General features: G+C 41.5%; 1 protein-coding gene across 1 annotated transcript; it reads left to right on the top strand.

Moving 5' to 3' along the window:
- Positions 1-41,154: 41,154 nt before the first annotated feature.
- On the top strand, positions 41,155-130,947 carry FAM171A1 (family with sequence similarity 171 member A1; the record flags this gene model as incomplete). Its single annotated transcript, XM_082330383.1, has 8 exons — positions 41,155-41,248; positions 95,984-96,211; positions 101,635-101,727; positions 106,794-106,952; positions 111,998-112,174; positions 125,882-125,998; positions 128,480-128,594; positions 129,246-130,947. 8 exons carry the CDS (start codon positions 41,155-41,157, stop codon positions 130,945-130,947), a joined length of 2,685 nt encoding a protein of 894 aa, XP_082186509.1.
- Positions 130,948-144,179: the final 13,232 nt, after the last annotated feature.

Below are 144,179 nucleotides of genomic sequence, written 5' to 3'. Positions count from 1 at the left end.
AAATTGCAAGGCTTAGGTTCAAAAACTATATTGGCTTTAGGCTGGAGGCAATGCTGCTGCACATGGGGATTTGAGTTAAATCTCTCTAAAAGGCAGCTATTTTTTCCATTCCCCTGTAAATACTAGAGCAACGCTCACAACAATGCCTTCATGTTTTTCAAGAAGCAGCAGCCACTTTGTTTCATGTTTTGATGAACAGAGAACATTCTTGCAGCAATTTTTAGTGGGAAAACTTTATCCCATAAGCGCACTATGAAAGAACGCTCCAGAGGATGTGGGGTGGTTATTGGTATAGTCAGGAGGGCAAAATCCTGTTCTGTTGGGCTTCATTTGTGTTCCTTAGATGGGAGCGTGGGGAACTGGAATTCCAGTTCAGATTGTTTCTGTGTAAATTAATATGTGGTTGTGCATTGCACAAGATGGCATAATCCGTATGCTGCATTGCCCAAGCACCCAGCATGAAAGAAACAAATGGCTTCATATCATCATAGCACTCTTGCTCAGCTCCTAAGTAGCCTCTTCAAATCAACTTAAGTACCAGTTCCCCAGACTCTACCGGAGAAGGGAAATTGCACGTGAACTCTAGCATATCAGCAGTAAGACAGTTGATTTTAGAAGCTTAGCTTCAGCTAGTAAACTCTGAAGAAGATTTGTTGTTTTAAAGATGAATCAGGAACACACGGAAACTGGTACCATTTGCACAAATGTGAACCAGGACGCATAGGGCAACCTGTATGTTCTGTGTGATAATGCATTTTCTTACCTTCCAGGGAAGTGGAGAGACCTGGGGCAGATGGGTGCAGGCAGACACGTGCTCGTTCTGCCGGCACTCTGAGCTGGCAGGAGGGCCAGCTCCCATCTGGAAGCCGTACCCATCGCATTAGCGTGGCGCTGCGCCAAACCCAAGGCACACCGCCTCTCAGCGCTTGGTCCTTGTTACAGGCCTGTTATTCGACATACCCTTCACTACAAGGCCCCACGACTCCACTCAAACGTGGGAAATGGATACAGCTTCTTTGAGAGGCCATCAAATAAATGAGCATCACACATCACGGGGTTAATTGTATGCCAATATTAGGTTAGAAAAAGAAAAAAGTTCTTAATATTTTTTAATAAAAATTTCTTCTCTTCTAGGCTATTCTTTTGCTTACCTTCTGTAGACTTGCCTCTCAAGGCTTAATCCTACTTGCTCTGCAGTAACCTGTACAGTCTTCCCATAAAAAGAGAGAAAATATGACTTAGTGCTCTGATGTAAAACACAAGTAGAAAAGAAAACTTTCTGTTGCTGTAGGACATTTCAGATTTCTTTCAAGGGACAGCTCTCATGATTCCCTATTTTATACTATGACTGTTGTGGAAGAATGAAAAAAATCAGAATTGAACCACTGAACTTGGTATTTCTAAACATTTTCTCTGATTTAGTGTGTCCTTAACTTGACCGTGTAATTCGAGGCAGATAGATAATATGAATAAAGATATTTTATTTCACACAAAAGTAACCTCAGTTACTGAAAGTTTACAGATCTCCCCTCTGGGTGACATTGTCTTCTGCTAAGGTTAGCACAGCCTCAGGTAGGATGTGCCAGTCAGTGCTTCCTTGCCACAGCTGAAAGTAAAGACTCAGCAGAACTGCCTAAAGATTAGAAATACCAAGCACCACATAGGCTAATTTCTGCTTATGATATTTCAAGAAGTCTCAGGAAAAAAAAAAAAAGCACCTCATTAAATGTTTTTATATATAATTTAAATGTTACATTTAAAATAGAAAGCTACGTAACAGCTTTGGCCAAAAGTCAGGCTGACAGCTGTGGCCAGCTGCCCAGGACTGGTGGGTCTCTCAACTCACTCTCAAAGGTGAATATAGTATCCAGAAAATCAGAATTCCCTCATTCTGGACTACATATAGTTTGGCCGGGAAGAATGAGATGTGCTCGTGCAAATGATCCCAACCTCCATTTTATACGATGGTTGCTTTAATCAGCTGTGGAGACGGAGCTGGAAGACGAACAGGGCCTCAGCTGGGGGCTGTAAACAGCACTTCTGAGCCGCTTCACTGGCTGAAGGATGTTTCGGGTAGTGCTGTGTAATTGCGGTCAAGCAGCAGAGTTGAGAAGAGCTGTCATAATATTCAAGTATTTGTTTTCACTATGAATGAGACAGAGATGAAATATGCTGAAGTAAAAAAAAAAAAAAGTCAATAAAAATATTTAGAACAATATCTAGAGGGTGCTTATGCTTACACACAAACCAGAAGAAACCACTTTTTCTGTTTGCTTTGAGATTAGGAATAAAAATGTAAAAAGATTGGAGTAAGATAAAAATGCAGAGGGGAAAAAACCCCAGCACTGAAGTTAAAATTATTTTTAAATGGATTAGGTGAGACCAAAGAATGTGCTTTTTTCCTGAAACTGGAGCTAACAAAAGGGATGCCTGCCCCGAGGCCCAGAGGTGTCCTTCTGCCCTCCAGGGCCCCCGCCCTTGCCTGCTTTTGCCATCAGACTCGGGCCGTGCCCAGCCAGGGGGCGGCCGGGCCAAGGGCATGGCGGGCCCTGGGCCAGCGGGGCAGCCTGAGGCGCCCCGGCCCCTCCGCGGCTGGCGGCCCCTCGGCGCTCGGCGGCCCCTCGGCGAGGTGGCCGAGGCCACAGGCAGCTGGCACCCTCTGGGTCCCGGCGTGGGCCCCGGGGGCGCCTCCGGCCCGCGGCTCCAAGGGGCAAGGCCGGGTACGCACAGGGGTGGGACAGCCACAGCGAGGTCCGCGCCCATCGCAGGGAGCTGGGCTAGGCGACCCCCCAAGGTCCCTTCCAACCCAAAGCACTCCGGGATGCTGGAACCGCCCAGTGACCGCCAGCGGCTGCGGGGCTGCCCCGGGCCCCCACGGAGGCCCTCAGCACGCAGCGCCGAGGCTCGGGGAGGGGATGAGGCGAGAGCCGGGCCCGCACACGGCGTAGCTCCGCGGGAACAGGGCTGCCTCCTCCCAGCGAACGCAGAGCGCAGGGAGCCGCGCTGCTCCGGGCGCTTTCCCCAGCCCGGCCCAGCCCAACAACCGCCTCCCGCCGCCCCGGGGCGGGGCCGCGGCCGGGCCTGGCGCCCTCCCCGCCCTCAGGCCCTCGGGCGGCGGCGGCGGCGCCGTAGCCTGGGTGGCAGCGCCCTCCGGCGGCCGCGGCGCTGTGGGGGCCTGGCGGCGGCCGCGGCCCCTCCGCCGCCCCGGGTCTCGCCCCCTGCGGCGCGGCGGCCCCTCGGCGGAGCTGCTGAGGGCGCTGGGGGCTCACCCACCCCCCGCGCCGCTGCACGTCTGTCTGGCGGCCTCCGGGGGCGGTGAGTACCTCAGCCACCTTAAACCGTGAAAATAACGGTGCGCCGACCCCGCGGTGCAGCCAGCGGCGTCCAGTTGCTCCAGAGAAGTAACTTCAAACGTCCTTACTTAAATACTTGCTGTAAAACACAGTTCATATTTGTCATTACAGATAAACTGAGGGTTTCTGAGAGGTTGAAAACGTGACGTTTGTCAGGGAAAAACAGCCATCCTGAAGCGAAGTCACTGGTGTGCGTTTCTGGTGGAAAATACGTTTATCTGATAGGCTATGACCAGGTTCGTCTCTCTTTTACTGTGGAAAGAGCCATGGCTTGAATATAAAATTTGATGAGCTGCAGAAAATCAAGTAACGAGAACCTTGGGGGACAAATTCTTTTAAAATCTGTTGACTTTACTATGTTTTAATCTCTATAAAATAAACTTTCCCTTAACCTGTGAAACAGGTCCCTTAGCAGATGGTAACACTTCCATAGTTATTGTGCAAACCCAGTACAGGGGCAGCTCAAAGGAGAACCATGCAGAAAAAAATTGGAAAAATGAAGAGGTATGCTGACATCCCACCTTACACCTACGGAGCATTTAAAGGCTAAATTCTCCTTGTAAACGTCAGTCATTTCAGGAGAATAGCATCACCCCTGTGACTGACTTAGTGTCTGCTGCTTAGCTGAACACAAGCTGCATCACTTGGTCCATTTCATACTGGCTTTCATCTCTACTTTGTTACTGCACAAATTAACATCCATTGCTGAAGGTGTAGTAATAAATACCTATCCATTACATTTATTTAAATCGAAGATGATGGCTTTTGGTGCTTATTCCTACCTGAAAATAATGAATTGTAGTTCTACTACAGGGGATGTTTTGGGGCTGGTTATTACAGAGAAGGATGCCACAACGAGCTGAAATAATTTTGCTTGTCAGTCATGATTTTTAAATTAGTTCATATAGTGTCTACTAAATATATCTACTATATCTCAAGATACCTTTGAAAAACTAGACAAAATTTTCGGGAGCTTTCAGCATATGTGAATTGTTAAGCAACATAAGGAATACCTTAAGTGGCAGTAGGCTTACCGATCACTTTTTGCATTCTCCATCCTCATTGTACATCACAGGTTATTACAGTTACGGAGCAGGCAAAATGTTGAGAATAAACAAGAAAAGGTGCTAGTAAATATAAGATACACTGTATTTTGTGTAGAAACCCAGGGTGTAGAATTCCAGGAAGCTGTTGAGGAAGGTAAAATATGTCAGGCCTTTTCAAAAGCAAAAGAACAATAACCCCATTGCCACTGGCATCATTGGAGTCATTGATTGAGCACTTAAGGCACTATCAGCTCTTCCAAAGTGCTCCAGAAATTATATGGAGAACCACAACACGAAGTGACAGAGGCGTCATCAATGGAAGCTTCTCAAACACACCATGTACTCCTGAGTATGGTCATCCAAGAATAAGCATTAGTTTCTTTGTTTTTCCTAAAGGAATTGAAAATAGGTGTTCCTGTTTACTTCATCAAAAGATCCTTTTGCCCACTTTGCATGACTTGATTATTGCACTACTTAGGAGCTGAGGCCAAGGCTGACTCTCATACCGCAAACAGCGGTCACTCTCCAGTGTCCAGTAGAAGGCTGTTGGTCACAGTAACCACTCCTGCCGCTGTGCTAGGAGGCAGCTCTGAGATCACATCTGCAAATCATTCAGATAAGTGACTTTGGTTCCACATAAAATAATCTCTTACAACTGTCCAGTTCTAGAATTTATATGTGGTTAGTGTGATAAATGTTAAATGATCATATATATACACAACAGACAAAGGATAATCATGGGGTCAATGAAAAATGATAGTGAGGAATAGATATTGGGTGATAGGAAACAGCACATTTGTTACACAGCTCATTTGTAGCTGTCTGCAGAAAGGAAAGGGAGGGTGAGAGTCAGCCCACATGTTAGAGATAACAGCAGCATCAGCTATAAAAATTCTAGATGCACTAAAAGCAGATAGAGCCTAAAGTCCAGATAGTGTATATCCATAAGTTTTTAGGAGAGGCACATCTGCAATCCTTTCACTGACATTTTCTAGAAGTTCACAAGGGTCAGGAGGAGATTCCTGAAGATTAAGAAGTAGCAGATTTGAATCGCACATTTTAAAGAGGGCAAAGAACAGGAAACTATAAACTAGCAAATGGAACATTGTTTGTAGAGAAACCTGGACACTGCTTAAGTGATTTGGCTAAAGAACACCTGGAAAGGTTCACTCTGATTAAGGAAAGGTAGAATGGTTTATAATTCATTATATTTTTTGAGGGCTTTAGAGATATTACTGCCATTGGAGTTCTTTATAGGTATGATGACTGCTGTGAATCAGACACATTCATTTGTATCGTAATAATGGGAGTATGGTTAGTGTGAAGCAACAGCACATACTATAGCTTTTTGATGCTCCAGCTGAAGTTTTTGTGGAGGTGCCAGAAAGGTTAAATGCTAGACAGAGGCCGCTGTTTTCAGAGGTAGGAAAGATGTTAAAAACCAAAGGCTATTAGAATACCTTTTTTCTATGATTTTTTTTTTCATTCTCCTTTTTAAATTCTGTTTTCATGAACATTTGGGAACATTAGATGAAATAATTTTTCATTTTTTCCGCTGACATGGCAACACATCCTCTTCCAACCAGAACCGAGAATTTGGGGCAGGCAGGTGAATACATAGTGAACACACCTGTGCCCCATGCAGACCTTCTGCAAAGCCAGTTCTGCATTTGTTGTTGCTCTCAAGAGTGTGGGGTAAAATAAAGCTGCACCGGGAAAAGGCGTTTCTCCACCTGTCCTGCTTGCTGAGGTGAGGTTTTTCTGCCAGGCTTTGCCATCTCAGGCAGAGGTGACGTTTCAGTGGGACTCTCTTCTTACAGACTTTTCCCCTTCTCTCCTGAGAGTTGTTCTCCAGCCATATCTCATTCAAGTAATGCTGCATTAGGCAGCTATCGCTTTCCACTCTTCTGTCAGGACATCGGTTTTGCTTCCTCCACCAACCGCAGCCTTTTGTAAACAGCGGAGGGAGAGGCAGGATGCTGCTGTGCAAAGCAGACCTGTCAGGGGAGGCTGCTCTTCTGGTGCATCACAGGTGCACACACAGTCAGGTTTTCTAGCCCTAAAAGGTACTGTGTTCGAGGAGCAAAGAGCAACTAGGATTTCTGGACACTTCCCACCTTCTAGCAGTCTGATTAAACAGGGCTGGCTGCCAATAAAGAAGGAAAACAATTTCCTCATTGAAATTTATTACCACTGTGTATTGGAACCTACTGGAAAATTACTTACTGCTCAGCATTGTCATTAACTCAGCAATAGATTTTCATAAGGTTTCCATTTGCACAGGCTAAGGGCCAAATTCATCCCAGATGTAACTTCATTAGTGCCAATACAGCTACACTGAGAATAAATTTGGCCCCATGATTTTAGGATCTCAGTGTGCGAGGACTCTTCTATAGTCCATGTCACTATTTGTGTCAAAACATTAAAAGGACAATCTCTTGGAGTCAGCTAACTGTTCTTCAGCAGAGATTTTATTTAAAACTAAACAGCTCAAGGTCAGGTACCTCTCCAGTGACCAGGAGCTCCACAGCCGAGAGCGCTTTTCCTGGTACAGTGTGAGCCAGGGACAGGTGCGGCTGGGACGTAGCTGCGGGGAGGCTGTACAGCCCCATAGCTGTGTCCCCCCACCCCTCCCTCAGGACTAACGCATGGCTAAAGCCAACTCAGATTGTGTGATAACTCACTATTTCTCAACTTCCTATGTGGTAACCGTACTTATTGAGAAGGGGTAGAGAGATCAAATAGGCGATTCTAAGAGGGATTAAGATGTAGAAATGATTTTGCAGCAGAACTATCATGAGTACAGTCAAGAATATGGAGCAGCAAATGTTCCCAGAATTCTCCTTATTGATAGTTTACTGTGTTAAATTTAAATAGCAAATCTTTCAGGCATTGTATAAATGGAAGAAAACCTGGTTTGTGTGTCCAGACTAGTGAGGCTTTTCAAAAGTACAGTGATGCCTCTGACACTGCACACTATTCTGAGTATCCTCAGGCTACCCAAGGTTTCATTCAGGTACTTGCCAATGAAAAGAGTGCCGTTAACTTTTTATGAAGAGTTACATTTCTGAAGCCAGAAGCTCTGCACTCGGTACAGGCCTCTGTATACTCAGTACCCAGCATTCCTTCTAATGAGAGCTCAAACGGCTTCTATAAAAATACCAGTGATCAGGCTTTTCTATCCGTAGCTCAGACATGTCTTTCAACACTCTATTGTGCTTTGGTATTACCAGTGATGAGGATAACTTTATACCCGCCTTTAGTCAATGCTCACATTGACAAGCAAAGCCAGAAAGCACTTGCTCCATTTCTGTTCTGAGGCAGTTAAATGATCTCCACACAGTCTTTTAATTTCAATGTTACACTCACATTAACGACGTTAGAGTTTTATGTGTATATCTGAACACAGAATCAAGCTCAGATTTTTATTTAATTTAATTTCACAATATTGGTCTTTCTTTTCTTTCCTTTCCTTTTAAAAATTTGTTCTTTGCCAGAGTTTGTACCAGAAGAATACATTGGTTTTACCTGTTTCACAAAGGGTTACATTTCACTCTGCACACTCATTTTTGTGTTACTGCTCTGGGCCCCGGCTGAGTTTAAGTGCTTAAAGTTAAGCAAGTGCTTGAATGTTTTGTGAGGTGGGAGCCTCAGGCCTCACAGAACTACTGAAGAGACATATAAGGGTTGTTTCTCTTTTAAAGAAAGGTGAATGAGTGATGCTGAGGGTGTTTAGTGTCATGAAAGAGCTTAGGGCTTATTCCTGGGCAGGAACTTCTTGTGGTTAATTTTGAAGACTTAAAGTTATGGAGATAAAAACAGAAATTATTTAAGAGGAGAAAATACATGTTTGGTTTGGTTTTTTTTTTTTCCTCTTCTTGTTTTAAGTCCGACATCTGAAGCTGGAAATTTCAGGCAGTTTCTGGAGTAGTTCAGAGGTAGCTCCTGTGCACCACCGTGGCTGGTGGTAGACCCATGATGCTGGGAGCTCTCTGTCGTAGGAGATTTTCCACATGCAGTTTACAAGCACATCGGTAGCTCACCCTTGTCTTAGGAGCCTCAGCAGCCTTAGGAGCTGTGGAGACTTCCTACCTGCTGAGGGTTCTATGATCTGTTGCCACCCGGTCCCAGTGCCTTGTAGCCTTAAATTCTTATCAGACATTTTCTGGATCAGACTATCCCTCTTCCAGCTTTGCAGCTTACAGGTTAAGGCAGGGAAAGGTACAAAGAGTGGGATGGGGCTAGAGGACACGACAGTCCCTTTCAGGTGGTGACACCTTTCTTGAGATATCTCTTTTCTCTGGAGATAGGGCATAGATGGGACTGGTTCGTCCTGTGAAGATTGCTTCTCTGTGTGCTATGGCAGCGACATGTCCCTGGAGAGCAGGCTAGTGGGCTGGGGGCGGAGCGGGTGCCAGGGCTTACTTTGCAAGGGAGAAAACCTTCAGCTTTTCTCATTTCTTTCCTTTCAGAATGACAGAGGTATCACACCCCAAGGAGGTGTTCGTGGTGTTTCTTTGTCATGAGTTTTAGCACTGGATGGCATCTGCATTGGCCCCAGTAACCACTTTCCCCCTCTCCTACACACTATCGCAAAACAGCATCTTAGAGGGCGTTTCTGGCTGTCCCTGCATTCTGCATCAGAGCTGTTTTAGTTATGTCACATATGATCCATGATTTATCTTTTTGTTGCCTCTATCCTCTGTCTTCTCCCTTTTTCTGATGGTTTATTTTATTTTAACTTTTGTGTTTTTCTCAAATGGCCCTGCTTTAAATGTTAAGAGGCTGTTTTCATATTAGTTTGTTTGTATTTTCAACATATGTTTATTTTGCTGCAGAACACTCCAAATGACCTGGCAAAAGAAGTGGCAGCTTTTATAAATAAAGCCATTACTGTAACTATTCTGATTTTTAACTTAGAGTGTATTTTTATGTGACTTGAGAGATGCAAACAGAAAAAATTCCAGGCCACACTTAATCAAATAAGTATTACTTTGTTTAACTGTATTATCAGCAAGAAAGTCTGGCCTTGGCTCACTGCCAGCTGACTTTTATATTTAACACCAGAGGCTTTCAAAATTTCAGCCTGCTTTTTTCAGATAACTACACTCAGATATCCTGGCTTGCATTAAGAATGAAGTAAGACATTCTTTTTTCCTTTTGAACTTAGGTTATTTTAATTACAGGAGGTTTTACTGAGAAGATAGCTCCTTTATGATTTGGATCCAGATTGCTGATGGTAACTTCCATGAATTCTATAAAATACTTCCCTCTCCCTACATCTTTTACCTAGCGCGGCTCTCGCCTCCCACCTCAAGCTGTTCTGGTGCGGCAAACACTCTCTGCAGTGACGTTGCCAGTGCATTTCCCCCTCTGTCCAAAGAACACTGGATCCAGCCCTGTTTTTGCAACAGAGTTCAATGAGTGAAGAAATAATTGAGCTTCTAAGTTTCTGAGTTTATAATAGAACAAAATTCCTTTCGGACTCTTATTCCAGCATTCTCTTGCTAGTCCTGGAAAAATGTGCAATGATACAGCAGCGGGTATTATGCACACTGCAATTCATTTTGTAGAATCATAGAATCGTTAAGGTTGGAAAAGACCCTTAAGATCATTGTGTCCAACCATTAACCTATCACTGCCAAGTCCACCGCTAAACCATGTCGTCAAGTACCACGTCTACCCATCTTTTAAATACCTCCAGGGATGGAGACTCAACCACTTCCCTGGGCAGCCTGTTCCAATGCCTGACTACCCTTTCAGTGAAGAAGTTTTTCCTAATATCCATCCTAAACCTCCCCTGGCACAGCTTGAGGCCATTTCCTCTCATCCTATCGCTTGTTACTAGGGAGAAGAGACCGATCCCCACCTGGCTACAACCTCCTTTCAGGTAGTTATAGAGAGCAATAAGGTCTCCCCTCAGCCTCCTCTTTTCCAGACTAAACAACCCCAGTTCCATCAGCCTCTACTCATAAGACTTGTGCTCTAGACCCTTCACCAGCTTCGTTGCCCTTCTTTGGACAAACTCCAGCACCTTGATGTCCTTCTTGTAGTGAGGGGCCCAAAACTGAACCCAGTACTCGAGGTGCAGCCTCACCTGTGCCGAGTACAGGGGCACTATCACCTCCCTGGTCCTGCTGGCCACGCTATTCCTGATACAAGCCAGGATGCCATTGGCCCTCTTGGCCACCTGAGCACACTGCTGGCTCATAGTCAGGTGGCTGTCAACCAACACCCCCCAGGTCCTTTTCCACCAGGCAGCTCCCCAGCCACTCCTCCCCCAGCCTGTAGCGTTGTGTGGGGTTGTTGTGACCCAAGTGCAGGACCCGGCACTGAGCTTTGTTGAATCTCATACATACAAGAAAAATGTGGCCCCCACTGAAAGCTATACAATTACATGCCACCTGTAGGAGAAAAGATGGAAATTGTGGTAGTTTCACACATGATCTCGCAAAATTGCAGGTTTTGGGGTAGAAGAGTATTGGGTTTTATGTTAAATTTTGTGCATAGCCTATTTTTATTTGTTTTGTTTTGGCTTATTTGTCTAAGCAGGATTTTTGTTGCCTAGACCTTTTGTAGTAATTTGTGTGAGACATTTCAGGAGGGAAAAAATGAGGTGGTGGCAGTTACACTTTTTCTTTTGGGACTCTTCTATAAAAAGCCACAATGCTTAAAGTGAGCTTAATTATGGCTATTCTGAGACAGCTGAGCACAGTTTTCTGCTTAGTGAGGGACAGCTGGCCACATCTGAGACTTTCTTAAGAGCAGGGTCCAAATAAAGTCACTTATTGAACTGGAAATAGAGCTGGGATTGTTCTGCAAACAGCCAAGGAAACTATAGATGCTGGTAAGCCAGTGGGAACATTATCAGGGATAGTATGCCAGGCTAGCTCCAATGCCATAAATTATTTTACAGTGGCAGAAGGTCTGTGGGAGTGTTTATATTTGCTGTCTGACATCCCTCTATTTCATTTTTATGATGTGTGATAGATGGCATGTTTTTATTAAGCAGAGACCTTTCAGGACAGCTTCCTTCTAGATAAGGAATCGGTAAGCCAGAGAGCAGTGCCCGTCCCTTGTGAGCTGCAGCCAGGAGGGCTTGGGCTGAAAGACTCCAGCATGTATTTTCAAGGACTGATTGAAATTTGTTGATACAGGGGAAAATGAGGATTTTCGAAGAAACAGCAGGGCTCTGTAGTCCTTAGGCAACATCTGAGCAATCAGACTTGAAAACGTTCCTGCATCCAGAGTGGTAAGTTTCTTACCAGTGTGAGCCGTGGATGTATGTCCTACCAGGCCTCTTTTTCCTGCCACACACCATGTTTTTTGCAAGAAGGAAAACCGAAGCCCATGTTGGAGCACACCAGCCAATTCCACAGTCAGGGATCAATATCCCCCACACATCCATCTCTCCTGGTCTAGCCTTGGATCATACAATAGCTACCAAAACCAAGCTCTTCTCATACTGCCAGTAGGTTTCCTATGTCAGAGCCGTTCTCAGACTTGGCAGTGCTTTGGCCCAGCTGGGAGCAAGGTCTGTCCGAGCAGCCCCATGGTCCCAGTAGCCCATGGTCTTGAGCCCAACTGGGTCTTCTTGTTCCCCAGCCTCCCACAGGGTCCCCAAAGCATAATGCTGTCACGAAAGGCTACAGGTCTTTATGTTTATCATATTTTAAATAATAAAAAGAATCACTGATTTCTTGAAGAAAAAAATGAAATCCAAATTTTTTATCTGCTAAAACATGAATATGTTCAATTATGTGCCCAATCTATGCAGTTGTATGTTGTAGGGAAAAAAAAATAGAATGGAAAGCTCTGAATTGCTTTACAAGAGAAACATCCAATAAAGAGCTCAGTTATTGAAACAACACATTCTTTTGGAAATGTAATAATTAGATGACCGAACTATATTAGATAAGCAATAAGGTTTCAAGAAAAAAATGTAACTACATAGGAAATTACAGTTTCTCTTTTATAGTCACTCTATTAGCTGAGGATTCATGGCTTATTCTGTAAGACATGAATCAATAAATGACAGGCTTTAAGATAGGTTTTTAATTAATGTTTTGTACTTAAACACAAAATAACATGAACATTGAATTTTTTAGGTTTACAAGGATGCTATTATGACTGGCAGATGTGAAATTTAACACAGACAAACCACCTCCTGCAAAGATTGCATTTCATTTTATGGCATTCACCTGATAGTTTGCAATCCTCGGTTTAGGTTTCTTTCAGCAGTGTTAAAAACCCAGCTCCTGAGCCTGAGTGCCCAAAAAACCCACACGTGTAAAATCACACCCGTGATCTCTCAGAGCTCATTTCCCACTCCCTGACTGTAAACCCTGAGGGTTTGAAAATGAAACAACTCTCAAGCCTTAAAAGTGAAATTCACTTCACCTGCATGAAATCATAGTAATCAAGTTTTTTACGGGTGAAGTATGGCAAGGGAGACGGAGGAAAACCTTACACTACAGAAGTGTGGGGTCAAGTCAGGGGGTCCTACACAGTCCTCCCTTCCTCCCTCTCTTGCAGCTGCTCCCTTTTCTGGCCCATTGACAGTATCGGCAGCTGCAGTTCTTCAGCAAGCACGAAAAGCCGGGGCTCCGGGGCTGCAGCTAGCCTACAACCAGGAGCTCTTTCTCCAGCCCACTGTGGCCTCTCCTGTAGTCTTTCCTGCGCAGCTGTCCCCCTGGGGTCCCATCTATTCGTCCTTACCTTGAGACTTGCTTGGTATTACCTGCCTGATGAATTGAACCATTTAGGTCCTAATACAGAGCTCCCGAAGGTAGTAAGAGCTCTGCCAATGAATTTGAGGTTTAAACTGAAGGTGGGTCCCTTAAAACAAGCAGGATGATAGGAAGTGGCAAAATGACAGTGACTGTGGAAAATCTAGGACTGGTGCTTGACAAAATTGTTGGGATTTAGCAGCAAACCCAGATTGTCTAAAGCAGCCTCCAATAAACCGCATTAACACAGACCTCCTACAGTGGCAGGGTAAAAACTAGACATTAACAGTACGTATGCGAGAGGTGCTATCAGAAGTAACTCAAATAAGTAGAGGTTGGTCTATGGGTATAAAAATTCCATGTCTTTCTAGGAAAGTATCATTATATGAAGCTGACAGTTGCCATTGCCACAAGCGGCATTGCAAACACTGTAATTAAAATCCAGAGATACTTTTTATCTATCTGCAAATGCATGGCTTTCAAATAAGGTATGAACTTCTGAGAGCTGCCAGAAGTACAAATGCACTCTCTGCTATGGGACAGAAATTGCAGCAAAGCCAAGCAAGAAACCTAGATTATGTGTGCATGAATCTGATTTTAGAACACTGCCTAGATGAGACAGTGTTAGATAACATTTACAAAGGCTACAACTGATGGTGAAACCCTGCAGAAAGAAATTCAGACTATTAGGATGGGAAGGACTGTACTGGATTGTCAGTCTAGTTTAGCAGGATGGTGGCTCCTGAATTGTTGTAGAAAACTGTGCTATGAACAATATGTGAACGTAATCAGGGGATAAAACAAGCTAGAAATGATGTTTTATAATAGCCTCAGATGAACAGTGACATTAGGGAAGCAGTGTTAAACATATGGCAAAATTCAGGCCAAATTAAGCAACAATGTTCATGATGTGGTACAGGAAAATTGGCTCCTGGGAACAAAGTAACTGTAGATTTGTGTATGTTGGCTGGAAAAAGGTCTCTTAAACGTTTCCTAGACTATTAGTCTTGCTTTTCTGAGGTGGCCTTGCCTGAAGAAACTACAGGTGATTGTGCATACCCAGTTTGGTTTTGCTACACATGTTTTACTTGACCTGGAAGTATTTGAAAGCAGCTATAGGGCACAGGACATGATTTTCAGTGCTTCGTAAAGAAACAGGCTTTTAGATACATCTTCTCATTTCCATGGCCACCATATGACAGGTTCTTGGGGGAATTATGTCTGAATTATAAAATGTCCATGAAAATAGTTGTAGAGTCAGACACCGATCTTTGTTTAGCCCTTTGAAGATACAGAAAAGCGTGAAAGCCGGTTCCACGGACGCCACCATGGGAGAGCTGTTTCCCTCTAATCACCAGCATTGTTTTTTAGAAGTTTTGGTCTGGACAATGCACTTCCCAGGCCAGGAACTGGTATTGCTGGTGGTCCTTCTGGTTGTGCAAGGGAGTCATGGCTGAAAGATCAGGAGGACAGTGTCATCTCTAAAGCCACAACTATTTAACGTGCTCACCCTGGCACTGCCCAGGGTTAACAGCTGAGACTCTGACATAGCAGTATTTCAAGATGTGTGCTTTGCTGGTGCACACTCATACTGACTTTTAACTGATATCCTAGGAAAACTACCAAATGAAACAATGATTTTAAGTTCTCAGGGGACTAATATCAAGTGTTGGATTGAGATTTTAGTTTTCTGAATTTACATCTTTTTTCCATGTCTTGTTTCCTTCTGTCTTTTTTAACAAACACTTATACCCTGTAACAAAAACCCCAGTGCCCAAGTTTCAGTTCCACACAGGGTTAGCAGCTAACCTGGACGCTTATATGACTTGCAGTAATTTGGAGAACTGTTGGTGTATTTCCAGTAACTAAAGAGTACGTTGCAGAATTCCGCAACTGATGGTGCTTATCATCAATTTACATTACAGATTTAAGTAAGAAGTTAAGAGTATCGGAGAGGAATTAACTGAAACATTTTGCACCTAAATTATATACTTTAACAAGCCAAACAGAAATATAGCTATCTGTGAAAGCAAAGGAGATGTTCCAGATAATTTGTGAAAATAGCTTGCATGCTAAAAAATCAATAAAGTCAATAGCTTTTTTCTATTTTATGTTATGAATAAGATTTGAACTAAAGTTTTCCCACCTGCAGGTTATGAAAGAAATTACTTATGAAACCAGAGTACTGCTGCCTACTCCAGACATTACAAGTATCCTCAGTACCAATTACTCAGTCTTAGACCAAAGGCTCAGCAGTTACACATTTCTCAGTTCTTCCCTGACAATAATGTTGCAGAGAGAGTTCAGGGGACCTGCCTCATGACTGCGCTGTTCTCGTCACCTGTACCTTATTAGAGGAAAAAGGCTCCAGCACTAAATGCCAATATTTTAAGGAATGTAACAGACCTTTGCATCCATGGGAGTATTTCCTGCTCTGCTCTCTCTGATACAGCCTGTGGTTCAGAGAGAGTCCTGGGTAAAGACTGCATTTGTAATATTTTCTAGCTGTATTCCCAATGTAGAAACTTCGACATCTAGCCTCCAGCCTAGCTGGAGCAGTTGATGGTCAGTCCATATATCAATTCCTAGATCTTTTCACAGATGAAGTTTCGGGTGGTTGGGTTTTTAGTTATGGTAGGCTAGGCTTTTTTATGATTTTTATTTATTACATTTCCATCTCAAAGCCATTGCTGTTTTCCCAGTAACTTGTTTTCTGCTTAGTCTTGCTGCATACTTGGGAAATTAAGAGAAAGATATTATAACACTGTTGGCCCCAAATACGGTGGTCTCATTTTCAAGTATCTTCACAAGAACACACCCACTCTGGTGGCTGCTGGTATCTCCAGAGGACAGCAACACGCCAATAATCACACACGATAGTGTTTTTCACTGCAGAGCTGTATTGAAGGTTTTAAACCCTGGACAAGGTGCCTGCGTGGCCCTGCACCCCTTTCCTTGCCCCACCTGGCACCCTTCACCCCAGGCAGCCCCTTGTATGCACTGCGTGCTGGTCGTGGTGCAGAGCACGGGTGCCGATGCATCCTTCTCTCGACGCACAGCCAAAGGGGCGAGGCGGGCGCCCTGGGCACCACTGCTGTGCATCTGTCCATGGGCGCACTTAGGGCTGCAGCCTGTCCCAGCAGGTCTGCCTAGCTGTCCTGACTGCTCAGGGCTCTCTTGAACACAGACTCTGTATAGGAGTGTCTGAATGCCTTCAAATAGCTTGTCTGCTTTTCAGGAACAACTTTTTTTTTCCAAGTAGTGCTTTTGCAAGATTAAATAAGCATGAAACAGGCATTTATATGATCCCTGTCTATAAAAGATGTTATCTGCCTGCTGAGCTTCCCTCCCCTGTTTGCTAATGGGAGTCAAGTCCTTCAATTCATGGTGCTAAATTTACTGTAATTAATTATATCTCTGTTCCAGTGCTGTCTTCATAATGGGTAGTAATTGTATGCTCTGTATAGACAGATGTTCTTACAGTACTGTCACAGGCGTGCCTGGGCTGGGGCATGAATAAGCTCACAGAGGTGACTGAAGACTGAAGTTTCAGCTTTATATTGCAGCAAGGAATCAGACCGCTACTATTTATTTCTTTTTTTAGGAACTTCATTTCTTTGACTGTAGATTAGGGGCCTCAAACCTGACTTATTGACAACTGCTGGTAAAAAGTACTACACAGAAATAGGTGTTCATCTAATTAACATGGCGTATGACATCTGACTTCTTGAAATCTACTGGTGAAAAGTATTACACAAAACTAGGCGCTCATATAATTAACATTGCTTATTCAATTTGTACAAATAAAAATAACTATTTGTATTCTATGGCTTACAATGGTTGCCACCCTGGTAGAACTTTAGTGTTATAAAAAAAACCCACTGCAAATATATTTAAAGGGTTTTTTTCCCTTAACCTGAACCATACTTGATGAAATGGAAGGATTTCTGGGCTGAATCTTGTATACCACAGAGAAGTCTGGAAAACAGTTGTTAACATTTTACAACTGAGTTATGAGCTCTTGAAAATATGAGCTTTCCCTCAAGTTTGGCAGGAGAGCATACCTTCTTAGTAATCTGGCTTGCAGGTGATGCTGGGTTTATTAAGCTGAAACACTGTATGTTTTTAAACTTTTGAGTGGTGCAATGCCTGTGTCTGTTGCCCTGTAGCTATACTTCTCAAGAGTTATTTATTCACAGAGATTTCTTTTTCAGTTTTGAATGTAACTTACATTTTTAAACTTGCTAAAAGTAGAATTTCAACATGGTCTTTAGGGGAGAAAATAACATCTTAAAGGAGCTCTGTGTGAGACTTACAAGTTTAAATTTGTTTAGCCTCTCAAGGGATGCTGCAGCAGGCTTGTATATTTGCCAAATATATTTCTACATGAAAGGCTACTGTTGCATCTTTTCTCTCCTCGTGTTCTGGGGAGACTGGGTGTGAGCCTGCTGCAGTATGGAAACTGAACATTTTGGATATGGTATTGTCCAACATCTAATGAAATTTTCAACCTGTCCCTATGGACACAACTTAAGTTGTTCAGATATACATTTTCTTGTTGGCCAAGAGTCGTTAGCAAGAAGTAAATAACAAAACTCCTCCTTTGGGAAGCATGTAATCTGTGGAGGGCTTCAGAGAGATCAAAAATGGGATTTTTCCAAGTCTCATATCAAAACATTTGGGAGATACTTGGATTAAAAATGTGCTTAAGTGATGTAGGCACCAAGGAACCAGGCCAGCATGAAGATGAAGTCTCTAAGTCTCCAAAAGTGATTCATGCAGCATTCAAGCTGTACGTCAGAGCCCTGCGGCCCCTCTAACAGACTTATGAGTGAAAGCTAGAGAAAATGGTGAAACAAACAGTGAAGAGACAGCAGTGAAATGTAACATATTAATGAAATTAATGAAAAGTAACATAATATTATATATTTCTTTTTGAAAAAGTATGGAGGTTGGCTAATTTTTCTTGGTATTCATATGGCATTGCTTAACTCAAAGGATGATGTGCGAGTGGGACACACTCTCAAGAATACACTACGAAATTTTTGTTTCTATCATCTACCCTGTCAGGACCTTTTCTCCTCACATTACTGTTCTATATTGCTGCAGTTTTTGTTTTATTTCGGAATTTTGGCTCATTTCAATAAGCTGTTTGAGCTCTATGGCAACTGGAGAGGTAGTCAAATGATGAATTCACAAGAAAATCAGGTAATCAAGAGAGAGCAATTTTAAGTCAAGCTGCTTAGCAATCTCTGCAGAGCATGTTTTAACCTTACTTAACATTTAACAAGAGCTTCATTTACGTAAAAATGATTCAATTAAGGTGCCAGAGCTCCTAATAAAAACCCCTGAGGCTTCCTGCAAGTCTTGCAGCAAAATCAAAGAATATTAATTTCAACTTTCTCAATCTTTCTAAGGGAAACATTTTGGACTCTTTAGAAAAAATTGAAAACTTATTTAGAAGAAAATACCTCACTTCATTAAAAACAGTTGCTGTGAAATTTTTATGTTTCCTTTGAAAATATAGACGTTTCCATTAAAAATGTGTAAAGTAAAAGCGCAATTTATCCAGTTTTCTGCAAGTCCATCTAGAAAAAAATCCGACTTACTCAATAAAGCCACTGTATTTCTTTAATCTTTTCATAAATGGAATTAAACATCCAAGATTAAACACACGTACCCAGAAATCGTGAGTATTTATATAGAGGCACGTAAATGAAGGAGAGGTGAGAGGGCACAGAGGACTCCGTGGTGGCGGTGGTTCAAACGCAGAGTGAGCTGCTCTGGTGAGGACGCCAGTGCCCGCCCACGCCATGCATCAGGTGTGCTCAGCATCCTGGGGGATGATTGGCATTACCAGTTCTACTCCATGAGGACAGACTGCCATTTAGATAGGCCTGCACAACAGACTCCGACAGAGAAATGAAAAAGTAAAACAGATTTTGGACAGTAGAATATAAAGTATAAAAGTTCTAAGTAGATAGAGCATTGTGCATATTTTCTCTGCGTCAAACTGGAATAAGGCATATTTACGAACACTTGCATCTTTTTCTTTTGATGCAACCTTCCACAAGCTCCTTAGGGCACAGAATGTCTTTCATTTCCCCTCATAAAACTTCAATGATAGTGTTAAACAGCAAATAACCTTAAATAACTATACATATATTGGCAGATAATTAAGTACGGATCTGCTTTTTAAAATAGTACGTAATTTCTCTATGATCTGTTCTATTTTAGAAACCATTATGGATAGGGCTATTTTTCTAACAATGAGCTTACTGCAAGATACAATTATACTAACAAAACGTACGTGCCAAAAGTACATGTACAGATTACTTATGTTGAAAAAGCCCAATAACAGCATACTGATCACGTAGTTCTCAATCTCAAAATAGCCTTGTAGCCCTTTTTTCATACCCCCTCTAAATATTTCAGGGAAACAAAGCTATGAAGGCAGATAAACTTGGAGGGTGGGGCGAAAGGGTAAAGATGCCTGACTCTCTGAAACATACTGTACTAACCTCAAAAACATAATGTAAGTAATTTGTGCAGTGATGTGGGGGTTTTTATTAGTTTTAAGCTGGATTGCTGCATTTCCCCATCTTTCTACAGCTTATTTTGTACTAACAAAATAGTTTTGTGATCCCGTTATGCAGGTCCATCACTATCACAGTGAAACATACTCCAAAACTAAAAGTAGTAGGAAAGGAAATTAGTTTGAAGTGATTTTCTGGGAAAAGCTAATGTTCAACAAAGGAAGATGATTTACATTTTTTTCCCAACATCCCTAGCAGGACAGTATTTCGTAAAAATGGAGCTGTTAATTTCAGGCAAATGTCAAGGTGCATCTAAGGACCAAAATAAATATTCTCTGTCTTGGTAAAAACCCCTGAGGGCAGCTGACTCCCTTCTGTACAGTTCAGGCAGTGGTAGCCGTAAGGCTACCCCTGGGCACTGAGTCAATGGCCACTGGATGCATTATCCTGCAATGCAATTACGATGATTAAACTTTTTTCCCTGTCAATTAGAGGCAGAGAAAAGCAGGCTCTAAGCAGCTGGAAATTTCCTTTAATCCCATTAAGTGAAGCTCCCTCCTTTAGTCAAAAACAATCACATCCCAAGTGGGATTTTCTGATGCAAAGCATCTCAAAGTTTGTTTGTGGATTTTTTTCCCCAATCCCTTGCCACAAAACAAAGCCGAAGATCCGTGCAGAGAGGCAGGCAAGGCAGTGGCTGCCCAGCCAGCTGGACAGGAGGCACCGCAGGAAGTCCAGTAAATGCTTCTAAAGTGAGTTAAGGTACGTTCCTGAAACACTAATCTCCCTCTTTCATTCAGAAATCCTCACAGGATAAACTTTGCTGACTTGAGGGGGGAAAAAAGGAAAACCTTTTCTTCCTGTAAATACTTAAGCAGAAGGGAAATTTCACAGGGGAAAATGATCGTCATAAAGGTCATAAATCTTAAAGAAGCTTAGTAATACAAAGCGTCTGGAGTTAAAGAATCTTTTAATGTCACCTTAGAGAAACCAGAGGTCCCAATCCTCAGCCTTCCTGCTCTTCAAGCTACCTTCCCTCTGACACTGAGAGAAAAATGTGAGAATTATTACCTGCTTGTATCATTGCAAAGAAAAACTACCCCATGACGTTCACATGTCTGGCCACACAAGCACAAAACAGTCCTGTAAGTGGTCCCTGAGTGCGTATAAATCCTGCGAGCCCATGTTCTATCAGCACAGGCTATACATTTCATATCTTTCCAGCCACCTCTGTTCTCACTATTGGCTGGTGGATGGTATAAACCACCCTCTCCATTTTCAACAGGAGTTTTTTTTTTAATGGTCTGGCAAATAATGGTGATTGGTTTAAAAGTTAGAAATTAAGTTGGAAATAGCATAAGTGAGTGAAATGAACTTTAAAACTTAGTTTGGGTTGCTTTTCTTCCCTCCCTTCCACCCACTTCAGTCATCAGAAGCTTTGCATTGGGACTGAATTACCTAGAAGTATATTCCTGGTCCTGCCGAGACGTCCAGACTGGATAAGGATGACCAGTGTCTTTTTCACCTTGTGGAATGGCAGAATTTGCCACTGCCTGCAAGGTCTCCTTGACAAGAACAGACAGGACAGGCGCACCAGCTGTAAAGCCTCCTTTTACACTGAAGTGTCGTCAGTCTGAGTACTGGGGAAAAAAATCAAGTGAGTTAGGCTCAAATCTTTCCCAAATGCCAAGTCCCATTCCTCCGATAGGCCCCAGACTGGAAAGATTCATACATATTAATAGAAAATTATTAAAAGATTCCTCTAAAGCTGTTCATAAAGTGAGAGATCCCAGGCCTTTAGATGATGTTGAAGGAAATACTTCTCACGCAGTTGGGGTCTGCCAGTAAGAGCAAAAAACAGTTTAAATTTTCAGAAGTGATGGACACTGCTGCAGTTGAATGTCATAGATCTTAAAGGATGCAAAAGGCAATTATAAGGTCTCTCTTGTATTATCAAGGTGCCTAGGGACCCCCAGACAAAGCATTCCTATTTGTTGTAGTAGATATTTTGCAGACAACAGTCTTAGTCCTAGGGCTTTCTCAGCTCTGAGAGGAGAAAGTTCTTCCTTTGTGTTGATCTGATGTGCTCCAGCTAGATTTGCACTCATGTCTATGAAACAGTGCTTCTGCTGCAGCAGAGAGGGCTGAGGACACTCAGGCTGCCTCTCCAGTCTTTCCTTCCAGAGACAAGAGCTGATACTGGCTTCTACAAGCAACGCGGTAATTCCGTACATCTGGAAGTGGAAGAAGCAAACTCATACCTTTGTGTCACATCCTATCTGCGGAAATGGTGTCTGTGGAGGAGAGTCTGTTCTGCTCCCGACTTGCTCCAAATAACAGAGCAGATGATTCTCTGTTGAAATTAAAGATACATCAGATACAGTTCAAAGGTCTGTCCAAGGTCTGGTTCTAGTATTTTTTTTTTAATAATTTGTATGCTTGAAAGGAAAGTAGGCTTATTAAATTCACAGATGACAGCAGGTATATGAGAGTTGCTGCGTTCTGAATTTTAAAACACCGATACACCTTCCTGGTGCTTCAGGGTGTGCACTGCCCCTCAGACCTCCCCAGCTCCTTTAGGGATGCTCTGGCTTTCACTTCTGTCACAGCCAAGTCGTGGCTCTATGCTGCCAAAGGTGACACTGAAGAATGGGGCAGGAAAGCAGCTGCAGGTTTTTCAATGTTTCAACCTCAAAACCCATGTTCCCTATTAAAATAAAGAGGAAATACAAGAGCAGGCAATATATCACGTTTTTAATAAGGCATATGAGATTTGAGGCTTAAACATGGGAAATCCCACATTATAAAGGATGTCTGGCAACGCCAGTTACTTTGAGAAAAATGTGGATGATCTGGAAGGGGTCCAAAGGAGGGCAGTAAGAATGATTAGCTGTCTCAAAAGACTGACAGCTGAAAGAAGAGATGACTGAGGAGGTAGACAGCAATAAGCTTCAAACATGTAAAAAGTTGCTGCTGCAAAGAGGCAGGAGGTAATCTGTTTGCCATGTTCATGTTGGATAGGACAAAAAATAAGAGGCTTATATGTCACTGAGGAAGATTTAGGTTAGATGTTAGAAAGTGTTTCTGAACAGGCAGGGCAGTGAAGCATTGAAATCCGATTGCCTGGGGAGTGAATTGGGACATACGGTCCCGATCACCGGGGGTGGCTGAGAATGGGCTGTAGGGACCGAGTGTAGCCTAAGGCAGAAGAATGGCGAGAGCAAGCTCACAGAGTCCTTCCCAGTACTGGAAGTCTTCCCAGTACTGTTTATAAGTCTATCAACAGCAGCAGAAAGAGGTAATCAGCTGAGTGGCCATTTTGAAGTATTGTCTTGAAAAATTCATTAGCTCTTCAGGCAACAGGAAAGTTCCCATAGCGTGTCTTGGAAAGTAGGAAGCTTACCTTTCATACTCAGTGTTGCTTTCTTTGAAACATTCTCAGGGAATAGTCTGCACAAAATAAATTACTACATTCAAGTCAAAGTTAAAGACCAAATTTTGTCTTTTATTGTGTGCCTTTCTTTACAGATAGGCATCATCTACAGGAACAGGGAGCGCAGCACTGTGCCTTATAACATGGTAAGGAACAGAGGCAGCTTGGTATTTTTTATTGCAATGTTGACAATGATATTTTTCTTTAGGTAGTGCCTTATCCCTGAATCCTTTGTCATGCATCTGCCCCCAAAAAATAGATTTTATGTTAAATGGATAGGTGTGATAACTAACGTTCAGACTACGTAAAATATATATATATATATACATCAATTATATATTTATTCTGCTTCTGCAATATTCATGACTTTCATATTCTATTTGCTCCATCCAGTTACTGGCGATATTTAAATTTAGACAGGTAAATTTTCTTCAGTCTTTGTAGGGTTAGAACTTCCATTTGCATGGAAAACCTTGGGACTCCATACGGAGGTTCTAGGCCCAATTTACCAAGACTGCATGACTCTAAGATTGAAAACCACCAGACTATAAGAATAATATACATTACTCAAGGAAGAACTGTCATGACTGTGGTTAACTTATCATTTTAATTATACTGCATGATGAAACAGCTGTATTAAATAACTTCACTAATGACTAAACCTTACAGGACAAGCTGTGGTATGATTTTCTTAAAGATACTAGTTTTATCTGAAGACTTGATTTTTTTTCTGACATGGATAATGTTTCTGCACTGACATCTTCATAGTGCAAAATTAATTACATCTGGGCAATCAGAGACGAGTTTCTGAATTCCTTTGTAATTTATTGTATACCCTTTTTAATATTTGAAGGTACCATGAAAAATGATTTAAATTTCTCACTCTTTCACTGCTTTGTTTCCTTTTGAAGCAATACACATTTTTCCAGGACCTAATAAAGGAGAAACTGTTCATAAAAGATTATTTTTAAGGTTTTCCATTTTCTGTATTCAGTCATATAAAGGTGATATCATTACCCTGTGGGGATTGTGTTTTCTGTTTGCAGTGGCACCCCAGAGACAGTATAAGGATGCATTTACATAGCCATTGCCCTCAGAAATGTCATATTATCAAGTTTAACTTACTGAGCAATAAATTCTTACCAGCTCTCAAATCCAAAAGGGGCAGCATGGGAATTACTCTTTATATTACATCTTTAAACAAGCATTTCGTATATTTTCTAGGTGATAGAAAAATTACAGTGAAGTAGGGAGGGAGGAAAGGGGAAAAAACAATAATCTGAGTGATGGTGGGAAAATTTGAAAAGGTCATTTCTTGTTTCTGGCCTGCGAGCCTTGGGGCACATTTTTCTCTGTTTCACTGCCCAACTTTTATTAGTGCTTTTGAGAGGAAGCAAAGACTCATCCACCTTCACGATGCAGTTCTGCTTCTGAGTGAAGATAGGACCGAAAACAAAACAGAATAGGAACAAATACTGTGGCAAGACACTTTCAGCCCAGTCCTCTGGACTTCCCCCTTCAGTTCTCTTTTCTGACACCAGATTCTTCTTCTGACACCAGATGCTTGAGGAAAAGGAACAGTTTGGATCAGCTTCCTCACCCTGTTCTCAACTACTAGTTCAACTTTGACTTATGCCTGGTTTTACCTCCATAATAGGTTTTATGCATAGCCCAAATGAAATTGCTCTTTTAGCTTTGATTTTTCATGCACATAATCTGTCATTTAGGCAGCGTGTCCCCCTCTTCTTAGTCAGTGTGACCTAGGAACTTAAAAAGGTATTGCTTTTGATGGCATATGTGAACCCCAAATTAAAGGTATTAATATGGTCCTGTCACTGCCCAGTTCTGGGGTCATTACATTTAAAATTGTAAACAAAAGCCTAGAAATATTCAAATATACTCTACTCTGAAACTACGCTTTCTACATCCTAATCATCCGTCATATGTAAATACTTGTAACTACAAGCTGCAGATTCCCGTTGCAGCAACAGGCAAATCTGCAGCCTGGCCAGTGGGTGGCAAACATGTTTAACTGGAAATCTGATCTGCCCCTGCTATGTGGCCCCTGCTCTACAATATTTTAGGTATCGCTTTCAGCATGTCACTCCCATCAGAGGCCCTGCTATGAAGCTCCAGCGGCTTTACTGCTCAGAAAGGCAGCTCTAATCCACGCGTTTGTGGTCCTGGTCCAAGACCTCACTCCTTCCACTCTCACTAGAGGCCCCAAGATCAGTGCAGTCCATCATCATGACAAACACACTGGCTCCAGATGCATAATGCCGTATATATCCCTAGGAGGAAGCTCTAAAATACCTGCAGCAGCGAAAACAGATCAAGCCTCTGAGATACCGGCACACCAGAATCCTGTACATGAACCAGCTGATAGTGGTGAAGGATGTCCTCAGTGCTCCTCCTCTCCATCCTACCTGCCTGGGAGGAGGAGACTGAAACCAGCTCCTTCACCCCCTTCTTCACCTCCAGATAGATGCCCCTGTGACAAAGTCAGTGTGGGAGGGGAAGTGGCAAATAACCACGTTAACAGGATTTCTGCAGTTTGACAATTGCATTGGGTATCTATCTTCCCACTCTTTATAACATTTCTCCTTGCTTCTTTCATTTGATTAGTATATGAAAACAGCAAAAGCTAAAGGACTCTCTTCCCACAGAATAAAAATACAGGATGCTGGAAAAGGAAGTTTAAAAGTTTCCTGAAACTCTGGGGAAAAAAAAAATAAAAAGAAAATACAACTTTTCCATCATTCAAAAGAGGTAGATACTTAGCATTTCTTATTTCTTAATGTTCTGATATATTAAAAAGCCAGTCATCTCCAGTCTAAAATAAAAATGGTTTAAGAGCTAGGTACTGTCCTTGGCCAACTGCATCAGGTGACAGTGCACCACCACCATCTACTGATCAACTGGCTGTACTACCAACAGAGGCCCCCACTCAGACCGATTTGGATTTGCAGAGATTTTAATTCACACATTAAACTTCTTGTACTGAGCCAGAGTTTGTCACACGTTGTATATGCCTGAAAAGGCAAGCAAGGACAGCTAAATGCAAGAGTCTAGAAGAATCTTGAAACCGAAAAATTTTGGGGAGCAACTATTTAGGTTTTTTGGATAATGTTGAGCTAGTGCTGGAAAAACTACAGATACAGGTTATTCGAACAGCATTTTGCTTTGACTTACAAATCATGAAAAACTGATGACAGTAGGGTAGGCAACACTGATTAATGTTGCACTGAAAGGATTAAAAACTGCTTTCCCTTCTTGCACTTTTACTCGTGCTCATGAAAATCATCAGAAATATTGTGTAAATGATCTTTGACGGCTCTTCCAAGATATTCAGCTATCTACATCCATTTAAAGAGCTCAGTGATGTACTGCATTATGCTGCATAGGACACACACTTGGTTCTTCATGCTAAGCTCAGAGCATGTTTGTTAGGAGGAGCTAAGCTGTCACTTCTCAGTATGTCTTCTTGAATTTGGCTATATAAATTAACAATTATTTCATGGCAAGGCATTTTCGTAGTTATGAAAGGGCTGAATTAATGTCAAATTTCTTATCTTAAAAAGGATTATTTTGGGTCATATTCTTTATAATATCAGTTGTTCTTTTTATAACCTTTCACGGTCTCTATGTACTTAGACCAGCTGTTCCCCTTTTTAAGAGGCTGCATAGAATCTTTGTCTGCCTCTGTAGCAAATGGAAAATTTTTACTGGAAAGGTTACTGATATTGAAAGTGTGATCTCTCAGTGTTTCTTATGCTATTGAATCCTTTTGGTCTGATACTGCTCTAAACCAAGACGATGTGAATGAAGATTAGCCTGGTGGAGTCAAAGTTGTGTAGAAGTGGGAGACTATTAGCAAGAATCCTGCTGGGTCGTTTGTGCAGTATCTACACCTCTGCAAAGGGATCTATCAAAAATACCCAGTCAGAGCACAGAACTTCGCATCTATTCCGTGTTAGCGTAAATGTCTGTGCATTGTGTATGAAGACAGGGACTGGTGCTCAGAGCCATCCCTTCCACTTCAGGTCCACTGCTTTTTGTTAAAGTGCTCCATATGGCTACCTCTTCAATCCACTTATCTTCTTTTGTCTGTGTTGATGGAGCTGTGCCAGCTTACAGCAATAGATAATAAGGCGTTATGATGTTCTGTACAAGTGTTACCTCTGTGTTTCACTTGGCTGTGTCTGTGCACTAACTTAGATGAAGGTGTTTGAGGCCAGCCACCTTTGATTTACTGTTGAAAGTGCCGTGCACACCTCTGTCACTGTAGACACAATAAATAGTGTGATAGTAACAACTTACTCCCATTGAACAAGAAAGCAGACACATTACCTAGTGGGCTGTCTTGTCTTTGAGTGCAACCAAGGGAATTTACAGGTGTTCAGCTGGCCACAGGAGGGCTCTCGTATTGTTCCCTAGATTCAGTAAGGAATACAATGTGAACAAAGACCGCATAATTCAGATCAGACAAATTCTCTCTCTTCCTAGATTACACTCATAGCTTATGAAAAATGAAGTTTTTTATAGTTCTTAAACAAAGCCTTTCCATCAGGGTTAAGGCCAGCTGGGACCATTAAATCATGTTACAGAATATGAATCCGTTGTTCCCAACATTTTTGTAGCCAGAACTCCCTGCAGCCACCTTCTCCACTTTCCCAGTCCCTAGACTTCATCTTTGTCTGTCTCGTCCTTTCCACTTCTGCTTTCCTCCTTGTGCTCTCCCTCGTTTTAATGTCCTTTAACAGCAATAGCAGGGAGGTCATGCTAATTATCCCAACAGGGTTTATTAGCCTGGACTCCAGTCACTGCCATGCTTTGCCTCTAATATCATGACTCTGTTCTGAAGCACACCTTAGTGACTGGAAAGTAAGAACATGAGCTGTGAGGTTTTACCAATGTGCTTTTGTTTTGTCAAGATGTTTTTGCTGAATGCGTAATGTTTGTGTGCCTTTACACAGTACAGTAATTTTTAAAGAATTATACTAACTCCATGGACTTTAAAGTGAGCAAGAAATGAAAGCTTTTTACTCAGTTAATACTTTTCTTTTATATATATATATATATATATATATAGGCCTACCAGTGGCATGCACAGATACAGTTGTATGCATACATATATGTATTTATGTGTCTTGATACATATCTATGTATATATTAACAATATATACATAAAGATTGAAAAAGGTCAGTATTCCACAGTGACATTGCAAACACATAAACAAATGCTTTTCATGGAGGGGAAATACAAGAAAAGCATGCTTGAACTCTACAACTTCCATGTTAGTACTACTAGATTTCCATTTTCAATAGTTTGGGTGTATCCACATGCATATGCATGCATACCTGGTTAAGCCTAGCATTTGAAGAGTTCCAGTTTCCTACAGTCAACATTTCAGTAATGTTTATGTAGGTTGTGACCACCCTGAGTCCTTAATTTTAGTAGGAATTGTGTGTCTAAACATTCCTGAGGACACTGTGCCTGACAGTCAGAGGTACTGAAATCCTTCAACCCAAAGCCAGCCCATCTCAAAAGCAGGCTGGCATGCGCTAAGCCAGTCTGAAACAGAGGCAGACAAATTCAGTGCACATTTGGACAGCATAGCTTTTGGGACGCGTCTGAGTCACTCTCACGCTGAAATAATGTCCCCGCAACCAAGCCAAATACAGGGCTTCCAGAGCACCTCTCACTCTCTGCAAGTATGTGATCCAGTTTGGGGCCCGTCTACTTTTCGTGGGCCAAACCCACTCATTTTTATCTTCATTTTCTCAAGCTAGATAAAATCACAGCGTCATAAGATACATGTAATAAGTTCACATCTCATTTTCATTGTGCTCTGGAAAACACGCTGCAGTGGATGTCTTTTAGTTGGCATAACGTTTTCAGTTAAAAGCAGAAACAGCCTGCCTCTCAGTTTTTGTGGCACACTGGTTCTGTACTCTGTCTGATGGCCGTACCATCTCTGTCAATGAGTGAGCTCAATATATTTTCCCAGCTCCTGTCTCCCATATTGTTCTTTTGCAGTGTAGAGGGGTTGTAAGAGAAGCTGAGTAGTCCTTGTATCCTTGAGCCCTGCACTACAGGGATAGCCTGACTCTTATCTATGGACATTGTTCCACAATCCCACGCTCAGCAGTCCCTTAAGTTTCTTCCCTCCTGGGGAAAAAAAAAGAGATTTTTAGATTTCTTATTAGTCTCTACCCTGTCTTCCCAACACATGGCCACAAACTGTCTTGCCTTCAGTAGTTTTCTCTGTGTTGGATGCAGGGGCTGATAATAACGCTTTTTTTTTTTTCCTTTACAGAAGGCATACCTTCAGCTAGAGGACTGTTTCTGGAGCAGCATGGGGTGTAGGAGCACTCAGTGAAGGGCTATGAATATTCCTCAGGAAGCAGCACAGGGTTTGGTGTAAGATTAAACTGGGTAATCCATAACCAGAGCAGGCATATGGCGTGTCAGCATGGTGGGAAACACCAACAGCTCAGGCAGAGGCTGTGAGCAGAGCTCAAGGGAAGGGCCTGGGAAAGCCAGAAGTTTGCTGCCTTTCTTAGAAGCAGCTGATCCCCACTTCAGTGACAGCAGCGTTTTGTTGCTCCCAGGAGTCTGCTCCGATAGGCAGCTACCCACTTTGCCTTTCTCAGAGCCAGTCCTGCCCACATCAGTCTTCGAAGGGTTCAGAATGCCAGACACAAAAGCAATTTCACAACGCTTCAGCCCCCATCTCCTGAGGCTTGTGCCTCTTGAGAAGCCTCAATGTTTTCCTAAGTAATCACGAAACGAGTCCCTTCCAGCCAGTTACATTTATGATGAATTACGATGCCTGGTCTTATTCACTCATGAGACAAATAATACAGTCCTGCCCATAATTTCAGTATTTCACATTTCACTGTGTTTATCTTGCACACTACTTAAGCTCTGTCTTTTCCAGATGATGAGTAATTCAGGCAAAACCACCTGCAGATGCTCCTTCTCTCATTCACACTGCCCGCCCTTGGAAATCCGTGGCGGCATCTGTTTCAGACAGACAGTCCTCCAAAAGAATGGGAAGAGCTGATTGTCAGATAGCAACTGAGACAATAACCGCTCTCCTATTTTTTTAATGTCATTTAATAAAAATTTCAGCAAATGTTCAATTCTGGTACATTTGTAATCAACAGCACAGATGTCAGGTTTAATTAGCAGTCAGTGACGGGTTCTGTATTTGTGCTTCAGTCAATATGATCTCCTGTATATCAAGTATAATGCAAACTTACAGTGAAAAGTATCACAGTTCAAATGAACAGACTATTCAGCCATATCTACATGCTCTGGACAAATATAGGGATAAAATGAAAAGGAGAGAACAGTGCAGACAGAGTTCTGTGCATTTCTAATAAGTATACAGGGAAATACAAGGGAAGATATGCAAAACCTGACCTGGAAAAGTCCTGGCACAAGTGTATAAATATTTGCCAGCATGGTAATTAACTTCTTGGCTGAATCTAGATTACATAAAATGTTCAGTCTCAGTGCACTCAGAAAATAAAAGCCGTGGACCACAAAAAAAGGAAGAGTATTTAAATATAATAATGAATTGCCTTTTAATTTTTTAGTCTTCAGGTGAACCCCCTTCATTTTCAATTCTATCATTTGTATTTTAAATGAATAATATTTAAATGAAAGTGAAGAGCTGCTATCTCCTTTTCACTAAAGCGGGGACTAAGTTAATTCTCTCCTAAACTCTGGCAGAGAGAACACTGTCATCTCTTCTTCCCCTAGCTGACAAAAACACTTACATTGTTTATCAGTCCTTCGGTCACCTTCCTCCAACAGGTTTCTGACATCGCCTTCCTTCCCTGCCAGATGCACCTTTGGCGCTTTGCTTCACGTGTACTCTCTCATTTCCATCGCTTCCCCCCTCTGTGCTATGCACAGAGAACGGGTGCACTCGGGGTCTTCGGGGGCAACCTGAAAACAGCGCGACTGTGACTATCTTTACCTCCATGCGTAAAGGTTGCAGGGAATGGCAAAATCTTAAGGGTGATGGGTTTGGCTTTTGGTTGCTTCCAAAATAATGGGAGATGGCGGGACAAGGAAAAGGCACAAGTACACCAAGATGCTTCCTGAGACAATGAGCTCTGGAAATCATAAGGCTCAGAATAATAGCAAGTAAACCATCAGAACCATTTATAAGCATAAATACATGTGAAAAAACAAGCAGTTTCCACATATTAATAATTGTAGAATTTAATACTTATGTGTCACATGAAACAACTTGGTAGCAAACTCTATGTGAGCTTGAAGACATTAATAATGAGCTCGAGTTTAGTGACAGAAGGCAAAAAAAATAACGTTGCAATGTGCATCACGATAATTGTGGTGGGAGGGCCACTGTTTAGCACTAGCTAATTCAAAGCTGAGCCCTTGGGAGCGAAGAAACAAGTTGCATTTGCTGGCACAGCTGTAGCTGTCGAAGAGATTACTAAGCTGGGATGGGATGTGTGTGGCAATCAGGTGCAGCAGACCATTCATTTGAGAAAAATTATATCAATAATTTCCTTGATATTTTGTTTTTAACTAGGTAGATAAAATTAAAATATTCCAAAAATTATTTCCATTAAGGACTGGTGGGATAATATTGTGAAATGAATACCTGAAATATTTTGAAAGTCAAGCTTAGATAGACCCTGGAAAATTACAGGGTCTGTAATATAATTTACAATTACATTATATAATTACAATATAATTCTCTGTCTTTGTAAATTACCAATAACTGTGCATTATTTTTAAGCTGCCGCATAACTGCATTTGAAAAAAACCTGAGCTTTAACTTTAAAAACGGTAAGTATCCAGTTCTTATGAAGAAACAATGAATCAAACCGACGCGGCGTTGTCTGTTTGAATCAGCAGGTGTATTGACACCAAACAAAGATACAGGGCGAATTCTGATCAGTCAAAACCAACCATTCCTCCGTTTAGATTAAAGAAGAAAAGAGGTTGGAGTAGGAAGGTAGGAGTGGACCTGCAGTAGTCGAGACAGATAGGTAAAACTGCTTGAACAAGACTGGCAGTAGGCATGTTTAGGATAAAGTAAAGTTTAGAAAGATAAACTGGGATAAATGTATGAGATAAAACAACTGGGAGGAAAGAGAAAGAAAAAAAATGGAAGGGCTGTTTAGAAGTATGGGTGAGACATAACAGTAAGCAGGTTTTAAATAATAAAAGAAGAGAAAGGACAAGGTTTTTGAGGAGAATGTTGTAATTTCCAATTGTAAAGCTGGTGTGCTTGAAACTAAAAGGTTGAAGTAACAAGGTGGAGAAGAAAGATAAAGGAGATTTTGGTAATGTAGGCAGTAGCTGAAACCATGAGAATAAGTGAAGTGTCCTGGGTGAGAGGAAGTCTGAGAGCAGAGGTAACGGGCAGATGGGAGGAAGGGGAGCCACAGAAAGAAGATTATTGACACAGCTGACTGGAGAACTTTAGTGAAATTCAGTTTTTAAAATCTTGCTAAGATTATGGCTTCTGAGAACAATGTTTGCCAGTTTTGTATTGATTTATAAAGTGGTTTCTTTTTTTCTTTTTTCAAGAAGACTAAAATCTGTACGGAACTTCTTAATGACAGCTCAAGGCTATTAAGCAAGACTCTCTTGCATTTTATTTTTGCTGACTCAAAGGGAGAGAACAGAAGGAACTGTCATCAGGAGGCACAGCGAAGCAGAGGCACTCACAAACTCCCCGAACAGAGCTGTGCCTGGACGGGTGTTTGTATCTCCATCAGCTTCCAGAAGAGCTGCACTGCTGTGGTGCACGGGGGAAGACAACTGAGAGCAACGGTGTGACTCAGTGGTGAGGAACTCGGATCTAAACTGCTTTGATTGTATTTTATCAAGGCGACTAAACAGACAGCGGAGGCTCTTAAATTTAGTCAAAAGCCGTTAAGAGCTTTAGGGAAGACAGTGGCTTTAGTAAGGCATTACACCAAAATGACACTTTAGAAAGTTTCTGTTTTGCTGGTATGCTTTTGCCATCCTTTGATGTAGCACAAAGATAGTTCAGTTTATTTAAATCTGACTTTTTTTTTTGTTGTATCATAAGAGCTTTGTGGCAGTTCAGACAATCCCACAAGTACTGTCCAGCAGAGTTTAAATCAAGCCTTCGCCAGAGAAAGTTTTAAGTTCTCTTAGCTCATATCCAAATGATATCCCTTCAGCTGAATGGAGCCATAAATAACAGAAAAGGGAAAAGAAGGATTTTTGAGCTGAATAACAACTTCCTCTTAATTATAGTCTGTGTTAAACTTATAACAATTCTTAGTATGAATGTTGTCACCTTTTCTTATTGAGAATTTTGTTATGTTGGTGTTCTTACTAAATCTTTAGCTCTCAGAGTCAGGGGCTCATCTGGGACTCTCAGATATTTGTTGTTTGTTTTAAATTCAGCTTTCAGAAATGCAGGAAAAAGCTGGAAAACATAACTACCCCAGAGGTTAAAAAACCCTTGCCAGTCACAAAATGTGCAAAATAATTCCATTTGGGGATGGGAGGATGTGAGGTGTCTGGTTTTTAATTGGACATTTAGGATTAGTGATACTGAAAACCGGAAATTAATGCAGTAAAGAGTAAGAAAAACACTTCTCTGTGTGTGTGTGTGTGTGTGTGTGTGTGTGTGTGTGTGTACTTGATGCATTATACATGGTGCTACATTTTTGGGTATATAAGAACTGAATCTTAAGACCAGGACATGCTTAGCCTCTCAGCATTAAGCAAGACTGGAGTCTTGTATGTTTGTATGAGAACTGGAGCAGGAACTGGCAGAGGTTGAAAAGAATCATAACTACAGTTCTGTTTTAGAGCATCTGTGGTCAGATACAGAGACCTTGATTTGCTTGTCAGTGCTCTAGTTTTGGATTATCTTAATGTTTTGTCTTTCAGTTAAATGAAATCCCTTCAGCCTAGCGCTAGTGGGTTCTTGCTTGTTTGTTGTTAGTAAGCTGTACACAAGGCTATATGCCCTCTCTGCCCTGTCTTGTGCTCTTATAAAACTTCTTAGTTTATAAAACAATGATTTGATCGTATCCCCACATGTGGATTTTAGCATCTCCCCATGTTTTACAGAGAGCCTTCCAGCTGCTGCACACTCAAATATATTCTGCCCTAACTCAGTGGCTGCAAATTGAAGTATCCATGCCTGGCTTGCCAAGACATGTATTATCACTGGGAAATATCTAGGTACCAGGACTGGCATTTCTACATTGGACTGGCAGGCTTTTTCATCATATGCTTCCACCAAATGTTTTTCCAGCAGAAGTATGGGTTGCTTCAAAAAAGTGATAGGTTATTGTACAGTATTTCTGAACTTGCATTTTCCCCTCTGGGAAATGCTGAACAGCAGTATGTGGAGCATTTTTTTTAAAACCTCTGCGCTAGACTCCTTACAGTCCTTGGTGTCAGTCCAGACCTTTTCTTCTTCCAAGATAAATTGAGTATCATTCAGCTAGTTGTTTCAGTCTTCAGGGAAATACAAACACTGTGCCTCAGCTATTCTAAGGAGGCTTTGCACAGCGTCAACAGAGAAAACTAGTTTTTGATGTAGGCAGCTGCCCAGGGCAGCAATCTACAGGAGCTGCCATTCACCCCAGTAAGGGACAGACGTTTCCTCACAGCTCACCTGCGAACGGGGTTAGGCAGAGCTCACTGCTCCCAGAAGTGGACTTTGTTTTTTGTAGCTATGCACAGGGCCAGACTTGCTGCTGTTCCTGCTAAGGGAAGGGCTGGGGTGGGAGGGACAGTGGCCACTTTGAAGGGGAGCCTGTGATCTGCTGGCAGCAGCAGTCACTACTCTCTCGCTTCTTCCCTGGTGCCGCTCTCTCCTTCCATTGCTCTTGGCCCTGAGCTTGCTCTTCACCTTCATGTGTCGTCTCCCTCGGCAGGAGCAGAGGCTGCTCTTTTTGCTAAGAGGAGGAAGGTACCTGGGAAGGAAGACAGCAGGGATCTGCTCATCTTCTGAGCAGATCATGCTGGAGGGAGAGGCACAAGCTCACAGATGCTGGTATCTCCCATAGCTCCCAGACCCCATACAGGCCTTTCTTCATCCTTCCTTCCCCTGTCCCAAAGCCCACGGACTCCTTGGTCATCCTTTCATCCCTGCTTCAGATCTACTGTCGTCTCCCAGTCCTTTCTCAGCTGCTGGAGCCCAGTATCCCAAAACGCTCATTTTGAGTTCAAGACTCCCTACTAGCCTCTCCTCTGCAACCTTTAGGCAATGCTTACAGATCATTTTTTTAGTCTCAGTCTAGTCCTATTCTGGTAGCTCCCACAAGATAAATATTATTTTATTTAATATAGAAATAGGGCAGTGAAACCTACTTTTGGCTTTAATATTTATTGAAGCCTTGAGCTGGTCCACATCCAGTTGTCTACCAAGGGATTTAGTGTGCAGTCAGGTACGGGGATGTATTTCACACGTAACTGTTCCACACTGACTTCCCTATGTAAGCAAGTACTTAGGTCTTGCTTAGGTAAACATTTCTTTACCTTATGAGCACGTATAGGCACTAGTTGACTTTCATGTTAATAGCGCAGCATGTGTATGTCAATATTGAAATGATCTGAGATCTTCAGGGTAAAAGATATTTATGCCAAAGATGATAGCATTATGTTTTGGTATCCACACTCAGCATGGATACAACTAAAACAACAGTCATTCTCAAACACTGTTAGATTTCCAGTAAGGATAGGAAGTTATTGTTGTCCTGACCATAAAACTTTGCTTTGCTCTTTGAAAGATCCAAGACTAAATAGCTTCTATAGTTTTCACGTGAAATGCTGAATACTGCATAATCAGTAGCTGGCTCAGCTTACCAGGAGCATTGCAAAATAACCTTAAGGGCTTTGTACTCTTGACATTCACCTTTTTTTTTTTTAGATTTAGTTTTGTGTGATCTTCCATATGTAAAACAACTTGTGCACTGGTAAACACGACTCTGCTAGAAATGATAAAAGTACTTCAAAGCCATTCTCAAATTCACAGACCAGTATTACCAACCAGAAAGGCTAGATAACAGCTTGCTAGAGATGTGTCTTTATTACAAATATTTGCACCTCTTGGTTCGCTGAACTCACTTGCTATATAGAAAATATTTAACTGTTAATCCATTATAGATTTGTCATTGGCTGTCTGAGCACCACTTTCATAATTTGCATTTGTGTACATGGAAATAATACCACAAGAAAAACTGTTCTAGAAGTTGTGAGAGAGAATAGAAAAGAACTAATTAGCCCAAATTTTTGCTTAAGCATATTCAGCATACCATTCAAAAGTGTCTGTGAAACTACGCATCATAGAAAATTGAAAATTTTAACTATAAGCCTAACCTCAAAGTAAGCCATACAGTCTTCAAGGCACTCTTTCAACATGTCTGTCTACTAATGATTGGTACAGAGAGCCTCATTAATAGCAAATCATGTTGTAAGTACACTAGTATGCATGACTTAAATGGTCAACTATTTGGAAGTTTGTTTGTTTGTACAATTCAAACTAATTTACATTGTTTGGACAATGTAAAAATGTACAATGTGTAGCCTCAGCATGGACTGGACAAATAGCAAATGCTGTAGAAAGGAAAAATTTCCTTTCCCACCTTGGGGTAGGAATAGGTCCTATCACAGAAGGGTTGAGGTTGGGAGGCACCTCTAGAGGTCATCTAGTCCAACCTTCTGCTCAAGCAGGGCCACCTAGAGCCAGTCGCCCAGGATCGTGTCCAGGTGGCTTTTGAGTATCTCCACAGATGGAGACTCCACAACCTCCCTGGGCAGCCTGTGCCAGCGCTCAGTCACCCTCACAGTAAAAAAGTGTTTCCTGATGTTCAGAGGGAACCTCCTGTGTTTCAGTGTGTGCCCACAGCCTCTGGTCCTGTCACTGGGCACCACTGACAAAAGCCTGGCTCCATCCTCTTTGCGCCCTCCCTTCAGGTATTTATATACATTAATAAGATCCCCCCGAGCCTTCTCTTCACCAGGCTGAACAGTCCCAGCTCTCTCAGCCTTTCCTCATATAGGAGAGATGCTCCAGTCCCTTCATCATCTTCATGACCCTTTGTTGGACTCTCTCCGGTATGTCTGTGTCTCTCTTGTACTGGGGAGCCCAGAACTGGACACAGTACTCCAGGTGTGGCCTCACCGGTGCTGAGTAGAGGGGAAGGATCACCTTTCCTTGACCTGCTGGCAATACTTTGTCTAATTCAGCTAAGGATACCCTTCACCTTCTTTGCTGCAAGGCACACTGCTGGCTCATGTATGACCAGAATTAGAGCTGAGCTCTCACTAGAGGTTGATTTAGGTCATATTATTGTATTAATGTTATTTACTGACACCTCTCCTGTGGTGTTTACTCAGGCTGCAGTAAATTGGCTCCTTTTTTTCTTTAAAGGTGTCTAGCCATTTGGTATCAGCAAACAAGGCATGAAAACATGACTGGAGTATAACTGATACTTGCTTAAGTTTGAAGAGGATTTGAATCCAGCTTGAAGACATGAACTATCCCATGTGTCACAGGGAGCGTTCATCCAGGAATCAATGGCATTACCAATATGTCAGTGTTAGATACTTCAGTGCTCATTGAAGCAAGGGAGAAAAGATAATTTCAAGAGAAGCTATTTGGAGGAATAGCTCAGTTTCATGACATGAATGGGTGCGTTTATGAAAATGCTACCATATAATTATATATATAAATTTAGCTTATTCAGGAAGGAGACAAGCCCTGTGTGCCCAGCATGGTCTAGAAGTATATATGGGCTGTAATAAAGAGGGCTAATGCAGGGAGCGTGTGGTATTATATGTAGCTTGTGTTTTCAAAATCTGCATAGCCTATTTAGGATCAGGTATCCACATCTCACTTTGGTAGGTCAAAATATTTAAGGGAATATGACGAAAAAATACGGGGTTTCTTTTCATCCTCTGCCATGTTATTGTCAGATGGGATATTGTAATATCAAGATCTAGGTATTAACTTATACCTAATTTGAAAATAAGAGATCTGTGAATAACCACGTCTGGAAAAGCTTTTATCCTTTCTTCATGTCTAATTGGCTTTTGTGAAGTGGTAGATGTGATATGATGATATCTCTTAGTCACAGAATCCATATAGGTGAACTATATTTCCCAGGCTAAATAAAACCCAAAAGCTATGTGACCACCAACCTAATAAAGTTGAATTTCACAACTTTAAGGTGGCTTACTCAAGTTAGGCAGCAAAACAACACAGCAGTCTGTAATTCCAGTGAGTCACGGTAGTTCGCAATGCCCAGCCACAGCAGAGAGAGAAGCGCTACGGTGAGTGGCTGCAAGTAGTATTCTTTCTTCTTTGAAGGAAGAAGGCAATGATGAAAAGTTATCCTTTCATATGCCTGTAGCTTGTAGTAGGAATTAGGAAACGTCCTTTGCTTGAACTGTAAATCCATTGCATAATGGGTCAAGTGAGCAAATGCAGCCAAAACTGAGTCTTGAAACGGACCATTTGTTTACTAGTGATAAAGCAAAATTTTCTATTTTTGTAAAAGATGATTAAGGGAAGGGCCTATGTAAATAGCTTTCTACTTTCTTAAACGTAAATTCTAGACAAAATTCAGTGCAATATCCTATTCCTCAGTGCAATATCTCCTTTCTTTTCCAGCCCCAATCGTTATGTGTTAGCCACTGGTTGTGTTGCAAGGACCATGGTATATGTTTTCTGTGAATATAATACAACCACATTCAGGAAAATGCATATTCGTCTTTGCAACAAATTGCTCTAGCTTTCCTACTGGGCAGAAATAGGTTTTATATAAGTTTCTGGCTATGAGCTCATCTTATTTATGCTACTTTAAATCAATGGACATCCAGAGAAAGGAAAATGGAATCTCAAAAAAGATGCTATATAATGTGTGATTATTTACCAGGTGGCCAACCTTCTTTCTTTAGAAAGGAGTGGCTTCACAATCACTAACAGCCCCTAAACTTTGATCAGTTTTGTTTTAAATCCACTGGGGTCTTCAGACCATGCTTGGTACATGATAACTGTTTAGACATGACATGAGTTTACAATATTGAAATCTTTGTTTTATGATAAGCAGGAGTAAGATCAGATGATCTGTATTTGCTCATTTGGTCTCCTCTGTGAACTGAATAGCCTTTTTGTACCTACTTTTCTTATAAGACTGAGCTTTACAAATAAATCCTCCAAATTCTCAGGATAAAAAGATAAAGTTGCAGTGTCTACACCATATTTATCAACTCTCAGAAAATGTATTTGAACAACTTAACGGTAAAACCAGGGTGAACTATATTGTAATCAATTGGAGTGTCTCTAAAAAGGAACAGCAAAATCAGCTTTCACACTTCTGGGGCACAAGAATTTCATAAAATTCATAAAAGGAACAACCTGTAGCTTGTGGTATAGCTACTCTGGTCAAATAATGAAGTGACAAAGTAAACGACTGTACTGCTTTCTAAAAATAAATGTATAACGCATTGCATTTTTATGGAAGATTTTATTTAAAAATAGACGTTACAGATAAAACCTGAAGCTTTAGGACACCTGTGTCAGAGATTAAACTTGTAGGTATGCAAACTTCAGTCTTACATGCAAACCGACGCATTGGCAGCGTTTGGGAGCAGATCGTGGGAAATCCACGAGCCGGTGGGGCAGAGGCTTTGCTTTGCACAGCTGTGTAAAGACTTGCCATAATAGCTGTCTGTAGCAGCAGCCTCCGTGCTGGAGGAAACATGAGGAGCGCCTGTTCTCCCTCCCCGAGGAAGCGTAACGCTCAGCAGGGCCCGGGGAGGGAGGAGAGAGCGCTGGGGCCCTGTGTTGTGTCTCCGCTGGCCTGGAGGAAAGCACACCAAGAGATGCTCCGACGGACGGGGCGAAAGCCCCCAGGGCGGCTGCCCCTGCCCTTGCTGCCGTTCCCCCCGAGCTGCGGCGGTCGTGCCCCGGTGCCGCGGCGGGCGGCCGCCGCGCTGCCGCCTCCCGGGGGCTCTGCGGGCCCCTGGCCGAGCCGCGGCTGACCTCCGCCTCCACTGCCACATTTCAACCCCAAAGTTTGCCTTTCTCGTGCAGTTTGCAATAGCATTTTTTAAACAATTTTGTATAAAAACGAGCAGATGGATGCATTTTCTGTTGGTCTTTGGTTGTCGTCTTCTTTTTTTTTTTTAAAAAAACCCGCTTTAGATACAACATCAGCAGCAGGGGACCAGGCCGGGGGGGCCCTGTGACTCGACACGTCTCAGCCGTGACACTATAAGCCACCACGTCCGTCTTCCCCCTCGTCCCTCCCGCTGGGCTGCGGCTGAAGGCGAAGGAGCCGCCGCGGCGGGGGACAGCACCACCGCGGAGGCCATTTTGCAGCCGCTGAGGGAGGGGGAGAGAGGGCGGCGGGCGCGGCCGGGCGGGCCCCGGCCCCCCGCGGCAGGTAAGCGCGGCAGCACCTGGCGGAGGGGGGGGGCGGGCTGCCCACCGGGGCACCGCGCCTGCCCCCGGGCGGCAGCCGGTCTGGCGGGGCGACGAGGCTCGGCGTGAGGCGGCATGGCCGCCCGGCGGGCCCCGCTGCTCGCCGGGGAGCCGCGGCCCCTCGCCCCGCGGCGGGCAGGGCCGGGCGGGGCGGGGCGCGGCCGGCAGGGGGCGCTGTCCCGCCGGGCCGGCCGCGCGGGGCAGGGGTGCCGCAAAGGGTTAAGGAGCGGGCGGCGGAGGCCGGCCGCCCCCGCCGGGGGAGCGGGGAGAGATAAACGGGGGGGGGGGGGGGGATTAAAAAATAAAACCAGACAGGCGCCGGGGCCGCGGAGCGCTCCCGCCTCTCCTTCCCCCGCCCGCCCGGGGGGACAGCGCGGGCCGCGGAGGCCGGGGCGCAGCGGCGGGACGACAATGCAGCAGGCGGAGAAAGCAGGAGGGGCAGCGCACGGCAACATGGAGGGAGGCGCGGAGCGGGCCAGCCCCTGATGCGGCTCTTTCTCCTCCTCCTCCTCCTCCTCCGGGCAGCGGCTCCGGCGGCGATTCCCTCCCTGGCGGCGGCTGGCGGCGGCGGGTGGAAATGAGCAGGTCGGCGGCGCTTCTCCTCTGCCTGCTGGGCTGCAACGTGTGGAAGGCGGTGACCAAAACCTTAGGGGCGCCCGAGGCGGCTCAAGGTCGGTGCGGGAAGGGCGGCGGGACTGGCCCGCTTTGTGCGGTGGCCCCCGGGGCGGCGGGGGGCTGCATTGTGCGGGCGGCGGCGAACTTGGGGGGGCCTGGGCCGGGGGCTTGGCGGGGGGGGCGCGGCGATGCGGGACCTCTCCCGGCTCCCAGCGCCCGCCGGCTGCGGGGCGCAGCGGGGGCGCCGCCCGCCTCAGAGCCCCCCAGGCCCGGGGTGGTGAAGGCAGCCCCGCGGCGGAGGCGGGCGCAAGCTCCGCGGCTGGGGAGCTTTTGTTAACGGAAGGGGCAGGGGCTGCCGCTGGCCTCATTGTGCTGCCCCCTCCCTCCCTCCCTCCCTCAGCGCCGCCGGAGCTGTTGCATTGCGTCCTTCTCCACCGGTTCCCCTCCTCCCCGCCATGCCCGCCGCAGGGCCCGACGCGGCGGTGAGAGGCGGGCTGAGGGGCACCGGCGGCCGCAGGCCCTGCCCCCGGCCGTGCGGGGCCGCCGGGCTGCGGGCTCGGCCCGCCGCCCCGGGACGTTTCCGGGCCTTTTGTTCGGCGCGGTGGGCTGCCCGCCGGCCGGGCGGGGGCCTGTCACGGCGCCGGGCGGCCGCTGCGCCCCGCGGCAGCCGGGGAGAGACACTTCCCCGGCCGGGCAGCCTCGTCCTCCCCCTACGCCCTCGCCCGGGCGGGAGCAGAAGCCGCAGCGAGGCAGTGCCCGAGCCCCCCGGGAGGCCGCGGCGGCTCCCCCGGCACCTGGGGCAGCTTCTGGTCCTCCTGGGCCGGGACGGGGTCCTGCCGGGGGCTGCTCTGCCCTGAGCCTCGCAGGTGCCGTGGTGAGGGGCCCCTCGGCGGCGAGGCGCACCTGCCCTCCAGCCCTCGCCCCCGTGGAAACGCGGCGGCGGGGCACGCTGCCCCATGCCCCGCTTGCCCTCGGCCTGGCGTTTGGTGGCCGGCTTGCCCTCGGCCTCCTCCTGCCGGGCTCCGGCAGCGATCCTGCGGCAGCATCGCGCCTGCCGGGACCACGGCTACATCGGGAGGCAGAAAACTTGTCTGCCTAAGGGTCTGAAACATGCTTGGAGGAAATGCATCCTCCCCCGTGGCCAGTGCGAGCCTCATGGCATGCGTTGTCAAGTGGCTAAATGTGCCATCTGCGATGAGAGACCGTACGCCGGCTTAGCCTTCATGGCGATGGCTTGGCAGCGTCCTTCCCGCTGTGGCGGGGTGGCAGTACACCACGCGACGAGTACCCTTATGTCCTGTTTCCTCTAACCTTTCCTGTCTCGCGCGTCAGTAAGAATCAGAAAGCGATGCTTGCCACAAGAAGGAAAGCGTTAAAAGTAAGCTTTTTGGACTCTTTCTTTTGTGGTTGTATTTGCAGTATGCTAAGTAAGATATAGGTGGGCCTGTGCTCTCATACAGAGTATTCAAAAGGTATTGGTATCTTGTAGCAAAACCTACCGCGCTAGGCAATCTGACTTCAAATGTAATGTCAGATTCTGCCTGTTTTTTAAGGACAAAACAGTAGCAGTTCTGGAGTAAGAAGTACTAAACTGTAACTCAAAGGCCAGTAAACTCAGGACTATACGGGGTTTATTGATAAGCGTGCCAGAAAAACAGAGCTGTGTTCATCCCTTGAAGCTACTACTTCAGATACCAAGTTAACGTCAAAATCTATTGTAATTTCTGTATCATATGGAAAAATCTCTTTCATATACGTGATCAAAGTGGTGAGGTATCGGCCAAATTAGTGCCTTTCAACTGCCCTGTCGATCTCATCTTCTATTGTCAAGCTCAATTCATGGTATGTGGAAAGGCTTGTCTCTATAGCTGCTACATCTACATCAAGTCTGTTAGATGATTATTTAATAGCAGCTATGTCACTGAGCAGAGAACATTTCTATCTAAATAGAATAGTCTAATTTTATCTTCCGTGTAAGATCATCTGAGTTTTCATAGATAGCATCATTTTCCAAACTCTAATTACAAGCCCAGTCTTTACTCTTTGGCCATGTACATTGGTAAGTGGATATGTAGAGCTAATCTCATATTGAAGTGTGTTCTGCTCACTAGTTACCAGCTACTTACCATGAGTCTTTTTTTGACAGTTTATGCGATGCCAGCTTGTAGCCTTGGATAAGTTCCTAATCATCAGGTGTGAACATCTTCTGGGGAAAAGAGTTTTAGTACCAGGCACGGTCCCTGTTTGTATACTGAGCACAGTAAGTGCTAAATGGTTGTAAAACCTTAACCAACTGTTTTTCCCTCCTGCCCTTTTAGCGCTGCAGTGATAGTTGTAGCTACAGGTGAAGGGCCATTGCCAAAGTTCAGGGATGTTTGCAGATGACCGACTTTCCCCTTGTGGCTGGGAAGAGAGTAGTGAAAAACCAAGGGATAGGAATAAAGGTGGAGGTGAGAAAGCCAGAGGATGCCATCAGGGAGTAATTGCTTCAGCTGCAATATTTATTGGACAGGCTGCAAGAGACTAGGGCAGAGAGTTCTTCTCGTGGTGGGACAGATTAGAGGAGACTCAGTTAAGATGTTCCATGCCTGTGTTAGCATCCCAAATAAATAGGTCTTGGATTTGGAGCTATTTGAAGGTGGGGTTTGTAGTCAGTGTTCTGGTTAAGGAAGGGATGAGGGGCGATGCTTTGCATTGAGCATTTCTCTTTTTCGCTGCTCTCAGCCGTATGTTCAGACAGTCCCAGCTCCAAATTCTGCTCGGCCAGACTGATTACGTAATTCGTGAATATGGAAAGTACTGGTAATTAAGCTCTGCATTTAGCACCCTATTTAGAAAATTGGATGACTTTGGCACGCTGTTACCTTATTTGATTCATTATGCAGATCTGTTGTGGCCTCTGAAGGTCACAGAGGTAACTTTCTAAGTTTCAGTAACTTCTTTTCTTTAATATGGTAAAATCCACAAAGATGAGTTCTTCATTTTTGTCAGCGTTGGAGCTTAGAGCCCCAGCAGTGAGGCTGTTAGAAGTCCATGAAGGTATGCTTTAGGTTTGGTAAAGCTTTACCTCTTTAATTTCTCTCAGATACTTAAAACCTGACAAGTGTTTCAGGTGAGGACTCAATTACGGTTTTGAGGTTTTTCTGGTGTTTTTGTTTGTTTGTTTTTTAATTGTTCTATCAGGTATTCCAGAATTGGTTTGAATGCTGAAATGAATGTGTAGAAATTTTAATTTAAACAAACTAACCCTTAAGCTGCATTCCTGTTGGGAATTGGTGATTTGTCTGATGAGTACAGACAAAATACACAGTGAGTTTTCTTCACATGAACAGATCCCTTTTAAACTTAGGGAGCCTTGGCAAATAGTAATTTAAGAATTATATGAAGAGGTAACACTAATGCAGGGAGAATGTAAGCAAAATCAGTGTAACTTGAGAAGGGGTTAAATTTCTTTGTTGCCTGTAAGCTTTGCTTTGCAGTAGAAGATGAGAATGATTCATTTGTAGATGCTAGAGAGAGGCTCTTTTAAGAGAAATCCTGGAATATTCTGTTGTAGTGCAGAAGTCCAGTATGACTTGTCAGCTGCAGTGGGTATTGGTTTTAATTCATGTCTTCATTGGTCTTCATATTTCATTAGTTGTCCAAAACAAAGAAGTTATGAAGAATAAAATAACATTTGAGTAATAAGTAGCGCCCAGTTCAAGGACTAGTCTAGTAGTAGATGAATGTGCTCAGGATATCTCACCTTCACAATCCCAGAATGAGACCAGGCAGATACTTTTTTTTCCTAGTATGATGATGAATAAAAGTTGAGCTGTTGCCGCTTAGTCTGAATCCTCAGTATCTTCTCCTTCTATGTGCATGGAGGACGGGAGGGTTGATGCTTGATTCCTGCTGTTTGAAATTGCCTGCCTGCCTGCTAATAGCCATTACATTATTTGACATTGTGAAAGCCAATTTCACAACCATTTCAGCTGGACATTTTGTAAAGGGTTCTTTTCTGGACAGCACAGTAACAGCTGTGAGGAGACCCTCAAGTTCTTAGCTTTTTTGAAGCCAGTTATCCCAGACTTGCAGTTTTAGCAATGATGATAAAATTTAGATGATGCAGAAATAAAGTCTTTCTCTCTTTCGTCTTGCACTGCTGTACTCTCTCTTCTCAGTCAGCTGCAAATTGCTAATGACCTTCAAATGCAAACATTTATTTCATTGAGATCACAAATGTACTCATAAGAGTAGAAGCTAAATTGCTCTAAAGCGGTGCAAAAGATGTTTTATTTTAGTGGAGGAGGAAATTGTTTACTTAGTACTAGATAGTATTGTAAAATCTTAATGAGGACGAGGTATTCATTGGTTTTATTAGTTATCAGATCTGGGTAAGCACTCGACTTTTTTTTTTTTTCATGTTTACCTTGAACTACTAATGCCTGCAAATGCCTAGTAACTGATTTCTCTCAGTCAGTCGAACAAGTTACCTAGGTGAGCTGAGGGTTTAAAATTGCAGTCTTTTTCTGCTAAACACTTGTGTTCACTCTTTTGGCTTGTAATACCTTGCATTAAGTGATTCAGCTTACCTTAAATAATATGTGTCTTCACTTGTCAAGTGACAGCAAATTCACTTGCTACCTTTCCCTGTGTTCCCTGTGGTCTTTTGTCCGCTTGTGTCTTGAGATGGTGTTAATTGCCATGTGTTACCTAACACAAAGGTTAAAACAGCCTTCTCCCTCCCCTTTCTCTTTTGTCTCTTTCTTCTTTAAACCTCACACTGACACCTCTTACTGCTTGAGACTAGAACCTGTTTCATGACATTTTTAGGGACAGCTGCTTTCTGTGCCAACTTCTGGCCAAGTGAATAGCTTCAAATAGCAGTCCCCTCTCTACAGGAGAGGTTTCTGGTAGCAATGAAATGCAATTTTACCATATGCTTGTTAATTTAACAGAAGCCTGGGTATATGTATTTGTGTGCTTGGGGAGGAAGAAGGATTGTGCTTTTAGGTTTCTTGGAAAGCTTAAGGAATCTCCAGTGGTTTTGGTGCATGGAGGAGCAGAAATGTCACTCTGCCTCCTGTTAGTACAAACTTCAAATTAGTTTTTTACTCTTGTCTTCTGTGGGCAATGACTAGTCACAGTCTTGGTGCATGAAGAAAACTGAGAGGAAAATGCATGGCAAGGAACCTTGATGCATAGGTCATGTCAGTATAGGTATGCACAGTACCTGGCAGCTTGGTAGTTCGGCTTTAATGGCATTTCTTAACAACCTGCTTGAAGTTTGGATGTTGGATAGCAGTATGGTGGGGAATGATGTTTCTTTTCTACGTATCTCAAATTCATAGAACCATAGAATGGTTTGGGTTGGAAGGGACCTTAAAGATTACCTAGTTCCACGCCCCCCTGCCATGGGCAGGGACACCTTCCACTAGACCAGGTTGCTCAAAGCCCCATTCAGCCTGGCCTTGAAAACTTCCAGGGATGGGGCATCCACAGCTTCTCTGGGCAACCTGTTCCAGTGCCTCACCACCCTTGTAGTGAAGAATTTCTTCCTTATATCTAATCTAAATCTACCCTCTTTCTGTTTATAACCATTAGTCCTTAACCTATCACTACATGCCCTTGTAAAAAGTCCCTCTCCAGCTTTCTTGTAGGCCCCCTTCAGGTACTGGAAGGCTACTAGAAGGTCTCCCTGAAGTCTTCTCCAGGCTGAACAATGCCAGCTCTCTCAGCCTGGCCTCATAGGGGAGGTGCTCCAGCCCTCTGATGATCTTCATGGCCCTCCTCTGGACTCGCTCCAACAGGTCCATGTCCTTCTTATGTTGAGGGCCCCAGAGCTGAACGCAGGACTCCAGGTGGGGTCTCACGAGAGTGGAGTAGAGGGGGAGAATCACTTCCCTCGACCTGCTGGTCATGCTTCTTTTGATGCAGCCCAGGTTACAGTTGGCTTTCTGGACTGCAAGCACACATTCCTGGGTCACGTTGAGCTTCTGATAACCAACACCCCCAAGTCCTTCCCCTCAGGGCTGCTCTCAATCCATTCTTCACCTAGCCTGGATTTGTGCTTGGGATTGCCCCAGCCCACGTGCAGGACCTTGCACTTGGCCTTGCTGAACTTCATGAGGTTTGCATGGGCGCAGCTCTCCAGCCTGTCAAGGTCCCTCTGGATGGCATCCCTTCCCTCTAGAGTATCAACTGCACCGCACAGCTTGGTGCTCTCAGCAAACTTGCTGAGGGTGCACTCAATCCCAATGTCCATGTCCCCGACAAAGATGTTGAACAGTGCTGGTCCCAATGCTGACCCCTGAGAAACAGCACTTGTCACTGGTCTCCATGTGGATATTGAGCTGTTGACCGCAACTCTCTGAGTGCGACCATCCAGCCAATTCCTTATCCACTGAGCAGTCCATCTGTCAAATCCATGTCTCTCCATTTTAGAGATAAGGATGTTGTGCGGGACAGTGTCAAATGCTTTGCACAAGTCCAGGTAGATGACGTCAGTTGCTCTTCCCTTGTCCGCCAGTGCTGTAACCCCATCGTAGAAGGCCACCAAATATGTCAGGTATGATTTGCCCTTAGTGAAGCCATGTTGGCTGTTACAAGTCACCTCCTTATTTTCCATGTGCCTTAGCGTAGTTTCCAGGAGAATCTGCTCCATGATCTTGCCAGGTATAGAGGTGAGACTGACTGGCCTGTAGTTCCCCAGGTCTTCCTTTTTTCCCTTTCTAAAAATGGGGGTTATGTTCCCCCTTTTCCAGTCATTGGGAATTTCACCAGACTGCTACGACTTCTCAAATATGATGGATAGTGGCTCAGCAACTTCATCAGCCAGTTCTCTCAGGACCCGCAGATGCATCTCATCAGGTCCCGTGGACTTGTGCACCTTCAGGCTCCTTAGATGGTCTTGAACCTGATCTTCTCCTACAGTAGGAGGTTCTTCATTCTCCCAGTCCCTGCCTTTGCCTTCTGCGACTTAGGTGGTGTGGCTTGAGCACTTGCCAGTGAAGACTGAGGCAAAAAAGTCATTGAGTACCTCAGCCTTCTCCATATCCCAGGTAGCCAGGTCTCCTGTTACCCTCCAGAGAGAGCCCACATTTCCCTAGTCTTCCTTTTATCACTAACATACCTATAGAAGCTTTTCTTGTTGCCCTTGACATCCCTGGCCAGACTTAATTCTGTCAGGGCTTTAGCTTTCCTAACCTGAGCCCTGACTGCTCAGACAATTTCTTTGTATTCCTCCCAGGCTACCTGTCCTTGCTTCCACCCTCTGCAGGCTTCCTTTTTGAGTTTGTCCAGGAGCTCCTTGTTCATCCATGCAGGCCTCCTGGCATTTTTGCCTGACCTCTTCTTTGTTGGGATGCGTTGCTCCTAAGCTTGGAGATGATCCTTGAATATTAACCAGCTTGCTTGGGCCCCTCTTCCCTCCAGGGCTTTATCCCATGGTGCTCTACTGAGCAGATCCCTGAAGAGGCCAAAGCCTGCTCTCCTGAAGTCCAGGGCAGTGATCTGGCTGTGCGCCCTCCTGTAGTCTGTAAATTACTGTAGTACATTTGATCAATACAATTGTGTCGTGTGTCTTGACCTTATAACTTAGGGAGAGAGTTATTTTTCCAGTCAGGCAAAAATAATCTAATATAATCTAAATAAAATAATCTAAATAATCTCTCAAAAATACCTGCAACTTGAAATCAAAATGTGCACTTTCGGTATTTCTGTTACCTTATACACTGATTACCTTATGCAAGTTGCATTTTTTTTTTTTGTAGGATTAATTTTCCTTTGCTTCAGTATATACTAGTTCTGCCTTTAAATATGAAGAAAGGCAACTTCTGAGAGAACTGCACTGTTGGTATTCTGCCTTTTGCACAGATCTCAGTGGTTTTACCATTTACCTGTCAGGGAGCACAAATAAGGGAGGCAAGAAGCCTATGTAAAGGGTTGTATTTACTAGAACAGATGAGTTTAATAATACTAAATATAATACACGCTAATAATATACACTAAAATATTTTGTTTTGGGAAATACCAAAGAGAACTGAGTGCTGCTTTTTTTTTTCTTCAGGAATTCCAGAAACATTTTCCTGTAAGCTGGTTTACATTAAGTTTTCAGTTAATGTAATGTCTGGCTTGTTGTGCATGGGTAATAAGCATTATACACATGCTTTTTACAAACACCATCTTTAGTTTTATTGCAAACTGGAAAGATACGTATATATTTGTTAATACAGAGCCATAAGAATGTAAACATACTGTAATTTCTTGTTGCTTTTAATAAGTGCATTGAATCTTTCACTTTAAAATATTGAGACAGAATCACATTTGACATAATGGTGAGTCTGAGCCCTTGAAAGTAGTATTTAAGTATATCTCAATAGAGCTACATTTTCATTCCATGTAAAATGCCAATGTTCTGGTTCAGATATACCCATGTCACTTTTTTGCTAGCTTGAAGAGCAACAGATCTTGATGATCTGAAGGAAAAATTAATTTATGTACAGCATAGTCTGTAGATTTGGCTCCCTCGCTAGCTACTTGGGGGATTGGTTACATTTAAACAGAACTGCTGTGGATATAAAGTATGTTTTGAATAGAAGCAGTCTGCAGGCAGGGCACAAAAGTCCCTGGAAATCCAACACTGAAGCTATCTCTTAATTGTTCCTACTCTTAGTAGGTTTTGCAGTTCTGTGAGCTGTCACTGCCTGTGCCATACTGTAGAGGCATATAAGGGAGTGAAATCCTGTCTTTATCCATTATCTATCTATCTAAAAAAATTTTTTTACGATGAGGGTGGTGAAACACTGGAACGGGTTGCCCAGAGAGGTGGCAGATGCCCCATCCTTGGAAACGTTCAAGGCCAGGCTGGATGGGGCTCTGAGCAACCTGATCTAGTTACAGATGTCCCTGCCAGTTGCAGGGGTTTGGACTAGATGGCCTTTAAAGGTCCCTTCCATCCCAAAGCATTCTGTGATTCAATGATCTATACACCTCATGCACCAGGAGGTGAAGCCTCCCTGTTGCTGTGAGTAGGAATCTGCACCATGGAAAACTCTGCTATGCTGCTGTAATGGTTGTTTTTCAGATGGGGAGGCGAGAGCACGTAACGGTAGAGGGGACCCCACATAGGCCTTGCCAGACTTGGGGTGACTCTTGTGGGGGCCGCCCTCAGCCTCTCTGCCCTGTGGGAGCCAGGGTGTGAGGAGACACGGTGGCAACTGCAGCTGGCAGGGAGGAAAAGGAGCGCGGCAGGGAAGCCAAGGGGAAGGAAGTAGCAGCATCCTTTTGGACTGGGGACAGCAAAGGAGCTGAATCCAGGAAAGTGCAAAATGCTTCCAGTTTTCTTAAGTTCTGGCTGCAAAAGTGCTGAGAACTACTGTACTGTGTGGTAGGTGTAAGTAATACAATAGCAATGTTTAAGAGTAAAGGGGAGGTTGCCTTGACAGTCAGTAAATGCTGAGATAAATAAAGGGTAGAGGCATAATGTACTTCTGCTTTGTTAAAGAAAATAAAGAGGCCTTTCTTCTTCATGGAGTAATTAACAGAGGTGATAGCAGTGTTGGGAGCTCCCTCTTGTTTCATCCCACCTTTGTGATTATCATTACTGAAAAAACGGTGTCTTTCATCCTTTATAAGCAAGGGTGTATACTAATACAGGAACAAGTATTTCTCAAACGATGTTGTGAGACTTGCTTGATAATAAAGCAACAACAAATTAAGGTAAATGCTGTATTTGGACTGCTGCTGGGAGGAAATTAATGTATCAGCAGTTTTGTCCAGCCCTCTTGCTCTCCACCATACCGTGAACAGTTGTGTAAAGTGAAAGGTTAAGATCCAAACATCTCATAACTCAGTCTGTATGAATAATATATAATATATGTGAATGTTAGACTTCTCATATGAGGGATTTGCAATTGTCATCCAGGGTAGGAGGCATCTCACATAACTCGGGTGTCTGCAGTCTGCTAGTCATCCATGGTGCTTTTACAGACATGAAGATCTAATCTTTTCAGCTAATGGAGCCGAGTGTCATTCCTGTCACCTGGAGTAAGCACATTTGGTCAGATGAATGGTGCTGTGTGGATCTCCGCTGACTAGCCTGGCAGCGTAGACAACAGCGTACTCCCGTTTAGTCAGATGAATCTTCCCTCAGATACTGTAACTGGAAGTTTCATGAGCGTGGTGTTGCCCTCTGGCTCGGCCTTAGAGCTACTGAATATATACCATGTAATAAGCTATGTGAAGGAGCACACACTCTTGGATTACCTGGCTGGGTTATCTTGCCTTTCTCAAGACTCGAACAAGAGTTATAGTCTATTTACATTTCTAAACCATTTGTCTTTGTAGCACAATGCTTATGAGCCAAAGTGTTTCACTCCCCAGAGTAAATAAACAAAAAGAAAGGTTTGGAAGCAAGTAAGGAGTCTTGCAGAGTTGTTTGGGCTTGTCTACATGTTTTTAATTAGCTTTGTGTTCCCAAGAGTTGATTTATTCTGCATTAAGCTGCATTGTTACTCTCACCTTTGTCTGTTTTCTCTTACTGGCATTTGTGTAGCGATGTGGTAAACCAGATCGAGGAAGTTATCCAACTGAAAACTCCTGTATGCGCCTGTTCAGTCTTCACCTGGATCACTTTCCCAGTTGGATTCATTGGAAATTACACAAATGCTGTGCTGGTGCAGAGGAATGGGCTGAGAGGAGCTGATAAGGGAGAACAAGGACTTCATGGCAGCAGTGCCAGTTGATGCAGGATTAAATTGTTTGTAGAACTGTAAGATGTATAACAACATTTAGCAAGTTAACTGTTTTAAAAGCTACTGCTCAAAGGAGATGGCTGTTGTCTGAAAATGTGATACCACCCCATTGCTCAAAGAAAAAGCATAAAGAATTTCTTGAAAACTAATTTGCCTACGGTAGACAAAAAAAATACATTAAGAGCAGTGAATACTGGCAGATCTGGACCTAGGTACTGGCAGATGATTTGAGATGCTTTCGGCTGTGACCATCTCTGTCTCCATCAGAACAGGGTTTTGTCCCTGCCTCAGATACTCCAGTTTGTAACCCTGCATGGTAGTTTAAAACAGAGCTTCATCCACAGTTTCAGCTCAAGTGAACTGTAAGATGTAGTGCTCATGAGTGTTTCTCCCAGTTGTAGAGTAACGGGTGGGTTAGTACCCGAGTCATCTTTTCTCTGCTCTCTGGATGTCCCAAATGGCTTGAGAGGAGATGATCTGCTTCAGCCCCTTTAAACGTTGAAGAAATGTGGAGGGCAGTACTGGGCACTTAGCATAGCATTCTGGTAGAGTAACTTTTGTCAGCTAGCCGTGAATGTACGATTTGGCCTAATTAGCGCGTGATGCCTGATAGTGTCTGGTCACTCCTCTCCGAACTGTCTGTCAGCCAGAGCAATTCCCACTTTCCTCCAGATAATTGCCTTGCTTTCCTTAGTTACTGCACTTCTGCATTGATGCCTCCTAGATTAGGATGTTTGCTGAGAGATAAGAAGTTTTCACTCCTTATCCTACCCTTCCTCCTTCTGTCCCTGTGTTTTCCCTCATATCTTGAAAGGCTTGGAGTGCTTTTGCTGCAGACTGGCAGGAAAGCCTGCCAGGGAGTGTTCGTGGCTGTTTCTTGTTTCTGTTTGAGTTGGGCAAGCATTACTAGGGAAATAAATGGGTCCAGGAGCTCTGGAGACAGGACTGATGGTCTGCAGGGGGTGAGGTGACTGAGGGCAGGAACACGCTGCTGGGCAGCAGGGCCCTAAACTTGTCCAGGCGCTGCATTGTGTTTGCAGAATGGGTGGCATCAGCTCAAGATGGGAGCAACGGTTGCTGTCTTTGCTTCCCTCTGAATTGCGCTCCTGGCAAGTTGTGAAACCTGCTGAGTAGCATGCTGACCTGGACAAATATTACAGTAGTTTAAAAAGCTACTTGTGGTAATAATGTTGACAGACACAGCGAAGCACAGCAATATACTTGCTCTTTTAGCTTTACTGCTAGTACCCAGAGTATTCTTACAACTCAGCTTATTTCAGCGTGTGGTGCTGCAGTCGAGGTCCTGGCAAATAACTTAAGTTTGAGCCCGTCTCTAGGTTCATGAAGTATGATTTACAGGAGCCAGGAACACAGATGTTTGAAATGAGAGCTGTGTTTTCGTTGTTTTGCAGAGTGCCTGTGTGTGGGGACTGTTACTTTTTTCCCTACTATTAAAACTTTAATATGAAAAAGTTTTCTTCAAAAGTTAAAATTTCCTTTGTTCTTACAGGATAGTTATTTCACTCTTTATACTGCCAGTTAAAGCAATTGTTCTTACAGGATAGTTATTTCACTCTTTATACTGCTAGTTAAAGCTTTTTAGAGGGGAGCTATGGCATTAAACTGACTTGATGTAAATGTTGTTAGCAGTCTACTTGAAAATTAAAAATACACTTGCTTCAAGCAGCCTGAAGCAGTAGAAGCAAGAGCTTCTAATGGAATGAATTTCAAGTTTACTTAATGCTGGAAGCTATTGAGTTATAACTGCAGCAAGTTTTGGAATATTATTAGTAAAAGTACTTTAAAAATCAGTTGTTGAAGGAAGAGAACCTGATGTACTAAAATTCTTGTTGAAAACTATTAATTTTTCCAGACATCTGATTAGATAAGGACTTCCTTCTTTAAATCAGATATGAATAGCTATCTGCTCTGTGAAGCTTTACCTCAGCGAAAACTACTTGGCACTCTTTAGCTATGTTCAAAATCTTGCTGGAGATCTTGTTTTAATTACCTGTGAGTATGTAGTTAATCTTTCAGTAACATTGTCCCCCCTTTTTTTTTCTTTTTTTTTTTTTTTTTTAATCATGGTTTACTATTGCTGCCGAAAGAGCCGAGTGAGCCCTCTCAGCAGATGTTGTCCTTAGAAAAGGGATCGAAGCAGTGTCATGTCACAAGCTAATTTTCTGCACAGGAAAAATCCTTGGGTTTTGAGGGGGTGAGCGGCTAGGTAACAGAGAGTAGAGCAGTTTTTGTCGTGGTGTCCTAGAAAGGTGATGGTTATTCCCATGTGCAAGTTAATGCATGCTTTTAAGTGAGTACTCCATACTTTCATAAATTCTTCTGTGGTGAAGAAGAAATCAAAAAAGAGTGTATATAAGCTCTCAAGATCAAACTCTTATAAATAAGTGATAGCCCTGTGGATTCCTTCAGAGCAGTAGAGAATCTTTGTTTACCATGGATGATCGCACATATACGAAGGTGCTTTTTAATATCTGATGCATTCAAGTATTAAGTCTTGCATCAGTTGGCCACTCAGAATCATCGAGCACAGTCTTCCCTTACCCCTAGCCTAATTGCATGGTGGAAGATATTAAAGCTCAAATTCTTATGGCCAAACTCTCTCAGGTGTTTCTTCAGTCTGGTATTATTTAATCTGCATGCCTGGGCCTTACAAAACTGTGGTGATTTTAGTATTTCCAAGAATGTATATATTGAATTGGAGGAAGAGCAAATGCACAGCAGTGGTTCCCAACCATGATGCTGATGTGGGGCAGAAATTTCATTGCCTCATTGTTACTTTATGCCATTCTGTCTACTGCTATACAGATTAACAGCTAGTAAGGATATACTCTAAACAGTCCATCATGAAAGAGCTTTGGTACATCTGGGGGCTGGCTATAAACTAATAGCATCTGACAGTATTGGGTTGCAGGGCTGATCATTGCTTACTTTCTATTGTGTCTTTGTGGAGATAGTAAAGTGCAGCCTTCATTACTCCAAATCTTGTTAAAATTCAGAAGAGCTTTTAACAGCCCAAAGGCTTTGAAGGAGATGCATATGTTTGCCAAAAGGAATAGTGCTTTCTCTCGCTGAGTTGCATTTCGTAAGTTATTCCTACAGCATCTTGAGTGTATAATGAAAGTTAGTAGTAATAACAGGGTGTATCTTCCTTGAGAGAAGAAACACTCGTTGCTAACTCTCTAGTCACAGGATGAGGAAGATACTTCTATTGTGCAGAAGATAGCGTTGGGAGTAAAGAGAAAGTGCAATGACCAAGATGGCACACTGTCTAGGTCAGGGCTGGGAAGTAAACCAAGGCCACACAAGAGCTGGGTCTTAATTCATGCCATTTTTACTGTAATGATTAGGGAGCTTTTAACAAATTTACTGATACTCAGTCATGGCAGTTTCTTCTTGGACCCTTGTGAAATAATTTACAGATTTAGTCACCCTTTTCTTGCCATTCCATGCTTCTCTTTGTCACATTTGCATGAGTGTAAAGGGTAAAGCCAGAAAGCTGCCTGGCAGTGGGCAGTGCAGTGGTCCGTCAGCAGCCTGGGCTTGCTGTCGGCCTCCCGGGAAGGCAGACAGCCCCCACCTGCTACATGGATGTTCAAATTCGAGCGTATTTTTTTGTAAGTAGATACTCAGCCACTTCTCCCCAAAATGGATGGCAAACTTGGTTTCTGAATATATATATATATATATGTAATGAAAGTAAGGAGAGAGAGAGGAAAAAAAAAGGCAAAAAGAAAAAGCATGAAGATGGTAGGATGACATGATAAAGCTCCTGTATAGGAAACGAGGTTTGAATGGGTTCTAGATACAAGTACTAAGAAGCCCTTCCCCTTCCCCTTCCCCTTCCCCTTCCCCTTCCCCTTCCCCTTCCCCTTCCCCTTCCCCTTCCCCTTCCCCTTCCCCTTCCCCTTCCCCTTCCCCTTCCCCTTCCCCTTCCCCTTCCCCTTCCCCTTCCCCTTCCCCTTCCCCTTCCCCTTCCCCTTCCCCTTCCCCTTCCCCTTCCCCTTCCCCTTCCCCTTCCGTATTGAGTTGAGCTTAATTTTTAACTTTATCTCCATGTGCCAGAAGACAACCTACATTTTCAAAAGTAGTCATGTAAACAAATCTGTATTTCAAACATACAAGCTTGATGTTGCTAGTAACATCAGAATCTCATTTCATGTTCTTAAGCAGCAGGAGGATAAAACACCTCAAATCCAAGGTGCTGTTAAAAAGTCAGTACTCGTCTGTAGTTACAATGCAGAAAATACCATAAGAAGTAATTATTTTAATTCAAAGAGTGAGGCAATGCACATAAATGTTGATTTTTTTTTTTATAAGTTTGCTGATAACTAATTGAACTTGTAAATAATGTTCTCTGTGCTCCTAGTATAATATTAGCTTTTTTTTTTATTTTAAACCCAGACTGATGAACCATGATTTTATGAGGTAGCCACGCAGTAGCATTCACTGGACCTCTTTGCCTGAGGGGGAAATAAAAATATTGTGTTTTTTACCATGTTAAACAGAATAGGGGAGAAGAAAAGATATGAATATGTCCATTGATATCTTCCCTTGTCATGAATTATTCAGATGCTAGTATGGTTGGTTTTGATAGGTTTTAGGGGTTTTTTTAAGCCTTGTAAAGAGGAGAACAAATACAAACATAACTAGGTATTATCTTGATGCTAGGTATGATCTTCACACCTTAATTTATCTCAGTTTGTGTTAATTAGCAGGTTTCTGAAACAAAAATAGTGAGTCAGTATGACTAGCTTTCCTGAATGACTCTGAAAAACTATGAATTTAGTGTTTACTGGAATCCTCCCATCTTCTTCTTACTTCTGCTAGAAAACTGGGATGGTTACAATTGCGGGTTGGAGACCTCAGCATTCATGCACACATGTGCAGACGTGCGCACATGCTTGTCTTGTAAGGCCATATGGTATGAATCAAAGCTTACCTCACAGTAGTAAAACTGTAATGCATTTTCCACCATTTTCAGTTATGTGTTCATGGCATGAATTTCTGTACTTTAAACAACTTAGAGTGATTGTCCTTTGTAAATGGTCATTATTCTATGAAATTAATGTGTTATCCAGGATACTTGGCTTCAATTTTGTCCTTGGATTGCTATGGCTATTTCAATAACACCAGAAGTTGCGTCGTCTTTTCTGCTCACTGGCTTTGTTCAAAGGAGATTTGGCTTGCAAATGTATACAGATGTGTTTGTTCTTTCTTGTTCATGGCAATAGATTTGAAATAAACCCTTGCTAGCAGATAGAAGGCATGTGAATTAATTGAGTGTATGAGTATGTGTATTTCCTTGTTCAAGATTTTTAAACAATCTGTTGAGGCCTCTAATTAAGCATCACTGGCTTCTGGTCTTTTTTTCCTGTAGTGTTCATGGTATTTGCATACTATTATCAGGAGTTCTTACAAATTTCCAACTTTCTCAGAAAAAGTAGAGTTTAATATTAGGCTTTAAAATCTTTTATGTAAACATATATCGCTTAGAAATTTTTTCTCTCGTTCTAGTAGCTCAAGACAATTCAGCCTTTAGTCTGTGGTCGTGTCTTCAATACCATTAAAAATTATCCTTTCTAAAAACACAAATATGCTTAGCATCAAAATGAAGAGCTGACCTACTTTATATCTTTGTATTAAGTAGGGTTCTAGAGGTAGTCAAGATACCTTAAAAACTGACCAGATGGTGAATCAGATGTATTTATCCAGAACCGGTGAATTCTGTGTATTTCTGTTTCTTTTTCCCATCACAGTGGTGCTTTGTGCTAGAGCCTGTGTGATTCTGTATTGGTGCTTTGTGACCAAAGGAAAAAAATAATATCGTACTTCCGAGATTATGTTACCCCAATGTAAGGTAAGACATTCAATTAAAGCCACAATACCTTGTAACAAGAGAATGGGAATTCTGTGGATATTCTTAATACAGGTAAAAGTGACAGAATAATGTCTTATTCTGCAAGTTACATTAGTGAAAATCAGTATGAGTAGGTTCGTCTCTTTGGTAGTGATAGTAGGTCCTTGGTTTCTGACTACTCCCGTACTCTCAGTATACCTGTGTGGAACTGATATGCTGTCATTTTTCTTTATCAGAAATAGAAAGTATCAGATAAAATGGTGTGTATTTAGGTAACATAATGTGTCTTCTACATTGATCTTTTTGTACAGTTTGTAAACACTCTGATCCATCTCTTCAGAATATGTCTGATGGCTGAATCTTCTGCTGCACTCGTCATTTTTGACAAGACTTCTGTTGCCAGCAGCTGTGGTGTAGAAATTGGCCTCAACGGAGTAGCCAGTAACTTCTTCACAGAGTCACAACCACCTTGACTTTCAGAAGAGATGAATGTGTCCTCCTCAGTGGGCCTCTATGGTTTCCTTAGAGCAAGGAGCACACTCAGGCCAAAGTATGAAGGAGATGAATAGTTCATCAGGGAGTTGTGCTAAGACTTACTTAGTTGTTTCCTGATACTTGTTTCTGGCAATTCTGGAGACGTTTTATGCCTTGTCAGATTTGCTTGAACTTGCCTCTTACCAGTGTTTCCAGCTGTGCATTATAAAAGTTGTATTGCCTAGGTGTTTACTCATGAGTTAGCTGTCCCTGACAACTTGGCAATGTTTCAACCTGCCCTTCCAGTTGCTTGAAATACAGCTGCTTTTCAGCTTCTGAAATACTCTCATCCATGTGCCTTGTTCTTCTTCCAGATTCCTAATCCCCATCAGAAGTGATTGAGAAAGATTTGGTTGCTCAGTGGTTCCTAGAGAGATGCTAAATGTGTAGGCGGAATAAGGCATTTCGCTGGCCTTCACTACCACGCATAGATGGGGCTATAGCTAGAACACTGTGTTTCTGTGTTTTTCCTACTTGAGGGAAGCTTGACAACCATGGCAGTATCTCATGGCTACTAACTGTTGTGGTGTTGGCCATTCCTTTGTATTCTTTTTGACACATTGCATCCAGACATAGGAGGTCGGTCGTGTTGGCTTTCTGCCAACGGAGGATCCGAAGCTGCAGCTTCTGCAGTGTGGGCTGGTGTGACAGAACATACAGCAGCGAGCAGGCTGTGCTCCTGCTCTTCACACTCATCCCAGCCCCACTGCTGCTTCTTTTTGAGTGACTCTGCATCCAGATCCTATGGATCTGTGTGATAATTAAAATAAAAGAATGATTCTTACGAACATTTTGTGGACTTATTGGGGGAAATGAAAAAAACAAAATCATCTTATTGGCTTCCATTCAGAAGAACAGTGGCTGCTGTGCAGTTGTTTTTGCCTTGCTGCGTGAACTCGGAACAAATGTCTCATTGTTTTGCTCTCAGTGCTTGCAGGAGGCAGATGCTGGCCTTGCACTGCCTACCACCGCTGTAGCAACTTGCTTGGCTATTATATATCTGTAAATATAGTCAGTAAATCAGTAGTGCATGAGGGCCCCAGCTTGTGGCTGGGGTTCTGCTGGGCTGTAACGTGTCAAGTTGTTGCATTTTTTTTCCTTTTTCCATTGCCAGGGAGCTAAACAGCAGGAGTTCTGCTTTGTGACCCCCTTCTAATGCTGTAAGCTGTGCAGTAGGGAAAGGCAAATAAGGTAGAAACAGAGGACAAAAGTTCATATGAAAATGCAACTGGGTGGAAGAGGTAAACAAAATAGAAGAGGATACATCAAAGGTACCCATCTGTGGCTTACTGGCTTTAGCTGCTTGTTCTAAACTGGCAAGAGAAGAATGTGTCCACCCTTATTTGCCAAAGACTGACATGCTCAGGATTGCTTCAGAGCTACTATCCTGCAATACTGAGTCGGAGCCGGAGGGCAGTTTACTGTTCATTAGTTCTTGCCGACAGCTTGGGGTTGATGGAAGTGGATGCTTCTAGAAGAAGTAAATTTAGTGCAAGGTTATGAAATGAGGGGGTAGCAGTTTATCTGTCTCTAAATGTTGGCTTCTCTATCCGTGTTGGGTTTCTCTGCTTCAAGGGGGTTTGTACTGCCCAGATACAGGGGCTTGATGTAGTGATATGTGATGTTTGTATGGTGGAATAGCCTTTCTCTGTAGGTGCAGAAAAGAGGAGCTTATGGGAAACAGGGCATTTATTTGAAGAATTATAAACACAAGCATTTCTTTTTCTTACTGGATTGTGCAAAAGCTTCTGTCCTAGGTATTCTCTTCAAAGACAGTCTCTGACTGCTACGTGGTGTTTGCCCTTCAGGTCTTGTAATGCTGACCTCGTCTCTGATCTGATTTCACTCTGTCTGGGTTTTAGTGCTATATGTTGATCTTTACTTTCTGAGCACCTTTAACAAGAAACCAGTGTGTTATGTGCTTGAATACTACCTCAGACTGCTCCTTTTTAATAACAGTGCTCAAGGTTTTATGCTCTTGTTTGTCCCTTTCACTGTAGAGTGCCATTTGGCTCTGTCCTTGTTCCTCCTCTCTGCATATCTTCTCTCTCCAAGAAATCATACTGCTCTATTCAGCCTTACCCATCACTTCTATATAGGTCATGTCCGATTCTACATACTCTTAATTTTGATTTCTCTGTCTGTCTGGTCTCAGCAGCTCCTGGCTACACCATAATTTATTACAAGTGACAGGTTTGGAGGAGGAGGTCCTCTGCTGTGTCGCATCTTTGACTACTGTACTGATGGCAGATGATCGTGCTGTGGCATTCCTCTGCTTGGGTGTTTTAAAAAAGTTCCAGGGTGGAGGAACTGACATGCTCTGCAAATTGTAAAACCCAAAGGAGTTTAAAGTAACAGCTGCCAAACAGCTTTAACTCTTTGCTTTCCATCTTGGTTTATATTATGAGTGAGGAATAAAGTTAATATTTTTTAATGAAAAAAAAATTTGGAATGCATTGTGAACTAATGAGAATCAGATGCTAACTTTTTATTGTGTGATTCTTTAAAGAGTTAAAACATGATAGCACGGGTGTTAATCTAGCAAATGTCTTCTGTTCATGTTTTAAACCCAGCATGAACAGACATGGATGTTTTTAATAAAAAGACAGATATTTAATTCCAAGAAATATACTGGTCTTATGCCAGAATAAATGCAATTTGTGATTTCTGGTTAATTTTTTATTATTATTATTTTAGAATTATTTCCTTTAGGGGCCATTTGTAGTCTTTGGAGCACTTCGTAACTTTCGGTAATAGTCTCAAGATTTTGTGTATTACATAAACTTCAGATTTCCTTGCTAGTAATCTGTGTTTATTTGACTTTCTGAAAGCTATTATAGGCACCAGTGACAGCCTATACTTGATTTTTGGATTACTGGGGTTTTTTATTTATTTTTCAACTTTTTTCTCCCCACTACTTTGGTCTAATAGGTCTACCTTGTCCCCTTTGCTTTCAACCTGGAGCAGGATGATTGTTAACTGTGGAACATGGAAAGCAAATTTTTGGTAGCTGAAAGCAAAGGGAGGCTGTCTCATTTCTCCTTTTTGGTGTGCAAAATGATTGCATGTTGTTTTCAGAGTGAGTAGCTTGGTCTGCGTGGTTGCAGTTGGTGCTTGTATGCAGAACAGAAGTGGGGACTAGGTGAAATTCGTTAGTGTTATATTGTGGATCATACCAAATGGCCCTTCTGCCATCTGATCTGCAAACATATTACTGCAGAAATTACAGGTGGTGTGCAAGATGTGACCACAGCTCTCTTTGTAGATGGGGAGAGGTAATGAAGCGTAGCAATATGTTAACTTCTGTGTTTGACCTAAATATGTTTGGAACACAGATTTGAATATGAATGGTGAGTCCAATGAAAGTGTCAGAGTATGGGACTGGAACAGACTGGATTGTCATCTTTATAGCAGGTGCCATGTGAGCTCTTCTTGAATCTGGTTGACCTCATCTTAAAACTGAGTTCTGCTTTATTCCACCATTTGTGAATCAGATGATGTTTCAAAGCATTTCACTGTTATTAGTAATATTGTACTATCCAGTGCAAATTTTTCAATATTTTTTATCTGCAACAGCAACTAAAATAATTAAGCCATAGCTCATGGGTGACTCAACAGCTTGATCCGTCTGGTTGAGTTCAGTGAAAGTTGCAGTTGTACAAATGCCCTTATGCTTTAAAAAAAAATAAAATTACAAACTAAGGATTGGGCACGTGGGGTCACTGGCAACAGAGATGCTGAAAACCCTTAGCAGTACAGAGCCACAAATGTTCAGAAAACAAAGCAATTAATTCCTATCTAATTGGTATTCAAGAGAAGTTAGGTAACTGAACTGTAGTGGTAAGCTAGTCTGAACCTGATAATCCCTCATACTTTCCTTCTCCAGTCTTATCCAAATGAATGCAGCTTGCGCATGGTCCTGTTTCTTAGAATGATAATATTTTAGACCAGCTTCTGAAATAGAAAAACAGCAGACAAGCTTGCAGGCATAAATATTTTATCCATGTTTCAGACAAAGTTGGCTTTCCAACTTGTACATACCTCAGTACAATTGCTCTGACTTTAATTTCATTAAGTTAATATCAAGACAAGTTGAGGGGGAGGAAAAAAGGATGGTTAACATCCATCCAATTGGGGAAAGGAAGGCATTGAAATAGTGGGGGGCTAGGATCACAGAATCAGGTTCAGGTTGGCAGGAACCTCTGGAGGTCATCTGGTCCAACCCCCTGCTCAAGCAGGGCCACCTAGAGCCAGTGGCCCAGGATTGTCTCCAGGTGGCTTTTTAGTATCTCCACGGATGGAGACTCCAGAACCTCTTTCGGCAACCTGTGCCAGCACTCAGTCACCCTCCCAGTAAAAAAGTGTTTCCTGATGTTCAGAGGGAACCTCCTGTGTTTCAGTTTGTGCCCACTGCCTCCGGTCCTGTCACTGGGCACCACTGAGAAGAGACTGGTTCTGTCATCTTTATAATAAAGTAGGAAGTGAGGAAAATCTGTGACATATGGTATTAGCATAATTATGCCACATTTGAGGCTGTTTTTTTCCAAGTTGAACTTGGCTGGAAGGTGCTGCTACTGATAAGCCCAGAAAGGGTGGAAAGACTTGGGTGTTTGAAAATTATCAAACTTCTTCTAATTGTTCATTCAGTAGAAGATATCTGTCTTGGAAATCAAGCCTTGCATGTTTCCTCAAAATTATTAATTCCATAGCGGAGCCAAGAAGTTGCCAGTATGCCAGGTTATTTTGAGTGGAGTTGTATTGCTTTCATAGCATTTGTTGTTAAAACATGAACAGTAAAATATAAGGTGGACTGCCAGAAATTCTGGATGTTTAACAGTTGCCTGTGATCTAAAATGTCTCAAGGACAATGTTTTCACACTGCATCTGTCTATCCAGAGCTCTGACTATGAAGAATTTAATATACAGGGAGTTGTGGTAGTACCCTGCTTGTATGTTTTAGTGCCATATGTGTTGGCATCTATATCTTATTTGATAAGCAATTTTATAACATACTCTTTATAATGTTTCCTCCTTACAGTTAAGATATGATCATATTGTCCTCCCAGATCTAGCAGAATCAGCTTCGAATGTTGCAGCAGTTAGTGAGAGATTGCTATTCTACAGTTTGGATAACTTGAATTGATTTTCACCAAAAACCTGTCAGCAGTATTGGTGGATGGAGTCACTGCCTGGCTGCTTTTGCACTGACAGAGGTGAGGTGTGCTCAAGTAATGCTCTGCAATCCTTCAGCTGTGGGAGTAATAATATGCAGATGAGGGATGGTGCCAGGCAGCTTGGAGATGAGCATCTTCATCTGCTACTGATGTTTGTGATTATGCCATTTCATACACCTTCAGTATCCATGGTGAGTAGCTATTATAACAGTATTCGATCCCATTCAAAAAGCAGTCTTATTCTTTTGCCTAATCAGAAGTGAATGTTATTTACCTATACAGAAAAGGTTGCTGTTGCTAGCCAGAGCTCACAGCTTTGCAAAGCCATGCGGGACTGTGTTTATTCTCTTGATGTCAGTTTGTGCCACCTGACACAGCTCCATTACATTCAATTTTTTCTCTTTTCCCAGAAAGGAGGAAACAGGCACTTCAGGCCCTGAATAATCATCTAAACACCAGTGTGTGATGATTGGAGATAACAAATGAATGATTAAACTTTATTTCTTGTCTGTATAAAGTTCGTTGCTACCTAACTTTTGAACTACAGGTGAACTTGCTCAATCACACTTTTTTTTTTTTCTCATAACATAATTAACTTCGTTTTCCTCTAGTACAGATTGCTCACATGAATCATTTTATATAATGGATTGTATCAATCAGCATTTCGGAGTATATCACTGCGTTCTTTTTTGACTTTCAGCTTTCTGTGACCTAATGCTGCATTCCAGTACTTGCAAAACTCTTAGCTGTCTATCCCTCAAAAAAAAAAAAAAGGGAGTGGGGGGGAGAAAAAAGATTTCTTAATCGAGCTGGTTGTCTGAAGGCCAGACCCTGCCATCCCCAGGTTAATCCATATGACCTGCTGCCTTTCTTCAAGAATTTTGGAGAAGATTTTGGATAATAGCAGGTGCTTGAGCTCCTGAGCGTAGTAGGAATTATTGTCACTGCCTCCACACAAGGGTAGGAGGTGTAGCTGGAAATTTGCTATCTCAGGTGCTGGGCATGGAGCTGGGGACTTCTGCTGTTGGTGTCCCAGCCACTGGATGGCCTGGCACCAGGGGCTTCTCTCTGGCTTGCACCCTCCCTTTGTGGTTCCTGAGACTGGATCACCTTTTAAAAGCACTCTTTTTGTTATCAGTTGTAAATCCCTAAGACTTGTATTCATGGAAACATCACAGTTCAACCTATTTACAGCATTTATTACCATAATACTGTACTTTCAGTTGTTACAAATGGGAAGATAACCCTCATATAAACTTTCCTAAACTTTTTTATCCCAGGATCTTTGTATTCTTCTTGCTCACCTTATTGTCCTTCACATTCTGTGGTGTTAGTTACACAGTTCTGCTTTTCTTATGGAGTTGAAATGCTCTTTTCAAAGTTGATTACCAGAAAAGTATGTGCTTGCTTTATGCTGTTGTTTTGTTAATGGCAGTCACAAAACCAACCTCATAATATTAATATTAAACAGCACAAATACATCCAGTCATATTCCTATCCTCCACTTAGCATATACATTAATGGTCTTGAAATAAATGGTTTTATGGTGCATGCAGTAACCCACTAACGTGAGAAAGCATCATATTTATCAGAATAAATTTTTAGCAAAGTTTGAATCTTAAATTTTTACTTGTAATCTTCTATCTAACTTTTAATTTGATAAAGGCTTCAACATGTCTTCAGATTGCATTTGTATTTAGACTTCCAGAACTGATACCTTGGGGTTTGGGTTTTTTTCTTTTGTTAGGGAAATTGTCTGTCATTTTATACTACTTTTGCTTTTTTATTTGTAGGAGTTGGAAAATGGCTGTGGCAAAGAACATTCATGACTGTTTTCCAGTTGTTTTCTACAAAGCTGGAATTTTGATAGACTCTTGTAAAAGCTATTTTGTGTCTTTCTCTCTTAACTTGCTAACATTGCACATAAACTTCTGTTAATATTGAATGGGATAATAGTGCTGTTCCTCTTAAGCTTATGGAGCCCAAACCTTACTCTACCTGCAGTAACAAAGCAGTTAGTAATGTTTCGTAAGGATTTTGCTTTCCATTTGGCATTGCAAAAGTATTCCTGTGTGACCAAACACACTAGCCTGTGAATAGATACTGAATATTTTTACTAGTGTTTTTTTTATTCACACTTCTAATAATAACAACATTTATAAAGCTTTAATTTTATAACATTCTTCACAACATGAGGCAACTAGTATGAATTTGTGTATTTTGGGACCAATAACAAGAATTTCTAAGTTGGAGGCTCATCAGTTGTTAGTTATGGAGGAAGAAACAGATACGAGAGTATTGGTCAATCATGGAGTGTCTTATGAGCCACCAAAGTGATTCTGCTATGAAAAAAGCAGATATGATTGCAGAATGTGTTGGGTGAAGAGTTCTCAGCATAAAGGGTGATACTAATGCTGTTGTAAAGACATTGGCATCACCTTCTCTGAAATTCTGGCTTCTGTTCTGTTCCTTGTTTGGAAAAGATTAGTTGAAATGTTTGAAAATACCTTTCAAGGTGAGAAAGCAAAAGAGGATGTATCTCAATTAGTGGAGAACAACAACAACAAAAGGGACTTAGCAAAATGAAGAGTGAAATGTGATAGCTTTCTGCAGATACAGAAAGGACCTGTTTAAGGAACGAATAACGCTTGACAGTTTAGCCTTGAGAAAAGTATGCAGGTAAAAGAAGTAGCCATTGAGGAATGGGGTTCTGACACAGCAACCAACGGCACAGGGGTGGAAGATGTGTAATTACCTTTTTAAGATGGAACTTGAAAAGGTTGAGCTTTTTTTTTATGATGTATGTTTCTTATGGTGACAGAGGCCTAGATTTGACTACCCACAAGATTCCTTTATGTCCTTTATTCTAATTTAAAACATTCCTACTAAGAACAAGTGAAAAGAATTGAAACACACAAAAGATGTAATAATACAATGAAGATCCAGCTAATGTATTTTTCCTTTGTTTTTTGTTTTTGTTTTTCAGTGGAATACCAAAAAAAAAAAAATCTTTTTCTAAAAATGGCCTGAGGTGAATCAGTATTCAAATAAAAAACTAAAACCAACACAAGAAGTTGAAAAAGTGACTCTCTAATTTCTTGAGAATTACACTTTGTACCTGTATTACAGTTTATTAGGGATTGTATGTTAGTATTTCTTGATAATTTCTGTACAGATTACTTTTTTTTTTAAAGCATAAGTCATTTTTGTCCCTTCTTACTGCAAGAGAACTTGTACTCTGTTGAAAATAATTACAGTTTTATTCTCAGTGCACATGGAAAGTCATTAAGGGACTGAAATGAAAAATATTATAACTGCATTTCAGTGCTGAATTGAATGGCTAGTGAATATGGAAGAATTCGCCTTCTTGTTTCTGGTGGGTTTGGTTGTTGTTAATCACTAATACAAAACCACCACTGGATAGGCAGGAGGAATATGAAAAACAAACCAAACTTGTAAATGCAGGTCCTAATTTTGGGAAAAAATAAATGGCTGTTAAATGCCTATTCTATGATCACACAAAGGTGTAACTACTGCAGATGTTGTTTTAGTGAGTTGATGCAATGAAATTTATATAATGGTGGCTGTGTTCTTCAGCAAACCTGCTTGCAGAATATCAGTCTGTGGGTTTCTTTGTGGGTTCATTTGTAGTGTAAAAGACTTGGGAGATAAAGTGGAAAAGCTTGAAGCTTTAAATAGACTATCCAAGTATTCTCAACACTTGGATAAGAACAGAGAGCTACTCTAAGTTTAGAAAGCTAATTGGTACAGTATTTAGCTACAGTTTGATGTTACAACCAGCAACCGAGATAATTCAGAATTTTAGAAACGTTAGATTTTTTTTTTATGCAAAATGTATAAGGTTTTAATAAAGCTCAGCTCATTTAGTATACAAATCAAATTGCTTTTGAGAGGAAGTGGTCTGATTTGTTTCAGGAAGCTTTCGATGGTAATTTGTTCTTTGCCATTCATAGCGCCAAAGATGGGACCCTGGGACAGGCATCGACTTGGGAACATTGTATTGCTGAGTTTCACAGGAGAGCAACAGAAGTCTCTAGTTTCTGTTTATGGAAAACCATGATCTCAGAAATGGCTAATGTCAGTCTTTCCCTCTGAAATGCTGTTCTTTGTCCTCAGAAATTCAGTCTGCTCTTCATGCTCCTTTGCCTTTATTTCACATCCATATTTAAAATTTAATCATATTTTATTTTAGCTCAAGTTTTCTGCATGGTTCTTGGTGGGAATTGTATTTCTGGTATTTTGCAAGAATGCTTTCCATTACGGAATACCCTTCTTCACAAAGTCCCACACACAGCTAAGTCCGTCCAAGTTTACTGCAAATAACCATTTAACTATTTTTAATACTATTTAATGTTTTAACTATTTTTCAGCCAAAGAATGTTCTGTTTCTACATTTGGTTTGACAAAATTGATTGTTAGTTGAAAACCGATCCCAAGTGAAATTGCAGTAATAGTAGATACCAGGAACAAGTCCTTTTTCTGCTGTGTGGCCTTGTCTTGTGCCTTGCTTACTGCTCCAGTGTGGTACATACAGTCCACTACGGCTTGCCTGCAAGTTCATCTTTTCCTGTTAGTTCTCTCTAAGGTTTTTCCTAGATTTTTCTTTTTTTGGGGGGATGGGTTAGGGGTTTTTTTTGTTTCTTCTCTCTTTTTTCTTTGCTTCAGAATTCTATTGGACTTTAGCAGACCATATGATGCCATGTCATGGCTGCTGTGTCTGTCTACAAGAAGGGTAGATTTTTAACCTAGATCAGTCTGAACTGAGCAGTTCTTTGCATGGGGAAGATTTTTTTTTTTTTTAATCCTAATAAAATGGATGCAGAAATTATTCTCGATTATCCAAATAACTCCCCCATGGGGAGTTTCTTGATAACTGTGAAACGTCTTAAAGGATATATGTTGTGAGCAACTCTTCTCATCTCCCAAAATGTAAAACTGAGTAAGAGAAATGAATATACTGATACTCTTGCATATGTGAAAATCAGGGTACAACTCCACTGTTCTTGACCCCAATCACTCATCTGTCTTCTGTACCACCTTTTGGCTGTCCTGGCACCACGACCAGTGCCTGACTGCATCAGGTCAGTGACTTGATCTGGAAAAAAAACAAATCCTCCCCTTCTTAGTCTAGGGTCTGTTAACCAGCCCATATAAGTGGGGAAGCGGAAGGAATCAAAGGCCTACAGAGTTTTTCCCTGCAAAACTCTGAAGTGCAGCTGTACCCTGGTAAGTCCATTCTGGAACCACATCTGAAGAAGGTCTCTTCTTGTGCCCACTGAAAAATTCCGCCCCCCCCCCCCCAATTATTTTAAAATTCCTTTATTGAATGTAACTGCTTGACAGACGGAGCCCCATCTGTCATGATGCCATTATCTGTTGTATTTCTAAATTTGCTCTCACTTGTAGTGCTTGTGAGAATACTTTGGCATTGTTCTTAATTGTTCCTTGGACTGCTGGCAGTTATAACCTTGAACGGTGAATTAACTCTTGGGAAACTGCATAATTTATTACATGATTTTATGTAAGACAATACACTTTCCCCATCCTTTACTCTTTCACTTCCATATATGTATGTTATGCAACTTTTTTTTTAATTAGGCTGACTTTGTGTCTTTCAAGCCAATGCCAAAGGCAAATACCATGTTAGATACAGTAGTGGCCTGCTCTGGTGTTGCAAATCCGATTTCCATTCTTTAATGAATGTTTTTTAAAAAATATATCTGTTAACGTAAAGTCTGATTTACCTAAATCCAAACCACAGTGAAATATTGCTGATTACTTTGTAATACTTGTGTATTTTGAGGCTGAGTGTAGATTAAGCTGTATCTAAAAGCGTAAAGGAGCGTATGGCCTTTGGGAGCGTCAATATAATGGTTTAATCAGGTGGATAGGTTTAATTGTTTCGGTAGTCACACTAGTAAATTGCAGAACCCAACAAAAGATAACGCAGTTTATAGCATCACTGGTTCAAGTTCAGCCCGTATACGTTATTCAGGAGTCCCTGATCTGTAAAGTAATATTTGCTGCTACCATAAGAAACCACCCAAGCTGCCCGAAAGCACGTTCTAGGGGTTCAGCCTCATTTCCCAGCTTTGATACTTGGTTTTAGTCAAAGCAGTGACTGAGTTCTGTCACAGAGGATTTATCAGGTGGACTGTACCTGCCCTCTGGCTCTGGATAACCCTACATTTGTATGGCTAAAGCCCATCTCAAACACACAAACAGAAATCAATGGATTAGTCAATTCTCTGCCTTGCTTGTTGTCAGATAAAGGACACTGTACCCTGCATTGTAGTAGGGGAATAATTGGCAAATGTTTGTTTTGTTGAGGACAATACAGTCCTGTTTTTCAAAAAGTTCGTTCAATAGTGGAGTTGGTTTACTTTTAATATTTTGCATCATTTTTGTTAATATCTTGACAAATATAAAAGGACTGGCTAGTTAAGAGGATGTCTGGTTTAAAGTGGATAGTTGAGGAGGCTGATGATAATTCATGCTTCATTGTAGATGTTGCTTTTGCTGTCAAGATATAACTTACCACACTTGGCAATGACTTATATTGAACTTGACTTCATATGCTCCTAGAACTGCCTGGGGGATAGTTTTCTTATTAGATAGTTTTCTTATCTTGAGAAAAAGATCAAACATTTTATGGCTCAAGAGGCTATAACCTTCCTCTGGTTCAGTGACTGGAACTGGGTGTCCAGGTGTCTCCTTACACCAGCAAATGTGTTCATTTTGTGCGTTTTCTAACCTACTGAAGATATATCCACTGGCAGGATGATTAGGATGTGTGGAATACGGAAAAGTTGAAATTTAAAGTCACTAAACCAACTATGATGGCTCACAACAGGGACATAAATCTACAGAGTAGACGTGAGGGCTATTGATACATTTTCGTCTGTGTAACTCAGCAAAGGTGCAGCCCATCAGATACTTTTTCAGACTCTTCTCTGTCCGATAACCAAAGATGTGAGTTGAAAGCTACTGAAGTTAATTGTAATGACTGCTCATCTGCCCATCCTTGCAGCTGTTCTGCTCTTTGGTAGCTCTGGTGGATACGCTGTAGATACTGAGCCCCATCTTATACACATGTGCCTAAAGTATAGAACTTTCTAGAATCAGCACCAGGGAAGCAGCAATTTGAGTAAAACCAAGGAAGAGCTTGACTCTGCTGCTTTTTTTAATGTACATGATATTGCTAAGAAGTAGAAAAAAATACTTTACAGTTGGACATAAGAAGAGAGAGGAAATAGATCTTTCTGTCTGGAAAAAATGAAGGATCTTTAGACTGAGTTGTAATCTCATCTGGAACCTCGTGAAGGTCATCACGCACCAGTATTCATAGCAGGTTTCCTTCCTTCTTCCCCTTCCCCCACCTCCCCTAGCCCCTTTTTAGTAACAAGCCAGGGCTTGGAAAAAGTAATAACCAGCATTCCTGAATCCAAGATGCTCTCCTCGTTGCGTAGAGAAGCTCTCCTCGTAGCGTTACTTCCGGTAAAGTTGGAGAATCCCTTCGCAGGATCATGAGGCTACTAAAAGGATAAATGTCTTTACTTAAAGTACCCATGAATATTAACATTCTTAATGGAGTTTTTCCTCCTCCTGTCTAGACAGTATAGCCATATTCAGATAGCATTGATAAAGTTACAGAGAAAGACAGGTGCTGAATGGACAGACAGACCTGCAGACCCTCTAGATCTTTCTAACCAAGCTTCCTTTAGAGAAAAGGACGGACTTAATGGTTCATTTCCTTGATGTTCATCATTTCTGTGGGGTGTGTTGCCTCATGTGGTGTCCCAAACTGGATGGCATCTGTGTGCTACTGCAGAAGGAACTCAGAATAGTTCTGATACAGCTGAATTTGGGGTTCTGTCCATTACAGGTTAACTTGCTTAAAATGCCAATTGGGTTTGTACTCACCTGTCATCAATATCTTCGAGAAAAAATGTGACCAGTTTAAAAAATGGGAAAGTAATCGTATTATACCTCAAAATCCTGTATGCTTTGCTTCCATGTGATAATTGCATCAATGCTGTTTTCCACTGGTGCATGCCAAGAGGAGGTTTCTGTCCTCAGGAGAAGGAAACTGTGCACATTCATTCCTTTTGTCCCTTTCCCCAACCCAACACACAAAGGCAGACAAGGGATAAAGGGTTGAGAGCTGCAGTATTCTTGTAGGTTGTATACCCAGGAAAAAAACCTCCCTTCAGTCAAATGTCCTTGTAGATCATTGAAGCCATTTTCCGAAGATTTAAATTTGCTCTTTCTTCACTCATGTAGGTGTTGGTTTTGTGTGGTTTTTTTCCCCTTTTCCAAAAGTAGGTTGTCTGAAGTCACGTGTACTGTGTAGCTTATAAACGCAGGCTGATACGATTAGTGAGCCTTGTCTACATTCAGCAAGAAAGTCTTAACTGAAGGCATCTGTCCAATAACTTTCCTAAATATTTACCAAAATGGTGGAAGTTTTGATCATTTACCATAATGCTTAAATCAGCTAACAGCCTGACAGAAGAAACTTTTTAAAAAGCCCACAAAAAACAAGGTAGTGATCTAAGCCAATTTAAGTTGGCTAAATGTGAAAGATTATATGCAGTATTTGGAAAAAATACAGTTAAGCAATGTGGGTTAGATGTATGTTATTTTTGGCAGGTAAGTGGTGTTGCTTTTGCATCACCATATTGCCTTTTTGTTTGCTTGTATCGTGTTGACTTGTGAGCAACCATTTTAACTTTACTTGAAAGTGAACATTTCACTGCTCTTTCAGCCCTGTTTGTGCAAAACATGCTTCTAATGAGCACGCGCATTTAACTGTAACAGATTGAAAACAGGAGGACTTTCACAGTAGAAAAATTTGTATTTTGAAAGGTTGCCCACTACTATCCTTTGTTTCCCATGCTATGGTAAACTAATGCAGTGTTACAGCTCTGGCTTGTGCTTGTGGTTGGGCTTTTTTGTTTGTTTGTTTGGGAGGCAGGGATTGGCTGTAATTAAAGGGATATATCCATTATATTCACATATAGGAACTGTTAAGTGAGGTAGTTTTACCTCCAACTAATATTTAATGTGTATGTTAACTTCAATGTCAAATGAAATAGAGGTGCAAATGCAGTCATTACTGAAAAGATCTTGAGGAGGCATCAGGAATGAAAGCACTCCAAGGAGAAATGGAATCCAATTGATTTTAAAAAGTGGCTTGATGGCAATAATGTTCTCTGTTAAGCATGGAGGAAAAACAGATTGCTTTTTAAACCAGTTTCCAGGCTGCTTTAGTGTTATGTCTTTTCCATACTACTCTTTCACTGTATTTTCTCAAAGGACATCTTTCAGCAAGATCACTCTTTTCAAGGTGGTTGAGAATAAGATAATTTATTGCAGCACAATTTGAGTGAGGAGTGTTTCTTGCTATATAAAATTGTGTAGCGTTCACTTTGCTTTCTCTTTTAAACACAGTGGACAGCAGGCAAAAAACATATGGTTGCAAGATATGGGACATCTAAACTAAAATTTCAATGCTTTTCTTTTCTAAGTGTAACTAAAAGGAGAGGGGAGTATAGAAAATGCAGGAGTCCTAATTTTGTAGGCAGGCTTGTTTGTTACCAATATGTATGTGGACTGACTTAATGAAGATTCTAGGAAAGCTCGTATTGGACCATCTGAAAAAATAGAATATCACTTTATTACATTGCCTCAGTGTATTCTCTTAATTAGGAGATGATTTTCCTAGAAAACTGTGGGTTTTATACATTGCTTTCACCCTCATAGTGGTATCGGTATTGATACAGGCTGATGAACTACATTTTTAGCTACTTTGTAGTGGTCAGAAAACAAAGGGAGATAATACCACCGAGGGTTAAAGATTGCTTTGTGAAATTGTCTAAACTGACAAAAAATGGTTTGCTGTCTTTGACATCTGTTAAATAAATGAATACAGCTGAATTTAACTCAACTAAAGGGAATGCTGCTCTATTAATCAGTCTCCCTTTCTCCTTTGCTTACCAAGTACTTCTTGGAGAGACAGTTTGACTACAAACTTTTTTTTTCCCTCCAATTGCCGCGTGATTTTTGCTGCATAAATCTTCATGTAGGTACATGGAATGTTTTTCCATATCAATTTTAAGCTAGGGCATTTAACTTGCTTGCAAATCGAAGTACCAAAATAAGCATGCTGTATTCTTCGCATTGTCACTGGAGAAATGGTGACCTTCCCTGGAGGTGTTGTATTTGAATGCTTCTGGCAGCCTAAAACAGATGATATAAAAACCCCTCGTTATGTTTCCAGTGCAGGATTTTTAACTCTTAGCGCTTTATCTGATAATTGCAGCACTTTTGATCAGCAAAGAAAAGAAGTCAGTATAAGATAAAAGATCTGAAAGGCAAGCCAGGGAGTAGCCGTCCTGCCTTGAAGAGTCCTGTTGCTTTCTTCTGGTGATGAAACCTCCAGAGCTCCTGAGGGGCTGTAGTCATGGGGAACAACCTCAGGAGACCTGGAGGGCAGCCAAAGACCATTGTGGTACAATTGTCCTGCTCACAGCACTGTCTGTCAGCCAGCGGTACGTGGTGTCTCATTGACAAGGGTGAAAGGTGGATCTTCACAGGGTTCTGCTTCTGCCTCTGTCGGTGTGGGATTTACACTGAGATAACTTTTTATCAGTGGGCATGCTGTGCATGGATGGTGTGATTCAAGCAGCGACACCACACTGCTGGATCCATCCTGAGGTGTGACATATTTCAATTCTTGAACATATTGTGTTCATATGGTACTGAATAAATATTCCTGATTTTGAGCTACAATACTGAGAACCTTCCAGTCCTCAAAATGTCAGATACAATAAGTTTTTGCTTGCCACTTACAATTAAACGACGGCCAGACTGGTCATGAATGGCGCTGAACTAAAGTTTGTCTAAAATCGTAGTATGATTAAGGCCTTTCTGGTCAGGTTTCCTAGCTCTGTATTAATACCATATGATGAAGTGTTCTAGCCCTGAAACAAAGCCCACGTGAAGTGGAAACTGTGGTTTCTTGATTTAACTGCAAGGAAGTTAGTCCTCACTCTCCTTTATGCATCTGAGCCAATACTTCTGTTAAAGATGTAATGCATAAGGAGTGTAATGCATAAAACCCACAAAGTTTTGTAGGAAAATAATATCCTAATTAAGAGAACACACTGAGGCAATGGAATTAAGTGATATTCTAATTTTCAGATGTTTCAATTCTACCTTGTCTAGGCTGAAGGAAATTATAAACTTCCCATTTAATTGTTTCCTTTTTATTAAATGACTCATCTTAAACATCCTTCTCCTGCACGAAAATATAATTTTAAGATAGGCAATGTGGTAGTATCACTAATGGCTGTAAACTATATGAGGGTGTATACTAATAAAATAGGTTGAATTCCTGTGGTGGCCAAGTTTTACTCTGCCTCTGGCACAGAGCGTGACAGAAGCACTTGGTGTGCAGCAGTGGGCTGTTAGTGCCTGTCCTGCTGTGGTGAACTGTAGCCTTCTCCTCCCTATAACCACAGATGCCATAGTAACCTTCTCGGAAAGGAAAATGCTACTTTTAAAACACCACCCACAGATTGAATTTTCTACATTGCAAAATCTCACCAACCTATTATCTGTTTCACTAGCTGTCAAGGTATTGACTGTGAAAGTTTATAATGCAAAATGAAAAAACTCTGTATCCTTGTAGATTTGTCAAAAAGCTGCAAATCTACTACAAGTAAAAAAAGCAGAGCATAATTAGATGTCTCAGTGATCGGCCTGGCCTTTCTTGCCCTTCACCATTTCTTCTTCTTTTTTGGGGGGGGGGTGGTTTTTTTTGTTGTTGTTGTTTTTTGTAAAGTAAAAAGAGGCAGCAGCATCTCTGTGCAAAGCTAGCCCAAACCCCAATAGCAACCTTTGTTTTCTGTTGAGGTGCTGTTTATAGGTCTTTCAGTCAGCCTAAGGCCCTGCTGAGAAAGCAATGATGATCTCAAAGGAGAAGAAAAGTCAAGAGTGTTTTTCGTGTCTAGTGGCCTTCACTTCAGAATGGCTGTTTCCTTTTGCCTGGTTCTGCAGCGTAACCTGGGGTTCCATGTGCTCCTGAGGCCAATTCATTGAGAAGATTTGCATAAAGAAAGGCTTGTTTCTGTTTGATAAACCCAGAATAGCTCCTTTATTACTCTCGATATCTTTGCCCACTTAAAGGAAGAGAGATAGTCAGCAACTCATTCTTGCCCACAAATCAGACAACAACCACTGATCAAAATGAAGCCAGTCTAAAACATTACCATGGAGAAATCAACTTAGATTTTTCACGTGGCGGGCGGGGCGGGGGGGGAAGGTGTTGTGTTTGTTTTAGGGCTGAGTAAGGAGAAGAGCCTCAAACTGTGTCTTTGGGACTTGAGTGCGGTGAGCCCACAAGGTGGTAGAAGAGTGGTTCTTCATTCTCCGTCTGCTGCTGGGTCTCTTGGTTTCAGTAATGCAAGGAAATCCGTTTTCAGCACTCCCACACGATGGTTCCTGTGTTGCTGTGGCAGCAAAGCAGGGTGAGAGCTGGCTTCCGAAACAGGCACATGAGGGGTTCTGCAGTGAAAAATCAAGGCAGCGATTAGTGCGTCACCAGATTCCTGCTTGTTCTCACAAGGAGGTTGTCATCCTCGGCCCACTCACCCCATTGCCAGCCCTCTTCAGCTAGCTTTGAATAAAGGAGACATTGTGAACGTACTTGCCAGGGAGGCAGTCTCCCCTTCAGCACAATGAAGAAATACAATGAAGAAATGTGGTCACCACGCAGTTCACAAAATATCAAGCCCTTATGCATCTCTTTTATTAAAAACTAAAACAAAGGAAGTTAATAGAAACACCCATTCCCCTGCAGTCACCTGGTTCTCTGTTGGTCCTGTGTGTTGTGTTGGAGCATCTCTGTCACGCTTCCCTGGAGGAGCAATGTGGGAAAGAGCACGCTGGCCAGATGTGCAATACAGCCAGGCTCCTTGGCATGAGGAGTGTCTGGAACTGAGAAACTTCTCCCATGTCTGCCTGTGGTCTGTTCCCTCAAACCCCAGGACTCCTTGTCATCCTTTCTTCCTTATAAAACTTTAGCCAGTCACCTTCCTACCTGTCTCTGTCTCCAAGTCTGGGCAGAACCCAGGCTGGAAGCTGGAGGGGTCTGGTCACTTGGTGAACTTCACAGCTGATTTTCCTACATTAAAACTACTATTAAAGTGGTGTTCTTGGAATTAAGTTTCATACACATCAGATGATTTAGGTTTTTAAATTATTTTTTTAAAGATCAAATTCTGTGAAGAAGGACTCTTTTTTTATTAGATGTGAATTGTAAATATGAATGTAGAATTTTTCAGACCAGATGTAAGGCAGAATAATTTTAAATACCCTATTTTGTGTGGGGTTTTTGAAGCTATTTTGTAAACTATGAATTTATTATATGTTCTATTTAAAACCACGGATTGATTAAATCTTCAGATTGTAGTGTATAAGGCTTGAATTACACCTCTGTTTATTAATAAGCTAATGGTGCTTTTGAATATCTCAAAAATCCCAGTATAGCAAAAGCCAAAATACTGCAAATGAAGCCTATGGGTCTGACGGGCAACGCTACTCACACTTCTAATGCTTTTGACCTTGGTGGTGTTGTCCATGTGCTTGCACCTTAAAAGCTTGCTTTTCTGGGTGCTCGCTTATGCCGGTCTGGCAGCTGGATATGAGTAGGGTGTAGCACCAAACAACTGCCTGGTAAACACTTTCTATGTTCTGTATGGTCTCTGGCACTTCAAAGTAAAATTGGATTAGTGTTAAGAAGTATTTTCTTCAGGTACTAACCATTTGAACAACTCAGAACTAGTTTGTTAGATGTATACAGGCCAGAACATTCAAAAATAGGAGCCTAACCTTGCACTCCCAATGTTGCTTGACTTTTTCCCAAAGGTATGCTGGTGACATAGGAGCGTGAAACCCTACAGCCTCTGGAGTCGTGGAGGTGTATGTGGACTACTCAGAAAACTTCATTTTCCAGACTTGCTAAAGCTTGCGGTTTCTGAAGTGGCTTAACCTGGAAGTGAGAGGGTCCTGCAGTTGTCTTTTTTAGCACCAGTGAGCATTTCAAATTAAACTCTAGTGGAAAATTTCTGTGTAAAAGGTAGCAAAAATTTTGCTGGCCATGAGGAACATAATTAAACTAATTAAAAAAAAATAATTGGAAGTCATTTAACATCCAAAAAACCACAAAGATTTTTGGAGTTAAGGTGGGATAGAAAAAGCAGCTCTGATGCACACTTTGCATTTAAGCATACTATTTTTACTAGTTTTCACCTCAGGTATTGCTTCATATCTGATTGCTGATGTGTTTCAAAGACATATAGATGTCCTCCACCACCATTCATCGCTGCAAGTGACAAATCTGTTCCATTTGACTTTTTTTTTTTTTTCCATAAAGCAATGTGCAGATCATCTTCTAGCACTTACTTAGCTGCTGAACCTATGGTTTACTTCAGTGTGTGCAAGAGCCACGTGAGATGCCTTTCTCATTGCAACTTGCTATGGTTTTATCTTGCAAACTGCAGCAAGTGCCCCAGACGCTGAGTGCTGTCACACAAGCTATGCCAAAGCTTCAGCGGGGGAGAGGAGTCCATCATGTGCCTTGGAGTTCTGGCCAGGGCAGGACCCCCATGGTTTACAGCTATTCCGAAATTTCATCTTGTGGAAAGCAAGTTGCAGGAGTCAGAGGGGATGGCATACTCCTAGGTCTCCTCCCAGCACAGGACTGGGATCTGCTGAAGCAGTGCATACAGACCTGAGAGCCAAGAAATTTCCCGAGGTCCCATAGCAGAAGAGTGGAGTTGCTGTTTTTTGCACAGCTCAGGTGGTTTCAGGGCATGCTGTTCGATACGCCTTCCCCCACCCCCTGATACCCTGCTGCTGGTTTTGATGCTTGCATGATGTGAAGTCAGTGCTTGTATGAGTCACTCTGTGTCTCGGGGGGGAAGGAGGGAGGGGGAGAGGGGTGTAATATTCCTGCAGTCCCTGAGCACCATCAGAGCACAATGTGTGGGTAGAGAAGTGTTTCTGTCTCTTAGAGCCTGTCTTGCCTCCTGCAAAGGGAGAAAGCAGAGCCTTGGATTATTTTTTTTTCTCCCCTCCCCACCTCGCTTCCTTACCAGCTAGCTGACAGCCCTGAGGTGGCGGGGTGAGGGTGCTGTCTGTGGGAGGTAAGAGGCCAGAACCACCCCGTGGGTCTGCAGGAGAGCATGCTGGCTGCTGAGCAAAGCTGCCCTGTTCTGCAGCCTGGCCCCGCAACAGCACGGCTGTGTACAGCCCTTGGACCGAAGCGTCTTGGGATGCAGCAGTCCTGTGCGAATCAAAGGGAGCAGCCTGAAACGCTCAAATTTTTTTTTTTTTTTTTTTTGTTTTTTTGTTTTTGTTCCAACACTCCCACATCCAGGGGGAGGTGACACTTTGCATATACAAACCCCACATGCGTAGGAGGATCTTAAACTTGAACAGCCAGCTGCTGTAATAAATAAAATGTAGCAAATGATCCCAAAGAGAAAGGGGAGTCAAAAGGCCAAGGTGTTCTGGCCTAAAGCAGATGTTGGCAGTGTCTGGGGTGGACGTGCTGGAAGAGGAGCAAGCCTTGCACGATGTCAATGAAGTGTGTGGGTCCAGCGATGGGGGATGAGGCAGCCCCCCCAGCAGAGCACTAGGGAAGCCCAGCTGCTCTTTGCTATCTATAGGGAACATAGCTGCGCGCTGCCTCTGCTGCCTTACACCTTGGTCCTGAAGAACCTGGCAGATAAGTAAAGCAGAGCGATAGGTATATCAGCGAGGAGGGCCTGTGGCACTGTGTAGGTGTTATACTTTCACTACCGCACCAAGGAAGAAAATTTTCTCTGCATCTTGCTTCTCTTGATACTCTTGGATCAATTTTAAGGCAGGTCCAAGTAAGAGCAAATTGCAACAGTGAAATCTAGAACTGGTAGGAGTTTCCGGAATATGATAAAGACTTACAAAGGAAGGAGGCTCCAATATTCAGGGAGAAAATCCCTTTTTTTTTTTTTTTTTTTTTTAAATACTCTAGCAAGACGGAGGGACAGCATCTGCAGACCTATGACTTTCCCATAAGCCTCTCTCCTTGCTCGCATTTCCTTGTTGCAGTGGATGGAGAATGTCCACCTCTCCCCATGTCTTCCTGTCCCATCCTACCCAAGCTGACAGACATGGCAGGTAACCGGGTGGGCTCCTGGCTGTGTTAGCTGTCTCTGCCTCTGGTGTTAAAGTCCATTTACTGCTCACGCCAGCTCAGCCCAAAGGCCTTTCCCTTCACAAGGATACATTCACTCATCTTTTTTTATCTAAAATGAGGTGAAGGTCCCACTGAACACAAAACCTCGTGTAGATCCTCTGCAAGCTAACAAATTTTTAGATTAAGTTTATTCATAGACATTAATTTAACTCATGCGAAAGCTAGATGCTGCCCTATCTTCATTACATTTTCATCTTCTGTTATTGCACAATTTTTCTTTCTCCTAGTTTGGAGCTCCTTTTCCTAAATAGAGTCAGTGAGTGTGTGCTTCTTAAGAGCCTGAAACCGAGAAGCAACCCCACTGTCATCTTAATAGGCCTCCTTTATGATTCAGCAATAGTTTTCAGCCTTCGTGCTTTTATGGAGCGTATTAAAAATATAAAAAATTCCAGTAACAGTAAGAATGCCAGTATAACACCAGTAAGCCTCATGGCTTGCTTTTTTAAGACTTTCTCTTTTTCAGGTGTCGTTTGTGAATCTCTTAATGTAACCTGTAGGTTCAAGGGCCTCGTACAGAGCCTGAAAAATACTCTAATGAAAATGAAAATAGACGGGTAGGTGATTGCTTTCCTTGAAAGGGGGTAGGTCAAGTACCCATCTGTTAACTGTTGCAAATGAATGATGTACAAGAGTAATTAGGGCTGCCCACACAAAATGAGAGGAAGATGCTGTTTTTGTTGTGAGTCTGTTGGAACCCGTGTTTTCCTCACCCTCGATGTGGGAGCTCCAGAAGTCTGGTGTATCAAGTGGCTTTCCTGCTGCTCTGAACTTCATGGTCATACCATGTTCCAAATATTCAAAATATTGTGCTACAAGATTTTTTGGGCTTCTTTTAACTCTGGATTTCATTGATTTGGGAGAAATGTTTGTTAACTTCAGAACTGAGCTGCCACACTTGCTGGAATCAGCGTGCCTGCTGTCACTGCAGTAAGCAATCTAAAAAGGATGCATATTTTCAAGAGGACTCTTTTGGACAGCAAAGTTAGCAAGGGTTGCAATTAAGCTGTTGAAAAATGAGTAGTCTTAATTTAAAAAGCAATTTCAAATTTCTGTGCACTTTGTAGAATGAACTTCTGAAACCTGTTTTTCTCTGCAAGTTGGTACAATCTCATGTGAAACTTGGGATGGGTTGTCTCAAACTTTTGCAAAAAGAGCCAAAAGTAAAATATATGTGTTTTGCTACATTGTTGTTTTTTTTTTTTTTTAATAGTAGGACTGCTATTTAAACATTCACTATAATTGCCTATAACTGCTATTTAAATAAAACTAAGCTTAAACAAGACATATTGCTCTAGTGTTAAGTGCATTGTTTTTCATGTTTCTACTTTTAATAGCTTGATTGAATTAATCTCTAGCAGAGCTTTCTCTTTTTCCTTTTAAAGCACGTGCATCAGTAAGTGATGGAGTTTTGGAGTGGGAGGATAGCAGGGCAAAGGTACCTAAATATGAAGCAAGGTGTTTGACAAACAGCTCTGAAAATTCATAGCTGAGGTACTAAACACGTCTTGTCATCTTGTGCGAGTTATTTCAGCAGTAGCTCATCAGGCCAAAGAGGCGGTTCTTATAAACCAAAGTTGTTTTAAGACTTCAGCACAAGAGTGGACCCCAGCCCGGGATTCCTGGGTGAGACCATCAGCCTCATGCACCTTCTTAAGCTGCACCAGGAACCTGGGCTTATGAAGACGCTCTGCAGCTGCTCTGCCTGCCAGAGAGCCTTCCCGGCTTGGAGTACAGCTGCCTTTTGCAGACCCTTTCCCCAGGCCCTCTGACATAGCCTGGGCAGCAGAAACAAGAGAACCATCAAAGCCAAGGCCACATGTCTTCAGAGCCCAGGCTTTGTTACAGCTGGTGTAACAGGCAGTGCCCAGGGCATTTTGCCCCTCTAATTTGTGGAAAAGTGTAGGCATGGTGCAAAAGTAGCTTGTGGCCTGCAAAGCCATCTGCTCCTACCACCGTCCGTGTAGATGGCAAGTTTAGCACTGCATCTCTAAGTGAATCATGAAATTTCACCCATTATGCTTCACAGGTACCTGCTTAATTTTCTAAAAGTCCTTTCTAGCAAGGGAATTGGAGAAGTGGCTCTAGAAAATATGTTTGCTGAGGTTCCTAGTTGAAAAGAGATTTTAAGAAATTCCACCCACCTCACTGAAGTCTTAACATGGCAGTAACAAAAATTACCTTCACGAGCAGCCGCCAAAGCAGACAGCAATGTTTTACATATAAGCATACCCATTTAAAAGAATACAAAGTGTATTTTGCTTGGCTTTGGTACTGTCTTGCGTATTGTGTGCTGCTTATGATCCCAAGGTTTTTGTCATCCATGTGAATATAACCACAAAATAATTTCAGCCCAATTTTAATGTTCATTTAATAGCCAGAAAGATGAACTGAAAGTTCAAATATTAAGGTTGTTTCATTCATATTAGCTATTAATGATTGTTACTTGCCACCCTTTTTCTTTAGTTAACTACCCACTCAGGTGGGAGTATCTGGTTGAATGGTCCAAAGCCGAAGTTAAAATCCTTCTTGCTCTCATTGAACATCTTGGCATTAGCGTAACTCAGCCATTTCTGGGAGAAACTTGAGTCTGCAGATATACTGTTTTACACTGCTGTTTAAGGCAATTTGAAATTGATTTTTAATTGTTTTGTCTCTCCTATACTGCATCCACATATATGTGGGTAGAGGATGTTAATGTGCCTGTATAATTTTGTTGTAACTACGTAGAATCAGAACTGTCACTGTTGGCTGATAATGTACTAGAGCAGTGGACCCAAAGTCCTTTTCTTCTTTTTGTAAATGTCTAAGGCAACTCAGGTGATCATCAGCATCCTTGGAGTAGATGTCCAGTTCCTACTGGATGAGGGCTGCTAGATTTCTGAACCTCTCTACATTGAAAGCTCTTTAAAATGATGCATATTGTGCTCTGCCAGCTGATGGCTAGGAGTCTCTGTAGTGCTAGTATGGTACCACGAAGCTGCCTGGGAATTTGGGCTGGCTTTGAGCTATAATAGCAATCTCCTGTCCTTTCACTCTTCCCTTAAGTAATTTTGTAACCTCAAGAGAAAAACTGGCCACTTGGGTTATTAGACCAGTTGCTGAAAAGCAGTAAAACTGCTTGCTGCGGGTTGTGAGCGTGTGTACGCACACACACATACGTTGGGTTATGTGATTAGTTTTTTTTTCCCAGGGCCTAATGTGAAGAGGGAAAAAAAAGTGAAGAGTAGTTCTGATTTAGAACATATGCTCAGCAAAGTAGGAAGAATACCTTATTTTTGTATTGCGGAACATTACTTTCCTAAATCCCAGGACATGTTGAAATTACCTGAACTTTAAAATTAAGTGTGTAGTAGTTCAGAGAAGTGGATGTCAAATAAAATAATACGTAGCATGATACTGCTAAAAATTAGTATTTATAGATTTCCTAAAGCTGTTAGATTTCAGAAGGAAAGATGAGGATTCTGGCATCTCTATTTTACATATTTACACATATTTATTACGTTTAGCACTCCTGTAGTACTCACTGGGGTTGTATTTATGACTAAATATGGTAGAATAGGTTTTAAATTCATTGGGCTGGTTCCTTTAAAATATTGGTTAACTGTTGTATACTGGTATTTTTCTTGGCAGTTCCTTTGTAAGTGTGAGAACAGAATTAATTGCAAACAAAAAAACCCCAGAGATTATATCCCTGTGTGAAATACATATTTTCTTAACTTTAAGAAAGTGTCTGTAAACTTCTTTTTAGAATGGGTTTCAGGGCAGTGATATGGACAAATAGTGTCGAGGAAACTTAAGTAAATGCTGTCATTTTTAGTGTGACTAGTTGTACCTTATAGGTGTGCATGTATGCATAACATACATGAACCCTTCATCTGCTAACCATATAGTCATCTTAGGCACAACATAATAAAGCATATTTTGCCCTTTCAGAAGCTGATTATTGGTCTTGTAAATGTACTTTTTCCTTTGCTTCCCAGCGAATTTCCCCAGCACATCCTGTTAATGCAACTTCTGTATATAAGTTTAGCGTCTGTATGATTTTGTTATTTAGAAATTCCTTCCTCTTGCTTCCCCTTTAAACATTGCTTGTACGCAGTAGATCACTTTCCAAACATACAGCTGTTTGTTTAAACCCATATAATACTTTAAAATGCTCATTTAATGCATAGACTAAATGGCCTACAAAATATTCATGTTGATATCTGTGCCAAGGAAGCAGAGAGTGCCGCTGGAACGTTTTCAATTCCACCTACCGGCTTGTGAGTGGGAAAGTGGACGTATTTGTCAAACTAAGAATGCCAGCAGCCCTTCGTGATAGCGTTCCTTTTAAACAGATGTATGTTTTGCAGCGCGAGTATAAGAAGCAGAAGAGGTAAAATGAAAGACTCTGAGGGATTCTGTGCTGTGGGAGAGAGCTTAAGCAGAGTGATGTTTACAGCTATAAATATCTAAAATGGATTTATGCCAGAGTGTAAGCAGTAACCCCTTTCTGTTGTCAAACGGACAAACTAGTAAATAATACGAGCATTTGTCAGAGTCCAGTACCTTCTGACTGGGCTCTTTTAGGTAGGCCACACATGAAGGGTATAATGTTTAATATCAAATGTAGTTATTTGAAGATATTTAACGTGACGTGGAATTTTTGATTTAGCACAGTGACACAAAATATCCTGAAATCACAATACCAATGTAACTTAAACTTAGCAAATAGGAAACATAGCAATTGCAGTAACAGTTCAATCACACCACCAATGTGGTCCCTTTTGCTGATCTCTCTAATACGCTCACCATCATGACGCTGGGCAATACCAGCCACCGGGAAGGAATACGTGGGTTGAAACCAGCTCAAGCCCATTGCTCTCTTTGAATTTATTTCTTTCTTTTTTTAGTTGTTCAGTTTTCATACTCTGTGCTGGGCTGAGCCATGTACACACCCCCTCCCCATGCTGGTCTGGGAGACATTCTCACTTTTAATGAACTCAGGGAGAAAGATTTGATCCACTCAACTGATAGAGCTGTTCATGTAAAACAAAGGCCACCCTCGGGTCCCATTTGTGTTGAGATAAAGTCAGCTCTGTTTGCAGCAGCTGTGTCAGTCACACCCTGCATTATTCCCTGAGCTTCAGGGCACATAGCCCTTGCCCGTCTCCTCTCAGCCTTCTTCCATCGTTTATTGCCCAGTCACAGCATTTTACATTGAGATTTATCTCTAAAGAAACAGATAATTCACCGATGTGTTTGATCAGCCATTTCTGCTCTGGTTCATTGGTTTTCAGCGTTCTGATTTGTGAACACCAAGAGTCCTTCAGCAGAGTGCCATCCCCTTCAGGCCCCCCCTAGGCAGGCAATTATACAACCTAACCAAGCTTACCTCTCCAAGTCACTTCCACACATTCCCAAAGCCTGGACCATGGACCTCCACGTTGAAAACCTTTGTCTCCTACCTGCAGTGGTAGTCATGGGACTGCGATAAGCACCGCTGGGAAGCAGAGCTGCGAGATGACCAGGAAATACAAAGGTATGCTCCAGTGCTCTTCCCAATCATGGAAAGCAATATAAGCTGGATGAGCAGCGTATCAAAACCCTGGTCATTGTTGCTTTGTGTTTTTTATATAAAATGAGTCTGTAAGAAAGGTGCATGTTGCAAGTGTAACTATAACTGTATTTTCCAATTACGATTGTGAAGTTGTGGAAGAGCCAATAAGTTCTGATTTACATAACTGACTTCCAGTGTAGGGGAGTAGAAAGTAATTTTTTAAAATTCACCATTTTAGTCTGATTAGAAATTTTTTTCTCATGAAATCTTAACAGCCCTAAAATTAATCCCCTGCCAAGAATTAAGATCACCATGGCAGTTATGATAATTTAAACTGAAGCAAGTGTTGGTCACTGAGTCAGTTGTTATGCTCTGCATATATATGCAGTCATCACAGCTGAAATACAGACAGTACAGCAGCCTGGTTCAAAAATATTAATTGAAAAATTAATTTACTTGGATGAGAAGGCTTCTTCTGTGTGATTGAGGTTGGATGAAGGAGTAAACAAAGGGTAATGACAAATGGCCATGTGTCAAGTTGGGGATGCTTTACAGTGCTAGGATGAAGGGAACTGTAGTGGGTCCTATTTTATTTAAAGTCTTTATTCATTTTCTAGAAGAAGACCTAGATCACAGGTTAATTAATTTTTTTAGTTATTCCAAATGAGGAAATATAAACATTGTTTTGAACAGAAAAATCTCAAAAACTTGGAAATATAATAAATATTCTTGGAGGATAAGAAAGTTTCAATATACACAAGTTGGGGGGCGATCAGTCCTAGTGCTGTAGTGAGGAGAAAACAGCAGTCACAGCAACTGGCATGTAGAGATGTTAATGAGAGCATGTTTTTTAGGGTCAGGAGGAACCAACAGTAACCTCCTCCCTCCACCCAGACAGAAATGCCAGCTGTGGCTGCAGAGGTTTTTGGGTGTTCAAGAGCAGTTGTAAACCCTGCACAGTGCCGGTGCAAAAGTCCTCACTGCTCCACATGAAGCCCTTCCCTGGCATTGTCACAAGCATCCTATCCTTATGGAGCCAGCAGATTTTACTGCTGCAGTGCTGGTATGCAGTGGTAGAGTACCATAGTTGGGAAGTTATTTGGGATTCAGTTTGGGATTTGGGACTAGCGCAGAATAAAGGTCTACCACAACTGTTCGTGTCAAATACTGACCTAAAGCTTGTCTAAGTCAGGAGAGGGACAGGCAGCCTTCCAGAGCGACCGTAGAGGCACAGGTCCTTGAGGACGACTCGGGGTGTGGTTCAGTGGTACAGCTGAGCTGACCTAATTGCCCGTGAACCAGCAGGGGTGGTCCCCATTCCCTTCTTTTCCTCCACCAGTGTTGCACTTGGCCAGAAGACTTCATGCCTCTCCGCCCCCACACCTGCCCGTTCTGCTGATTTTGGCACTTGGGGCTGCATTGCCTCAGCAGTTCACCCTGATAACCTGGCAACAAGCCATTCATTTTGTTAGGCTGGTGCTGTGCGGGTTAGTAAGTGCAACCGGCACAGTGACAGGTCCAAGCAGAGCAGTACCAGAGAAGGAGCAGGAGTCCACAGCCGGGCCACGGAGGTGGGAGGGAAAGAGATGCTCCTGGTTTCGCCCTGGAGTAGCTGAGCAGCAGCGCTGAGCTCCTCATTGCCCTGCAGAGCTCTCTGCGCAGGCTGGCTGGGCTGGAGGAATAAGGTTGTTAGCATATGTAGCTTCACCTATGCTTAATTTTCCCATCTGCCAGCTGGGGATAACCTCTTCAAGGAATGAAGTGAATGTAAATTGACTATTTAGTTATTTGAAGAAAGAGAACGTGCAAGTGCCTAGATAAAATTTCAACGCAGGAATTTGCCTCTGTACCTGTATTAGCTTACGTCAGTGGAGTACTGAGGTGAAAGTGGAAGTCTGCACTGCAGACTGCAATGGGAATGTAGAGAGTCACTTGAGTTGGGTTTGTTTGAATTGTTACAGTGGTTTGTTTAAACAGAAAGACAAAACACTCAAGTAAAAATACACTCTTCCAGAGTGACATCTGGCTTTGCTTTCACAACAGGTTTTGGAAATAAGTAGAGATTAAACCTAAGATTAAAGCTACTTGGAAATAAGAAAAAAAATGCTTGTCTTCTCCCTGTCCCATTGCGCATACACTGGTTCACTTAAACGTAGAATACATCTGCTTTAAATTGTTTTCATCAGATGCATACTATTATTAATAGAGTTTGGAAAAAGTTGTTCCAAGAAAATGTAACACATCCATTCATGACTAAGCAAATCCAAGCTTTCCCTTTCTGCCCTCCCCCAAACTAGACTGGTGATGCAGTAGGTATAAAGTTGGCTTAAAATCCCTGCGAGCTGCGCAGCGGCTGAGCTCAATGTGTTATTATCCTCAGAGCTGATGTTGCAAAATCAGCTGTGGTCTTGTTTGAGTCAGTGGAGAACTCTAATGCTCAGCAACAGAAAAATATCAGTGCATTAACTTTTCATTCCATATTGATCTCCAAACAGAGTTTCAAAGGACTCTATTAGGAAAAAAAGAGGGTTTTAAGCAGGGATTACTTTTTCATGTCTTCTAAAGAATGCATTATGCGTGTGGCAAGCTAAAGCTTTGAAACTCAACTTCCATCTGTGCTCCATGACAGTATCTTTATATAATTCCATGTCTGAAAGACAAGGTTTGGAAATGAAATTAGTTTGTGTCATGCACAGTTCCTGTAGAGATCAAAGGCAGACCTGTTAATGCAACTATTGCTATTCATGAGTTTCATAGCCGTGTGAGTTTCAAGTTAATTATAAATGCTTGTTTAATCACTTAACAATAGGGTATCAGAGTCTCATCTGGGCATTATGCATATAGCTCTCACTTTTTTTAATTAAAGCAAATTCCTACCTTTTTTTCCCAATAAATTAATTTTGGTGGTAATGCTCTAGGCTCTAGCAGGTCAGGATATGCAAATCCTCTTTTAAATGTTGGACAGTTGTGTGATGAATGTCTTAATTTTATTATCCTTTAACTGCCCTGCCCTCTCCCTTGAGTACATGGTTGTGTGGTAGCCTGGTTGTCACTGGAGATGGTATAAATTGCTCTAGTTCTTATACTAGAGTTCCTTTTGTGACATTTTATTAAAATTTGTGTATATTATCACTAGGAGATAATGTATTTTGAGATAAACTAATGTGTTTATCATTTTAGTTTCCAAATGCTTTGTTTAATAGATTTTAAACCTGAAGAGGCAAGCAGGGCACCTGTCTGACCTTCATATCACAGACCACTGTGCTTTATTTGAATATTCAGGATTGAATCTAATTATTTTAGTTAAGAGAAACGATTTCAGTCCCCTGGAAGTTAAGGAGGAACCAGCTACAGTGCCAGCAATGCCTGAGGCACTTGCAGGGGCAAGGAATGTTAGATGAGAAATGCATCAAACTGTGCTGCAGAGAAGGGCAAAAAAGCCTCAAGTGCCACCTGAGAGCAGCCTCTTGCACAACCCTGGATCCTGCTCGTCTGCTGAGATGAGGTGAGCAAGATGCATTGATCAGGCATCACAGAGGAGCTTCTCTACGCCAGCTAAGAGACTGGACTGTGCAACTCCCGTTGCATCAGATCTCTACTGTTCCTGAGGAGGAGCAAGGGAGAAGAATAAAAGAAAAACTCAGAAATCACAGTCAGTTGTGCATTTGGGGAAAAAAGTTCCTTCTTGACTTCTGAGGTGTGAGAGTTAATCATAGTCATCACACTACAAGTGCTCAGAGTGTGCGGAGGACCTTACCGATAGTCTTCCCCATGACCTGTAAAGCAGACAAGTGTTTAGCTAATTCAGATTGCAGTGCTAAAAAGAAGCACCGCAGACAACCATTTGGGCTGGCTTCGTAAATGTTCTAGAATCAAACATTAATTCTCTTAACTCCAGAATTAAACATTAATTGTAAGCCTTAATTAAACACCTAGAACTAAAATTAAAGCTATTTAAAAAAAAAGAAAAAAGAAAGACAAGAAATCTTCCTGTAGTCTGTCAGTCCGAGTGAATCTGCCATCTAGTAAGCTGTTCTTAGCTTGCTAAGCAATGACACCTGAATTTGCTTAAGTTCAGTGTACAGCTGTTGGGTCATACTGTATCTCTGTCAGCAGGACTATAGGTCCTCAGCTGACTTGTTTTTTGCAGTTCCCCTGTTACACACAGTGATCCAGCCTTCTCTTGCAACAACGGAAGAGGTCGGATTCTTCAGCTGGCCAGCCCCAAGGCTGCTTCCCTGTCCCCTGGATTTTTATGTGGCTCTTCTCTGAACCCCTCTGCTTTCTAAATCCTTGAAGTCTGGGCCTGAGAACCAAGCCCTGCTATGTGGTCCTTACTATAGCTCTGACCAGTGCTGTGGACAGAAGTAAGGATCTTTCTACTTGATGCCAGGGACTGCAGCAGCCATGGTATAATCTCGAGAATCGCTGAACAGGCAACGAGCAGAAGCAGACCTCCCGCATCTCACCCTCTGCATGGTCAGGTTCCCTGGAAATCAGTGGCAGACGCTCATCCCAGTTGAAACTTTGGTCACCTGTGGTGGAGGGGAAGGCTGTGTAGCACCACTGGTTTTCCTGTAACATGGATGAGAGCCTGTTCTGAACAGAGGATGTCATCGCCTTTGCTGTGAATCTTCTACAAGCACGCCTAGTTTGCCATTTGAGGTGGTTCTTGTGAACTTACTGTTCAGGTGACAACATCAATGAATATCAGAGTCTGTGTGCTTCCGGAGGGATTTTACGTACATGTTTCCTTTTTCTTCATACGAACTTACTCTGCTACTATTTTGAAGCGTGGTTGTCAGTAGAGCCTTCTTAATGCAGTACGTTAGAAAGATATGACGATATGTAAATGCTTGAGTTGGCATCTGTGGCTAGGGGATGGGGAACACTCCTTTTTCTAGGAAAATGTTTTCCTTTAGATAAATGAAAATCCTATTGTTTGGCTGAGGAGTGACCTCGCACATGGGCGAAAGGTTAAGAGGCAGAAAGGCTTATCCATTTGGCATGTAGGATTCAAAACCAGGCACGTTGCCAGTAGGCTTAATCAGAGCGGAGGATACAATTTTAAATAAAGTTCATAGTGGCATTTTTTAAATGAGCAGGAAGTTTCCTTTCTCTAATCAAAACCTAGATAATTTAAATATCTCTTTCTTTGGTAATATCCTGACATTGTCCGTGGATAGGGGACCCCCAGAGGAAAAGATAAGTGATAACGGCTGCCTGTGTCAGCCTGTTCCCAAAAGAGATCGTCTGTCCAGCAGACGTCAGTGGGAGTCTGCCTGACAGAGGCGTGTGTGTACAGAAACCAAATTGCAGGATTGGGATCTAAATAAGGTTATGATCTTTGACTTCCAATCTGTGTCATAACTTTTCTCTGTTTATTTCAATATTTGAGATCTGACAGTGTGCCATCACTCAGATCGCTCAGGATTTTTCTGTCTATGTAACATTACTGACTTTTTTTAATTTAAAAAAAAAAAACAGTGCTTTTCACTTTTCAGGAGTTTGGTTATAGAAGACAGCGCTGATGATACTGGTTCTGAAGGAAACCATTTCCAAACTGGGAGTTCACAGCAATATAAAGAGCAGTTGTGAGTCTAAGAGGGGTTGCGACTGCAGGAATAGTTGTCTTAAGGTTACTTGAATTTCAGGGGAGGCAGTATGGTTCATAAAGCAGATGGCCCAGGAAGGATTGCTCAGAGAAAGTTTAGACTTAGCAAAATCTCAAAAATCAGATTAAGAAGACAGATGGGATTCTGGATTGGAATGCTAACATGTAGGGGGTTTTTTTGTCTTTTTTTATTTCACTTTCCCAAATTATGACCTTGGAGATGCTGGGGCTTTTTATATAGCTGACAATAAATTTAGTACTGGAAAACTGGGAGGGAGTTACACTTAAGCAGCTGTTTTCACTGTAACCGGTAGTTTTGGTTTGCACTTGTTTGGAAAAGTAAGAGATTGCTGAAAGAAGACAAAGGGATATAGCTATGAGAAAAGACTTAGGCTAGACTTACGTGCTTGAGCGTACACATACAGGAACCTTAATTTCTTTGTGGAATGTAACCCTGTATTTGCTGTTTTCCCACTAACCTCCTTTTCCCACTTTGCTTTGGGATTCTTGAAGCAGAGTTGCAGGGTTTCCCAGATGGCTTGCACTATTTAACGTTTGCGAGTGGCCCGTTCCTAGCTGCACTTCTAGACAGGGACACACAGTCTTTTTGCCCATCCAGACAGGGTATCTTTGCCTGTGGTCTATCTCCTGAAAATCAGCAGTCATCATAAGTAGCTCTTGCTTTGGACATGAAACGTTCCTGTAGGAAATATAACGGCAGGGCATGCGCTAGTGGTGCAGGCCAGTTACTCTGTGCCCACCTGCATTGCGCTGCAAGCCAACAGGGAACTGCGTGCCAGACAGCCCAGGTCTGCAAGAGTCACGTTCACACCACGCTGGTGAGGAGCCAGGTATATTAGACAGGGTTATTGGCTCAGGCATGGCCTGTCCTGAATACGGCTGACCTGTCCGGGGAGGCGAGAGGGATCACAGCTGCCCTGGGTGAATTCATCAGCCTGGGGTCTGTCACCTCAGCCATCTCTGCTTCGCTCTGCGGTGAGGAAACATCAGCACTGTGCACCTTTATGTCCCCTTCCTTCCCCCAGGACCTCGCTAGCAGCACAGAGCAAAGCTCTTTCAGAACTTAGTAACTGAATATTCTCGCTGTAGTAAATATTAGAAAGCACAACAGTATCACAAATCTGTGGAAGAACGAAGCATGCTTCTCTTGAGCAGTTCACGTTCTCGGAGTCCATCTTCTGCAGTGCTTTCGGTTCCCTGCCTCCATCGTGTTCCCCACTTACTGCAGATGTCCTTCCTTCTCTGAGTCCATGTGTCTTTAATTCTGTGTGAGCTCCTTGCTGTGGTAGGCTGTAAAACTCAAGAATAATGTATCATCTGCTTTATTCCCACTGCTTTGCTGAGAGTACCAACTAAAAAGTTTGCCAGATATTTTAAAGACTTTATTTCTTAACTAATAATGAAGTCTTCTAAGCAGCTTTTTCTAATTAAATACTTCTTTTAGTATACCTGATGCTTCGATCTAAGACCTCCCTATTAATTTGAGGTCAGACTGATCTTGGATCACTTGCTCTCTTCTTTCCCTTCTTCAGTCCTCCTGTTCTTCAAGAAGTGCCTGAATATCTCCTAACAATTCTGAAACTTGCTGTATAGCTTTAAGTCGTCATAGTAGTCTCTTTATAGATTGTTCTCATCGCTCTCACTGTTTGAGAGGAGGTTTCTTCAGCGATTTCTTCCCGGTTTAAAGCTTGTAATCATTCTGTTGCTGTGGAAATTACTGTGATAATGCAGGTTTAGTGTTCATAACTTCACTGCTGCGTTAGATAAGAAGAAGGAGCTGTTGCATGGGAGAAAGCCCTGAATTAAGCAAGTTGTATACATTTCACACGTATGTCAGGAAAGATAACACATGAAAAGGAATTAGGGTTGTTCAGGCTGCTCAGATTTTCTCTATCTTCTCAGGAAAAAACAAGTCTAAATATTAAAAAGGAAGAGAAAAAAAGCCCAGTGTCTGATCTAGGGACTGTGGTTTGGAACAGCAGTTCCAGTCTGTTGCCTTTCAGGACATCAGTCTTCCATCTTGGGTGATGCCCTTTGTCGTTTCCATTTGGAAACAGGATTTTGGAAACCCTTATCCTTCCTTGTCAGAAAGATAGAAGGATGCAGACAGAAGCCCTTATATAGCTATAGAGTGAAGGATAAAGGAATTTCCTGCTAGAGATACCCACGGCTAGCTCTCTTCTTCGGGAAGAGAGCACTGGATTTGTGTATACAGGAAAATTTTTGTTTATCAGTCTTTGTCGCTTGATCAATTTTAGTAATAGTCTCTATTCTAGAATTTTGGATGTCTATAAGCAATTAAATAGATTTGATACTTCTGTTGTTTTCTTATCCTCTTCCTTGATTAGTATTTAATATTCCAGAGCTCCTTGGTTCCTTCTTATATGTGGTTGTTTTAGAAAAGGCCAAACTTTCATGTTACTGACATAGCTAACCACAATGTTCAGCTTGTCCTGTTTCCTTGCTTTTTCTTTAATGCATGACCCATTATTCTTAACCGCATCTGTTCTTCAGCATTCTTTGCTAGGCAATTCAAAGTGGCAAACATTAACAGCACAGCTATCTGGCTTTGGATCTAAGCGCATTGTTCCTGCACATTTAAAAAAAAAAACCAACAGCAACTTATATTGCTTTTTGCCCTCACGTTTGTAAATACATGTACAGTTTGTAAATACATGAATACATATGAATTCCTCCTTTGATTAATGTGGCTGCCTTTCACATGCACAAGATTTCACAAGTTGCTTGGTGGTCAAGGCAAGGTTTCTAAGGAGAAACGTGCACATCAGAGTGTATGGGCGCTGTTTTTCAACATACATTGTTTTCTTTGACTACTAAATGCAAAACTGGGAACAAGTCCAGAATCTTTAATAGCTAGAATGTATTTCATGCTGATCCCCTCTAAATTGGCATCCTCCATTGCCAAGTTCTAAAGTGAGGGCTGTGATGATGATGAATTTCTCTAATGGGGTTTTTGTTCAGGGCTGCCTGATATCTATATTTTCTGTACTGTAGGGTTCAGACAGAAGGTCTCTGCTTATAAAAGGGCCCGATATCTTTGGGGCTGAACTGCCCTTAGGACAGAGGTGCTGATGTTTTTGTATTAGATCCTGACATCCTTTTAAAATTTTATATTGTTACAGTATGTTTCTCACCATACTCAGGTGTGTCATTTCACTATTGACATTCACAACAGAGATTTTGTTAAGTTCTTTGTTTTTCTTCTTGGTGTTATGTCTTGCTGGCTCAGGGCTTACACCAAAATAAGATCTTAAAATCCTAACACACAGTAGTAATATAACAGAACTCTACCACCAATACTGTTCTGTAGAAATCAATGTATTGTTTTCGAATATATATGAAAAGGAGGTCATGGTCTCTTTTCTGGGCTGCACATGAAGAAATGAGTTGCACGTGGAGTGTGAGCATCTTGCTTGTTAGCAGCTGAATTCCCCTGACACAAAAAGGGAGTTTGCAAAATATAGTCTGCTGCCTCGGGGAATGGAGTAAGCTGAGGTAAGGGACTTCATGCAAGAACAACAGAATTTCCAAAGATGAGGGCGAGAATGAGAGAAAGGGGAGAGTGGGAGAGAAAAGAGGGAGGTAGGTACCCATTTAGGAGAACAAGGCGACTGTAAATGAAAAAATCCAAGGAGTGGCTTGGTGGAGGCATTGGACCATTGCTGGTCTTTTCAACACAGCATTCTGTTTAAGTCATAGTTACTGAAGAAAGGCAACAGCTGCTATTTTAGAGCATGAGGCAGAGGAACTATTGGAGGGGCAGAAAAATAATCGTAGATATAGAGGAATGCCTTCCAGAGGGACTGTTTTGCACAAGCCACTCCACTTTATGTAACAAAAGCCTGGTGACACAACACATGGTTTAGTCATAGGAGTGCCCCGGAGTGGACAAATATTGTACATCTGGAAACATTTAAACAAGTAATTAGTTTCTGGAAAAACAGCAAGGAAAATGTAGTCCATTGTGTTAGCTTCTGACTGCATGTCTACAAGATGTATGATTCTCCTGATTGCCTTAACCATCACTTCTTTGCTTCTCATACCCACCAGCTGTATGTGGGGACAGGTAATGCAGTAGTGTCAGGGCTAACAAGCGGATATCACTCGGGCTGTGACATTTTTGCCCCTTTGGAAAAAGGGCAGGGAGGGAAGTGTTCCTCTCTTCCTCAGTGCTAGCACTCTGCATCCCACCTGGTCGTCCTGCGCTTCAAGGACAAGGACCTGATCTGTGGGATTTCACTGTCTTGGTTAGACATCACCAGGGAAGTCCTGTGCCCGCTGGGGCAGTCTCTCCCACTGCAGTTCAAAATCTCCGACTGTAACACAGCCTGCTCCGTTGCCCACTTTCTTCCTGGGCTTCTGTCACAGCAGATTCCCTCTGTTTCTTTGCTACACAAAGAGAGAAGTGTTTTGGGGAAGGGATGAGTGAGCACAGCTCGTTGCCAGCCTTTCCCTCTCCCCACTGCTGGTGGAGGAGGCCGGCTGGAGCAGAGGCACAGCAAGGCAGGGACCTTACAGCGAGTTACAATGCTGTGCTATCCGTGACTAATACATGATGTTTGATAGCACACACATTTAGAATTATGATGCTGCTGTGAGACTGACATGTTGCCCATCAAAGGGAATATTGCCTGCCCCTGGTGATGTGCTGCCCAGCTGCATGTGGGTCATAGGTGGAATATAGATGCCTCCACAGCTGGAGTCAGCAGTAGGGCAATAATTCAGGACCTGGTCTGGCTTGTGGCAGAATCTGCTGTGTCTCTAAAGAGTGACTGCCCGAAACGGACAACGGCAGGCCAGGACAAGAGGCCGTACTTGGCATCAAAGTGTCAGAGGTTAGCACTGAGCCTCGTGTCTTTTTAGTCATTGGCGTGCTAGCATGTTCTAACTGCTGCCTGCTGCAGAAGCTTTTCGGACGATAATTGCTGTGGTTGTTTGTCATTACAGAAGTAACGCTGAAGGTCCATGTAAGCGATGCCAGCACACATCAGCCAGTAACTGAAGCCTTCATTGAGATTTTTACCAACCAGATCTCCATTGCATCTGGAACCTCAGGAGCAGATGGCACTGCCTTCCTCAAGTTTCAGTATAAGTTGGGCAATCAGCTGATAGTGACTGCTAGTAAACATGCATATGTGCCAAATTCTGCACCATGGAAACCTGTAAGATTGCCTGGTAAGAGATCTTTATTTTTGTTCTGAGGTAAGATTTTGCATCTAAAGGAAGTTACAGAGTTTTGTGTGATGTGTTTTAATGCTTGCGATCCTGGGTGGGAGGAAGAACATCTGTGCATTTCAAAAAAAGCGAGGTTTCTTCCTCAGTTAAACTGTGGCATCAGGGCTGTGCAGCGATTTGCTCTCCTCCTGGCTGTCCTTGATACAGTGCTACGTCAGTTTTCAAACAACTGTTGGTGCTCTTACAGCTCCACAGAAAATACAGATGTATTCCAGATCTTTTTCTTTATGGGAACTCTGTTTCCAAGTGCCTTGTTTCAGCAGTTGTGATATACTCATTCATGTCTCTCCCAAGGTGTAGCAACAACTGTTACACTGTAGGCTGTAGCGTACAAAAAAAGTCCTGGCCTTTCAGTTCTTGGCCGTGTCCGTACGACAGTTTTGATCTGCAGTTATGTTATCCAGATGTAAGGATTTTTTCTAAGTTAATTAGCATGGTTTGTTTCTTCCGCAGGCGAACAAATATAACAATAATACTTGCATGTTAGTTTTTATCAGAATGCCTCAAAATTTTATGGGAAGTGGGAGACTTTACATTAGTTGTACAGGAGGGAAACTGAGTCATGGAGGCTATTTCTGTGCTGCTAAATAGAACAGACTGAGGGTGGCTTTCAGACCTTAAGACGTAACATCTAGATGAAGGTCACATCCCCAGTTTTCATCTGCCTTTCCTCTAATCCCCATCCACAATTAGGGTCCAAGTAGTTTGGGAATGGTCCCAGGCTTGTATTATACCCAAATCACACCTAAATATCACCTCAGATTTCATAATTAGCTGAGGCCAAAGCCACGTCAGGTTTTAAGTGCACTAACATTTAAATAGTATAAATGATCACAGGGCAGTGTTCAATCCCATGCCTTGGCTCCATTTTATTTATTAATATCAACATAACCAGAGGGACTGTGTGACTTGCCGCAAGGTCAAGCAGCAAGTGTATTTTCAGATGGGGAAAGGAACTTGAATCTCTTCAAACCCAGAATTATGCTTTAGGCATTTCAACGTGCTGTTTACTTACCTGCATTCGCCTGCTTCAGATAAGAGAGACTGACTTCTTCCACATTTCATTTACTGTATTCTGCCACATTTTCCAGCTACTTAATGGAGCTATAGTGAAGACTAAGCCAGGCTTTTAGGTGCATAGTCAAAGAATAAGAAACAACTGAAATGAGTTGCAGCAAGTAGAGTTTCAAATAAATAAAAGGGAGCAATTCTTTACAGCAGCAGTGGTCAAAGATGGGAACAAGTTGCCCAGAAGGGTTGTGAAATCTCCATCTTTAAAGATATTCAAAACTCAGCTGGACACCTCCCTGCTTGGTTGAAGCAGGTGACCTCCAGAGGTCCCTTCCAACCATAATTGTTCTGTGACTCTGTTTAGAAATTTCCTTGATGGTTTTTCTGTTTAAATAAGATGAAGTGCAGCTTCCTCAGCACACTTCATGTACTTCCTTAAGACACAATCATATATGATTAAAGCATGCAATAACCTTTTCTTGCCTCAACATTTTCTGCCTTGTGTCTCATATCTTTCTGACTCATAGCCTAGATCTTTTGAATGCGACCTACTCTTCCATGGCCTGGATTTTGTTCAGTTAGGTTTTTTGCTTGTTCCTTTTTCTTAAATATTGATTTTGGGGGAAGGGAATCAAACATGGCATTATTGTTTTGGTAAGTCATTGAAGTTTAAAGAGCAGTAATTGTATACAGTTTCCACAAAATCTTTCTTTCCTGAAATGTGAGCTTAACTCAGAAGATAGATTCCTTTCACCTCTGATCTTCCCCCATTGAAACCGGTAGATAGTTTGCCATTGATTTAATTGGGAGTAGAATCCTTTCTTTTGCTTTCTGTACCTTGAACTTAATCCTTTCTTTGATTAAAGAAACAACAAGTTACAACTTGATATGCCCCATGTAGATTTAATAGGGCGGTTCTTTGAATTACTACTTAAAAGGGACATGACATAAAAGTTCAGGCCCAAGATACTTAGGCTGTTATTTTTTGTATTGACTAAGATGCCTATAGTCTTTAAAAAAATTTCCAAGAACTGTTCGTATTTAAATGCCTATCATGCTTGTAACCAGCAAGTATACAAGTTTTGAAAACCATGGAAGTTTTGTTGTTGTTGTTGTAGTTGTTATTCTTAATCTGGGTTGAATGATGGGGAGCAGGCAGCATATTTAAATCTTGATTCTGCAGTGTGCAGTCTGGGTACATGAATACAGCAGGATCCTCATTTCCCGAAAATGCCTTTTAACAGTACTAGTAGTTGTCACCCCACAGAGCAAATACGCCATTCTGAGCAGCGTTCCACCCACGGCAGTGGTTGAAGCTAATGTGCTGTCCCGTGTGCTGTGGTAAATGAACTATGGGCATATTTACTTCAAATGTGGACGTGATAGCCACGAGCAGAGAGTAGGTTTGAGAGCTATAGGGTGGTAATGTTTAAAGCGCTGTAACAGGACTTTGCTGAAGGATCAGGATTCTTCCATCACAGTCAATACGCATTAGTTATAATCTTATGCTGAAAAGCTGTGCAGCCACTGAACTCGTGATATTATTGTAATAGCTTTAAGGAGTAAGCACCAAGAGTTCTCTGTTCTCGTAATTAGGCAAAAATGAGCTTTTCTTATATTAACCAAAATAATTACTAGCTCTTTACCACTTAAGCAGGAGGATTATTTATTTACATAGTGATAAATGGTAGGAGGAAAAGATTAAGATCTCTTTTTCCATTAAACTATTTATCACCAGAGCCATGACTCCACTTATTAACAGTTCATTAATTTAACATCACTTGAGTTGTTGAAGTGTTCATGATGGGAGATGTGCTCATCTATCTGCTCTTAGCTACACATAGATTTTTCTTTGTAAATAATTTGGAAGAAAAAAATTTGTGACTGGCAGTCCATATTTAAGAGGATGTTTTCGGAGCAGTGTGTGCAATGAAGAGAGGGAAGTTGCTGAGGCGGCACAGTTCAGACTAGCTGGTAAGGTCAGTCAAAGCAAACCATGATATTCACTGTGGTGAAATACAGTTCTAGGAGCAGAGGATGCTCGTGGTATTTCTGGGAGAGGAGAGCTCATCTGGAAAGCAGTGACTCTGCAGAAGACATATGAGTCATGGCAGATGAATGGTTGAAAATAACCTCCCAATGCAGCACTGCAAGAAAACAGAATAATCTCATCCTTAGCTGTAAAATAAGGTAAAGACTGAGAAGGCAGAGTATAGTATTTCAGAACTTGTCCTTGGTGCGGCCACTCAGGGAAATGTGTGTCCAGTTCTGGATTCACTCTTCAAGAAAAATGTTTAAAACTGTGAGGTTATATCAGGAGTGTTTAAAAGATTGGAAAATATGGCTTACAGGGAAAGACTTGAAAGTGCTTAATTTATTTTGTTCACCAGAGAGAAAGTTCATGGGGTAATTTGATCGTAGTCCATCAGTACCCGCATAGAGAACAGGAAACGGGTAAGAGAGAACTCGTCTGTCTAGCCAGCTTGTATAAAAAGATCAAATGGCTGGAAGTCTAACCTCAATAAATTTTGATGGGTAAAAAGGCACATAGTTTAACTGCCCTCATAATTATTTACTAGAACATTGATGTTGCGGTATGTTCTTCACCACTAGACACCTTTAAAAGAAAATTGGATAGTTTTTCTACAACATGTTTTCCAATTTAAGCACAGCTATTGGATCTGAAGCAGAATTCAGGGAAGGCTGTAGTTATACAAGAGTAAGACTGGATCACCACAGTCATCCTTCTGGCCTTAAAAACTATGACTTTCTGCCTTTGTCATGCTGAGAAAAGATTGTGCAGAAAAGCCCAAGGGAAGTTTAGAGGTTATATATGCATTATAGTCTGGCATATATGGAAGAAGATGTTGGCATGGTTTATTGTATTGAGCTCCCTAGGGTATCTAAATTATATTAGCTTTCTTCTTACAAATTAAGTTATTGGAGTAAAGACAAACACATTTTGTAATTGTGTGGCCTTAGTGCTACTTGCACTAGGCTTTCTTACTTATGTTGCCTGATGTGTAGATCTGTTTCACATGTAGAGCATTGGAAAGAAAATTCTCAGCTGTACTTGCAATAACATGATTTTTTATTTTATTTTTTTTAATGTTCATATATGTTGTTAAGACCATCTTTTAGATGGTTGTTCTTATCAGTGTGTTTCTCCTAGTTTCTTCTCCTTTCTCCTGTATTTCTCCCAAACACTAAAATTTCTGTCTTTTAAAGGAGAATATATTTCTTAAAACAGAAATAGTGTACAGTCTTCCTGTTTGTAGCTAACATCTATTGGATTAAGTAATACATATTAATTTAGAGGAAATTTATGAAGCTTCAGAAAATCAGAAGAGCTTGCGCTGTTCTTTTATTCATCAGTTCTGGAAATGTCTTCCTCGGCTTGTGGTCACTTCTGAATGGGATGAGTACTTCCCAGGTGCAAATGTGGGATGCTGCCCAGTTACCAAAAATTACTAGTCTGCGTTAATCTCCTCCTTTCCTTCTATTTTTGAAAGCCATGCATGGACTGCAGCCAGGTCTACTTCTTACTGTTTTCATGGGTGCGGGAGTCAGATGTGCTCGGTGGCTAATTCCATGCGTATTTCTGGTCTTCTGGGTCTGAAGAACTCTGCATGAAATTACATCATGTTCTTCATTCTCCAGAGATGTGTGTGCATACAGAGACAGCCCTGTGTAAGGAATGTCAAAGTGGCAAAGGAGGTCCTTGCAGGCAGATTTCTTGCAGCAAATACCAATTATCTGTCCCCTTTCGCACCACTGGTAGAATGACAGTAGTTCTGCTATATATAGCACTTCTGTAGTGTAGGTGGTGACTCAGTAAGGACATGCTGTATTTTAAAGCAAATTATTCAGACTTATTTATCATACTTTGCCTTTCTATATGACTTTTTATGTAAGCATCTCAAAGTATTTAAAAGTTAAGTTTCATTAAAACCTTCCTGAAGTAAGAAGTATAGCCATTTCACAGAAAAATAATTCAGTCAGACTGAGTTAGTGTTTCACTCCTCTTTATGTAATGATAAGTCTTTCTGTGGAACTGGAAATTATAACTCGAAAGCCTGCTTTACACTGCACTCTTCTGTGTTTCAAGCTACCATGCATGGCTTGCAGGAGTCAAAGTACAGAACGTGTTGTTTAGTTCAATAATAATTACCCTGGCAATTTAGTTATTTGGTTTAGAAAATGCATGTGGTTTCTGTCATGTATACAATATGATTTTAATAGTTCAAGTGTCCTGCTTTTGCAGAAATGTAGAAGAAAGTAAGTGCTGTTGTTATTGGGTTATGTTTATAAGAATTCAAATATATCCCACTTAAACCACTTCTTTCCCACAGTGTTCTCTTCACTGAGTCTCGGCCTTCTTCCTGAACGCTCAGCTACTCTAATGGTCTATGACGATGTAGTCCAGATAGTCTCAGGATTTCAAGGTATGCTGGTTTTTGGAAGTTGGAATTGAAATTTGAGTGACACTAAACAAAAAGCCTGACAGCCCGATATTTTCTGAAGTCTATCCTGTAGGTGAGACTGGTATCTCGTGGGGAGGTCTTCTGAGTTCCCCAAGGAATGCTCCTCTGTGGGATGGTTCTAGCAAATTGATTAATAGCTAAATTCATCCCTAACTGCTGTGACTAGGGAATTCAAGTTACTTGGTAATAAATAAGTTTGGACTTTAGTGTGCCATTTGAGAGCTAGAGATTAAATTTCTTTCGCTATCTCCTGGATGTTTTTTCATCTAGCCTCATTTAACCATCCTTGCAGTAAACATTTTCTGATGTTCTTACTGTCTAAGAATTTCCTCTGTTTTTATTTTGTTTCTTGCTTCCTATTGTGAATGCCTTAGAAATTTAGGGCATAGAAAAATTGAAAATTTCTCATATCTACATTGTTGTATACCCTATATAAACTTGCTTTTCTTAAGTACTTCCTATGGACCCCTTATCAGACTGCCTGCAAACCCACATACTACAGGATGAAACACACTGTATTAGAAGAATAAAGTTCAAATCACCTTTTCATAAGGCCAAACACAGAAGTTAAAGCAACTGTAGTATCAGCCAGATGAACACTGTGTTTTCTGCATTGCATGATAAAGAATAAAATGTTCATCTGACCTAGGGATCTGACCTAACTTAGCCCAATTGATGTGATAGCTGAGGTAAATCTGTTAGCAAAAGAACAGAAGTTTTTAGAGATACCTTGATGAGCCAAAACAAGGGGACATCCTTCCTGGGAGCACTCTTATTGTGCATAAACTGTGTCTTATTCACATGTATTATGATTACCATCATTTTAAACTCTACCAGATAGTTAATAAACAGGGGAATACTACCTTCAATATATTCCAAGATAACCTTGTTTTATCTGAGGGAATATAATACAATTATACCTTCCTGACATCTTTTTTATGGTTAGAAACCATCCAGACACAATAGGCTTTTCATTAATGATAGCACTAGATACGACTGGAGCTGAAAAAGCACTAAACAAATTAGGTAGCTGATAGAACGCTCAGAAGGAGCTGGAGAAGAGCACAGCTGCCGTACATATATTCTGCAGTTTGAGAGCTGACATTATCTAATGCGGTAAAGTAGATGGACGGCGAGCTGCGTTAAACCACAAGGGATTCCACTAGACAAAACATGAAACATTGTTTACCAACAGTATTCTACTAGCATGGTGTATTAAATACTCTAATTCTTATGCAAATATGCTAATATTATTCAATTAACTTAAAAAGAACAATCTTTTCATGTTTACACCTTACTTTCTTCAAAAAGGGGGGATGTTAAAGGGCTATAGGAACATTTAACAGCCAAGCGACATTCATAAATATTTTCCACATAATCTTGCTCCCTTCAGTGAGTTGATCCAGGATGTTCCAAATATATTTAAATTAGAATAATATAGCTGGTTCTGCTGGTCTATCACAGAAAGGAAAAAGGAAGAAAGTGGTACCCAGAGTATTCTAAGGTGTGGAATTTGAACTCTCAGTCTTGCCTAGTAAAAACTATTTTATGGGACCAGCCCATGCTCCTTTTCTTGGGAATTCTCTTGAGATGAAACCTAAATGAAAGACAGCGTAGACATTGTACCAGCATTTGAATGGAGCCTCTCTAGTCTCGATCCAAAATCCTTGTGACCTAGTTTTTCTGTTACTTCTCCAATTTCTTTCTCAGTAACTTCACACTGCTTCAAAAGAGCTGATCAGGAGTTACCTTAGTGCAAAAATGAGAGCAAAACAGAACTCATTATACCAGGAATGGACTGGGAACGCTGATGTTTGAAGCACCAGTCAACAGGAAAGAAAGGCCTGTCTAGTACAATAAGTTACCAGTTGCTTTTGAATAATTAATCAAGCAAGCGACTTATTATGCAATTGAGAAGTTTGTCTGAATTGATGCAGCCAGCTTCATTTTCACGATGGCATTACAATCCACTGCTGTGCTCTGTCAGTAATTGCGAGAGATGGAGCTTGCCAGCCACTGGGTCATTTAAGTTATTTAATACCAGCACAGTGACGAGCTGAACTTCAGCGTTCAGTAAACAGGAGCTGTATGGGTACCCTCTATGTGCCTCTGACATCTGAGCAATCAGAGCATGAACTGATGATACTTCAGATGTTACATCACATAGATGGAAGCTCAGATGCCAGTGTGGTGCCACATGTCACGCATCCAGCGTGACAAGAGGTGCCTCACAGGGACTCCTTGCGATGGTTACACCTTGAGGTATGCGCTGGCAAACTGAAGCTGACAGCATTTGAATCATGGCCAGTTTGTTGACAAGAGGATGTTTAGAGAAGATAAGATCGGTGCTCAGCAGTCCTTTACCTCATGGCACTCGCCTAGTGGAGAGAGCTCACATGCCAATTTTATACTTGAATGTGTTTGGGTTTTAGAAGTCAAAACTAGGTATCTTTAGTAATAGAAGCAATAATAATAATTCACTCCCAGTGATGACTGTTGACTTGTTGAAAAATACTCTTAAGAGTCTGGTCAGCACAAGTCTTTCTCTCCGTTTTACCACTTCCAATTCCCTCAATAAGTCTATTCCCAAACATATGCCCCAAAATCGTCTATGATCTCTGCTAAAGGAGTACATTGGATCATCTTCTAGCAAGGTGGTGAGAGAGGGCAAAAGCCTTGGTAGCTGCTTCCCTACCACGCCTTTTGCTGGTAGCTCCAGGTCTTCTGCCCCTTTGAAGTCTCTTGCCGGGTTTGGGGAGACCCAACTGAGGAGCTGAGGGGAGAGTCAGGGTGAGTGGCAGGTTTCGGGTGAATATCAATATCAAGGAGTTTGTTAATCTAGGGTGTGAATTAACTACTCTGCACTGATTCATTGTATGTATATGCACTATCTACAGAGGAAGCTGTTTCTTCCACCTTAAAACTTGCATCCCAGTTGATTGCTGTGCAGGTTTCCTGCCAGGTTTGGGGCTCAGCCATAGGAATGCTTGCGTTGCCTGTAGGATTCAAGAAACTGAGGTTGGCTTTCTGAGTCCTCCCTATCTAGTTAAAATTTGGCAGCTCATGGCTCTCCCAGTGCTACAAAACAACCATTTTTTTATAGAAAGCCCCAGAGCCTCTGCATAAACTAGTGTTACAGACTCAACAACAGTTACTTTGTTTTTAATTCTTAATTAGTTCGGATCTTCAGAAATATAATACCGGTTCTTGGCAACTTGAATAATTCATTTTAACCAGAGATTTAGACAGCAGAAATCCTACATTTTACATTGAACTGTTAGCGATAATCCTAATGCCAGTTTCTTTGTTGTGTTTTTTTTTCCTGTTTTGTTACTGTGGATGCTTATCCCTACGGGCCGTAGGAGCCCGCTCAGCAGTGCAGTCAGAGGTTCCCGAATGCTTGAGCAGATCTGTCCCTGAGGTACAGCAAACTACTACGGTATTGCAGAGCACTCGGGAGATAAGTCTTCCCCAAGTTCATTGCAGTCAATTTATTTAGTGTTTCATGTTGTTTTCCGTTTAAGCCTAGAAATTGGGTAAGGGAGATTTTTTTCCCATTTCACACACGTGTTGTTTAATGACTGTCTTAAACACTTAAGGATACTGCCAGTCTTGAGAGCCTGCTGTAAATACTTAAATGTTTCAGAAATAAAAAAGAAGAGTGGTTTTATATCTTTTTCTTGCAGAATTACCAAAGAAATGACAGCTAAGCAATGATCAGCTCTTTGGAGATACTTGCCCACCTACATAGCAATTTTTGTTTGCCAATGCAAAGTTTGTTCTGTGTTTTCACATAGCTAGAGCTCCTGCTAGAAAATAATACAAGAAAAAGATTCTAGTCTCCTGGTTAATGACATTGGCAGTTATAAAGCTTAGGAGTTGTGAGTCAAGCTCTCTAATCTTTCTCACAGTGAAGTTACATGTAACCTAAAAGTGCTGCCAGAGACTAATAGGGGAAAAGAAGCAAAATTGTTTTGAGTTGACATCTTTGAACTGCATAGTCAAATGTAAATTAAGAAAAAAACTGCTTGCCTCTTGATTTTGTGCTGTGTGGGGAGTGTTCTGTGAGTATTCAAAATGAGCTCTGGAGAATACAATAGCTTTTGATTTAAAAATTAATTTGCATGTTGCACACACAAACTTGCAGATGGAGTCTTGCTGTGTGTTGTTAAACAGTATTAATGGCAAGCATCCATTGAAGAAGGCTATTGACTTTATAAACTGGGATTTAAATGAGACATGAAATGCAATAGTACATGACACAGTCTTAAATCATGTTGCAGCAAAGACCCTTCAGTTAACACCTAGTGATCTGGAGAAAAACACTACAACTGTACAAGACAGGAAGAGAGAAATCTTACATGCAAAGTAATCTGGTTCTGTTTAGATGTATTCTCTGCATGGGAAAATATGGAAACTCTCCTCGCCCAGGCTTTGTCAAGTGAATGTTTTTATCCAGTGGTTTAAATAAAAAGTGACTATTATCTCAGTACTAGAGACAGTTAACGTGGCCAAAGCTTTGTAAAAATTAAATACAGAAATTACACAAGTTAATTGGGACTACAGGTAAAATTGTAGTCTCTTAGAAAATCACTTTAAAGAGGGTAAGCTAAATTTATCTTGCTATTTCAAGAAAAACAAAATTTAAACAAAAATGGTGAAATGGATGCTTTTCTAAGCTTTCACATGCCCTACCTCTGAACTCAGTTTTAGTTTCAGTTTAATTCACTATTAGAAGTGTGTAATGAAATTTGAGGTGATCCTGGGAAATAATGCGGTTAGTAAAGCTTCTAACATTAGATGCTTTCACAATTTTGCTCAGTGATACTTCTGGAAAAATAATGCCAACTGCAAAATAAATGTAAAAATACTGGTTTTCCTCCTCTGCTGTAGTAGCCTTCTGATGTTTCTGTCCTTCTCAAGCTATTTCAGTTTATAATGAAAAAACCTGTAAATGTGCTTCCATAAATATGAACACCTAAATATTCTGCCCACCTTGGATATAAAGTCACTTTTAATTTTTTTAGGTGCACGGACTCAGCCACAAGTTCACTTTCAGAGAAGATCTGTGAAATTACCAGAGAACACTAGCTACAGCGATTTGACAGCATATCTAACTGCAGCCAGTTCACCCTGGGAAGTGGACAGTTTTCCTTATTTGCAGGGATTAGATGGAAATGGAACAGGTAACCCACTACTTTGGTTTTGCTCTGATTTCATTTTGGTCCAGGGATCAACTTTTGACCATATAATTTTTTCCATTCCCTGTTTCAGCAAACATTCTTTAAAATTTGGATGACATGATAGGTTCAACTGCCCTACCAAAATGCATTCCAGTCAGCAAGAGAGCAAGGTCCGCTCTCCCTTAAATGGGGCCACTGAATAGCAAAGTTGAAGATTCCTTGCCCTTGGGAGATCAGAAAAGTTTGTTACATTTGTAGTTTAGAGTTAAGTCTCCAAATGTGTTGCATGTGCCCATAGAAAAATGGAGATTAACGTGAAGGGACAAAAGAAAATATAACTTGAGGATGCCATAAATTGTTGTTCAATTTTTTTCTAAAAATAAATGAAATGCCTATATATCAAGGATTTAATACTCTCTTATTTTAGCTAAGCATTGTTTCAATGGCTTTGTTAATACTTTTGAATCTAGCTTCAGCCAAAAATGTGCAAGTTCATTTAGCACCAAAGGAAAAACAATGAAAATTCATAGTAGAAACACAACCACTGTTAAATTCAAAGCTGTAATACATTTTTCTGACTGCAACTGCCTGTTACTCTTCTTCCACTTCTCATTTAGTCGTGATTGAAATAATTGGTGTTGTGTAGGCTACAGAAAAATAGAAGAATTGGGCACAGAAGTCTTCAAATTCTTAGAATGCTGCTGTGAAAAGGAGAGTAATGTTTTCTCTGTGTCTGTATTGGGTTAGAAAGCAAGCAGTGGACTTTGCAGTGCAGCAAGAGAGATTCAGACTAGTGATTAGGGAAAACTTGCTATAGTGGGGATAGCTTAAGCTGTCGAATCAATTGCTTGAGGGTGTTGGACAGAGTTAGACAATCACTTGTGAGGGTGGCATAGGCGTAGCTGAGCCTGCTTTGAAGCAGGCTAAATAACCCCTTGAGGTCCCTCCCTGCTGTTTCTCCGGATACGTTTACTTGTGATGTGTTGATCTAGGTGACTTTGAATGCTAGGTCATGTGTGTAAACGGTATGTACTGAGCTTGGTAGCTTTTCCTTAAAAAAAAAAAAAAAAAAAAAAGGCAAGATAAACTTCCCCTTCCCTTTGTACAAATCTGATTATCTCCTTTTCTATTACAATTAGAAATGTGCCTGCTACCTTACTCCAACTCTTCTGTCTGCTCCAGTGAGTACATCTCATCCTATCTCATTCTCTCTCTCTGTCATTTCCCTATTCTCATCTTCAACCTTCAGTTTTCTCTGCCTCTTCATACTCAGACGTGATCAAATATCTCTTATCTTTTTTAAAATGAAGGAATGCACTTGATCTCATTCGTCTGTCTACTTCCTCATCCCCTTCCTTTTTATCTGTAAACCCACTGAACAAACTGTTGACAATGTGTGTGGGATTCCTCTCCCAAATCTTTCCTTAGTACTCTGCAACCCAGCTTCCCACCCTTGCATTTATTTAGTGAAAACAGGTCTTGCCAAGATTTCGGATGATCACCTGTCACACGAACTACACAACCAGGACATCATCTTTCTTCTGTTTTACCTTCTAGCCTCCTACAAAACAGATGAACACACCCTTGGTTTTTTAGTCTTTTGTATGCTTGCATGATGGAACTTTTCTACTTGAGCACAGCAGCCCTGGATTTGACTTTATTAACCTGCAAGTAAAAGTATGTCACAAAAGACCAAAATGACCGGCAAATAAATGGGGTTTAAGAGACTGAGAAGAGCCTTGTTTTCTGAATACTGTGCAGACCACAAATACAATATATTTGTGTATGCACTATAGTATAGATGAAATGTCCTCTATTTTTAGTAGAAGTTTCTTCTGCTGTGGGAACATTAAACTTTCAAATCCTAAACTTGGATTGACTTCCTTTTCTTCATCTCCAAGTGACTTGGTGAAGATTTCACCTGAAAAACTTTTGAAGGAATAAAAAATGAGATCACCACCTGCTGGGGACTTTTTAAATATTTCTGTTCTCAAGAGAAAAAGAAAAATATGTACAAATTTTAGAATTCTGAAAAAAAACTTAGCATTAATTTGCATGGGAAATTTTGGAGTGTTCCTGAACACTGCCCCTTCTCCCCTCTCTCCTACCTCTCCTCCCCCCCAGTTACTCTCCTGTTCTTTCACAGTTTATTTACATGTCTGTAGAGTTTTGGAGAGGTCCTCCCATTTGTTTCAGTCAGCTCAGTTCTCTGGCTAGTATTTATCCAGAGTGACTTTACAGTTATTTTAACTAAAACCTATTCTCTATGACTTCAACAGTTTTCACAAAATCCCAACGGGGTGTTGAAGTAGTAATATGGAGCAGTGAAAATTCATTGCATGAATCAGCATGTTACAAACATAAAAATTCAAAGAATTTAGCTGCAAGTAGTGACAAGCCTGTATAATGTTAGCTTATTGTTTGTATTAATTCACCAGTTGGAGAGCAGTAGGATGGTTTCACAAAATCCCGTCCTTTTAACCAAACTACGCAAAACTTTCCATCGTCTGCAGTAATGGATGAAGCTGGCTAATCACCATTACTCCTGCTGGTTTTGTTGGCTGTTTGTTTCTTTTTGAAGAATCAAGTCTAAGTCACAGTGGATTTTCCTCTGATTATTTTTAGAGCTCTTCACAGGTCACCAGATGTCAAAAATGACAAGGAATGAATGAAAGCTGACATTTATTGACGTCCATTCCCATTTAATCTCTGCGTGTGCTTATCAGTTTTATAGCATGCAAGAGTTTCATAAGCATTGATTTTAATTTACCTTCACAACAGAAAAGATAACAATTTATCTTTTTAATGAGCATTTACATACTGTGCAAGATGGCAAACTGAAGGATTATATCTTCTTTCCAGAGGTCAGTGGATTGCAGAAATTTCTTCGTCTTCTAATATAACTTGTTCAGCCCAGCACTGAGCAAAGCATCAGTGAATCTTAAGTAGAAAAAATGCAAACAGTGTTTCCCCATCAGAATGCTTTTTCTGGGGCTGAAAACTTATTTTTACAGATATTAGGCAGATATGCTTTCTCAAGACAATAATGAAAGAAAAATTCAAAACTTTCAATATCTAAAAATAAGTCAAATATAAAACATAATTTAATCTTAGATACTAATGTAAATATTTCTAAAATCTGAAGTTATACCTTTTGTCATTAGGAATTTGTATATGCCAGAACATGGTCAGGTTATGATACTTAGCAACAGGAATTTATTTCTCTGATACCAGCCTGAGAAACTTAGTGGCCTAAGTCCAGTGACTTGGGGACAAGCATCAATCTGATGGCAGTTATAGGTGCATAGCAGAGGCAGTGGATTGAACGATCAGGAATAAAGGAACAATTTTTTCCCCACCTATTCCCTCCTCTATCTCTCTGGTTTATATTCGAAGGCTGTAAGGGGATGGTATTGTGCACCACTGGAGCCTGTAATACAAGTGCTTGGGGAGGCTTGCAACCTTCCCCTATGCCCTACCTGAATTTCCAAACCTTATTTTTCTATTTTTTCTCTCAGTTAGCTCTGTGGCTCTCTTATATGGCCATCTTCAGAGTGCCTGTTTTCTCAGTGCTTTAATCCCTCTGGAAGTTATGCTTCTGCCCCTTAGTTCACAGTCGATCAAAGCAGAGTGTATGTCCCTTGCGTGTGCTCTCGTCCATCCTTGGCCTGTCAGCTGTGCAACACTGACACTCGCCTTGAAATCTGGGGAAAATGTGCGTCAGAGTAGATGCTATAGTAAATAAGCCACATGCAAAGTTACTTCTGGTTATTTTCCATGTCTTCAGTTTGGCGCCTCTTGCAAAATCCAAAGAATTTAGAATTCTGAGAAGTTTTGCCTCTTTTTTTCCTTCCCTTTGCCACTCCCTGCCCCTTTCCTGGTGATGTCTTAACTTTGGTGAGCTGTTACTCAGAGACATCGAATTTAATAAAGGCCATTCTTTGAGACTTACTCACTGTTAGGAGAAATCATAAAGGTCCTAATGCTTTCCCACCGTTGCCTCGAATGTACTCATCCTAATGAACACTGGCGCTGAGATACCGCGTATTCCTCAGGACCCCTTGTTGTGTCTTAGCATCGCAGGTGGCGAACCACTGTTGCGTGCGAAGGTGCTGTTACGGGCAGTTTATGCTGACAGAAGGCACCAGGATTACAGGAGGGGCAGCACCCCGCTCTCTGCCAGCCAGGCACCCCTCTTCTCTCACCCGTAGGAGGATGAGCGGCTGCACAACCGCCGGAGCCAGCGCGAAGGAGGCGGCAGGGCTGCTGCTCTTGGCAGCAGTGTGGACCTGGGTGGCTCAAGCCCCTTGCAAAACTGGAAGCTCCATCTCTTCCAATTTAAACTACTACCGCTATTGCTTTGAGCTCAGATCTCCTTGGTTTTAAACCTCAAGGTTTTTTTTCCCCTGAATACATATATATAGATCTGTGGTATTTTTCCCTGTCATTGATCCATTTGGTTCAATGGTTGAAGGGTTATAACACTTTTTTTAATTGTATTGTCATTGTCCATTGGCATGCAGTTTAAACGTAAAGAATAATTATTATCTTACATAGGTAAGAAGATAATACTGTGTATCCTAATAATCCATTTAGCTTGGTTTATTTCGGTGAAAGGCCAAAGGAAATACATCCTGGCATTCTTAAACATATGACCAGCCATCTTTGCAGTGTCACTGCACGTTCGGGTATTTGTTAGTTATAATATGGGCATGTGAGGCTGTAATAAAGGCTTGTGAGATTTTTTTTTTTTTACCATGATTATGGCTGTGATACTCATACATATTTATTTAAGGTGAATTAAGATGAGAAGATATGTGCAGGAGATTTTTGCATTGTAGTTTTCTTTTCTTCAGAATTTTCCGAAATTAAGTGAAAAATACAGAAGCACATTCATCTTGGTTGTTGTGAATTTGTAAGGCAGGGAGGATTATTACTACCATCCCTTGAGAAATATGTTGGTGCAGTACTGCAATGTTGAACCACATGGGTGTACCTTAAATTCTGGGAAATTCTGTAGTCACAATATTCATTCATTCTCTCGGTAGGAAACAGCACAAGGTATGACCTCACCCCTGTCACTGCAGTCAGCGTTCATCTCCTCAACAGCGATGGGACTCCAATCCCCGTGAATGGCCCCATCTATGTAACAGTGCCTCTGCCAACAAACAGCAACTTGAAGCACAATGCACACGTTCCAGCATGGAGGTTTGACCAAAAATTTGGTAGGTAACACATAATTGTGGTTCCCTAGATGGCTTCATTTGTCTGAAATAAATGTCTCACTGCATTTATTATGTTAATGTAGTAAGGTCCTCATTGGATCATACAGAAATCTGTTTTCTGTCTAAAAGGAGAGAAGACTGAGCTTTATTGATCAAGTAATATATAGTGTACCTGCAAATATACTTGAGTAGTCTTGTGTGCCACTTCTAGGCAAAATTTTTTTGTAAATGTAACATTTTGCAATTATTAAATATTTATGTAAAAACTATCTTGAAAGAACTTGATTTCACCCAGAGACTGAGAAGCAGAGAGACGTATTCGCTGCGGCACTGAACTGGAAGTCTGGAGAAATGGAAACTAGCCTTATCTTTGCCAGCAGCCAGCTATCTGACCGTTGGTCCGTCTCCTGTCTCTAGCTCAGTTTCCTGCCTGTCAGATAGGAAACATAATACTGACTTCTTTTGTAAATCACTTTGAGATTGACTAATACTATCAAGAAGGAAAGTGCATGTAAATGATTTAAAAAAAAAAAAAAAGGCAAGCAAAATTCATGAAATATTTTGAAAGGACAGAATGGCTAATCAACATAAGCTGTAAAATGCACTCAGTTTTTTACGTTGCAGGATAACTTTTACTGTTGTGAACAGGATTTTTTCCAGAAATATGTGGTTTAGGCTCTCTGCTTTTGTTTTGGCTTTTTTTTTTTTCATTACTAGTTGGTATACTGTGCTGGCCTTCTTTATACCTTCAAAGTGTAAAGGATCAAGGGGCGCATAAGTCTTGTCCTGGTGATTCCCCTTCAGTTATTCCCCTGTGCCCTCTGAAGTATGTATCAGATGGTTGTTAAGAAAAAGAAGTCGAAAAAGAAGAATAGAAGGTGAGAAAGGCAGAAACTGTGAGGAAGAGAGGAAGAAAAAGGAGCCAGAAATGTGGATCTGTGTAGATCTGTCAGTGGGGTTTTGTCCCTGCAAGGCAAATGTTTTGAGCCAGTTTATGGTCACATCCAGAAGCAGAACAAGGAGCATGAAACCAGCGTATTGGAGGAAGGGGAGGGGAAGGGGGCAAGAGAGAGGTGAAGGGGGAAATAACGTTTTTGCTTCCTTCCTGCCTCTGTTTGCTGGAAAAGGTGATGTGTTTTCAAACAGCATGCCTGATAAATCTTTTGTCAGAAGTTGGCTGTGTTAGAAAGTAAAGCAGTGGGATTTAATAAAGAATAAATTTGAATATGATGTAAAATTGAATAGTAAAAAGGTGCAGCGAATGGATTCAGGGTTTCCCTTAACTGTGGAAACGTCGAGTTTTCTTGTGGTGCCCTGGCAGTAAGTTTCACTACATTCTTCCTGAAACTGATTTTGATTTGTGATTCTAGAAACTATTTTGTTTTCCCTTGTTCAGAAAAAGATGGGGAAGACTGACTCGTGTTTACTTTCTCCACAAGAAGCAGTCCATCCTCAGCCCTTCTGTCAGCTGTGTTATAGCTGCAGCCCGCCTCATTGCTAGTTACTCGCTGCTAGTAAAATGGTTCTGATTTTGATTATGGAGCTTTCTGATTTGTGGCCAAATTTCCATGCCCCTGTGGTGGGGCCACAGAAGCTCTCTCTTACTGTGGAATATGGTTTTGACTGATGATGTAAAGAGCTAGTTACCCTATTGTGTGCAGTACATATTAGTATAGATCAATACGGGTTAGTTAATTAGCGCTGCAGGCTTGAGGCTCCCAGTCTTGAGACAAGTTCAACCTTGTTTGCTTCGTGACAAACTGCTGGAGCACTTGTGTTGTTGGGAGGGAAAAGCATGAGGACCACTAAACAAAAAGGGTTTTTGTCAGGCCACTTAGCTTTACCAAGCCATGGAGAGGAAGGTATTGAAGACATTACGCTTAGGCTTCAGCTCGCGCTTCAGCTGAAGTAAGCATCTTTCCATGCAGCCAAAGATGTTGAACAAAGATGCATTTAAGCCCTGACTGCAGTATGGCAGTTCTAGCAGAATTTTGGCCACATCCCAACCAATTTAAATTAGAGTAGCCTAATTTAATAAGTAGAGCAGCCACTCCATCTTGTGCGGGCTACATTAGCACCCTGAGGGCTGTCAAACTAGCCATATGTAGCGCGAACATGGTGGTACCCTGTCATTCCCCATGCCTGTTGTGCTTGGACTATGAAGGGAGGAGGATGGATGATGACTGGGATGGCTCCATGCTGGAGAAATCCTTAACTGGCAAATAAGTTGTTGTAACCCATTTGCACTGCCAGATCTGTGCCTTGTCAGGATAAGCCCTCTAACCTCAATATTCTCATTCTGTCTTTCATTTCAGGAGCTGCTTTTTTCAGTGCTAGTTATGTTGCGGTCTCTCCTTAATAGATTTTCAGTGGCTTAAATTTTCACACTTGTATCTGAGAATTGAGTAAATGCCAGAGATGGAAAACTATGACTGTATTAGCAGGCAATAATGCAGCGCTTCTCTCTAGCGTATTAGCAGTACAGTGGGCGCTTGTTCGTACAAGCCATTGTTTTTGTTTAGAATCCATGTGGTTGTCATCATTACTGCATGAAGTATAATTTCTGCTCTAAAAAGCAGAAATACTTTTCACTTTTAGGGGAGGGAGTGGAGAAGGGACAGAAATACTAGAAATATGTTTTAATCCTTAGTATCTCATACATTTTGCTGAGCTCATGATGTACTAATATAAACCCAGTAGCATCTGATGGGAAGTGCAGAAATTTTCAGTTTCTACAGAAATTACACGTATTTGCGTATTACGGCAGCCAAAAATAATTAATGGCTTTTTAGGATGTTTACCATAAACAGTCTGTATTTTCATTACCACAGTTTCTGTCCTTGAGGGAGACCTGGGGAGAGAAGGGGGAGAAGCAGCATAGTCTACTTAAGGCTGAGGGTGGCTTCATTGACACCGATGAAACAGCCAGCCAGAAGAAGCAGGCTGACATCAAAATAAGAAAGTCAGCTCTATTTCATCCTGTTTCAAATGAGATTTTTCGTTACAAAACAAACTTGCTGCCTTGCATACACAGCAAGCAAATTAAAGCAGTAATACCTTTTTGAATAATTAATAAAATGAAGAGCAATTTATCTGTGCCCTGGAGAAGTTTTAGAGTAAATGAATACGTCCAACCTTGTTCTTGTGTTGGAGATGCACTCCACTACCTCTCGCTGCAGCATTTCTTAGTGTTGGTAATAATAAGCACAGATGCATTGTTGTTATGGAGACGTATACACTAAAATGCAACTTAATCATTCCGTGCTGTTGACATACCCATATCTCTTGTGCTTCACACAACTGTGGGAGAGTGGTTTTATTTCATAGTACACACTTAGAGGTTTGAACATAAGAGATATGGATTCTCATTTTTATAATCAGGATTGCTCAGTGGGGTTTTCTGGGTTGTTGGCTTTTTTTTTCCTGAGCGCTGTCTTGTTTTTCTCAAAATCTGAAGGGGCTGAAAAACTTTTTTTTCTTTATCCGTAAACAGATGGTTGGGATCATGACTTCCTCCCTGTATATTTGCCTTGATGTCAGTAGGATTTACAGCAATATAATTAATCTCTCTATTCTTGGACACCAAATTTGTATCCAAGACTTCTTTCTAGCCTTGTCCTCTTCAGTCAGAAATGAATACTACAGATCCCAGTAGAAATGAAACTTTGTACCTCCTGTATCATTTCCAGATCCCGCCAGCTGGACTGAGTAACACAGCACTTGCTCAGCTGTATTCTCCTCAGTTCCCATTTACATGGTTTATGCTTTATGTTAAGGTATCTGTTTTTCATTGGATTTAGTGAGCAAAACTGTAAGACCAGCATTCTCCATTTTCAGTCCTCAGTTTCATCCCATGTGGTATGGAGGCATTATGTTGCACCTAGAACTCTAGATCCACATCTAGAGCTGTATGAAAATATTACCAAGTATTCCAGAGTGCATAACATGGAAACGGGGTTTATTCTTCAGTGACAACATCGATGCATCTGCTGGTTTATTAATCCCACCAAATAACAGGAAAATATTTTCAACACCGCTTTCAACCTTGTGTGGCAAAGGACTCTGGAGTGAAAGGGTTAAGCCTCCATCCTTTTGCTCCTCCTCCTTAAACTGTGTTATTTCTTGTGCACTACCTGTAAATGAAGTTCAGAGTACCGTTTCTCTGTTCTTCCTCCTCCCGAACACTTGGTGTACATCTTTGACATGACCTTGTTGTCTTTAAATTACTAGCTTCTTTGCAGAGGAGGATGTTTCCCCAGTGCCTGAAATCTCAACTGTGTCTTAATATAAAGTGATGGCAGAATATGGAGAAGAGTATCTTGGGGAACTCTTTTTATAGCTTTATAAAGCACAATACTTTATGTACTCTGCTGTGCTTTGTCAGTGCTTTCTAACTGCATTTAATGCTGTAATAGATTTCTAAATACATTTGTAAGTCTGGTACTTACTTTTTCTGGGTGACGTCCTGCCTTCAGCGGTAGAATTTCCATTGATTTTTGTAGAGTCAGAATTTCTTGATGTTCCTTCCTCAGCAAAATTAAGATAATGTTGTCTGTGCTCAAAAGAAGTCATGAGGATATGCTTATGTATAAACAGTATCGGTGCCTACTTAAGCTTGACTGCAATATGGTTTTGCTGTATTTCCCGGAGGTGAAATGATGTTTGGTTTTTTTTTTTCATAGTGTTTATAGGGAGAGAGTGACAGCTATTGTCAGACAGAAGATGTAAGCAGGTTCCTGTACATCTACCTGTCTAGTTCATTGCACGTTATTTGTAAATAAGATGATCTGTAAAAGTCTCTGATTTAAGCTTCCCATGTGGTAGCAACAATTATCTGCCCTAAGAAAAGATTGACTTATATTTTGATAGTTTAAAAATAAAACGTATTCCTTTTTGTTGTGAATTCAGTTAACTTCTGATTGCCGCCACATTCATACGCTGCATGACAGACAGAAAATAATCATTTAACAAAAACTTTTGCAGTCTGTTGCTTGATCTGACACTGGGTACAAACCCAGGTACATGCCTCTGAACTTGGATAGATGGCCCGCATTTGGACTATGTGCAGCTGCGCACATGGCCTGGGACTTCATTCACTTCTCCATGGGTTTTACTGGGTTTTCTATGCATGAGAAATAGACGTGTTCAGGAAAACACATTCCCTGCCCCCAAAAGTTTGAATTTAATATAATCAGATCCAGAACATTTGGTTCTAGATCAGATTCACTGCTAATATGGAGATTTATTTGCAAATTGCAAGGAGAAAACCAAGCCTTCACAAAGTTCACAGTTACACTATTTCTGTAGTTTACAAGTTCCTTGACAATTTGATTTTTACTTCCTTTTTTATCTCAGCTGTGAAGGTTAAATTATTCTTAAAGACTAAATACACTAAGGAATACAGATTTTTAACTCAACTGCTCTCAAAGAATTTAATATTTTGTGTGTTGCCATAGAAATGGCAGCTACCAAACCCAGGTTTTTACCATGTACGATATCTACATAATAGGTGCAGATATAATTGCAGAGTAGTAGACAGACCTCAGCATTGAAAGGAAAAGAAGCTCTTCCTCCGATGCTTCACAGTGTAGCTCACTGAGGTATGTTCTCACTGTCATGGTTGCTCTGGAGAGGAGTAGTGGGTGGCAGAAGGCAGTTGTGCTTGTTTATCAATATGTATGTTGTTTTTAAAATGGATGTTGTGGGTTGCACATGTGAAAGTGATGTGAATGGATTGTTTGAACCTCTCTCCACCTCATATATCGTCTGAGTTGCATTTGTGGCAGAGCAGACATGGAACGGCATGATGGTGGAGCTTAAGAGGACGTTGAAGGACTCAGTGCCAGTGTAGTGATATGTGCAAATAATCTACCATTATGTAGTCAAGGAAATAAAACTGGAAACAAATAGTATGGCTTCTGGGAAAGGGTTTTAATAACAGACTACACATTGTATCATGTAGATGGCCCTGTAGCTCCACCTACAGAAGCCATGCAGTAGAAGGTGGGAAGAGGTGGACATAAACATTCAGGAAGTGGAGAAAAGACTATTGTGCTTGTGCAGCTGCTTGAGTTGGAGAGGACTTGGAGATGGGTGGAAATACAGGCAGGAGTGCAGGGAGCAGGAGTGTGAAGTGTCTGGGTGGGGCTGGAAGAAGCTGAGGAGGCCCTGGGACAGCCTTCCTCTGCGGCCTTGGGATGGTAGGTCAAATCCCAGCGCGCCTCCGCTTCCCCTTCCAGCTTGAAAAATAGAAACTGAATGGGAGCACGATGTGAGGCTGAATGAAGGAAAAGGCATGCAGTGTTTTGAATTGCCTCGTGCTTTTATTTATTACTTGTTCTAATAATTTTGTCAATAACTGACTGAATGTGATTAATAATGTGATAAAGCGAATATTCAAGGCAGTATCTTTCACGTACACCGGTAACTAGGGATGGTGGTCCAGCAAGCATAACTAAGCTTTTCCTTTTGAAATATAATTATTAACCAGTAATTATGTATGGAAGTCATTTTCTTTAATAAGTCTCTTCTGTTCTGGCATTCTGGAAGGAAATGCTGAGGGCACCAAAGCAATGCAAGCAGTTCTCTCTACAATGTGCCCTGCCTTCTGCCCAGACGCAATTAAAATTACTAAATAATGAAAACTGGCATGTTCTTTTGTTAAACATTTGACAAGTGATTTAAGGGGAAAAGTGAGTATAGATGGCAAAAACTACAAAGCTTCTCAGACCCTAATAATAAATTGAACCGTTAGACTTCCTTGCAAAAATCTTCAAGGTATGATGTTATAAGCGTTTCCCTTACAGTACAGCAAATAATGGTGGTGCTGCTAAAACAGTAGCAGGATTTAGCCCTGGAAGGCTTGTGTAACAAATTCTGTAAGAGTGAAAGAATAATGAAGATATGAGCTCAGAGCAGGGACGTTTATTTTTTGACGTTGCCTAGCAACTTCAAAAACAAAATTGTAATATTAACTTAAATACGATGAATTTTTAAACCCGTGTGTATTGCGGGGAGGGGAGGAGGAAAGTAATCTCTACCAATATTCAAGAAGGAATTTTTCAACTTCCCATTTCAGTGGCTTTTAGCTTTTCAGAAAATGAACAAAAGTAAAACCAAAAAACCCATCCTTTTGTAGTAAAACTTCCCATGCTAAATGCAGATTAGAGGTGATTTTTGGTTGGAAGAAGAAATCTGATAAGCAGCTTTCAGCTGGTAGAATGAAAAGCTACAATTTATGTATGTCAGAACATGCTTTAGGAAGTTATTTTCACAAACTTGCCCTTGATTAACTCTCCATAATAACACTGCCATTTGAAGTGTCTAAATCAATTACTTCTAGAAACACTGTTAGTGTGTTTGGGATATCCTTTGCTGTCCCACACTCTGTCTGATAACAACCTGCCTCATTCCTTTTGACACGTATATCTCCATTTAACTGTGACTCTCTGCCTAAGCAGGACGATCTTACAAGACATCGTAGACATCACAGAAGAGATCTGTGCTGAAAGAAAAGCACTTCTCATTAAGGAATATTTATTTAAAACATCTATGCTATTAAGTAGTACAGTTAAAAGTATCTTTCTTTTCTTTCCAAAACCCTTTTGTCCAGGGAAGATAATCTTGTGAATAAAAATAAATTCATATAATGGGATTATGCTTAATTTGCTCTCTGGCTAATTAAATCCTTTTATTTGTCCAACCTATTGGATGGAAATAATTCGTGCTGTAAATAGCACAGTTTTGGTTCCCTGCTTGAGTGGGATTGGATGATCCTGTCACCCGTTAAAAGAAACAAAATAAAAAGCAAACAGTATTTGATCAATGGAAGAGTTTCCTACCAAAAGCTCACACGTAAAAGTAATTTATTGAAAAAAAAACACCGTAGCTACCATATATTTAAACACTAGCAATATTTAGACTTTATGACTGTCCTTAGGGGAAGCCGCTGGCTACAGCATGCTCCTCTGACAGTCATTTACCAGAACTGTTTTGATCAGTGATAGGAAGAATGCACAATCACCGTCAGCAGAAGTCACTGCAGCAGTAATGATCCGAGGGGCTCTGAAACAGTCAGCTTGGAAAGTTCAACCTGAAGTAAGCAGTATTCTGCATCCTCCCGGAGAGCCGAGTTCTGTGCCGGGGTGCCAGCCTGCAAACTCCCCTCGCAGCCAGCACACACGGCAAAGAGGGGAGTTTGTCTCCTTTCTTCTTGACTTTCACAGGAGTCACAGGGGTCTCTCTAGAGCAGATGGCCTGGTGTGGCAGGCCTGCCTGAACGAAGCGCGGTCCTGCCTCACGTAGGCCCGCAGGACGTTTGCCATTTGCTTGAGCTGGAGCAGCGCGGGATTGTCAGCATGCACGGTCACACACATGGAAGCCAGAGAGGCGTACGATTCCCTGTTTTTCACTACAGATTAATTTAAAATAATAAGGTCTGGCTTTAAAATATGGAAGTAATGTCTTATGCAGAGGCATCGTGCATCTAGACTACAAAAGCAGATCCATTTGTGCTGCCTGGATCCAGCAAGCTGTCACAGTGAATAGTTAGTGTCTTTGAAGATAAGAGGACGTCTCTTTTCTGGGCAGACTGGCCGTACATGCGGTGACCTGATTGTGCGGGGAAGTAGTCTAGAATAGCTGTTCTGTAATGGCTTTTCTGCAACAGCTGCCCATCTGGACACTCTCCTTGCTGAAAGTGCCGTTTTCAATCCGATTTAGAAGAAAACTAAATTAAATTACAAAAAGGCATTTTGAGTGCAGAATGTATGTTGAAATGGAGATTTAAAGTGCAAACCTTTTGCTGTTAAATTTACTCTTGATAACCCCCTCTTGCCCCCACTGGCAAGTCATAAAAGCTGCCCAAGATAAATAAGCATGTTCATCAGAATCAAAGTTGCTGCAAAGTATTAAGATGCTTCTCTCTAGCAGAATTTATTTCTCCTGCTTTGCTGAAATCTTCAACTTGTCTCTGATATTTGGGTATTTTTGCAGCCAGATGGAGCTCAGCTTTCTTTATCTGATTGTTTTTTGATTTGTATTTCTTTTAAAGTACTCTCCTTTTCATATTCTTTGTAGTCTTAATGATGGTAGTTCTCTTACCTTGCTTTTAAGTTACATATACAGAGGAGTGCTGGGTAGCTGTTTTATAAGCTTTTTAAGAAGAAATTTGTTAAATGACACCATTTATTCCAAAAAGTCAGTAACACTAAATATAATTCTGGTGAGGAAAGAGTTAAGAAACTTCTTGGTTCTCCCCCTGCCATTAGTTTGAGCCAGGAGACAGCTCCCCTGACTTGAATCCTGGATCAGCATGTTGGCTCCACAGAGCAGTAATAGAGGAAAAAGAGGAAGAGAAATGTAAAAATGATCTATAAGCAAGAATGTCTCTATATATAGAAGTTTTCCGTGAAGCACCAGACACTCTTTAAGAATTAATGGCAAATTGGCCCAAATCGTGCAGTGCTTACAAACTATACTGAGTTTGCTGTTTCTGCTCCAAAGATGCATTGACATGTTTTCTTTGGAACTACACAACCAGTCTTGAACAAAAATGATCAGTTCCATTACATCCAGTTATTTGTACTGCTTTTTATTTATAATCCTGTATTGCTTGTTACTTAACAATTATTGCACATCATGTATAAAACTTAATAAGCAGTGAAGCTAGTTGATTGTGCTGACTTGGGCGGGGGGAGGAAGTAGATGTTATAGGATATTTGGAGAATAACAAGTGAAATTGTTGTAACACTTGGCCATGCAGGGAGGTAAGACCCCTCTTCCCTCCTAAATCCTTCTGCTTAGGTCTCCTGCAGTTGTAATCCTGCCTGCACAGAAAAAAATGAATGCTGCTTGCCCTTACTCCAATTGCAGGCTAGTGCATAGGAAAGGACAGAAAAACGGAAGAAGTTCTTTACTCACTGCCCTTCAGTCTCCTCCCTTGCTTACAAGAGCAAGTACACGAGGACACAGAAGAGGGTAATCAGCTGCATTTTTAGAACAGGAAAACATCTTGTTTCCTGCTGCAAGGAAGAATCTGGGATGGGATAGGGAATTCATTCTCGAGGCTGCACAGCAACGAACTCGTGCTTACTCAAGGCAGCTTGAAATGCTAGAGCATAGCCAGTAAGTACAATGTGATTGGGTTTTTGCTCGGTAGAAAGCCCAACATTAGTAATTACAGCAAGGCATTGCATGTAGGGAGCTATGAGAACACTGCTTCGTGTTTAATGATAGTTGAAAAGCAACCAGGGTATTAGAACCTATAAAGGATGAAATACGAGAGAGACCTGGAAACGCCCGGATGGATTTGCAGAATACTGAAGGCATATCAGTTCCCTCCAGTAATACTATGTTGGCTTTTGGCTATTTGATCGCACAAGAAACAATACAGGACTTTGTGTTTCAACTGTTGCCGCTCAAACCTGTTTTGCTGCTGATGTTGTGAAAGATGGAGTTTTTTATTCTCTTCATCCCACCATGCGGGAGGATGCTCTGTTTTATTAGTGGACTATTGGTAAGAGATGGTGGAAGTATAAGAGGCGAGTTTATCACCAAAGCGTTGGACCAGGAAAGTATTAAAAAAGGCAGCTGATGAGATTGTGTACCTGTGGTTCCCAGGAACCCACACTTGGTGTTGTCCTGATGAAAGAACTTGGGGCAGTGCCATTTAAAAAGTGATTCTTTTCTAGCTGTCATCACATACTCACGTGTAGGGTAAGGTCAACAAAAGCTTCATCACTCTTGTTTAAAGATGACCGATATCAGATATATCTGTTACACTTTTGAAATTCTTAACTGTCCATAACAAAGAGAGGGAATTGCATTTTTCCCTAGTGTTACATAGACCAATACATTTCCTCAAGTATATCCAGTGGTTAGCAAAAATGGGTGACCTAAATGAGCAGAAGACAAGCATGAAACCTGACTGACCTTGTGCAGTAGACTCTATTGTTTGCTTCCGTTGCAAATACAGGGATTCCTTTCGTTGCTAAAATATGAGCAATCTGAGCTGCTGCTTGCTCGGCAGGATGGCAGCGGAGCTCTGCTCGCAGCGGTAAGAGTGCAGCCTGTTAGCTTCTTGATCGCTGCATTATGCAAGAAGCGTATTACTGAGCAAAAGGCTTTTACAGAGGCATTAGGAGGATTGTGTTCATTAGGATGCAGTGTAAATGTGAATAAGGCAAGCTGGACACAAGTTCCCTCTAGTGAGGGAATCAATAATAGCTTCTGCTCAAGGAGGTGACTATAAAAATAGACTACGAAGATAATGAACTTCACAAAATTACATACAGACGTGTTCTGCTTGTGTGTGAATTTAAAGGGCTTAGAAACAGTAAGAGAAGTATGAAAAGCATGAAGAATTCATCACCCAGGTCCTTCCGTTCTTTTTTTTAATCAGCACTTTTATATCTCTTTTAAAGTTTTGTATCACATAGTTGCGTATTTGAATAGTTGGTGCATATTCTCATTGTCCAAACCTTGCAGAAAAAAACTTACAAAATTTAAGCCTGCAGGAATTTTCTTACCAAATGGCATTTTAGGCACAAGATAGAAGCAGTTTTTGACCCTACGGGCTGTTTTTCACTTGTGGTTCAGGGCTATTAGTACGGCATCTTCCCCAAAAGTGCACGGGTAGAAAATCTGAAGGGATAGTGGCCACTTCAGTGGAGAAAATGAATTTACTTTTCCTAGTTTTCCAGAAACTTCACACATAACTGTGGACAATTCAATTCTATTCTTCCTGATAATGTTTCCCTAAAAGAGGTAAACTAATGGCTACATCAAGGTGCGACAGTTATGGATGCCATATGTGCAAATCTGTATACGCAGATTTTGGTCCTTTGGTACTGTGAATCAAAATTACTTGTCTCGTGTGACTTTCTTTATGAAATAACAGATTATTGCTACCCTATACAGACTGGAAATGATACTTGGAAAACTGAAAATTATATCAGTAATTCCTTTCCCCTGTTGCCCACAAATTCAGTTTGGTTGCAAATACAGAGCCCCTATCTGGCAATAATAGTCACCTCGATCTAGAAATCCTCTCAAACCTGTATTTTTCTAAACTTTTCACTATGTTCAGACGGGTTTATTATTAGCCAAAGATGGTTGAGTTTAAGGGTGTACTTACATAGGAAAAATCAGGAGTAGAGAGGAAATAAATACTCAGAAAAGCCATTCTCATATGTACAGGGTTTGCACAGATGGATAATCTAAGGAACACAGAGGAAATCATCAGGATCTCAGTGGTATTAAAAAAACAAAACAACATCAGCATCTATTCTGTGTCCTGCACTCACTGCTAAGTGTTCAGACGACTGTCATCCACAAATGTTCGTGCTTAGTCCTGAGTGACGTCTGATGCAAAGCACTGTTTCGGGAATTACATGCAGGAGAGTATTTAAAGGAAAGGGAATCACAAGTACAAGATGCAGCTTGCCTTTAAAGTGAGCATTTGAAGCTGAGTAAGGTAAATACAGCATTCTGTCCCCCCTTTGCACAGAAATACAGAGCTGCGCTACAGAAGTGCAGAGGGGTTTATCCCTTCTCTACGCAGATCAGCTGTACTGGTGGTGGCCACCAAAGCGTGTGAAGAACCTCCTTAGCGATGTAAAGCCCTCTGTTACGGCACCCACTGGAGATGCCAAGCCAGGCATCTGCAGCTTCAGGAGACGCTGCCTGGCGCCAGGGGTGGCTTCCCAGCGACTGCTCTCAGTGTCCAGGCCAGCAATTTGGTGTTTCTTTCAATGAAAATAAATATGGGAGCAGTCTACAAGCCATACTGGACATTTAATATATCAAAAACTAAGGTGAATTTTTCTCCTGCAGCCCCAGGATCAGCGGTCTTAATGAATTACAAAAAGGCATCCAGCTGATTCAGTTGTAAAAGTTCTTTGTAGCCCAATTTTTGCAACAAAATTTATCTTCTGAAAGTACAACAGCTTTTAACTAATACAGATTGTCAGTCTGGACTACTTAAGAGTTACGTCTACTTAAACACATTGCTTTAAAATTGTCAATCTTATTTATTTTGAAATGACCATTTGATAATTCTAAAAAATCTACTCCATTTCTTCTGAGAAACATGTTTTTAAAAAAATCATCATCCATTACCAAACAGTATTCCTGGATGTATGCGCATTCTGAATGACTGATGTTGCTGAATCAAACTGATGGTGCAACTTAATTCTACATTTATTGGTAGTAACATTCATAAGCTTGTTTTCTGTATAGGAAAACCAACATTTTGAGGACGTATTTTCTTCAGTCTTCTAGAAGTTGACAGCCAGAGCTGATAGAAAGTTGGTGTGCAGAACTCACATGTGGTCTGGGAGATGTCATTTCTCTTGAATACAGTTTTTAGGTGGGCTGTCTACATATAATCAGCTTCAGGAATATCCTTCTTCAAAAAAGGGGAATCTAATATGACTATCTTTTCTTTTAACCCTTTTTGAAGATGTATTAGTTTTATTTAATCTTAAACGTTTTTTGTGTACAATGCTTCTGAGAAGGCCACAGGCGTGACTGCTTGCGGGAGCTCTCAAATGCCAGCGACAAGAAGGCGCAGTCTCCCACTTCACAGCAATGCACACAATCCCTACAGCACACTGATAGGTTTTGTTACTGCTTGCTTTTCCGCTTATTTGCAGAGGAAGGTGTGAATGTATCTGTAACACCTTCCTACAACCTTTACGTTTACAGGGACATGGCTGAAGAGTAGTTTGGGCCTTGTACAACAAGAAGGAAATCAGTTGACTTGGACTTATATTGCACCTCAGCTGGGCTACTGGGTTGCAGCTATGTCACCTACTATCCCAGGTAAGATGGAATTGAATTTTATTGATATTCACAGCATTGAGTAATTATTTATTCATATATAATGTTTATATTTTTCAGAATGACCTCATCTGAGATGCCACAGCTTGATCAATAATGGATTATTAGAAAACAGAAAGCTGAAAGTAAAGGGCTAAAATCTTTTGGGGATTGTGGGGGGAAACCCTTGTGCTCAAAATCTCTAAGTCATTTCAATGGGAAACTTTTTAAAGTGCTTTGATGCATTTATGTCACCACTGCCTGGTAGAGCCATTGCTAGAAAACGAGGGGAGTTATAACATCAATGTATTGGTGTTCCAGCAGGTAGAAAAATACATGCTGTGAAGTTTCTGTATGGAAACTCCCAAAGAAAAGGATTCACCTAAGACCAACATCATCCTGGGTTAGACACTTACTAATGGATTGATTGATTGTAACTTTTTTTTTTCTTTTACGCTGAAGATGCCCATTTTGCCCTGACTTACGCTTTGCATCATCTTGGTGACTGATTTACACTGCGAATAACTTACCGTCCAAGTGCTAGTATTAGCAGAGTGGCATTAGTAGATGAGCTGACTGGTTGCCATCTGCAAGCCTCTTGGCATAACTGCAGAAAATCACTTTGAACTAGGCATTATACGTACTTCTGTGCCTGTGGAGATAATGAATGTTGCAGCTTGCTCTTTGTTTTTTCTGTCTGTGGCTGCCTCAGATTTCTTAGTATTAGTTCTTCAGCAACCAATAATCAGAGATACCTCTGTGTATAAAAGAGCCAATCAATCAAACAAAAACCTCCTCCTCTTACAGGTTTTCTTTATTAAGTTTTCTGGATGAAAACGAAATACAGTAGGAATGAAAACATTCTTGCTTTGGCTGTGCAAGCTAAACAAACTGTATCCAACCAACAAAACAAACTCTAACATGAGGACTGTTTTTGAACTCTGCTTATATATGCCATGAAGTTGTATATGCAGAGCATTTGGAGGTTTTTGCTGTGTTATACCTTATGCAAGCTTTTTATTTGAGGTTATATTAAATGAAACTGCTGGAATATTCAGCTGATTCATTGCTGAACAGAGTGTAGAGGCAGGTGCAGATCTGAATAAACTATCATATTGAATTTAATGGAATTTTACAAAATAATTGTACTTTAAGAAAAAGCAACTGCTCTGAGCCAAACATTTCCCAGTACAGCTCTGTCCCAGACTGCAAGGAAGTTATACTAGTCATAAAATTGTGCCTGTAACTCTAAGGTTAGAAGGCCTGTAACTCTTAACAGGAGAAGGCTTATTTGTCCTTGCAGTTTAACTTGTATGGCAGAATTTCTACTTGTATTTTATTTTTGCTTCTTTCTGAGGGCTAGATCTGGGTTCCTAAAACTTTGTTGCAATGGGAACAACATTTTCATGAAAAATTCAAATGATTTATCTCTTCTTTTTGCTTAATGTCCTGAAGCAACAGTATCAATCAATTATGCAAAGGTAGTGGCAGGACAGAATGTATAAATATTTAGATTTCCCAAATGCAATATGCTTGATGTTGTTTTTAGTCGGGTTAATGTCTTTTTTCTTATTTTATCTCCTCATTGAATCTATTTGATTTCTTATCTCAAAAAAATGGACAAAAATGAGCTTTGTATTCCTAGCAGTGGCTCTACAGAGCACTCAAGATCCACAGATGAGGTTTCACAAACCTCATGATCTAAAACCTTAATGTTGGCCAAGTTTGCTGTCCTTCACAGTACATGCATGTTACTCTGTCAGCTGGTGCTGTACCTCCTTGCCTGCAGATGAAAATTTGGGCCTTTATTTCAAAATCATGATAAGGATTTTACAGACCAACAGGGTTACACATGCATAATTGTGAACAGATGCTGTCCACATGTGTGCATTCCTGTGTATGTTAGAACATTTACTAAGCATTATTGAAACCTGGAGTTACAACACTGTTTCACTAGTAGCCTGGTTTTTTAAAGCTACTGAAGATGTGCTTGGCTTGGCTTGATCTAGACTTAAGAGCACCAGCACATCTTCCAACGAATCCTGTACTGCACTGTATGTACTGTTTAGTGCAAAGCACCACAAATGTTGTTAAAGAGAAGTTGTTGGCCACAGTGCTGCTACATGCATTACAGTGCTGGAAGATGCTGCGAAGGCTTTTCTCCAGTGATGAGAGCTTTGGTGCACTGTGTCGGCATCAGGACCTGGAAGGCAGCATTCACTGATGCATGCTCCCATTGAAACTAACTGCTTTTCCACAGAATGATCTATTTGGACTTGCAGTCATGAAAACCAGCACATGCTTTTTCCACAACTTGCTCCCTTCGCCAGAGATGGTCTGCTCAATAGGCACCAGGGCTAGGAGCGGCAGTGTTGCTCACTTAGCGCCGATAACAGGGGAAGATGTCCCTCTCTGTTTAAAGTGTTGTTGCTCTTCCTGTTTGCAGGTTGTTACAGGTCTAAATTCTCTTTTCTGGCCTTCCAGGTCCCGTTGTAACACACGACATTACCAGCTATCACACAATGTTTCTTTTGGCAATTTTAGGAGGGATGGCTCTCATACTTCTAGTCTTGCTGTGTCTGCTTTTGTATTATTGCAGGTAAGATTCACCATCCTGGTTACTTAGTTCATGTTGGAAGTGTAAGCTTTTTTGTGCTCATGAAATTAAAAGATTTTGTATTGAAACATTTTTACTTGGGGAAAAAAAAAGGCAAGCAAGCACTTGAAGAAAAAAGAAACAGATCAAATTTCAAATGTGCCTGTTTACATGCAGCATATACAGTTGCTGATTTTGGTAAGATGGTAGTTGAATGAATTGCACAGCCTGTACCTGTGTTTTCCTTGTAAGATGTTCTAAAACCTCCTATTGAACATAGGCATAGGTACAAGATCTCTGTCATTGTACCTGTTCTGCACTTGCAAGTGATCTTTTTATTAGTCTTATATTAAAATGAATGTTAAACTTTTATCAGCAAGTGAATATTAATGAGTTATTTTGTATTTGCCTCCTCCAGACATTTGCTCCAATTTGTAATTGGTGCTTGACATATTTCCCAATTGACATTAGTTATTCTTTAATTTTATCTTCACTGCTGGAATAAGCTTTTAATTGTTAGGTTTTGTAACAAAATCTCAATTCCCCTAATATTAATCACTGCTTAAAAATCTCTCATTAAGACACGCTTGCTGTTCTTGTTTCTGTGTACAACAGTCATAAATGTGTAACTTCTTTTGTTACCGGCTTTTATAGAAGAAAATGTTTAAGACCACGTCAGCATCATAAGAAACTGCAACTTTCCACAGCACTGGACACTTCTAAAAAGGATCAAGCAACCTCTATGTCCCATATAAATTTAATATTTTCACGTCGTGAGTCAGAATTTCCTGGCGGGCTGTCTGTTGCTAGCAACGGACACACTGAAAACTCAGGTGCAAAGGAATTAATCAGTGCTGTCCACATGGAGATGGTATCACCTAGTGGAGAAGCAGATATGCATACACCTATGCTCAAACACTCATTCAGTACTTCCCAGGAGTTTAGCTCCCGAGAAGAACTGCTCTCTGACAAGGAGAAAGACAAGAGCAGAATTTCCTTGGATGACCTGACGCCCAGCGGGTCTCTAAGAAAAGACTATCACAAATCAGCAGATAGTTTTCCTTTAAAGCCAAGAAAATCTACAGAAACAGCTGAAGGCTATGAGTCCCCTATCAAAGATGAGTATAGGAGAAGTTACAATGCTATGCTGTCTCAGCCTTTATTTGAAAAGCAAGAAAGAGAAATTCAAGTATCTATGAACCATATTGCTACTGGAAGTAAATACAATATTCAGGAACAAATATACCCCGCACCTTCAGCCCCTGAAAAAGAGCTGCTGGACTGCAGACCTACTGATTGTATGATGTCTCGTTCAGTTGACCACCTTGAAAGACCTACATCTTTCCCTCGACCAGGTCAGTTAATCTGCTGCAATTCTGTTGACCAAGTCAATGACAGTGTTTACAGAAAAGTTTTGCCTGCATTGGTCATCCCAGGTCATTACATGAAATTGCCAGGAGAACACCCTTTTGTTAGCCAGCCGCTGGTTGTCCCAGCTGACCAGCAGATTGATATAGAAAGACTTCAGGCTGAGCTTCCTAACCCTCATGCACGGCTCTTTCCACACCCCCCCCAACAGCTGCAACCCCAGCAGTTAGCATCCCAAGCAATATCTCAGCAACATTTGCAAGATGCAGGTGCAGCTGAGTGGAGTCAACAGAATGCTTCCATGTCTGAATCTATTTCCATTCCTGCTTCACTTAATGATGCATCCCTGGCTCAAATGAATAGCGAAGTGCAGCTTCTTACAGAAAAGGCTTTGATGGAATTAGGAGGTGGAAAGCCATTGCCTCATCCTCGAGCGTGGTTTGTTTCTCTAGATGGACGTTCGAATGCTCACGTTAGACATTCATACATTGATCTCCAAAGAGCTGGTAGGAACGGGAGTAACGATGCCAGTTTGGACTCTGGTGTTGACATGAATGAACCAAAATCTGCCCGAAAGGGAAGAGGAGATCATCTGTCTGCGCCACAGAGTCACCCACCAGTGCAAGAGCACCAGCAGAGAGAGCGGAAGGCTTCAGATAGCACAGCTTACACACAACTTGTGTACTTGGATGATATGGACCAAAGTGGCAGCGAGTGTGGAACAGCAGTTTGTAGCCCTGAGGACAATGCTCTACGATGCCTACTAGAAGGCACTAGTAAAAGAGGTGGTGTGCAGCTGCCCAGCCTGCAGGAGGAAACGAGAACTGTGGATACCAAACCAGAGCCATTAACTAGTCCTGAACACGGAACATCAGTTCAAGATGATGAGGAGGATGAGGAGGATGAGGAAGATGACCAAGGTGAAGATAAGAAGAGTCCTTGGCAGAAACGAGAGGAAAGACCACTAATGACTTTCAATCTAAAGTGAGCTATTGTGAAAATCCACCATTCAGTGGAGTATAAAATTGCCAAATATTCTTTCTGTGGAAGTGCTTGATTGTTTTTTTTTTTCTTTTTTTTTGTTGTGGAGAGAAAAGAGAAAAACAAACTGTGGTGAGCAACATTTGAAAGAACTTAAATGCATTACTGTGTAAATGTTAGAAAAGAATTAAAATCATTCCTCTGATTTAACGGCTGCCTCCAGTGAGATAGCTGAACAAAGAGTGTGATTGTTATTCCATATACTTGATATTGGTCATCCAGGATGTTGAAAATATTGACAAATTGTTTTGGTTTGTTTATGACCTCAATCTCCTTATGAATGGGAGCTGGTAAAGCTTTTGTTTTGTAGGCCAATTTTATGTTGATAATGCTACTGAAAGTATCTTAAGAGTTTGGCACATGGTGTCCAAAATTGTGCATTATCTCAATGAAAGGCTATGCATTGCTGCTTTTAGTAATATGTTGCTTATACTATGCTTTTCTTAATTTTACAAGTTGGTTGTAAACATTTTATGTCCTTTATTATAAACTACTCAGCAATTCATTTTAATGTAAAACTGCAGGAAACTTGAGTAGCATCCCTTAGCATTGAAGCCTTTTTATGAAACCAAACTGAACTTTGTGTCGACTAAGATTCCTCCAATTCTGGTCCCATTTACTCAAAGTGCCTTTTTTACAGTAACAATGAACAGTCCCTTCTTTTGCTAACTCCTTTTAATTGACCCCATTTGGGATTTTATAAACTTCTGAACTCTTACCTTTTATTTTAAGCTGCATGCCAAGAGTCCCATTTTGTGCTGAGCATTTCTCATTTCAAGACAGTGTATTCGGTAGCTATCATGTATATTGTGGATTCTGTTTAGCCAGGATAGACTTAGAAGACATTTTAAAGGGCCCAGAGTAGCCAAGAAGATAGTTTCATTGACTGTATATATTGTTAGCTTCCTCTGGAATCATACGAGCTAATCATGCTCATATAAAATGGACTATAGACCGAGCAAGTGGACTGAATGTGTCTAGAAAAATTTTGGGAAAAAAAAAAAAAAAAAAAAAATGTACTATCCAAAAGTGCCAGAATGACTCTTCTGTGCTTTCTCCATACAGAGCTGCTTGGTTATCCAAAAATGATAATTGAAAATAAACTGCAAAAAATTTCTTTGTGGATTTTTTCCTCTGTTGGTGGTCATCACATTATTTTATATTATTTAATAAGAAGAATACTTCAGTTTCAATTTTGCTGTGCATATTTATGCCTGTGTGACTTACTAACACACTTTCTTATGCAGTTCTCATGAACTTCAGTCAATACTGAAATTCACATCCCTTTTCAGAAAAGCATCCTCCCTATCTTGATAAATACGTAACTATTTTGCTTAAGTATCACTGAAGACTTTGGAAATGAAATCCTGGTATCACCAGAATTCTCTGCGCAGTCATGCTTCCCGTGGGACCAGTTTTCTTGCTGAGATTTCTGCGGGTACTCACACTTATTGCACGCTTCTGACTTCTTCATGAATTGGGTTCAAAGAAGGGAAAGTATGTGACTTCCACTTTTGTGGAATCCTTCGTATACAGTCAGTTTATCATGTTTCATTTGATTATTTTTATGCAGCATTAGCAGCAGTCATGCTTAATAAAGTTAATTATTATGTAATCTCTAAAGTGATCAGAGAAAGTGTTGTATAGTTCCTATTTAATTTTTTAATAATAAGCCCCAACTCAGATGCATTGCTCTTTTTTTCAGTAGATTTCAAAGTTTTCTTAGGAGGCCAGTGTTTTAATTTCCGTCTTACTGAATGTCTTACCTGGGAGTCTGGGCTCGAGCCAGGAACTGAATCCTGATTTCCTAGTTCGCAGTTCAGTGCTCCTCTCTATCCACAAAGCCACATCACCTCTGTTTTGCTTTAATTCATGTTTGGAAGTGGTATATGTTGTAAAAGAAATCTAAAATAATATTTGTGGAGTGCATTGAATATTGAAATCACTGTATTAGCAGTAAGTTATGTTTTAGACATCACATGCCTTCCAGGTCCTTTCCTGTTCTGTTTAGGAGTTTTGCTACTGACCACTTGCGAACTGGCTCTGGTGTCTGGGTTGCTCATTGTCAGTCTGTGCAAGGTCGCTGAACAGAAAAACACTACTTTAAAGGAATAGTATTTATTGGATGTCAGTAAGTGCTGGTAATACAGTGTCACTTATTAATCAGAACGCTGCATCAAGTAAACATTCTGGTTAAAATTTCCGCTTACTAGAATTATTATGCTATTTAATTTTCAACTTTCTGTTGTCTTAAATCTGTCATTTTTAATTACATTCTTTTTCAGATTCCTTTACAAAGTTTCCATCGTTATTATCTTGTAAAGTGAGATTGTTGCTATTAAATTGCAGTGGTTGTTTCTTTAATTGTGTTGGTTTTATGTTCAAAACACATAGTTTGATGGTTTGATGATTTGTGGTCCTACTGCAGCAAATATATTTGAAGAAACACAATATGGATATTTTGCAAATCTTCCTTAAAATAGTAGGTTTTTAAATTGCTAGCCATGTAGTAGTTTGATTTTGCAGAATATGTAGTTTATGAAATATGATTCTCAGTATATCCAACACATCTGAGCCACATGTTAAATGAAACTGGAACAGAGCAACACCGATCGGATTATGGATGGAGATTAGAGTGTGTCCATTGTACACAGCTGGTCTAATCTTACAGTCCAGTGACAAGTTCTGTGTTTCAATTTTCAGAAACATACCGAGGAAGATACTTTCGTAAAATATGAAGAAATTTTGTTGCTTATATTTTGCAGTTGCACAGTGAAGTAAGTACCAATAAAAGTTATAAAACATAGAGAACAAAGTATAACTTGAATAGGTCTTGGCATCAGCAGCTCCAAGTGCTCGTAGTCTATGTAGAAGATAGATAACCTAGAAAAACAGTTGTTTTCTTACTTTTTGATGGCAGGTATTAATGGGGAAAAATGCAAAAGCTTATAATGACAAAGCTTACAAAAGTAATGAAAATATATTGGACTTAAAAAATACTAGGAACAGGTCTTCAGTTAATCTATCAGCAATCAGGATTTTCAAATGGATAATGAGTGAAAGAGTAAAGATCATTTTAAAATCTTAGGTTATATTATCCAAAGTCCATTTATATCATAGGGCCTGCTGGGAGTTAATACACTCATTAAGAGTCCATTCACTTCATGGTTTTCCCCCAGCTCTCACTTTGTGCCTGCTGAAATACTTGCTTTTCAAAGCTTATTAAACTGTAAAGCACCCTGACTTATTGTGATAATGACCTTTTATTATTTGATTAAGTGCTTTGTCAGGGTACCAGCGTGCTAAAACCTCTACAAACCGAGGAAAAAAAACGGTTCCTTCTTCAGAGCGTTTGCAATCTAACACATGACACACATATACAAAATTGTGGTACTGAGCTTAGATGAACAGTTTACAAAGAAACCCCACCGTTTGGAAATTGCTCGTGATGCTTTTCTCTCTTACAGGAAGGACTGAGTAGCTTTAGTAGGGTGAATTAAGCACTCTTGAAATACCTTGGCAGTATTTTCATTTTCTGCCCTTCATTCTATCCATGAATGCTCTGGAGGACCATTTTTATGTCACTATCCTAAACCAACCTGGTTGAAATTGGTAAGAAATTACCTGTCCTGTGTAGGGTTTAGCCTATAGAATAGTACAGGTGTAAATGAGCAAGTGTTGGATTCGATATTTACTCTTTCTCTAGGAAGGTCCCTAGTGAACCAAAAAAGGCGTTATTTTTTTCTTAATCAAGGAGAATTCATCTGAGGATTACAGCTTGTTATAACACGGTACCTCTTAAACTATCCATAGGCTGTAACCTGGGGCATGGGGCATGGTAGCATCCGCCCAGTACATCCTTGGACTTGGTCAAATGAGAAGAAGAATGTCCGTTTGCTTTTCTAAAATGTGTGGGTGACAGGTAAGGGGTTTTTTGAATCAGTGCTGCCATTTGGGTCTCTCTTGAAATTCTAAATCTGCCACCTGGTGGTGAACCGTTTCTCCATATATAGTGTGCATAAAACCCAGTTTATAATTTCAATATAAGCACAGTTTATCACTTCAATAACACCAGTAGGTGGCTGGCACAAGATCATCAGTTGTTTCATGGGCCTGCTCTCAGTCCAAGGGCAGAGATCCCTGTCAGCTGGAGAGACCTTGCCCAGCATCTCAGCTGGGGCAGCGTCCAGCTTGGAACCTCTCCGTTCCAATCAAAATGCATCATCACCGACGGCAGCGTGGTGTGTTCAAGTGCCAATGTGCCTGTTTTCTCTCACCTCATGAACAGCACCTTGTCTTTGGATTAAAATAAAGTTAAAACAATTTTAACTACTAATTGTTTCAAAAATTGATAAAAATAAGAGCAACCCAATTATTATTCTTTTCCTGTTCCTCTGCTTACAGACAAATGTAAGCTGGCAGGTTCAGTGCTAACCTTACTCATATATATGATATATATGATACATATAATATGGTGATATATCCTATATCATGAGATATATATACACACATGATATTTTCATTATGTCATGATATTTTCATGATACATGTCTGAAATTTTCATTTCCAGGCTGCAAATCGTTTGGAATTGGAGCTTTGGATAGATGAGTGGGCAGCAGCCAAATGCCATTTTCAGACTAGAGATGCATTTTTTTATGTTACTCCTGTAATTCCAACTGATAAACTGACACCCGGTACTGTCTTCTATTTGAGAGTAATAACAGAAAGAGTATCTAGTTCTTTTTAGCAGCAATCCTTTGGTATCCACAGATTACTAGCTTGCAAAATGTGGCACCTGGTCTATTATCACTTACCTGAAGTACTTCTTGTTTTATTGATGTGCTTTTCTTCTAGGAATAAACAGTGCCAGTTAGTATGTTTGATCATTACATGTCTCTTCTGCCTTGGAAACTTACAGCCACAAGGAAGGAAAATGTGATGACAACAGGGAGGTACAAATTAAATACTTGTTTATAGTTTTATTTTTGTAATTCTGGAGAGAAGGACTTTGTGTTCACATGACTGCAGGTACGGACTCCTGAATAAACCCAACTGAGGAATGGTCCTGCCGGTTTTATATTATAAAGGTAGGATCTGATCTGAATTCTCTCAGTGCCAGGAGGCACACAAGGCGCAAACATCGTTCTTGCACTTCGATCGGTCTGCGGCTGCGTGCTCTGGAGTCCCAAGGGCCACAGCGCAGTCTTCTGTTGGTTTTTTCCTCAAGACATGACCGATCCAGTTCCATCTCCTCCTCCTCACTTCATTACTGATTTTCTCCATCTCCGAGTTGATGCTCATTGTTTCTGCAACTTTTTTTTTTTTTTTTTTCCGGGAGGAGGTAGTTGGCCTCCTGCCCACATAAAGGTAGGAAATGGTGCTTAAAATACTGCTGTGGGATGAGAAATCCCACTTTCAAAGGAATGGCTGGTCCTGCTGCAAGAGATGTTGGGCATCAAAGCTGGAAGAAATTATTTCGAAGGACTCCAGTTACAAGCATTGGTTTCAAAGGGTTTTGGTGATTTCGTGGTTGCAGGGAGGTTAAAAAAGCCTCAGGACTGTCTTCTCCCCAGCCCTTGCCAGATTTTCACAAGCACACTCCCAGCAGTGTTGGCCCCTGAGCTTCTCCTCTCTCTGGGTAGAAATCCAGTATTGGTCCTACTCTTACGCTGCAGCTTACAGCTCTGGCTGTGGCATACGCACCACAAGCTACTCCAGGTAGATTCTGTTCCCTACACGTTTCTGCTGGAAGTTTTCCATCAATGAAGGAAGAGGCTGGAACCACATCTGAAACTCGGGAAAATCTGCATGAAAATAAAGTAACGCAGCAGGAGATTTGCCCCCATGCTACCCTTACCTACGTGCTATGGGCAGGGCCTTTCTCCCAGTGTCCCTTGCCTCTGGAGATGAGAGAGGCTATGGGTCGTGGCTTCCCTCTCCCCTGTCTTCAGGGAATGCCCCTTCGGTAAACCCAACCCCCCGATTCCATGATTTGCGCCGTGCTGTGAGGCCAACATCGATGGGACGTACAATATGATACACCAGTGACGCTTCAGTAAAGCTATTTTTAGGTGTTGGCGAGGGTGAGATTTCTCAAGCTATCTGCCTCTTTGTGTCTATGCCACTAACTCTGCCTGGAATCTAACACCTCCTAATCCTATATCAACACAATAACAATGAGGGAAGCAGAACGTGACAGCCAGGTTCCCCCATATGAGGAGTGTTTTTCTGTTGAGAGTTGGATTGGTCTTTTATTCCTTGAAAGCAGCCAAGCACACCCGCATAAATGTACGCGTGTGTGTGTGTGCACCTGCACGCGTGCATGTGCACGTGTATGTATATAAATGCATTTAAAGTAAAAGCTGGCTTAAGTGCTAGTTTCAGCGTTTCTACATCAACAATGCTAAAGCAAAGGTTGCGCACCTAGCCTGGCTGGAAGGACCAGCATGAGAGCTCATTAAGGCTTGTATTAATTAACTTAATTGTCCTGACATTGCAGGGTGAAAGCCATGCTTGATGCTGAGTTTCTGCTCTGCCTATGCTCCCGACTTCCATGAGATTTATTCACACTTGCTACTAGCCTAGACCAGATGTCTAAATTTTGTGATTAAAGCTTGTCTAATGTCTATATTTTAAGTAATTAACTCTGCAATTGTTGCAACATTTGACAGAGGCTTTTCTTTTGCAGAAAGTTTTAAAATTCTGAAGGGGAAAATCTTACTGTAAAATCTCCAAAAATTTTGTCTAGAAATTGAAGAGTTATAATAGAGTCTGATTTCCCATTTTCTTCGTAGGGAAGACATTGTGTCCATGAGACGCTTCTTAATTCAATGTAATTCTCCATGCAGTAAGTGTGCATCCTGAACAATGCTGTTAACCTGCTTCTAACCACCCAGAAGGTACGCAGAACCTTTATCGGCATTATCCATTTATCTGATCTATAGAATCATAGAATCACTAAGGTTGGAAAAGACCCTGAAGATCATCGAGTCCAACTGTTAACCTAGCACTGCCAAGTCCACCGCTAAACCATGTCCTCAAGCACCATGTCTACCTGTCTTTTAAATACCTCCAGGGATGGGGACTCAACCACTTCCCTGGGCAGCCTGTTCCAGTGCCTGACTGCCCTTTCGGTGAAGAAGTTTTTCCTAATATCCAACCTAAACTTCTCCTGTCGCACCTTGAGGCCATTTCCTCTCATCCTATCGCTTGTTACTTGGGAGAAGAGACTGACCTCCACCTGGCTCCAACTTCCTTTCAGGTAGCTGTAGAGAGCAATAAGGTCTCTCCTCAGCCTCCTGTTCTCCAGACTAAACAACCCCAGCTCCCTCAGCCTCTACTCATAAGACTTGTGCTCTAGACCCTTCACCAACTTCGTTGCCCTTCTTTGGACATGCAAAGTGATTTGTAAGTTAATGGGATACTTCTAGTTCGAGCAACCTACAGAGCACTAGAAATTATTTTCTATTGGCTATCATGAAAATGTGGGAAATAGAGCATCGACCCAGAAGTAACAACATACTGTCCCTGGGCAGGTTGTCACCACAAGGAGCATTCTGTTCATCGTACAATACTATTCTCATCCACGGTCTGCTTGTCTTTAGACTGCAATCTCCCATGACTGGAAGAGCACCCTTCCAAATAAAAGTGGTTTATGCTAATGGAAACAGGTAATGAATACTAAAGTATTTGATAGACACACCATTTGTGTGGGGAAGCAAGACTTTTAGGTTTCTTTCTCTGGACCTGAACTTTGAGAACGATCCTACTCAATATTCTCAAGGTTTCCAGACTCCAGTCTCCATTTCAGGGTGTCTAACAGTGTTAAATACCCTAGGGCAAACAAGATGTGTAGGAGCACCCTAATAGTTCTAGCCTGTTACAAATGCTCTGAGAGCTGTAGTCAGGCTGTAGCCTCTTCACTCTAGCAGGAACAGATGTACATCTATCACAGTAGAGTCCCTTTTTGTTTGGGGATGAAGAATTGTCAGAAACAGACAAAAAGAAAACTGTGAAAACTTTCATTTTGGAAAAATACTGAAATGGTCAAGAGATGAAGAATAATTCATGTATCTATCGCTCCCTCCATCCAGAATCAGGGAAAGAGAGCGTCTTGGCTCTACCTGCAGCCTCCCTGCAAAGAGGAAGCAAGAGCAGGCACGTTGATATGGGGGAACTGCAAAAGGCTGATGGGAGAACTGATTTAGGAGCTGACAGGAGTAAACTGGATTGATTTGGAGATTGGATGTGCAGAAGTAATTGCTGAATATTGGTCAGAGCTCCTGCAGCACCAGTGTCAACACCATCTTTGTCAATAAATCTGTCTCCACTAATTCTCATTCACATATATAGTTTGAGAAGGGTCTGAAAGAGTTAGAAAAAAAAAATAGACATAGAAATGCAAAATATGTATATATTTGTAATAATCATTATTTAAGAGTCAGTTCTGATTATGAAATATCTTTTAATGTAAAACATGATTTATTTATTTTTTACCTTTTGGGGCTAGAGACCCTAAGAACAGAGGAATTGAATTGCAATGCTGGAACCAGTCTGAACCTGTGTTTGATCTAAGTTTTGTATCCTGCTTCCAACAATCATCAAAACCAGATGCTTCAGAAGACTGGAGAAGAAGTCTCTACTAGTGATAATAACCCCACAGGATAAAAGTCTTCCTATCCTTATCACTTATACCCTTAAGCACGAGGGTTTGTATTTATCATACACATTTTTTAATGCTAAGATATGTTTTCACTATGCATGTAGATGTCTAACCCTTTTTTAATGCTGTATAGCCCACGGCCCTTACCGATGCAGGCACCAGCATGGAGAAGTAGATGCTTCAGTGCAAAAGGTTAAGATGTAGAATAGAAGAGTTATGGTATGAGCTGCATTTTAAAACAGAATTCAACAAAAAAAGCTGAATGTCGGAGTGCAGCAGAAAGAGTTGGAGGTTTTGAGAGTGCTTGTCCCCCAGTTTGAATGCTGCAGCCAACACAGGCCAGCAGCAAGTGGGCTGTGGGAAACAGGCAAGGCTGCAGCTCACCAAGTGCGGTATGCAGCGGGAGGCTAAAAAGATGTAAAGTGGGTGAGACAAACCATAAAGATCAGAGATGTGATCTCACATGTATACAAGTGCGCAACATATGGGATCACAAGCTCATTTCATTCCCTAACCATTTCTACCTATTCTGATGGTAGCTGTGACAACTATATAGATTGGTTTTGGCATTTCTTTAGTGTATTTTGAATCTGCATTCTCTTACCCTTGCGTCTCATTCAGGATTGAAGGCGTCAGTATTCAAGTTCTCAGCATAAAGAGCAGCCAATAAAAAAAATCATTGTGTGGTAGTACTAGTAGGCACTTCTATGAAGCAAAGTCTAAACATACTCGTCTGCTCCATAACTTTTTTTTTAAATACTTTTTAGGAAAATAGAGAAAACACTAAACTATTAGCTAATTTTCAAAATGGATCAGTTTTGCTTCCAATTTACAAGATTACAAAAAGCTCACAGCAAGTAATTTATTATTATTACTTGCAATATCAAACACATTTTAAAGTATAAATGCCATGAATATTTCAATGTGATGTGTAAAGGTAGGAGCAGTCCTACGGCTGCATGAAAATTTCAGGCACACTTCTTCTGCCGTGTTTAATACTCAGAACACATAGACTAATCAGGTGGTGCCAATAGTCTGAATGCTGTATTATCGCTTGCTCACTGGGATGTAATTAATATGTATCACTAGGCAGGTAAACAAGTCTGGACTATGCCTGGCTGCTTGAGGGAAATCGTATCTGTGACTGGCTGGCTTTATTCAGCTGCAGAAGAGCAAAGAGAAGGGCACGACCCTGACCACATACTGGACAGTCTCACTTGATGGTTAATCCAACAGGCGAGATCTGGCAAATCCCCATACAGACGCGGGTGCGAAGGCTTCCCAATCCTCAGTATTTCTTACCGCCAAGCTTCGATGGCGCCTCCCTCGGTAGCCTAGTGTTCTTTTGGACTCATGTCGGCCACTGAAACGCCCAACGTATTTGAGTGTTTGTAGGGCTTCATTTTGAGTCCTGGATTTTGCTGTGGGAGTCAACCAGGAAAAAGTTAAATGTGGCAACACCAAAGTCCATTTGTGGATCTGGGCCTATACTCATATACTTACATTCAAGCTGGCTCAAAGCCTCTGAGAATTGTAGGCACAGGTTAATTTTGTGTGGCCACGACAGGCCCACAACTGTATCTGTTACAGAAAGCAGAGAGACAGAACCTGGAAAAAGAAGCAGGATGGGGAAAGATCCAGAAAGCTGGGATTTGTGGTGGTGTAGAGGGTCCCCTATACACTGGTCTGTTCCTCAGTGGCTGACAGTGGTGGGAGCAGCTAGGCAGAGCTACATCTGTAGCGGTTTATTGACCTTTCTCTCTTCCTTTCTTCCAATTTGTTGCCATAAGCAACTGGATATTTTGGCTACATTTAGCAGCAAAGCTAGACTCACTACTAAAGCTCTAAAGAGACCTATGAAAATAACCAACCAACCAATGAGTAATTCATCAAATGCTGTAATTATTTTAATTGATTTCATGATATGCTGTTTAGTATTAAGTGTACCTCCTGCATAGGAAGTCTATTTTCCCTTACATTTTTTAGCTTTTGGGTAAAAGGACTGTGCTTTCTTCTTTTTAATCTTCATAAAATAAAAGGCTTTTCTCAGTACATCTAGGAAGAGGTCTTTTTAATCAATTAAAACCAGTAAATTCACACCTTCACAAACACAGGCTCTTCACCTGGTAAAGTTTAAAATGAAACATTTCTGATTGATTGATAGCTTTTGATGGTCTGCTTAGACTGGCACAAGTGTGTGGGTTGTATCTGCATCACTTGTATGCAGCAGTTTGGGAAGTTCCCGGCCATACCCACCTGCGACAACAGAGACCTTGGAAGTACAGATGCCCACAGACAGCCTGTTTGGGCGCATGAGGTGCCATCTGTGCTGCTTACTGTCCCAACGGTACATACTCCAGCCACTCACTGTGGTTGAGCATGTGGGGTCCTGAAATTCAGGGGTACATTTTTTCACCTTGCTGCTCTATTTTGGGAAGACATCTATACATGTGACAGCCAACATCTATCAAGTAGTGCAAGTGTTGAGCAGTGTCTGTAGAGTGAATTTAAACACTCTAGGAATCTGTCTGGCAACTTCAGAAATGTGAAGCTACATCAGAAATCCGCAGTGCAGGACAGATGCATACCTCTTGCTTCTGGTCGACTTCTCTACTTGTGGTATAAGCAAAAGTCGCATATTCATAAAATGCAAAGCACAATTCAGTGTTGTCATTTGGCCTTGTAACAGTCAAATCTGGAGTATAATCTGGAGTTGTGCCTCTCAGGAGATAAACTGTAATATCCATAAGGATACTCTTCACTCATGCTACGAAGTCTAGAATAGCAGCCATTCTGCAGCTTTGTTCCTCCTGATCCCCCTTCCAGGGAGACCTTCTAGCAGCGGACAGCAAGTGGTAGCTTGCTGGGAGAGATTCACATTGCCTCTTTTATCGTCACTGTGAACTGCAAGAAGAGTGAGGATGCAGGCTTCCTATACTCCATTTGTCTTAATGAAGTGAGGAAAATTGTAGTAAAGGACAGAAGATGGTTAAACGCACAGTTTCTTCAACACAGTGATTCAATATAGCTGTTTAGTCATTGACATACTGTTCTTCACTTTCTCCTACACATTATTATGAGGGGAAAAAAATCATTAGTAATCACTGGATTAACTTCTCTCCAGGCTATCGGGCAGCTATTCACAATTGTTTTTTGTTATTGAAAACTATTGGGTATTGTGCCTTTGTTTTGAGATTTCCTTTCTCTCCTGTACATTACGACTGACTGAAGGTTTAATTCTAAAGGTCATTTCAAACTGTGGTAACATGGTAGGCACATTTCCCCTCTGAACTACAGCGACAGCTTGACATTGGCAGGTCATACTGGGCCAAGTGTTAATTACAGACTCCATCAGTTTTGCAGTAGTTGAGGGTACGCCACCTGTCTAGAATTTTTTTCTCTCTCCCTTTACTCATTTGTGGAAGATCAACACCACCTTAACAATTTAGCAGGAACAACTGCTGTTTTTAAAGATACGTGTGCTATGTCACAGTTTATTTTATTTGGAATGTGCTGGTTGAATATTTTCTAGCCTTATTGATTTAGTACCCTTGAATTTTCCAGTCACCGCAGCTAGTATTTCAAAACTGTCAAGACAGAAAATACCTGTCAGGTGATGGAAGTCCAGCATACATTGCAGTCACCGAAGGTTTGAATGTGGTCATGAGACATCAGAGTGTACCATGATAGATCATACAGCTGATTGATAAACCCATACTCCATTACATATTCAGAATTGCCTTTCCTTCTGTCCTTTCACAACAAAGCAGGAAGGCTTCCACAAGTCCACCTGTGGCAGGGAACAAATATTCAGTAATTATTTGATTGCATGAGGGCAGCACTTTCTATATGACAAAACTAACAACTACTTGGTTAGACCAAGAGAAGTTGGGAGGTAGTTTAAGAGAATTGTTATAGACAAAGTACAGCTGACAGAGTGACCTGGGCCTTTGATTTTTTTATCATTACATTGTCTGCCTTTGGCTCTTCAAAAATCTTAAGCGTGTGAATTACAAGTTCCTGTGACAACTCACATGTTGTAAAGGACCAAGTGCAGCGGGACACAGAGTGGCCCAGGGCTGGTGCTCAATACACGCAGGCTCAGAGTTTGACTGTGAGGGCACAGCTGGAGGGACATCTAGCTGTCTTCTGCCTGGCCAGTGAGATCTTTTACTAGCCATGTTAACCTGCAATATCTGATAGAGCAAAACATTACACCACCTTAAATCAAAAATAGGATAAAGTAATCCAAATCACCACCTTAAATTAAAATTGGAGGAAGCAATATCGTCCTCACAGTAAATGACTTTCAAGAGGGCAGTAGGGGTGAGGAGAAATTACAACTGATGCATTCTATTCTTGTGTTTTAATGTTTGTTTGGCAGCACTGCCAAACCAAGCACTCAGAAATTCTGACTCCCATCCAGAAATCTTGATCTATCAACCCTGGAAATCACGAGAGTTCAAATAATTAATACAAGTTTCTCTTTATTTGTTTTCCTGGGTTCAAATCATTCC

This window comes from Platalea leucorodia, assembly GCF_965183815.1.
Source record: "Platalea leucorodia genome assembly, chromosome: 1".
NCBI classification, from domain to species: domain Eukaryota; kingdom Metazoa; phylum Chordata; class Aves; order Pelecaniformes; family Threskiornithidae; genus Platalea; species Platalea leucorodia.
This window is presented reverse-complemented; position numbering and strand designations above follow the sequence as displayed.